This window comes from Dicentrarchus labrax, unplaced genomic scaffold, assembly GCF_905237075.1.
Source record: "Dicentrarchus labrax unplaced genomic scaffold, dlabrax2021, whole genome shotgun sequence".
Taxonomy (NCBI): domain Eukaryota; kingdom Metazoa; phylum Chordata; class Actinopteri; family Moronidae; genus Dicentrarchus; species Dicentrarchus labrax.
In genome coordinates, this window is record NW_026136721.1 from 20,451,827 (window position 1) to 20,561,592 (window position 109,766).

General features: G+C 39.4%; 4 protein-coding genes across 10 annotated transcripts; 1 reads left to right on the plus strand and 3 right to left on the minus strand.

The window, feature by feature from the left end:
- Positions 1-446: 446 nt before the first annotated feature.
- Positions 447-5,174, minus strand: LOC127354162 (uncharacterized). The gene is made up of 5 exons (XM_051383886.1): positions 5,133-5,174; positions 3,526-4,040; positions 3,182-3,220; positions 1,856-1,959; positions 447-1,415 (listed from the first exon to the last, which is right to left on the minus strand). Exons 2-5 carry the CDS (start codon positions 4,011-4,013, stop codon positions 1,240-1,242), a joined length of 807 nt encoding a protein of 268 aa, XP_051239846.1. The 5' UTR covers positions 4,014-4,040; positions 5,133-5,174; the 3' UTR covers positions 447-1,239.
- A 2,508-nt stretch (positions 5,175-7,682) lies between these two features.
- Positions 7,683-66,232, minus strand: rab11fip4b (RAB11 family interacting protein 4 (class II) b). Of its 4 annotated transcripts, XM_051383848.1 has the most exons (16): positions 65,942-66,232; positions 59,423-59,510; positions 56,587-56,669; positions 23,537-23,787; positions 23,011-23,196; positions 21,020-21,154; positions 18,335-18,370; positions 16,724-16,823; positions 16,107-16,210; positions 15,801-15,941; positions 15,372-15,453; positions 13,691-13,828; positions 13,379-13,537; positions 11,356-11,436; positions 10,749-10,892; positions 7,683-10,128 (listed from the first exon to the last, which is right to left on the minus strand). In XM_051383848.1, the coding sequence occupies exons 1-16, from the start codon at positions 66,092-66,094 to the stop codon at positions 10,012-10,014; spliced, it is 1,998 nt and encodes a 665-aa protein (XP_051239808.1). In that variant the 5' UTR covers positions 66,095-66,232; the 3' UTR covers positions 7,683-10,011. The 4 variants fall into 4 exon arrangements, with proteins under 4 accessions (XP_051239808.1, XP_051239809.1, XP_051239810.1 ...); XM_051383849.1 differs by lacking the exon at positions 11,356-11,436 and having other exon boundaries at positions 65,942-66,229; XM_051383850.1 differs by lacking the exons at positions 56,587-56,669; positions 59,423-59,510 and having other exon boundaries at positions 65,942-66,231.
- Positions 66,233-69,830: 3,598 nt separating this feature from the next.
- LOC127354156 (uncharacterized) lies at positions 69,831-76,845 on the plus strand. 4 transcript variants are annotated; one of them, XM_051383868.1, is made up of 11 exons: positions 69,831-69,992; positions 70,931-71,079; positions 71,182-71,344; positions 71,965-72,351; positions 73,124-73,405; positions 73,502-73,525; positions 73,706-73,807; positions 73,923-73,953; positions 74,437-74,486; positions 74,628-74,662; positions 76,602-76,845. In XM_051383868.1, exons 1-11 carry the CDS (start codon positions 69,923-69,925, stop codon positions 76,698-76,700), a joined length of 1,392 nt encoding a protein of 463 aa, XP_051239828.1. In that variant the 5' UTR covers positions 69,831-69,922; the 3' UTR covers positions 76,701-76,845. The 4 variants fall into 4 exon arrangements, 2 of the variants coding, with proteins under 2 accessions (XP_051239828.1, XP_051239829.1); XR_007881468.1 differs by lacking the exon at positions 76,602-76,845 and having other exon boundaries at positions 73,923-73,963; XM_051383869.1 differs by lacking the exon at positions 73,706-73,807.
- Positions 76,846-85,299: 8,454 nt separating this feature from the next.
- Positions 85,300-96,417, minus strand: LOC127354148 (uncharacterized). The gene is made up of 4 exons (XM_051383844.1): positions 94,748-96,417; positions 89,549-92,138; positions 87,964-88,037; positions 85,300-86,595 (listed from the first exon to the last, which is right to left on the minus strand). Exons 2-4 carry the CDS (start codon positions 92,070-92,072, stop codon positions 86,500-86,502), a joined length of 2,694 nt encoding a protein of 897 aa, XP_051239804.1. The 5' UTR covers positions 92,073-92,138; positions 94,748-96,417; the 3' UTR covers positions 85,300-86,499.
- Between the last annotated feature and the right edge of the window lie 13,349 nt (positions 96,418-109,766).

The window sequence follows — 109,766 nt, forward strand, 5'->3', positions numbered from 1 at the left end:
CAACTGCAAAGTCTCATCAGAGAACACGACTTTAGAGAGATTATGACCACAATCTATTATTGACATGGTGTCTGTGAATGGTTTAGAATTATTAGATGACATTAATCAGCTTAGTGACAGTTGCCTCCATCTTCAGTTGCATTCTGAATAAAACTCCAGGGAGAAATGAGGTTTGAACAGTATGCAAGCAAGTGCTTGTGTCTCCCAAGTCCTTGGGAATGAACCCATTGAACTCCCATAAGCGTGTGGAATACACCAACTCTCCCATCTAGTGGCCAAAAGTTGTCATCACTTCTAAAAAAGAAAAGATTAAACTAGGCAAAATGAGCAAATATGTTGGTTTATGTTGTAAAATGGGACTCAAAACAGCCCAGCTACACCGTTGAGGCTCATTTTAACTGGAGGAGCCACTAGTGGAGATAAACATGCACGATTTGACCACAAGGTAGAAGAAAATTGGATTTATTGTGGTTGTGAAAATGAAGGTCTGAACAAGCAGATAACGATTTGCTGTTTTTACATAATTAAACCATAATTTCTCAGGTAGGCTGGCTGCCCAAAATTAAAATAGTTACTTCATTTGCTGTGAACAATGTGCAATTTATAAACAATAAAGTTGATCGCATAGCTCGAAAGAGCAACTTATTATGACAACAGTGTTCCCATTTCAGGCATTTTAAAAACACAAAAAACCTTTAGATAAAAATTATTATTTCAGTTCTTGGAAGACTAGCAAAATTATGAAGATATTAAATGGAAGAACAGCAAATGCATGACCATACTCAGTAACAACAGTCACTAAAGAGGGTACAACAGCAAAGTATGAGAGCTAGCTAAAATCATTCCTTAAGATCATAGAAGCTTAACAAATTAATATGACGCGATATAAAACAAATCTAAAATCTCAATATAAATGATAAAATAAAACCTACAATAATAAAAAATAACCTCACTGCAACCTAGAATCCACCCTACACTCTCTGACCCGTGACAGCATTAACAGCATTTGATTTTGATGCTAAACTAGAGTAAGTTTAATTTCTTCCACTAACGTTTTAGATGAGGGGGAAAAAAAGACAGACACTGACTAAACAAATAATCTGAGCATGGTTACTATCCAGATTCCCCGAAATTGGAAAATCTAACAATATGGGCTAACTACATTTACAACAGAACTCCTTAGTAATGTTGGTATGTGATCACTGATTTCTACCAATCCCCTCACAGCATATGTCCGGCTTACTCGTCAGCGTCTGCGAACTGCTCTGGCACAGTGGGCATGTTGTAGGAGGACCATCGGACAGGGCGTGGGTGGTGTACGGTTGGGCTGTAATTGGCTGTCACCGGCAGGTAACCTGTGTCCCTTTGCTTAAGTGTCAAATCCCGCAGAGAAAAATGGAGCAAATCTTCTGGACCTGGCGGAGGCACAGAATACCAGTAAAACACTCAGCCTGGCCTGAATCCTAAAAATAGCTTTGAAGCCGAACCTTAGCCTGAGTGGAACGAGCTTGCTGCGAGATAAACCTTGAAAGAAAGCTGAAATTGGCCGTTACTAACGTTTCCTCATAGCATTTTTGAGCTCATATCCAAATCATTCTGTCCAGGTACACTCCTGTAGGTCCCACTGGGTCCCGGCCAGTTGAGATCCCAAACAATGACCACAAGCATAAGCATTTTCTGTACATGAATGTGATAAATAGTTTTGTAATTTCTTGCATTTTTAGTTTCATAATGTGACTGCAGTGGTAAAAACAATACTACAATTATCCTTCTCATCAGTATATAGTATCAGTACAGTGCCGTGTTGGGAGAGATTATATTATATAATATTTAAATCTTTTTTTCCTGTCTTTACCATATGGTAGGTTGCCAAAACACATCTTCTCCCAGTCAGTCAGTGTGACCTCTTGGATCTCCTTTTCCCAGTCCTCCTCCTCTTGTGGTGGCATTGTTGAGGCTCTACAAAAGATTGACAGGTCTCAAATGAGCATTTCATCTTTGCAGGCACACAAAGGGAAACTATCCAAATGTTCACATACATTATTTTTTGATTATCTGACACTGGGGTTGTTTCTTGTCAATACATTTTCATGAAATATTTAGTCAGGGAGGCAGTGGGAGCACTTACAGGAATAGTTCTACATTTTGGAAACATTTGTTAAGATTAAAATATTGACACCACAGTGTTTCCTCTAGGATTTATTTTAGCAGTGGGGGCAGGCCCGTCCGAACAGCCCCCATGTCGGCAGGATCATTTAAAAAGCAACCGTGACTACATTGTGCGTCTGCCCCATTTCTGATACCGTGGCAGCAGAAATTTAACAGTGGCGGGCCGCCGCTCCAAAATCAGCATAGAGGAAACACTGCACCACTCTGCTTGCAGAACCAGTGACTTCCTTTAAATCAGACATAGACTTGCTTTTATGTGATGTTGTCTTTGTACTTTATTTTATTTTTATGGCTTTTATTCTCTTATTTTTGTATTTATTTTAAAATATTATATGTTCTGTTGTTACATTATGTTTTTTTTAATGGCTATCACTTTCACCGTCCTCATCTTTCATTCTCATTTTCTTCCCTGGCCTCTACCATGTTGTTTCGTCTTGTCATTTCTGTCTAATATCCTAGGTTAATCCAGCTGCCCTTTACTATTGCATTGCACAACTCTTATGACAGTAGGTAGCCCTTGGGAGAGTCCTAACATTTCTTCTTACTAAGGAGACATGGTAACAGAGATCAGATCAATAATCAGTCCAGAGCTTGAGTTAAAGTTCAGTGTTATGTATTTGGGAAATGTGCCAACTGGGCTAAAAATGCATTTACAAATACTGCTAGCAGGCAGGAAATGGGGAAACTGGTGAATACAAAGTCTCCAACAATCCCTGAATGGATATAAATAGTTTAGGAAATTTATACTATGGAATGGCAGAATCTTTCTCTGGGAAGTGCCACTAAAAATATGCGAAAAATACTGGAAATCTTATTTGAATCTGGAGTGATTTTTTATTTTGAGAGAACTTTTTTTTAAAATTTCCTACCTGACTAAGGACAAAAGAATGCACTTATGATGTACCCTTAAAATAATCCTGGCTTAGCGTGAATCAAAGTCAATGAACTGCAATGTAACCCAGCTTATCTTCCATTTCCTGTTTTTAACATGATGTCCAGCATTTCACCTTACCTACAATGATCCTGTTGGTTGTCCTCTGTTCTGTATGTTCTGTTTTTGTCACCAAAAAAATAAAATAAAGTTAAAAAAAGACAGTCGGTAGCCCAAAATGAAACTTCAGGCATTCAATATCTCCACTGTCAGTTACAAGTTCATAAAGTTGGCAGGCCCACCAAAAACACAGTGAGGAAGTGTTTTTCAATCGCCTGTCGGACAGAACAGATGCATTTCCATTTTAACAGCTCACAGTGAAGTCACATAGGGGAGATTCAACTGTCAGGAGCGTGTAACTATGCATGAATGTACACTTTGGACTGAAAGATTAATTCAAAGCAGCTGTAAGGTAAGTGGCGCACCTCATTTTAGGTAGGAATTTCTTCCATCTTCTCGGCTTCTTAGCTGCTGCAGACGGGCTGGGCTCTGGTGCCTTTTGGTCAGAATTAGAGGGCAAAGCAACAGCGTCTAGACTGGTGTCCCCATTCACTGCGATACTACGTGGAATGCCTGCACTACTGACACAGCGAGCTGCTGAGGCATCAGTGACAGCTGAATTTGTGCTTCCTTGTTTCCTGAGTGTCCTTGGCGGCGGTGCTTTCACACTCTTGCCCTTGCACCCATGGTTAATATAACCATTAACCATGCATTGTGGTTTGGCACCATTCAGTGGGCCAGCTGGTGTCCTCTTGCTGGTTCTGGCGGTAGCATCCGGGGAGCCGACGTCAACAACGGCTCCATTAACCACAGCTCTGTGTGGGACGTGACCGCTGACCTGGCCGTTGGCTTTACAGGCACCGTAACGCATTCCTCTTCTTCTGCCCTCATAGTTCATATCATTCTGAGGCATCACGTCACCTGTAACGTATAGTAAACCCTGTAAGCGCAAAGAATAAAAGAAAACAAACCGGGATACTTCAAATCTAAATAAGATTAACTTTTTTACAACAAAAGATGGTTCACTGATCACAAACAGATTCATAATTAATAATAATTACTAAAAACCAGTACATATAACTTACAGCCTGCGTTGTAGTCTTTTTTAACATACACTTCAAATAACCCAAATAGGTTTTCAGTGGCTTCCAGGGTTATTGAAGTAAAGGTCCTGTTCATTTTCTGCATAAACCTGATGATATAAATGCTTGATGACTTGAGGTTAGAGTACTCCCAAAGCTTGGATGAGCATGAAACTACGAACACTAGAAAATCTGTGGTTTGTTGATAGAAAAAAATGACTATTACAGCTCCAATGGGAGCATTTCAGAGAGAACAGTCTGATCACCAAACTACATCATTTGGATTCTGAGTCAATGTTAGACATATTAAACAACTATGGTGCAGTCTGAATCACGCATCTGCTTGGCTTCTCCATAGCAACAATAGCTAAGGCGTATGGGTAATGTAGTATATAAGCCATTTATCGTTCAAATAGGAATTACAGTAGTAATCCTAGTATCCTTCCCTTTGCACTTACTGTGTCCTAGATTGATTTTGAATAAAACTTGGCCTTTAAAAAAAAAAAAAAAGTAATTAAATTAGGTCTAGTACAAATATTTACGTTTAGTGTGAATTATCAGTCTTTATTGATAAACTCACTTCACTGTGACGCTGACCCTGAACTACCTAATTAACTCTCCTTCTTTGTTTGATACATGTTGATTCATCCTTCCCGAGCTAACGTTAACATGAATAAAAAAAGAATAATAACAAGAGAGTTTACTTTCAGTAGTACATTTAAGTGTTTTCCCCGACCCCGATAAAAGACAGCTAACACTGACTCTGTGTACAGCTAGCGTTAGCTGTACGTTAGCTAACGTTTTATCGTGGTTGTGACTGACAGCTGCTGACAGTGACGTTAAATGTGTTTAACAATACAGTTAACAACATACAGCAGACAGCTACACAACAACCCCTTAACTTAACTCTCCTAACTACCTTCAATTTAATTTAGATAGCTACCGCTTACCTGTACTGTACCCTGAAGTACGCCTTCCCCCGTGTAGCACACACCGACCGGGGGGGGGACCGACTTCGACACCTCCGCGGGCAGGTGTTGGTAATGGGATGTACGCTGTACGGGAGGCTAATAATCCGCCATTAGGGGGCGACACACAAATAAAATGTCATATTTGACAGAGCTGAGTCTTTATATACAGTTTAAATTGCGTTATATGGGACTGCCCCATTTGAAACTGTTTAAAGTATCAAACATAAACCACATGAATGCTTGAGACGTGAGTCTGATCTTAGAGTCAGAGAAGTTCCTGATCCAACAGTGACCCCTACCGGCACAAAAGCAACTTCTCGAAACAACTCCTGCAGGACAGCCCACTTCTCTGCTGCCCATCAGCTATTACACTCATATTTGCGCCGATTCATAGACATATACACTACCAGTCAAAAGTTTGGACACACCTTCTCATTTAATGGTTTTACTTTATTTTATTTTATTTATTTTATTTTATATTTACATTGTAGATTCTCACTGAAGGCGTCAAAACTATGAATGAATACATGGAATTATGTAGTGAACAAACAAGTGTGAAATAACTCTAAATATGTTTCATATTTTAGATTCCTCAAATTAGTCACCCTTTGCTTTGTTGACAGCGCTGCAAGCATTTGGCCTTCTCTCAATGAGCTTCATGATGTAGTCACCTGAAATAGTTTTCACTTCACAGGTGTGCCTTGTCAGGGTTCATTTGTGGAATTTCTTGCCTTCTTAATGGGGTTGGGACCATCAGTTGTGTTGTGCAGAAGTCAGGTTGGTACACAGCTGACAGCCCTATTTGACAACTGTTAGAATTCATATTATGGCAAGAACCAATCAGCTAAGTAAAGAGAAATGACAGTCCATCATTACTTTAAGAACTGAAGGTCAGTCAGTCTGGAAAATGTGTCCCCAAGTGCAGTCGCAAAAACCATCAAGCGCTACGACAAAACTGGATCACATGAGGACCGCCCCAGGAAAGAAAGACCAAGAGTCACCTCTGCTGCTGAGGATAAGTTCATCCGAGTCACCAGCCTCAGAAATAAATCGCAAGTTAACAGCACCTCAGATTAGAGCCCATATGAATGCCACACAGAGTTCTAGTATCAGACACATCTCTACATCAACTGTTCAGAGGAGACTTTATGGTCAAATAACTGCTAAAAAAACACTACTAAGGAAAAGCAACAAGCAGAAGATATTTGTTTGGGAATGGACATTAGACCAGTGGAAATCTGTGCTTTGGTCTGATGAGTCCAAATTTGAGATCTTTGGTTCCACCCATCGTGTCTTTGTGCGACGCAGAAAAGGTGAACGGATGGTCTCTACATGCATGGTTCCCACCGTGAAGCATGGAGGAGGAGGTGTGATGGTGTGGGGGTGTTTTGCTGGTGACACTGTTGGGGATTTATTCAAAATTGAGGGCACACTGAACCAACATGGCTACCACAGCATCCTGCAGCATCATGCCATCCCATCCGGTTTGCGTCTAGTTGCACCATCATTTATTTTTCAACAGGACAATGACCCCAACACACCTCCAGGCTGTGTAAGGGCTATTTGAGCAAGAAGGAGAGTGATAGAGTGCTGCACCAGATGATCTGGCCTCCACAGTCACCTGACTTAAACCCAATTGAAATGGTTTGGGATGAGATGGACCGCAGAGTGAAGGCAAAAGGGCCAACAACTGCTCAGCATCTCTGGGAACTCCTTCAAGACTGTTGGAAAACCATTTCAGGTGACTACCTCATGAAGCTCATCGAGAAAATGCCAAGAGTGTGCAAAGCAGTAATCAAAGCAAAGGGTGGCTATTTTGAAGAATCTAAAATATAGTTAGAGTTATTTCACACTTTTTGTCTACTACATAATTCAGTGAGAATCTACAATGTAAATAGTCATGAAAATAAAGAAAAACCATTAAATGAGAAGGTGTGTCCAAACTTTTGACTGGTAGTGTATGTCTTTGTCTTTAGTGCCATTAGCTGTTTGTCACGTTGACTCCCATGCAAACAGGACAAACCACCACCAATCTAACATAATCTAAAATAATGACTAATTTAGAGAAAATTCATGCAGCCAGGTTTTTAAAAGCCTTCCCAGTAGAGCGCAGGCTGGTAATGTATTAAACCCATCACATATTGATTACAAGATAGACGTGTCCCTCCCTTAGTATGTCTTTCAACTCCAGTCATACTGCTGTTATATTGTTATATCCAAGACACAATAATGAGAATATACAAAGCTAATGGAATGAGCATGAATATAACTAATCAGTGCTGTTAAAATTGTCACAATCAAAGTGTGGAATACACACATACTTAAATTGTATGTCATGTAACTGGATAGAAATGGGTTCTTTTAATGTCAGCTCAAAGGTTTTTATTTACTGCTCAGTATGTACAACACACTAAGACAACAGCAGCTGTAGGCACAGAATAAGTGGTTTCATGTTTTAGAAAGTATAGTCTATATAAATGGAATTGGGGAAAAATAACTGTAATTTTAAAAGGATTTCATGAGACAGCATCACTGCCAAAGCCATTTTTATTGCTATTTATAGTGACTACATTGCATTGGATAGCCCTAATAAGTCAAAATTTAATAGCTACAAGAAATGAGTTTATGACCAATTTTACAGCTTGATGTACCGTTTAATTCTTTTAAAATCCAGAATGGTATGAGCAGCTATAGAGTGAAAAGATTTGTGAAGCAAACAAGACACAAATCAGCAGGTATTGGTAAATAAGTTAATATTGCTCATAATGCTCACCATTTAGTTTAAGTTAGGAAGACAGTTTGCAACCATGTAAAAAGCCAGCAAAGTTAAAAGCAATGGACTCACCGCGACTAACAAAAAACTGAGAAATGCAACAAAACACCCCCCCAATAAAAAAAATCATTGAAAAAAATATTCCCAAAATGCTAACCTGGCCTGCGTACCATACAAAGAATTGTGCTATATCACTTTTCTAATAGGACAGCTAAGCAATCACAAGTTCTTTCTTGATAAAACTGTATAAAATAGTTTTCATAGTAACAATCTGAAAAAGAGTGGTGAGTGGCACATGAATACAAATTATCACTATATAATTACAACATTTACAATATGTCAAGAAAATATGTCAGACATAGACATAGAATGTAGCTTCAAAAAACTATGTAAATCTATAGCAACATCATCTTGAAAATGTCCTCAAAAGGCACAGACAGAAGAAAAGGTGAACCATGCAAAAGAAAACAAAACGTTTTGTTGTTTTTTTTGTGCAAGGAAGCAAAACTCAAGTTTAGAATAATTACATAATACAGCAGATTGTAATTGTTCCCCCTCTCCAAACAATGCCCTCTTCATTACAGTACTGAATACTGTACACGTGTACGACAACATATCTCGACCAATTACAGCAATTTAAATTCAAAAAGCCTTTTTTGGCCACACAGAAAGTGAAATATCCAGTTGTACATTCATGATATTTACAGTATTAGAGGGTTTCTGAGAGCTATCTGGGCTTTTAAAAACAACCTGTATGCTTCAGTGAGATTGCTAATCCAGTCTTTCGTACCAAAAAGTGAGTCTCCTGTGCATGCTCACGTACAATATCTGAGATGATTTCACTGAGCATAGAGAGATGATTCAGTAAACCATGTTACAATGGCTACCAGTCACACACCTGTACAATCATATCCTTACAATTCTGTACAACATCATCGGGTCTATCGCTAGCAACAATGTACCTTTTTGCAAGCTGCATGTATTGTTAGCAAATAGCAGCCATGGAAGTTACAGTTTAAAGACACTCCTTGGTTGCAGCTTCTGCTCCTTAAAGTGACACTCGACTACTCGTCTGAACCAACTAAGGGCCACTTCTCAGTGAAAGCTATTCACTACTGGCTGATTGACATTGCAAGTGCTGTTGCAAGGTTACTGGAAGACATGTTCTCGAGAATAAACAAAAGCAAAAATCTTCACCTTCGATTAGCCATCATCGACTTTACTAAGACCCTCCTTTGCTAGCATACACGGCCCATCATCTGACTCCCCACCTCTTTAGGGAAGACATGCTTTCCTCTTCCTTTCTAACTTAAAATGTTCCACTTCGCTTTGTATTTATAGGGGTTCTTCTCATTGTTTTCTTTCTCTGACCACTTGCCACTTTTCTCTAATGTCTCTTAAAACGTGCCTATCCAAATACATCACCAACATTCAGAGAACACCTACATGACAGAGGAGAAAATATGGACAGTTTATGGATCAGGCAACACTCGACTGGTCTGCCTTCATACCTCTCAGAGTCGGGTTTTGCCAACTTGTTTGTCCGTCACACGACTGTTTCTCTCTACGTCGGATCAAGTTGTCTATCTGTGTATAATACAGTTCATATTTCACCAGGATACAGTAGAACCCACGTCAGGTTTGTTTACATTGTTCCAGTTATTATGCACAAGGTACATATGCCCAGTGTACTACACTGAGCGACTTTGTCCATCCTCAGAGTATGTTGGGGGCCAGGATATTCCTGTGAAGAAAGTTCAAAGTTGTGACAGTGGCTACAGTTTACAGCAGAGACAGTGAATAAAAACAGAGCAGGGTAGATCAAGCTGAAGAGTCACAGTCGTATGACCCTTTAGAAAACTCCCTTTAGTTTGCAGAATCCCTTTCTATCTTCTCTGTAAGAGGAGTCCTCTCCCGCCACAAACAGCAGGGGGCGATGTGTGTCTATTTATACGTTCGTAAGACTGGCTCTGGTTCTCTCTCCTTTTCTGTACAGATTCCAGACCCGGGTTGCAGGTTCTGATCAAACAACTGGAATGAGCCTCTTGAGACCGGGAAACGATTCTCATTCCAGTTGAGTCGCTGTTAGTTCTTGATCTCCAGGATGGAGGGGTTGTGGTCCAGAATGGACAAGATGATCTTGTCCATGTACTGTCTCAGACGTATGTTTATTTCTTCCTGCTCCTTCAAGGCTTCCATTAACTGGGGAGAGAGAAGTATGTCAAACACATTTTCTTTCCAGTTTATCAACAAGGTGAACTATTATCTCACCAGCTGTAGTTTTTAACTATTATAATACAAGAGTTTTTACCTCTGGGACTTTTGTTACAGCTAGAATATTCTGCTTCTTTTTACTAGTCTGGCTACGTATAAACAAATACATAAAATAAATAAATATTTTTTTTATGGCTACACCTGCTATAATCAGGTACATGAATGTTGCTTAAGGCAATAATTAACAATTGTTTTCATTATCAATTAAGCTCCCCAACATTCTTTGCATTTATTAATTACCAATTAATCATTTACTCTATAAAATGTCACAAAATCCTAAACAAAACATCACTAAAAATCACAAAATAGGATCTGGAAATTGTTTCAGTTCTAATGTTGCCATACAGTAAACACATATTTCATAGTTATTCCATGGATCTGGCTTATTTCCATAGTATTTGGTCAGTGTTTGTGTGTGAGATGCAGTCATGGTGACGGCCTCCATCTTATGCATATTAGATTCAAGTTCTACAATAATGTAATATCTAGAACACTGGGATATTTCCTAGAAATACAGTTTATAAACTACTACTACATGTGATATTTACCTGGTCTCTGGAGGCATTATCTATCTCTGCAGCTAGAGACTGGGCCTTGGTCTGTGTAGCAAACAGGGTCTTGGCTTCATACAGACTGAGGCTGAGGATCTGGCCATTGAGCTCATCGTTCTGCTCCCTGAGCTTCTGGTTCTCCTAAAATACAGAATCAGGGTGAGAGGTAGAGGAGAGAGTGATAGGAAGAGAATGCGATAAGTATCTGGACCAAGACACAAGTGTATCGGGAGTGATGATGCTTTTTTAAAAATGGCTGCTACTCAAGCCTCACTCAACCCATGTGACAGACACACTGCACACTTGGCACCTCATCCAGCAACAAACACAGCAACTATTTTGGTAACACCTACAAGGACATAACATGGGTTATGCGTGTTACAGAACAAACTGCTCCCCTGCTTTGTCTGGTGTGTTATGAAAGCTCCATGATTAGGTTGCCTTTGAGTGCTGACAAGAGGTCAGTTTGCTCTTCCCTCATTCTATCCTGAGCCATTAGTGAGGGGACTGCAGCACTGACCCCAATTCAGCTCGGGCAAATTCACTCTACTCCATTGTGATTAGTGGTTAATCGGGAGGTCAAAGGTCACAGAAGCAATTTTACCATCAGACCAGGACGGAGCCGAGCCCCAGATAACACCAGGTGCTGGAATTCAGGGGGAAGAAAGTCCTGGGACACAAATCTCTGGACACACACACATACAGACATTTACAGAGGTGCACAGGCAAGCATAAGATAGTGAGCCTATCCTGGTGGATGTCACAGTGCAGCATCTCTCAAAGTAGAGCTGTTACCTACAGAGACCAATATAAATTGTCCGAATGACGGACAATAAAATTGAATTGAAGTATCTCAGGATAGTAAGTTGATATATTCAGAGAAAACCCATTATTATAATTTCCCTTCTTGCTTGCCTGCACTTAAAGAGATAAGTTTGGTCTGAGGCTACAGGAGAACACAGACCTTATCATCTTAGTCCCTGAAAAGATGCATACACTGTGCAAATCAGCAATTATAACTGACTATGTATCACTTACAGAGTTATTTCAAGGCTCTGCGGTTTTCATAACTTTGTATTGCCTTTTCTGCTGGTTTAGGAAATTGGAAGCATTATATCTAATGCATATCATCACATGTCATAAAAATGAGTCAGACACAGGCTTCTGTACAACTTCAGAAAGTAGTAGTGTTATCAGAGAGGACATCTGAAAAACACTCTCATCTACTCCCTTATCTCTGATGTTTACTCTGCACCAGGTTGGTACACTTTGCAGGACCGATAACAGTAACTTGGCATTTGAGCCTCTAACTGTGGGAGGCAGATACCTCAAGTCATTGTATCTAGGAATACTGAAACTACTGAATCACAAGCACTCTGCAGCTATTCTTATAAATTGTGACCAAGCAAACTAAGCTCCAGTGATCTCTCCATTCCATCACCATCAGTATAACATGTCTAGGACAGTGTGCTGATTTTAAAGGGGATTTTAAGGGAACGAGAGGAGCCAATGTAATTGCCTGTGATCGTTACAAGCTCCTAACTCCACTGGTAATGTATGATAATATATCCTACCTAAACCCACCCTGTTTCAGTGCCACATAGCGTGCACCTGGCATCTGCAACTATGAAAATAACAAAAGTGTGAGGCTTGGTTTTTGAAATCAGTGCATTTAATGTTCCTCTGGTAGTACATAAACCAGTTTATTTTGTTAAATGTATATCATTATACGTCCTAGAAAAGTAAGATTATAAATCTTGTGTATCATCTGAATCACTGTCCAAGTATGTCTTCCCAGGAACTTCCAGATGGGTTATAATATAAAAAGGGGATTGTATTGCTGTATAACTATACTGTTTTACGGTATAGTTATAAAGCAGTTTAGTTGCAGTTCCACCCCAAAAAAACGACAAAAGAAAAGGATGGTTTGACAAAAAGACTGTTTGAAAAATCTGTTTTTAGAAATAATCCAGGGATTAGATGAATTTGCATTTATTATGACGATTACAAATTGCAAATTCCTGAAGATACTGACCGGATAAGTAGCATGATGCTTAGTCAACATGTAAAATGGTTGAAATATTTGAAAAAAGCCAACAAAATAAAATCAACCTGTACTATGTACCATGAACAAAATGTCAAATGGAGACACAAAGATCAAGCATAGGAAAAGAAGTCATTTGTTCAAAAAATAAAAACATCTGGTCAGCCAATGCTTATCATCATTAACCATGATGATAAGCAGCATTCAGTCTGTGAAAGCATAATTACGTAGCTTGATTTGGGATTTAGCTTCTCTGTGTATCTGCTGCATCCAAACCAAGGCATTATCTTCAGAAAAGCAATCCCGGTTCGCTGTGATTACCCTCTGAAGTCTCATGTTTAGATATTTTTGAAAATCCTTTCATTTCTTATGTATGACAGCTTTCCTGCAGACTAGTAGTTGTGCAAACACCAACAGATTTAAGAAAGCTGTACAGCAGGCGCCATGTTGCTTCCCACTCTCTAAAATCAATGTGAAAGCTCTTTATGATTATCTCCACATCTTAAAGCAAGGTCTAGTCGCTATATTACTCACTGGGCTGACTATGCACAACAAAGACATTTAAACAGAGCCTTTCAATCACCTGCTTGAGCCTTTTGACCTCATGTTCTAGCTCCACCTCCCTGGTCCTGCTGTTGAAGTCTGCCAGCCCGGAGGAAGAGCTGCGACCGCGGCCTGGCCTCTCTGTCTCCAGCTTGAAGAGTTGCAAATGCTCCAGCTCTCGACGCAGGTCCTCTATCAGCTACACAGAGAAAGGACGGATGAACAGTGTTATATAATGTCAGGGCAGTATTTTGGAGGTGTAGGTGTATGAGCTGGCATAACTGCAGTGAGCAATAGAGCAAACAACCAACTCTGTCGTTGTGTCTGATTGCATAAAATAGTCCACTCCCACCTCCTGCATGGCGTCCTTTTCTTTCTGGAACTGGTGTCTGTTCTGTCTCAGTTTGTCCATCATTTTCCTATAGAGGTCCATCTCATCCTTCAGGCGCAAACTGGTGTCCTCCAGCTTGTCTGTCATCCTTTGCTTCTCCTGAGGATGGACAGACATACACACACTGTTATAGTTTTATAGTGGTATTTACGTGCTTCAGTTATGTCTAATCCAACACAAATGTAAGCACACATACATTTGAATATTCCTGTACTGTAAATAGTATTTACAATTTAAAACAAAGACATTCACACATATCTACTGTACATTCGTATACAGAATACTATTAAAAATTTGGTATCAAAGGAGTTATGTGTCCTCTTTTGGTCACACATTTTGTGAGCTTGACTTGACAGCTATCTGGTTTGGTGTCATTTAAATAGGTGATGTCTCAAAATAGAGGTGTTGTTCAACACCTGAAGGCTGTTTCTAACACCACATCTTTAGTGTTATTACAGTTCTTCATTCTGCCAGTGTGTACACACCATTTGACTATTAACGACATATTTTTGAAAGGGCTAGTAGGACTGTGTAAATAAGTGTGGATATGGAAAGTACAAAGACCTTCCATGTTAGAAAGAGAAACCGAGCGTTCAGATAAGAGTATCAGCTGAATGTGTTAAAGGAGAACACCGATGTAGCACTGCACTCCTACAAAACTGTCAGGACAGGTAAAGCTATTTATGAAAATCGATGCAGAAGAACCAGAGACAACGTTCCCTAAGCTCCTCCTCCCCACCCAGTGTTGTGATGAAGAATACTTCTGTCTCACACACCGATCAATCGGAGCATCCTTACTGGTTGGTGATGTTACCAGTTCAGTCCCTACACGTGTCTAATTGATTCGGTGAAATACATAAGTTGGTACTTGTACTGTACTTTAGTTATTGCAAGCATACTGTAGCAAGTGCTACAGTTGTATTTTTTCACAGCTACAGTATTTTGTAAATCCAGATATTTTCTGTGGTGACTATGTACTTTTCATATGCATTTGATTTCCTAAGAAGAAGAAGAAGATATACTTTATTAATCCCCTAGGGGAAATTGTTCTTAATTCTAACTTCACAGAATTAACTGTGCTTACTTTTGTATAATGCAAAAGAAAAACGTAGTAATGTGCATTTCAATTATTATCCCAGTCTTGTTTTTCTGTCGTAGCATTATTTGTTGTTTGTTGCATTATAATTCATTAGCACCTGCTATTAAAAATACAGCCCTCCATAGCTCCCCACATCACAATTCACTGGCGCCACTGCTGACCAGAGATATTGTCTTTTTTATTACATGCATTCTTCTTCATTGTTAAAACCTGGCTCTTACATTACCCACAATGATCCACCACTGACATTTCAGTTAGAGATTCGGATGTGTTATCCTAGTAGCGGCTAATGTAATGTAGCTTATAATATTGTAGCCTTGAGCTGCTAGACTGCTTAAAGTTACATCACTTAATCAGATTTCAAACAGCTCCCTTCTAGCCACAAAAGACTTAATGCAACTTTTTGCATATTTTTATGCCCCACAACCTGAGAGACATAATTGATATGTAAAATTGGTGGTTGGAGTTCCACTTTAAATAAGAAGACAAATAAGATAAAAGTAACAAACATACGAAGAAAGACAAAAAGTAAATATGGCTTACCTCATCCAGTTTCTCTGTCTGTGATTTGAGCCGGCCCATGTTAACAGCAATGTCATTGTTCTCCTCCTCCAGATGCTTAACTCTAAAATGCAAAATTCTCTTGATCAGTTTTCCTTTATATACGAGCTGAGTGTGTCTCATAGTCAGCTAAAGCTCCAGTTTACAGTGGTGCTTTCCACAGTATATTCTGTAGCTCCAGAGGCAACTGACTAACCCCAGGAGGAATCTCTAAGCCCTGTTTAGCATACAGTTTTACATTCTGCATTTTCTCTTAACAGGCAAACACGTCAATATCCATATCCAGGGGATTTAAAAGCAAGGCTGTCTAGTTGAGCTCTTTACATTAAAAAACCCAAACCTAAACTGTATCTCAGCATCAGATTATACATATTTACGCATTACTTTGCTTGGTTATTGTGTGTTTCTCACCGGTTGGTCAGCAGCTCTATCTGTGTGTTCTTGTCTCTCTCCATCTTGCTGTAGGCCTCCCTGTGTCGTCTTAGCTCCTCTTGCAGATTTTGTTCTGCTCGCGTCTCCTGGTCTTTCAGCTGCTCCTCCAGTTCATTAACCCTGAGATGATGAACACGTCACACAAAATTAATTGAATAAAATACCATTACTGAGCTAATTGTTCATTTTTGAAACAGTAGATTATGATCTGTATAATATGGTTCTGGGTCTGGTGGGTTTATTTGCTCTTAAATTAATCTTTTTGAAATCTATTTTTGACTCTACCTGTGTACTAGTTGTGTGTTCTCCTGCTTCAGCTTGGATTTGAGATCACCATTCATCAGAATCTCATTCTCGAGTTCTGCCACCTTCTTCTCCAGAGAGCTCACCTGACAGAAACAAAAAACAAATGCTAAAAAATGCTGGCCAGCATGAAAATGAGGAAATATCCCTCAGCAAAACAAGAAATATCACATGAGATAAAACTAAAATGAATCTATTTATAAAGAAAAATAATAGACACTGCCACTAAACAACAAGGTTTTCCATGAAAGTAATTGTGGAGTTTCCAAGGTTTTAAAGGCTTTTAAATAATAACCCTATTTCTTAAATTTGCAGACGTAAGAGGAATCCTGACAGAGCTCATCCTAAGAATTAGCACTCTTACGCTTAAGCTGAGCATCCACCAGGAACAGCTCTTCACTCTGTGATTTTAGTGCTAAGAGCGTAAAAATGCTGAAAGTGAGATATATTTAATCTTTTATGAGTTTCAAGTTGTCACACAGAAACAGAAAGGGTTATAATTACTTCCCAAAACATTTGTACAATGCTTATTGTAAAATAGTTTAGTTAAATACAGGACTGACAAAGATCAACATATGGACACACTAACACATCGATACCTTTTCATTAATGTCGATGTCACAAGAGTCGATGCTGTCTCGGAAAAGGTCCTCCGTACTGCCGTTACTGCTGCTCAAGTTGCTGTTGTGAAGCAGCTGCCTGCTCAAACACACACAGAGACACACAAACTTAAAGAATCTGCCGGGAATAGATCCAGGTGAGGACCAGCTGGTTCTGAGTGCGTTTGCGTGTGTGTGTGAGAGAGAGAGAGAGAGTGAAAGGAAGTGTGGTCTACCCTGCAGTGATGCAGATGATATAGGACTATAAGGACAGTGCCAAGCAGAGAAGGTGGTGCAAACAGAAAATACATTTAGTGAGGTAAAATTAGTACACCCCCCCCCCACACACACACACACACACACACACACAGCCCTTGTTTTAGATGCCTCAGATAGACACACACAGGTGTTTATCTGGCTGTGATACATACAACTGTGACATTCATGTGGTAATGTGACTACAGCTGCCCCCCTTTTTACACTGATGGAATAACTTGAGAACAGCAAGCTCATCCATTACTGAGATTAGCAGCAATATGGAGAGGAGAGGAGATAAAACTAAAATTGCTGTCTTGTGGTTGTAAGCCTCCGCCATTCAGTCAACTTTCACTTTACATACTGTACATGTAGGTCCGGACTCAAATAATATACAGTATTTGGACTTTGAGTAACATTATGATGTCACAGTGAAGTTGACCGTTGACCTTTTGGATATAAAACATCATAATTTGTGGAATTTTGAGTTATGGCCAAAAACGTGTTTCGTGAAGTCACTGTGACCCTGAGCTTTGACCATCAAAATTCTAATCAGTTCATCCTTGAGTCCAAGTGGATGTTTGTGCCAGATGTAATGAAATTCCCTGCAGGCGTTTTCGAGATATAGCAAGAACGGGACAGACGTACGGACAAACAATCCGAAAACATAATGCCAGCATGGAGGCATAAAAAAGAGGAAACAGAGAGGAGAAAGAACAGAAGAACAGATAAAGAAAGCAGTAAAGTAGAAGAAGTAATCAAACCAGACAGAGAGGACAGTCGAAGGAACACGGGGAGCGAGCCAAACCTTATATTGAATACATAGATCAGCTGTGACAGGCCATTTTCACTGTGTCCCTATAACTCAGTTACTGTGGGTGGAAATAGAACAAAAGCCTGGATACAAAACATTTCAGCCAGTACAGACCAACAGGACATGAATTGATACATGGCTGCCACTGAAAAAGCTGATGTCCAAGCTATTTTTCTCAACTCAAAAACAAACGATTTTACTGCACGCCTGGTTTTAGATCAGATTAATTCCACCCAGACGTTGGTTAGTAATTAACTGGATGTTAGAGCACAACGGTCGGGCTGACTGATAAGGAAGCAACTAATATTGCTGTGTGTGTGTGTTGGTGTTGTTAGGCCAACAGATAGATCAAACACGTGCAACACAGGCTGTACAATGCATAAACACACACAGTACAAGTGAGTGTAGACACACACAGCGGCACACTTGGACACACACACCCACCCCGACACACACACACACACACACACACACACACACACACACACACACACACACACACACACAACACACACACACACACACACAGGTGAGTGACCTACCTTCCAAAAGCAGTGCTGGAGATTTTCCTGTTGGGGCTACAAAGGGAAAAACAAAAGGACTGTGAATGACAGTGAATTGCCATGGATATGTCTAGACACATAGCTCAACAAGGCACTGGAGTTGCTGATGGCAACTAAGATTTTGGCTTTTCAGTGTGGCAGACATGTAGGAATAAGAGAGAGAGAGAGAGAGAGAGAGAGAAAGAAAGAAACACTGAAGGACATGTCAATGATAATACAATTTCACTCCTGGTTCAGTGAGCGGGGGTTTCTGTCAGCTCAGCAACTGTCTCAGGGGGACAAAAGCCCAAAGACTCTTTCAGCCTGATGTGTCTGTCTGTACTGGGTTTCACATTGGATTAACAAAAATGAGCAAACTGCAGGGTCACACAAACGACAGTTGATGCGCTTGACAGTAACATTTACAATTTTTTTATAAAACTATCTATGCTGTGCAAATACAAAACGTTTGCTGTTGCATCCATGTAAAATAGCTTTGTGCAGATTTCTATCTATCACACGTGTCTGGTGCTAATGATTATGGGGGTTGTAGTCGATCGTGTCATATACTATTCTCACGACTTAAAGGGTAAAAGGTCCACACAAATTCACTCATTCTGCTTCCACAATCACGTAAACTGTGGAGCTCAGATATTCATATTCAGCGCAGACAGCGATTGTGGAAAACAGAGTGGTACAAAGAAATAACTGACAAGGGTGTCTAACAGGCTGATCCTCTCAACATTTAGATGAAGCAAAGTTTTACAGAGAGTGTATAATCCTAAGTGACAAAATCATTCCCCTGCAGCCAATGTTTCACTTAACCCAATGTCCTCTTTGAAGAAGTCTAAGAGGCCAAATTGTGGAGCAGAATTTCTGCTTTAGTTTTAATCTCTGAACTTTTCATCCGTGTAATTAATTGCACATTTACTATTGAACAACATTCGTGTGTGGAAGTGAATGTACTTTAGTTCCAGTCTTTCATTTACTGGTGCACTTACATACAAAATAAACTCATTAACTGTAAACTTTTCCTCTAACATCGCTTCCTCCTGTAAATTAAATGCACAGATGCTCTCATGGTGAGATATACTGTACTAAAAAAAGGATATTTAACATGAATACCTCACCAATATTCCATATATTCTTCCATGAGTCCAAAAACCTTGGTTGGACTTTGGTTCGCATGATTGCAACTATGTTTTCCTCATCTATGCCCGATTTAAAATGAAATACCCATAAGACACTTTGGCCAATTTCACTAAATTAATTCTGTTTAAAGGAGCTTGACTTGCACAAATGATCCTTTAAATACTATATGCTGCTTAGTGGAAAAAGCTCCTTCCCCTGTCCATTCTGAATCCATTTAGTCTTGCATAAAATCCTTAATTCTCTTAATTAATCTATATGGTGCCTTGTATAATTTTCAGTTTTATATTCCATCCACCCATCCACATGACCCTCTATCCATGCCTTATTTCATCTTTCATCAAAATCCATTCCTTTCAACGCCCTTTTTAGCCCGTGTCCACTTCCTATGAGCTCACTCTATTCAAATTAATATTTCCAATCGATAACATCTCACTTACTCTCTTATTCTTGCTCTTTCCACTGTCTAACTCTTTCTTTCTGCCCATCTCTACTTCATTATTCATAAGGAGAAAGCATGGATCTAATTAGGAGAGCCATGTTAGATTATAGGTCCTGCTGACTCATCAGAGTCTATATAACAAAGAAAAAAAGTGACTCCACAGTCTATATTCAAAAACATACAACATTTAGTCTCCTCAAATAATTCTGTGTATGTATGTGTGCGTGTGTGTGTGTGTGTGTGTGTGTGTGTGTGTGCACTTGTGTTTGCAGGTGGACAGTAGAGCTATTAATGGTCACCATGGATTATGTTTCTAATAATAGACTCCCAATTACAATGGTTGATGAGGCAAGCACAGGAGTGACAGCCTTATATAACAATCAGTTAGTCTTTGTGTGTGTGCATGTTTGTGCATGCATCAAACAGGAGGAGGAGGAACACATTAAACGCCTCTGTAAGAATATTACATCACTCTTATTACATTATACTAAAAAAGAGCCAACACAAACAGAGACCCCTGACTCAACCTCACCAGTCGAATGCGAGTGGACCACTACACTTCTAATGCCTCTGTGCGAATCCTGTACAATACACATAATAGCTGACAGCGTGATATCGCAGTGTGGTGTACAGTTCCTGTCATGTACAATTAAGTCATTGTCTTCTATAAGACCGTGGATGTGTCTAAAAATGACCTGCCAGAACAAATAACACAATATTTTTCACAGAAACAGGTCACCCTACCTGTTTTCAATTAGAAGCCTTTGTGTATTGACTCGGTTATTATGTGGCTGCTACGGTATATTTCACCATGCGGGGTCAAATTAAGTTTAATTTGAATAAAAGTGGCAGGAAAAATTGCAGTCAGCAAATACAGGCTGGTGATCAGATTTGATGTGACAGGCTTACAGTCAGAATATGAGTATGGTGGTCCGAGGGAAAAGTTTGAGGTCAGGAAAATGGCAAAAAACTGTAACAATCCTTTACTCAAAGGTACTCCTTATTGAAGTTGTACTAACAACTGGCCTTTAGCGGCTATAGATATTGTGTAATACTGTGTTGTGTGTGTTTGTGTGCATGTGTATGTGTCCTACCTGTTAGCCTTTAGGTTTTTGAGGCGAGCCTCCAGGTCATTTAGGAGGTTGACCTTTTTGCTGCACTGAGAACAGTAGACATCCATCAGTTCACCAGTGTAATGCTGACGCACCTTACGAGGAGTCTGGCCCGCACTGTAAACACACATACAGACACAGTTTTTATCTGCTGAAACCGCATTTTAAATCAAACTGGCTCTGATTACGTGTGTACTTGAGCGTGTGCAGAAGTGAGGCCTGTAGCTGGTACTAAGACACAATTGATCTAGTTTTTCACTAAATAACGCCAATAAAAACTGAAACTGAGAGAGAAAGAGATGTCAAAGGAAGGAGAAACATAGAGATCCATATTTTCTGGGACAAATCATTTGACATACAGGAACTCAGTGGAACCAATAACACTATGTTGATAATGAAAAAATATAACTTGCAGTCTCCAGTTAGTTTATTGTATTGCAGTATCTTGGGAAGGTGCTGCAAGAGAGCAAAACATAGATAGATAGATAGATAGATAGATAGATAGATAGATAGATAGATAGATAGATAGATAGATAGATAGATAGATAGATAGATAGATAGATAGATACTTTATTTATCCCGAGGGAAATTCAAGCTTTGATGTTTTACATGTATGTACATAAAGATATACTCCCTGACTTTGATATAGTTTCCAATAACTCCCCCTCACTGTTTATATAAGTCAACACAGTTCACAGTTGAGTTTTAAAATCTCACTATAGAGCCACTATACCAAAATACCAAAAGTGTACCTTTAACCCACTTCGTACTGTAGATATTCAAAATTCTTTCCCATGCTGAGTTGTCAAAGACTTCTTGTAAATCCAGGCCTCATTTTGAATTTAAATCTCCATGCCAACTCCATTTGGTGAGTTTTGTCTGCTTGGTATGCGTGGAAGGAACATGGAGCAGTATTGCCAGTCTATAAGCCGGGAGACTTAATCCCATTAAACACAGGCCTTTGATGAATATTAATGTGGCCTTAAGGGCAAAAACTCCTAAGCTACACTTCGACAGTCAAGACTCGGAATAATATGAGTCAGGTAATGATTCTGGAGCTTGACAGTGGAGCATCAAGTCCATAATATTTAATAGAGTTGAAACTACAGAAAGTGATCAATGTCTTCATCAAGACTTAACCTTTGAGAAAAGCAAAGACGCCTACACACAACTCAAAAGTATAATTATCTGCACTTACTAACACAGTGGTTCCCAACCCCTGGTCCGAACACAAGGTACCGAGCCACCAAACGTTTGCTATTGGGCCTCGAAGAAACGCTATCACTCATCAAGAAAGCTCAATAATAAGTATATAAATGTATAGCTAATAAGGCTATGTATAGAGTCATTATTAACCTTGCGAACTGTCTGTACTGAGTCTACCTGTCACACACAAAACAACAGGACACTAATTCTGGACTGAAGTAGGCCATCAGTACAGGAGATAATCAATTCGTCATCACCCACTTAACTACACAATTAGCGTGCATGGTTCCTATTACTGTTGCAACAGGCTAATGTGGGTGAAGAGCAAAAACATCAAGAGTTTGAAAGAGAATTTGACAAAACTTCAGAGTTTATTTGGAGGTTGTAGGAGAGAGACCTAATATGTGTGTTTTAATATGCAAACTGTTCGCCAGCCCGCAACATTGTCAATACAAATACAGATATCTATAAAAATGATGTATGTTGTTGTATGGTTTCTCCCACAGAAATTATTGGCGGAAGTGGTGAGCCAAATGATCGTAATCCATCTCAGTAGATGACGATCTAAACAACCGCCACACCCATTTAATAATTTTGAATGTATTGAGTTTAACAGCCCATCTGCTCTGTGGTCATTATTTTAGGTGAGGTGACACCGCCCTGCTGTTCAACATTGTGGAAAATCCTGGAATAACAATGTGACATTTTACCATACTGTCCCACTTCAAACATGAAGAGCAATGTTTCTTTGTCTAACTCTCTCTCACCTAGAGGGAACAGATGAGCCGAGGTCGGAGTATCCGTTGGTACGAGTCTCGTCGTCCAGACAGGGGCTGCTGGGAATGTAGTCCGGTTCCTCCCCCTCACCGTAGTCCTCAAACTGCTCCTCGTTCAGGGAAGCCGAGGAACGCGTCGATAGGTCAGATGTCACTGAGATGCTGGTCTGACCACACCTGAGGAAGAAGAGAGAGAAGTTGGTGTTAGACTCTAAATTCATTATCTTCATTTTGGGTACTGGATAAGAAATTTGTTTCAGATTTGTCTTTTTGATTTTGATCTGAAATTAATGATGATTATATTCATAGTATAACCTAGTATATCATAGGCTTATTTGAGTTTCGAGGATACATTTTCCCCAACTTATCACTTGTGGACTGATACATTATACGGAAAAAGTAGTGGAAAGAAAAACAGAGGATAGGTGACTCTGGCTATAGGACTCTATATAGCCTGACGATAATTTCAGAGAGTCTGATAGAAACACCAGCAGTGAGGACAATCAACAGGGCTTACTTCTCCCCAGGAAAAAAGAGATCCCCCAGTGCGTCTTCCTTGTCCCCTGATCTGATCAGGCCGTCAGAGGTGTCTGACCCTTGAGTGCTTTCCACAGCGCTGTCTCTGTCTGATTCCCTCTCCCTTCCCTCGTCTGCCACCTCCTCCTCTGGCTCCTCCACCTCACCCGGGAACAGCTGGCACTCAGGGACGGGGTCAGGATAGGCCCGCGTGCACATGATGACCGGACAAACCCGATCCTCCACACCACCCTGGGGGAGAGAGAGAGAGAGAGAGAGAGAGAGAGAGAGAGAGAGATTATTGATGAGTAATTTTACAAATACATTTACTGACTTGACTGTGGCTCTTGATGTGATCACAGTGATGTTACCAAAATCACTCTTAGTGAAAATCTTATGTCTTCAAAGCGCTAAACATTTTACAGGGCGGAGAAATGTTTATATCCCTCCAAAACATATCCAAATAATTTCCTTTGGAATACATGCATTTAATAAATTCCTTCACTGTGGGAATGGTCTTAAGTTGACTTGGGGTGTCTGGAGGGTTGGAGGGGTGAAAGGGCAACAAGTCAAAGGTCCTGCTCCATCTAGTTTTACGCTTTACAGCTAAAATCTAACAAGGTCTTTTCTCGGCATGACTGAACAGCTGAAACACACAGCGGAGGAGGGTGAAGATGAAGAGGCAATCAGGGAGGAGAGAGAGCAGATATATGAATATGTTGGGTAGTGAGTAAGAGGATGGTGGAGAGGGAGTAAAATAGGCATGGATGGGAGTGTGGATAGAGGTGGAGAGAATAAGTACAGAACAGAATAATACTGCTAACAAGTATAAGGGGAAGAAAAAGAGGGCATAAGGAACAAAGCCGCAAAGGAATGAAAGGGAATTAGCGGTACAGTGTGAGGGTGAGATTAGACAAGAGGATGAGAGCTGTGAATAAAAAGATGCAGGAGAGGCAGAGAGATAACAAAGTAGCTTGAGGAGTCAGGTCAATATCAGACAACATTATAGACTAATATAAGACTTCAGACTGCACTCTGTCTCTCTCTCACACAACCCTGACTTTTCATCCTTTAAGCTCCACTGAAGTAGAAATCTTAGCTGAACAGCACATATATACACACACACACACACATATATATATATATATACACACACACTACTCACAAAAAGTTAGGGATATTCCACTTTCGGGTGAAATTTATGGAAAATGTAAAAAGTTGATGCTACAGTGATATTATATCATGAAAGTAGGGCATTTAAGTAGAAGGTCAAATTAAGATCACCTGGAAAGGTTATAGTGCATTTTATGTACATTCTGAAATTTCATCCGAAAGCCGAATATCCCTAACCTTTTGTGAGTAGTGTATATATACATATATATATATATATATATAAATATTTAATCAACAAAATAAAATTATTTGCCTTCAACCCTGCGTAGCTTTTAACAGTCTGGGTGGGGATGAAGGTTATAACAGTGGAAGTGTCTAATGAGAAAATGAAAAAGCACATAAATAAATGGGCAATAATAAATAATTGGGCCTTATTACTTATTTACAAAATGGAGGATGTGCCTACAGATCCAGATGAAGAAAGCAACGGACATCCCAAAAGCTCTCTTGGCCATTTTGTACTCACTTTTGAGATGGTCTATAAGGTACAAATATTTCGTCTAAACATTTGAACGGATTATCTGCTCGTAATATATTCATATTTGTTTACATCCCCATGCCATACCCAACCAAATACACAAATACACAAACGTGCATGCCTATGCAGCCATGTACCTTTATCTAAAGTACTCATTCAACTCATAAACTAAGGCTCTGTACTGTTACAAAGAGCCAACATGGGGTCTGGAGCTGAATCACAGAGAATAAAACGAAGGATAAAGGTCTCTTCAGACCTCTAGCATTCCTTAGACCAGTCCTCCTCATTTCCCTGCAGCAGAAAAAGAAACAACGTGAGGCAAGAAAATACGCAGACCCCCCTCTGTGCTGCACCACAATAATTCAATAAACTGAACAAGCTAACACAACGGGGAAGTTTGACACCTGTTGTGCTCCTTCTGAGGAAGAGAGAAGAGGAGTTTTTCATATGCAGTGCAAGCTTACATAATATAAACAAACAATGTCTTGGCTTGTCAAAATATAGAACAAAGCCCCTCAATATGGGTTAATAAGGTAAGAAATCCTGCACAATACATTTCCTAATAATGTGACAACTATAACTGGAAATTCCTTCCTTCATTCAAATCCTTCAATGTCAGGGTAACACATTTTTCAGTGGATGAAGTGATATTATAATGAAATACCCTGAGAATTACGTCAAGGTCAAAACTCTGACTATATTATCCACAGAGTTATTAATACCCACTCATTAACTACATTACGCCTATGCTACACTAATACCTAAAACTAGATCCTACACACTGGTCTTTGAAGTGTTCAGACAGAGTCACTCAACAATCATTTTCAGGAGAACGGAAACACGTGCCATCATTTAGGCTGCCAATTAAAGCTTTGCTGACTACTGTTGTTTCAGGCAAAGACACCAGTTGACAGTACTATCCTTCAGTGTGTGTATGTTTTCAAACAGAAGTACTTTGTACTCTTCACCAGTCACTCTGTTGAGAATAGTAAAGAAAAAGTGATGATCAAGGTAGGAACTGTGCGTGTGTTTACAGTATGCCTCTCTCTTTACCATCCTGCTCTAGAACAGCCTCGGGGCTGAAACTGCCAAAGAGCTTGCTGAGTGTTTTGAGTTCCTCGATTCCCTAGAGCACAAACACAGCCAGCCTGCCAAACAGCATCCAACATGCCGGTGGCTTTGAACCAATGACGCCAGATTCTGTGGTGCTTTCAACTCTGGCTCAAGCTCTGCCTGAGGCCTGACGCGCTTTCACATCACCCTTTGACTGAAAGAGGATTTTTATCACCATTACAATTAAATCACCATTGATAGAGCTGTTTTACCCAAGCAAACTTTCAACGGTGATTTGTAAGCAGGTTTTATCAGGTGATAAAAGTGTCTTTCAGTGTTTGGTAGTACGCCTCATCTAGTACACAACATCTATTTTATCCTACTTATACTATTCGTATATCTACAATAAAACTGTGCTCAATTCTTTTAAATGTTTAATACCCACAACCTATTACCCAACTTAAGAATCCAACAATTTCCAGTTTATGAATATCATTTAATTATTCCGATGCTTTATAGTCAAAATACATACCAAATATTAAGATGTTTAAAAGTCCAAATGCATAACAGAACTGTATTAAATGAAATAGAGTCTATACTGCATCGTGCTTTGATCAACATTCATGTCCATGGATTTCCTTTTTCAGATGTAAAGAAATTTGCTAGACAGAGACAAGAAAGACGATAAAAACAATGCAGCTTTATATCATCCCTCTGCACAGCATGCATGCTGTTGTACATATTTCTTGTCATTTTTTACATAAATAGGAAAAATATTTCCGATCTCTCTGAGTCTGTTGCTGCAGGGTCTGACCTAGTTAAAACAGACATAAGACATACCCTGCTTCTCTTCCCACTCTCCAAGGTGAGACTATAGAAGAAAAAGATGATGAAGAAGACAAAATAAAATCAGTCTTTTTTTTTTGCAGATAAGAAATTCAGGTTGAGCGAACAGACCTTTGCTGTAAGTTCGTGGTCAGTTTGAGTGTTTTTAAGGAAGACAACGTGAATGTGTATGCAGTATGTGACTGTGTGAGCCATATGTGTATGTGTGAATGCTCTCTATGTCCAGAGCTACCACCTCAGCCAAACCCCAAGTCCCTTTTTACACATCATTAATCATCACTGAATTACTCACATGTAATTTATTGCATTTAATTCATCACACATGGCTGAATAAACATGTGTACTCTGCAAACTTTTTCAGGTCAGACACTATTTAATATAGATGCCAGCACAGATTTTCCAGGTAGAGAAACAGTTGTGCAGCATGAATAGTAATGTATGAGACAGAGAAGAAAGAGACTCTAACACAGCCAGGATCTCTGGGAAAAATGCATTATTTACATCCACTGCAGCTCCAGTAGAAAAATGTAGTAATTGTGGAGAAAATCGACAGAGGGACAGAAAATAAATAGCAGGGACATTTGTCACTTCTTGACGGGGATCTGACGAGAGAGAGAAATCACCACATGTCAAGTGGAGAGAAATAGATGAAATGACAAGGAGGAAGAGAGAGACAGATGGTACAGCAGAGAAAAGATCAGAGGCAACTGAAAGTAACTTAGAAAAACAACAAGCACTGCTATATATCTGTGAAACACTTTGGAAATCTGTTTGAAGTAAATGGAAAATAATTTGACCTCATAATTAACTTTCAGTTGAGCTTGGCAGCCAAAATTGATTTTTCAGCAGTGCATAGACAGAAGTTTGTGTAATATGAATGATGATTACCAATCCCACCATGTTGAAACAGTCCTGAAACTCAAAACATTGACTAATGTATTTGTCATGCTACAGTTGTTGAGCAACACTGTGGAAGATTACACTATAGAAAATATGCAAAATAATGTTATTGTATTGCAATTACTGCTACAATATTGGTTGCTATGGAGGCAAATATTCAGTGTTTGTGTGTCTGTTGAGAAAGATTTGGAACAAAGCAGGTGAGCGGGAGGCATTCAGAGACACGCTGAAAAGTTTATCTCGAACTCCTCCTACCCATATTCAGTTGCAATCTTATTTCCTCTGACATCACCTGTAGTCAAATCATTGACACATCCAAATACATGATGCAAATTCCTTATGGACAAAATGGCTTGTTACGGTTACGGTTATTCTGAGGAAGTCAAATTGATTTGGTAGTTTGTATTGCGTATATGTCAAACAGAATATGACTAAGAAGAAAACATAAAAGGCAAACAGACCTCTTTCACAGTATACATTTTGAAATGTAACTCATAATATTAATGATGGCCATCCCAGGTCCAGGGCTCTGCTATTATATGCTTGCTTGCTTACCGGTACACTCAAATGAATTATAAATAGTTACACCTGTGCTTTACCAAAGCAAGACTGTCCTCCCAAGAAGTCAGCATCAATTGTTTCAGCAAGTGGCCCAAAACAGCATATGTTTATGTTCAAGTGACAAAGCCTTCTTGTTGCCACAAGGAACAAAAGAGGAATTTAAGTGACCGTTTTATCAACAAAACATTGCACTATGACCACTGCAGTTTCCTTTTTCCAACTAAAGTTGGTTATTTTTCTTTAAAGGACCAGCGTGTGGGATTTAGCGGCATCTATTATATCCCATTTCTCCTCCTAAATGTGACACACTAGACCTTTAAAGCATGACCATGATTGGCCAATAACCTTAACTAAGAGTTTATTATTGTAACCATAACGGTCCCCTAACGAAATGTAATAGTCATAGTTAAACCTAACCAAACTGTTAACCGTAGTGTAGTCACTTCATAAAACACATAGATTTTTCATAGGCTTTGGCAATAAAACTGCAACAGATAGAAAAAAAAAAAAGTTCAATATAATATCGATAGTTTCACTTGCAAGCAATAAATGCAAACTGCCATGGAAGCACATAGAATTCACCCCCGCTCATAAACCGCCAATCATATTCCTTGACGATGATGCGGGCTATGAGTGAATCACTATAGCTATATCGTGAGTCACGATCGACATCTGTTACATCTCAAGAAACAATCCACAGGCAGTCCATAATGGAGAGATCTTCAGCAACAATACTCAGTACTAATACCGTTGATAAATCAAGTGGTTAAATTCAACATGGCCTTTTTAAAAAATACGTTATCAAAAATGATCAATAAATATCAATATTGACTGAACTGATTGTGAACATTTTCAGCAATATCACCCAGCCCTAATTTGTCAACAGTGATTACTTGCAGTTTTAAAAGGCACCAACAAATATGGTGTCCTGATGATAGGGGTGTCTTGTTACAGTTAAAGAAAATGTCTGTTCTGTTTCTCTCTCTACATACAAGAAATCTGACTCTCGTTTTCAGTATCTAATTAATGTACTAACACACAGTGCCAGTACACTCTTGTATACAATAAAAGCTTACATGCACACAGACACAAAACACACAGAGAGAGAGAGAGAGAGAGAGAGAGAGAGAGAGAGAGAGAGAGAGAGACAGGAAGACTGACATGAGCTAATTACTTACTGAAAGGCCAATTAAATTGAGATTAGTGTTCAATTTTAAAGTCATCAAAGCCCCAACTCTTTATCAGGTTGAACAGTAACGACAACAGCATTGTTGCAGCCGTCATTAAAAAGACAGACTCTCGATCCACCTCTCCTCACACCCCTTTAGCCTAAGCTGAGTGCTGAGGGGTCAATACCATTTTAGTGCTGAACCAATCATTAATCTGCCCCTCTGGCACGGTGGAGAATTATGTGGATGACCATGCATTTCGAGGGCCTATTGATTTAAATGTAAAAAGAGGACATCTTATTTTCTCGGCAGAAAACGCTGAATCCAGTTTAGTGAAATGTGTCCAATTTAGTTTCACTTATCTATAATAAAATTCTTTGTTAATTTGTTTTCAACTTTTGCAGAATTTTCCATAAAAACATCTCGATTTCCAAACCCAGAATACAGCAGATGATACCATAAATATCAATAAAATACATACAAATCTAAAGAATTCTTGATGCAAATTGATCTACATTATATATTTTATTAATAAATGCTTCTTCCTTCAAAAAGAGATGTAGCAATCTTATAAGAGCTCTCCAAGATCTCTCCTGAGGACTGCCTACTACAAATATTTGAGGAACATTTTTGTGGTTTGTCATTTGAGCAAAGCTAGATTAAAGGAATTATACAGCTTATAAGGTTTTAAAAGGTGTTGTTCCTGTGGTCTATTTGTTGTATAACTAGTTGGACAGTAACCATCTTGTTGCTGAACAATCAAGCAAAACAATTGTTGTGCCAAAGACAGAGAGGACAAAACAGAGACGGAGTGCTACACCAGCGTGGGGTGGGATTAGATGATCGGACACACGAACTGACATGGACTGGATCGATCCACACCGATGGAGCTTTGATTTAGTGTGAGTCAGCCGTAAAAGGGACTGGAGGATGCGCACAAGAGTGAGGGGGAAATTGAAAAGGGGGGAAATATAGAGAAATGGATCAGGGAGAGAAAACAGAAAGAGAAGAGAGGAAGGAGCGAGAGAGAGAAGGGCAGCAGGGAAAGATCAGCAGTCTTTCTGGTTGCTTCTCAGACTGAGCTCCAGAGATAAGAGGCGTTTCTCTGCAGAAGCTTTGCATCTCTGTCTCTCTCTCTCTTTGTTCGTTTCATCCTCTGAGCTCCCCGAGGTGCCGCCACCACACAAATATTCACCTATAAAGTGAATCGTTTAATGCTTCTTCTTTGATAATCAGCGTTTTTTTCTATCAGTGGCTCTTCTGTCACTCTGAGCCTCAGATCTCACCAGTGGGTAACAAGAGGCACTGGTACAGGAGGGCATAAGAGGCTTTACAGAACCTAAAAAGAATATTCTAATTCATAAGAGCTGAAATGTTCGTTATTTGATTTGTCAATCATTTGAGTCATTATTGAAGGAAAAACATTCTGAAATGTGATGCTTTTCTGACATTAAATTGAATAGTTTGGGATTTTGAACAGCTGTTTGAAGACATCACCACGGGCTTCGGGGCACTGATGGTTGACATTTTTCAACAGAATAATCTATAATAAATACTACCTTTAAATACGTTTTTATTTGTTGAGTAAGGATTATTTATATTCACACCTACATGGATCATTTTGATGCCACTGCAAAATACCATGACAAAGAAGCTTAAACACTTTCTGTCTGTGTGTATGTGCATGTATCTGCCTGCATGTCTGTATTATTCACACTCTACAGTAAGCAATACTCTTCCTACGCACGCACACACTCACACATTACACAAAGGGGAAGTAATGACTCATCTTTCACGAACATTTTGTTAAATCAACACTGGGATCAACTTCAGTAAATGAAACACACACACAAACACACACACACACTCGTTGAACACAAATAGTGCACAAAAACGCCTGAGACTTTTAAATAAAGCCTCTCTTCCTCTCTGCTCATTCATCTTTAAGTCAAAACGGTAAGTAAAACATCAACACTGGGGCTTTTTGGAGCAGCTTGACACACACACACACACACCTACACATCTATAAAAACACTACACACACACACATGCATACACAGATTTCTTTCCACCTCAGTCTCAAGGGAAACAGGTAGCTGCTTGGATTACCAGGAATGCTGTGCTGGACAAAGGACAATGTGGGGAGGGACAGGAGCTGCACACTGGAGACTGTGGAGGTATTCTCAATGAAACCCAGCTTAGAGACACACAGGAAACCCCGAGAGGTAAAACAGTGTGTGCGCCAGGGTTTTCGGTTCTATTTCTGGGAGGGTAAAATAAAAAGTAGAAAGATGAGTACTGGTGAACATTTAGACTTAGCAAGAAGTTAGCGGTTACTAAATTGGTGCTGTAGGTGCTGTGAAGTGTTTCAAACCAAATTGCACATGTGTGTGAGTGTGTTTATACAATAGCCCTGTCAAACAGGGAGAACTTGAAATACATCCCTTGCTTATGAGTGATTAATAAGTCCTATTACACAGTTTGTGTTTGATTTAATGACTGTACCGCATTTTATTCCTGACAGAACATGACAAGTCAAGACAATTTAGCCCACGGTAACTGTAAAACCACAAAGCTGCACACAAAGTATTTGGTGCACAACATTTAGTCAGTGTTCTACATGTGTATGTTATGTGTGTCAGTGTGGGAATATGCGATATCATAAAAAGGCTCAATATGCTCCAAAAGTTAAACCAAAGAGCTACTTTCTCATGCCTGTGCACTTTTCACACCAATCCCTCAGAGAAACCTGAAAGTAAAAGCGAAGCTAAATGTTACAAAAATCCAACAGTGGGCCAAACATCACTGTCATACTGATGTGTAATTTAGAGAAGCTGTCACACGTGTAGGCAGGTGTGTGAGTGTGACAGTATGTGTGTGTGTGTGTGGGGGGGGTTTATTAGTCCGTTTACCCTCGGGGTGTCAATCACCTGTTCTGAATTCTTACTGTAAGTGTTGAGAAGTATTTACGGTAACTTTGAACAAAACACGCCACTGCTTCATATCAAAACAAGGAAGTCGGCATAACCCACAGAAGTCAAACCAAAGTCATGAGTGTGCTTTGTTTTTAGTCTTTCGACAGACTGTGAAATGCATACATATAATACTGGGGCTGCAAATAATGATCAGAACAGTGAAAAATGTCCTTTACAATTAGAGACCGTAGTAATGTCTTCAGATTTCTTGTTTTGTCCAACAGTCTAAACAACTCAAAGAGATTTAATTCACAATGATGTAACAGAATAAGAAGAAAATCTTTTAATTTTAGAAGCTGGAACTTGAGAATTTGTAGCTTTTTTGCGTGATAACTGACTTGAAAGATAAAAATATCTTCCTTTTCCTGATTCATTTTTGGTTGATTGACCAATAGTTTCAGGCCTACTGATTCAGCATTTGGTATGCTTCAGTAATGTTTCCCATGAATTATCATCATCACTAGTACTATTAGAGATTACAAGGAAGAAGTTAGATTCATCTACAAGAGAAAAAGGACAACACCCTGACTCATATGTAGCAGCCAAAACACTTAACAACTCTCCGTCTCATTCAGTGTTCAAATCCATCATCTTAAACCAAAGAGTGTTGGGCCTTGCGTGTTGATTTTCCTCTCTGAGTCATCAAACTCATTTCCAGTGAAAAGAAAATAAAGGACTTTTCTGTGTTTCTTTAACAACGTGCATTGTCTGTCTCTTGAGCGACAGTGTCTCCTTCTGTTGTCCGTTGAATGGGGGCATTTCAGTGTGCTGTTAGTGGCAGACCCTCAGCAGGTGGTCAGACCCCTGCTTCTTGTCAGCTGTTGCATGTGCACAGCAATAACTCATTAAGGTATTTTCTAAAAGGAATTTGTTTCAGCTAAAGCTTACTGTGTAGTCTCTCAGTAGCAATGTATCAGAAAGTAAAGAAGAAATCAGAGAGAGGAGTGACTGTTTTAACTGCTGAAGATTAGCCTCTATTCATCCAGTACAGCTCAGTGCTGCATGCTAATCTAGTTATTCTAGTCCTGGTGTACACACTGTGCACCGTCAAATGCACTTGAATGAATGCTGAATGTCAACCTCGTTTGACAAAATCAAATCAGTATTAAAAGCAACTATATTCAACTATATCAACACATGCAAAATTATTTTTAGTGGGAAACAAAAGTCTTCCAGAAACCTTTTGAGTCTGGGACAATCGACAGGGAATTTCTTGCTCAGCTGAAGAAGAGTAAATCTCATTATGTAATGTCCAGTCACAGTCCAGGAGTATTCAAAACGACTATAGAGTCTGACGTCACATTGCTGCCATTGTGATCCCCACAATACAAATAAGACTCACCTTGCCTTTTCTATGTTTGGAGTAATGAATGAATATTAGAAGGTACAAAAAGTACAGCAAGTATCAGGTGTACTGTCAACATCACATGACTAAACAGGCTGATACTCGTCTATTGTCAACAGCTCATTGCAATCATGTTTTTTTGATGGACTACATTTCTCTAGATGATCTAAAATGTGTATTATGTCTGAGGTACACCTTAATTTTTAGTGTGGTTGGTTCAAAACACAATGTGACTGTTCGGGTATAAACTTCTCTCTTTTCACCAAACTATGGCCTGATTAAACAAATCCAAATCAATCAATTTCCAAAGCAAACTTGTTGTTCTCATATCTAATATTTTATCTATCTGTGCCTGGACATGCTATATCTGTCCTGTTCCCTCCACACTTCACGCTCTCCCCCCCTCTCTCTGTCATTCCCTCTCCTTGCAGCTACCCTGATTTCCAATTAATCCCATTACCATCAGAGAGATGTTGAACTGCAACAGAGCCACCAGCGACTGAGGCAGAGAGAGAGACAGACAGACAGAAAATGATAAGGAGGGATACTGGAAAGCAGACAGGGATGAGAAGAGAGTGAACATAAGAGACAGGACAGTGCAGTGTGATGACACAGACGCCAACAGCTGAGCAAGACAGACAGGGGAGCCGCGAGGCAGGGTCAACTGCGTGTAACACACACATTCAAACACAAACTGGGGGGACAATGGACTCTGCACTGCCGCTGATCTAACCCCCTCCACACCCCATCCCCCTTAACTCGCCAGTCTTCCCCCTTAACTAAAAACTATCTCTTCTTTCTTTATGTTTTCGCCTTTCTTTCACTAAACCCTTTCTCCATTGAGTCTTGTCTCTGTTTTGTTCCCATTCTGTCAAATAATCTATCATCACCCCCGTTTTCCAGCTGGTTGGGTGCAGTCTGTGTTGCTTACCCCGTTTACTAGTGAGGGGAGTCCATGGTCAGCAGTCCCCCTCTTTCGACCAGCCAAACCCTCAACCACTGAAGTCATCCACTCGCCCTGTTCACCAGGGCTAAGTCCGTTGTCTTGGTTTGCACACAAACACACACACACTCTCACACCACACACAGGTGTTCCCTTCAAAGGCAAGAGAAGGAGGAAGCGTCGGGATAGTCCAAAGGGTGAGTCCCTGTTAGTGGTATAATCCAAAGAGAGGAGCAGGATGTATCGTTCACTTTAAAACACTGCACCGGCTGCCTGGCTTCTCCTGCACCGAGACAGACTGCGACTGCCTCTCTCTCTCTCCCTCTCCCTCTCTCTCTGTAACACACACACACCCATACACACACACAAGCACAGACTCTGGACCTCACACCCTCACACTCACACACTTTGCCTCTCTTGCTGACTGGTTCGCCGGCTGACTCGCATTCACACAGTAAGAGCTCAGATCAGGCAACAGTTGTTGAATTCATGGCCCCTCCTCCCCCTTACCCCTCCTCCTGGTCTTGCGGGTGGTCGCCTAGCAACTGGCTTCTGTGGGCGGGGCTTGCAAGAGTCCTCACATTGCTGCACACTCGGCTCTCGGCTGCCGCCTACTCAGGCTATATTTGCATATCAAGCCCAGCCTGCCTCTCTGTCTGTCTCTGCTGTAGAAGAGGCCAGTGCCTGTGTGGGCTGTGAAGAGGGGGCGGGAGGTGACTGTTGTCACTTAAACTGAAACAGTTTGTCTTCAGTGATGCAGCAGATTCCACAACATGGGTCAAAAAGAAAAGACGTCCTGGTTAGAGTCACAATTGGGAAGGAGAAACGGGGGGGCAAAGTGGAGGCATTTGTTGTTTATTTCACTTGGCTAAAACTGTCAAATGAGTTCAGCAAATCAAGTCATTTAAAAACAGGAAAAGACACCGTAATTACAGTTTAGCTGAAAGAATTATTCAATTAATGGATTAGTCAATCAAAGAATGCATTAGCAACTATTTCAGTAATGGATTAATTGTTTACTATTTTTGAGAATGAGAACATTTGTTGGTTTTCTTAGTCCTCTATATTATTTAATTGAATATCTTTGAGTTTTGGACAAAACAAGCGATTTGAATATGCCAACTTGTAACCTTGATAGACTTGCAAGATCACAAAATCAAAAGATCATGTGAGAATCCATCTTGCCAGGCTTCAAGCCATGTGCCTGTGTCCAAACCACAGTGGTTCTGACCAATCAGCGTGCTACGAGAAACTACTGGCAGCTACGGCTTGAGCTTTGGCCGTGATTTGACACTAAGTGTGTGTGACAACGAGTGGGAGAAGTGACTTAAAAGTGACGGCTAAAGAGATTAGTGTAGATGGTGCTAGCATCAGTTATATTATAACTATCATAAATGGATTTCATTGAAAGGAGAGCAAAGATCTACTCTGAAGGCTTTTCTCAGTGGAAAAGATGTTTTCACTCTTCTCCCAACTGACTTAGGTAAGAGTTTGACTACGTTATGGTTCGTTGATCTGATTGGTTGAAGTTTGCCTGTGAATAGACAGATGGTTCATTCTATCACTTGCCAAGTACTTTTAGAAAATACCAGCCCATTTCCAAACAGTTTGCACTGATGACTTCCCAGATGGTTCCGTGTAACAAACCATCTGGCATAACATAAACTCAGCTCTAACATAAACTTTAATTACTTTTCACATCACAAACAAAAGGGTATATTGGGTGAAGGGTGAAACCCTGGTTAATCCAACGTTGGTGACTTACATGTTCATTCATTTGTAGGATCATCTGATTAAAAGTTGAGAAAATCCTCAAATCTCTCATGAAATCCTTTAAAAAATGCATAATCAATATACACAAGTGATTTCTGAAAAGTTTGCATTTTGCAGCTACAATGTGATATTTGAAGAATCATGTACCAAAACTCGAAGTTTTCATATTTATAAGAGCTGATTCTTAGTTTAAATTAATCAGTGAAACTAAGATAAATAATACATCTGCATTTTTATAATTTGATGTGCAGAATGGACGAAATGGATGATGGGACCCTAAATAACCTTTGCACCAGCCCCTCTAGAAAAGTGTTTACTTCTATTTTCTGCTATGTCATTTCTTCTACATTTCTATATAATTTCACAGTACTTAATGTCCTAATGATGTGCCCATAAGCATAGTATTTATTATACAGAAGTCTATAGACGTTTTAAATAAATGTAGAGAATATATTGTCTGAGTCAGGCTCTCTGCAAGGTTTACCATTATTCATTTTTCAGGTCTTATCTTAACTCGACAGGGCATTTCAATCATTCCAGCTGCCAGGCTTTACTCCTCACTTGTAGCCCAGACGTCTTCTAATTAGAGCTCCGACAATGTGATTTCATGTTTGTCACTAGTTTAGTGGTGCCAAATCCTCTAGTGGAGCTATTTTTGCATTCACATTGTTTTAAAGACTGTATCTTGCTCTCCTAGAGAAAGTTAATGTATCTCGAGTTTACTGTATAGGCTCCAACATTACATGATCATAATTTACACTCACACCCCCCATGGGCCATAATGTATGACAGTAATAATTGCAGACTGAACTTGTTTTAATTACCAAAATATGTGCATTTGTGTGAAGTTATAAATGTATACATTGTCCACAAAGACAAAGAGATGACCTGCTTTTGTTTGTGCTGCACAAAGCAATACAGGCAGAAGGTGAAACACATGGATTTACAGTAGAAATCATAACTCTCACATGCCCTACTTGTGCTCCTTATATCGGGTCTAGAACTGGCTATTGAATTCTTATTATTATTCAGATTATGTTTTACTGTAAGTGTATGACGTATGTTTATGTCTTGGTGATGAAGGTCACCAAGTTAGTGGTAGTGAAGGGTTTCAGTGAAGATAAAGGGGTAGCTAGGGATGGGACAGGGTAGGATGGGTGAGTGGGAGTGGAGATGAGTCTTCTTTGTCTGTTTTTGTCAATTTGTTCAATTTGTTTGTTTATATACAGTATAAAAACAGATCCCAAAAATATTATATTTCACAATGAATCATTTCTCAGATATAGTTGCTATGTTTCTGCATTATTTTGCTTGACTGAACAAGCTAATATTACACGCCGCTCTGTCTTAATATTGTTTCTCCCATATTGCTGTTGTCCTACTTCACTTGAAGGACCTGTTCCCCATGCTGTGGAAACATAAATCACACACTCTACTGCCATCACAACAAATCCCCTTCGGTCTCTGACTGTGCTACTTGAAATAAAAAGAGATGGATGACAGCTTCTGTGTGTTTTTTCTTTTTTGCTGTACGCTACTTTTGTGCACTTGTTTTTTTATTCTATTACTTTCTGGCTGTCATTCCTCCAAAACATTAGACTAATCTGTCAATTTAATTTTAAGATACAATTTTGTACTTTCTGGCTATATGGATGATTCCATGCTTTTGTTTGTATGGTGTTAGCTCAGGTTTCACCATTTCACATCTTGTTCCAGTAACTGGACTCAGCAGCCTCTGGCAAGAGCTGATGGCAGCCGAGCCAAAAGGTAATCCTGCTTAAATGGAAAGGAAATGTCAGTGAACGTATTACCTTCTTGCTATCCCTCTCTCTTCCGCCTGTTGACATATTTTCAGTTTTTCAGAGTTAATTACATGAGTCATACTCTGCATGCTGGCCAATATCTCATATAATATGTGTTGGAAAGTCATAGCTGCTTGAGTCCTGATGCTTGGTGTGAGTAGGCCTACTCTTATGCTGATGGAGTGACGAGAAAAAGAGGAGAGGTTGTGAGAAGGATGAAGAGGAGGAAAGAGATACGATCCAAGCTGAGGGAGCCAAATAAAACCTAATTATATGGAAAGGAATGCACCCGTCCTACTGTCTCCTTTCTCTCTCCCTCCCTCTTGCTCTCTTTCTCTGTCACTTCTCAAAGATGTTGGCAGTGGCTCAACCAATGGCCTGTGGCTATTTGTTTATGTGCAATTTGTTAGAGGGTTGGCCCCTTTCCCCCCTTTTCAAAGAAGCCATTTACAATTCTATTCATGTCTACCTGCCTCATTCACACTGCAACACATAGTTATGGACCAAGGGCCTGGTTTTCACTACGTGCTGTCACAAAGTGTTAACATAGTTATGTTAATGCTATTCAGAGAGGGAAAGACATTATTACCTTTTATTCTGTAACGTGTGTATAATGGAGAGAAGTGAGGTGAAGTATTAAAGCGATGAGGGTAGTTGGCAAAGAGGAGGTGCATTATACCCATAGATAAATGGACACAGGGCTGAAGCAAAACACACACATACCTTCAGACGCACACCTTCCAGTGCACATACAGTAGTATTAAAAAAAAAAAACCTAAACAAATGTGCATGTTGCAGAGTTCAGCTGAAACAGCTCTGTGGGGATTCTCAAACCAGCTGCTGGGGTTCGCAATGCAGCAAGAGGAATGACAGAGAGGAATAGGGTGGGGGTAGAGATGGATAGAGCGAGAGAGGGAGAGGCCCCTCAGAATAAGAGAGGAAGCAGAAGAAGCTCAAAAGAAGTAAACGGGGCAGGGATACTCTTAAGGGGGCAGTGGGTTGGTGGGTAGGCTGCTTATTTGGGCTGAGTGCGGTGAATGCTAATAATTCTGCTGCTACTTCTTTCAGAGCTTTGGACATATGACCACCACAAGTGTACTTTAACACTACCTGCAACAATGTTGTTAGCCACTAATAAATTTCATGTCACACCATTAGGCCAGCTGTCATTTAGCTGCTTAATCCCTCTAGCCTCAGGCATTCAGGACTGCATGCTGCAGTTGATTCTCCAGCCTACTGAATTTCTTTGGCACTCCAGCCCCCGATAATTTCCATAGCACAAGTCTGTATCATGGCTTGGCCTGATCTGACTACTAGACTGTGCTACAGTGTATAAATAATGTATAATTTCTCGCATAATTAATAAATACACATAATCTGAAATGCTGCACTTTAGATGCCATAATTATTCTCTGTCATTATACAGGGTTACCATTTGGAGGAGTGCATTTGAAGTTGACATCTGTTACAGAGCCTCAGATCTGACAACATTCAACTGCACAACTTTACGAGATTCACGATAATGACAATGTAGGCAGTGGAGGCGGTGAAAGGAAGGGGTCAGATAGAGTGTGAGTGAGCAAGTCAGCGAGCAAGCAAGTGAGAGAAAGATTGAAAAGAGCTGAAGTGTAGTGATAGCAACAGTATCACATCTGTTGCTATCTTAAGATTGCCAGGCTTGACAGAAAAAGTGAGACCCCGAATAAATGAGTCAGAGTACATGTGATTGAAAAATTTAGATGATGAATTTGACAAGAGGAAATGAGACACGAAGAGGAGGGAGAAACACAAAAATCAAATGAAGAGAATGACAGAGGGGAGATGTATCTATGCAATATGGAATTTCAATTTAGTTTCACTACATCAGGAGGCAGTGTTCACAGGCTGTACACATACACCGGAAGGACACAGAGGTAACGATGAGTTATAAATACAAAAACATTCACACACACATAAATATACAAAACAATATGAAAAGTCACACAGTCACGGGTATGACTTCTTATTATAAAATCATGAATTTGTCCTCTCAAACAAAAAGTATGAGCAGCGACTTCCAGAAACTTATTCTCGCACTTAATCTAAGCAACAATATACACCATTGTTTGTAGACAGTATGACACATGCAGAAGTAGCAAGCAAGATAAGTATTTCATAAACTTATTGGATATTGTCTCCTGCTTCATAAAAACAACTAAGCTTTCACACAATCGCTGTTGAACTGAAAAGTAGTAAACTATCTAGTAACAGAGAATCCTGCAAGAGAAATATGTAAAGGATGCGCCACTTCCTACAGCAGGACACATCTATCTACTGGTGACTATACCTCTGTAATATGAGTGAAACCAGGCTACTGGGTTAGCGTTGCCTGTAGGGAAAACTCACACACAGTTGTAAAGGCATTGATTACTGTCCACATTGTGAGGATGCATCTGTTTATGGAGGTACACAGTGTACTCTGACATAGTTATGAATGACAGACAAGTATCCAGTATACAATAAGACTTAGTCTCCACTCAGAGAGAATGGTATGCACTTTATACAAAACCCTGTATGCCGGGCAACACCTTAAGGTATATTTCCTGAAAAAACTGGGTGTGTAAAATGTATAAAATATTAGCTGTGATGAGCTGATTTTTGCAGTGCTGCAGCAATGACACACACAGTTAATTTGCGTATACAGTATAACTTTCTGATCTAATTTTTTTTCCTTTTTCTTGTCATGTTGTGCCTTGTCTATGTGTGTCATCTGCCTTAAAAAAGAGTGGAAAAGAGATTTCTTTCTCCCTGTCAGTATGCTGAGTAGGCCCGGCTGACAGATGACTGACACACTACCTGACCATGCATCTATCAAATCACTATCAGACCAATGGGACAGAAAGTGACAGAGGGATCAATGAGGAAGTGAGGAAGAGGAAGATTAAGATAAGTCTGATTAGAACACGAGATAGGAAGGGGAGAGAGACAAACAGAAAGCAATTGACAATGGAAAGACTGCGAGAACAGGAATGATTTGAGGATTTATGTTACAACAAGTTTTGTACAAAACTCTAGCCATTATGTCGAAACCCACGGTGTATTTGCGGTTCAGAGCTGAAGAAGAAGTGCCACAGAGCAGGATGTTCAGGGTTTAAGGTTTTCACTTCTTCTATTAAAAGGTTATGGTGGGTAGGGAGGGCACTCTGTGTGAGCTGAACCGAAACAATGCAACTAGACAATGGCTGCTAATTAGCCTGACAGACGGGAGGGAAAACACTGAACCATGAGAGTTATGGGCCAAGGTCATGGAATATAAATGCACTTTGATATAACAAACACAAGAGATGCACAAAAATCACACACACAGTGGACAAGGTATTTGAACTTAACGAGTGGGACCACTATAGAGATTAACAGTATTTTCAAACCTCCAACTTTCAACTGTTCCCAACATGTTTTAGTCTTTTATCCTAAACAGACACATTAATTGATTGGTAATTATACTTCACATTTAAAGTACGTTACAGCTATTGCAATGTGCCACAACAGACATATGATACTAAAGCAGTGGTTCTCAAACCTTTCTCTATACATGCCCCCTTTAAAATATATATACATCGATAAATATCAATATCGAAACTAGCTTCCTACAGTAAATAAACATCATCAAGAACGATTGCGTTCGTTGCTTCTTCTTATTCTGTGAGGTTTTACTGCAGTTAACAGTTTATGGCAGTTAGGAAACTGCACTGAAAGTAGGAATATTTAATTGAAACTGTAATTTATTGAATTTACATTTACTTTTTTATTGAAAAAATCTCACATACCACCTACAGTACTCAAAAGTACCCCTAGGGGTATGTATACCCCATGTGAGAAAAACTGTGCTAAAGCATGTACTGCAGTAACTTAACAGAATACCGGACATGCATAATGGGACCAATATCAAGATAAGAACTGGACAGTTATATTAAAATATTTAATTCTGTGGCATTATTCCAGTTACACAGAAAGCAGTGCAGCAGTGTTGTGGTTTACAGACACCTGGGTGCTGACACAGGAAGTTGGCCACAGTAAAAATTTACTCCAAGACCAGTCCTTTTTTTTTACTCACAGTTCTCGTTTACATGGAAAGGATCTGAAACAGCTGTGAGGTTATAGTGTGTCACCCTGTTATGACACTGTGGAGGATACAATTCTGCTGAAACACCTGTTGAAACAGTTTGAGCAAGCATACCCTTCGTTTATGGCTGTATTGTAACCCTGAGGTGCAGGCAACATTTATGTGTGAAACTGCCTTGTAAACTTGCTACATATGCTGTTCACCAGTCCATCTCCTTACAGCTGGAACAAGTCGGTGCTAAAGCAGTGCTAGAATAAAAGATTTTTTACAAAACAAATGATACGCAAACTGGAGCTTAAAAATAAATCAGAATATACATAGAAGAGCATCATATGAACTGGACTGATCCTTCATAATTCAACTCAACTTCAATTAACTCAATTTACCTTTTTGTTGAGTTGACAGCATCATTTAACTAATATTTAACTAAAAACTTCACTGCTGAGTGTGAAGAATGCATTGTTGTAGTTCTGAAATATGTTAATACATGGAAATGCTATATGCTCCTGTGGGGGTCAATCAAGTTTAATCTTTTCTTGTTTTCTTCAGAACTGCACTGCTTTAATATTTCTGTATTTTAGTAAATATCCCACTAAATTCAAAATAATACAGTCTCTTAAAGGTGTATGATAATTGCCAGTGTTTGGTGAATGCAATTCAAGTGTGTATATCTTTGTTGTATATGATTGAGGGAGAAAGAGAGAGAGAAAGGGGGAGAAGGAGGAGGTAGTCATCCAGAACTGAGCTCCTGTGACAGCTTTTCTATTCAGTCTACACATCACAGGACAATTAGCGACCTAATTAAACAAACAGAAAGAGAATGAGAGAGAAAAAAAAGAAAAAGAAAAACAGAGGAAAGATGAGGGGGAAAAAGACAAAGTGATGCTGGAGCAAACAAAGATGGGTGGACTGATTAAAAAGCTAGCGAGAAAAACAATGGAGGAAATGAGGATCAAAGAAAAAAAACTGCATAGAGAGGGAGGGGATGAGAGGACCTAAAGATCTAGTGGAGAAAATTCAAGGATTAAATCAGGCAACGCCCAAATTAAACATGAGCAGCTGACTAAAAAGAAAGTAAAGTAAGAAAATGGAAGAGGGGTGATAACAGGGGTAGTGAGGAGGAGTGCAGCGTTTACGGCCTTGAGCAATGCTTGAGAAATGCTGGCTCAGATTCAGGGGTATAAAGAGAGAGAGAGAGAGAGAGAGAGAGAGAGAGAGAGAGAGAGAGAGAGAGAGGTTAGGGGCAACAGTGCTGTTGTAAGCAATTCAGTTTATCCGCTTTGAAAAGAGGAAGACAGGGTCTGGACACTAATTATGGATAACAAGGGAGACGGACAGCAGAGCTTTGCCCAGACCTCCAGTACTAGTCAAGGGAGATAACAGTGGCGAGAGACGGAAAGAGACAGCAAATTAAGGAGGAAGGGAAGAGAATGGGACAGAAAGTAAGGGAATGAGTTAAATGTTTTATTTAAAGTAGTGCTGTCAGTTGAACGCGTTATTAATAGCGTTAACGCAAACCTATTTTAACGGCATACATTTTTTTATCATGAGATTAACGTTCTTTTTGGCCTAGCACACTTTGTAGTTTTTTTCACATGCTGTTGCAACAACTAGTAACGTTAGAAAAACTACAACACCACACCGGATCTAGCTAGACCAGAAACAAAACAACAGGCACGCCGCACACACTTGTACGTTATGTTTTGAGTGGATGGCGAGCGTGAGACGCCGAAATGGATGCCAATAATATTCTGAATGGAAAGTTTACTTTTAAAAAGTTGCCAAATGGTTCCATTGACAAGACCAAAGTGATCTGTGTGTTTTGTCGTTGTGAACTGAGCTATCATCGCAGCACGTCCAATCTGAAATACCACTTGATGGCCAAGCACACAGCTGATGCGAATTCTCCGCCCCCTCGTCAAAGCCAGGCGACAATGGATGACCTCAGAGAGAAGCACATGGATACCACAACTAAAAACAAACTTACTGCAGCCATAGCTAAATGGGTTAAATGAGAAAAAATAATGGGACAAAAAGAAATCAAGGGACATTTAGAATAGATAAAATGTGCAATTAATTGCGAGTTAACTACGACATTAATGCGATTAATCGCGATTAAATATTTTAATCGTTTGACAGCACTAATTTAAAGTAATATTTTTCCGACTATGTCAAAGCAGTGGTACAATTTTGATCACAAACTGCAAAGAAACTGGAAAAATTCACACAAATGAAGAGAAAAATAAAGACTTGAAACTAAATGACAGTGGTCACACTGATTCAGCTATCTGACACCTTCATGTGAGGCATCATTCAGACTGATAGCACTGAGGCACAGTGCAGTCTGTGTAACTGTTGTGACTGAGAGGGCTTGGTGTTGGACATGCCATTAGCTGGTTAACAACAGTACAATCTCTCCTTTTAGCTTTTATGAAGAGAAATGTGTTTATTTTGAGTGTATATCCATTGATAAGTATTTGCATATATCAGATCTGGTGTTATATACATACATGTACGAAGAAATAAGTCTGCACATCCATGTTCATGTTTGCAACAGTGTTGATGATCTGCAGGGACAATCACTTTTCTGTGTTCTGCTTCCTTCTTCATTTTTGGGCAAATGGACACACAACAGCTGTGCCAGTTCACATGTTCTGCACTCTGTTCTGTCTTGCACAAAACAATGAAAAAGGCACCCAGGCAGAAAGAGAAGTTGTTTGGAAATTAACAGCTAAAACTGATGGCAAAGCAAAGTCTTTAGCGGAGTATCATCAAAAAAGGAAGGGCCAGAAGAGATCACCCACGCACATACAGTACTAAGATGGACAGTGAGGACAGAACAGCTGTGTAAGCACATACAGTGTTGTATAGACTCTCTTTATCCCAACAAATCCTCCAAATGTAACGAATAAATACATTGTTGTCCATGCCTTTCAGAACGGCACTTAGAAGCGCAGGCAGATAACAGGCCCCAGATGTATACCTTTTGATCCACCATGAAGGTACTAAGTATTTCTGAAAGCACATAAAGTGCAGTTAGTAAAGTCAGTTAAGGTAGTACACTGACTGAGGCACCTATGTGGGACAGGGGGAAAAAAACACTAATTTGCCGGTGCAAATTTCAAACCCTTGCAGCAGTGCTGCGACCCCACTTAAGTTTACTGCTGGGGAGGTGATGAGGGATCCTTATCGACTAACAAGTACTCCTGGTTGGTCTGTATACACCTTCCTCAAGCAAAAAGCAATAAGGACTGCGGGTCATATCAAACTGGGAGGACAAAGAGTAGCAAATGGCAGCACATTTATCAAACTTTAAATTCTGTGGCACAAACACACATGCGCTTTCCAACATATAGCCAATCACAATGTATTAAAGGTCAAGTGTGTAAGACTTAGGAGGCTCTATTCGCAGAAATGAAAACATTCATATTCATCTGTATGTTTTTGTTAGTGTATAATTACCTGAATATAACAATCGTTGTGTTTTTGCTACCTTTGAATGAGCCTGGCTATCTACAGACACTGTGGTTTTCCTTGTTGACCACCATGTTGAACTACCCTTTTTCTACAGTAGCCCAGAACGGACAAACCAAATACTTCATGATTTTGCAGCCACAATAGTTTCTCCCTTGCGCTGGAATGGGAGGGGTAAGCCAGAAAAATTGAATCTGAAACTACAATGCTAGATACCATTAAATCCTACACACAGATTGCTGGAAATGCCTTTTGCTATGTCGTAATGCAAATCGTAAAATGGTGAATACTGTACCCCTACCAACTAAGGGGGTGAGGAGTTAGCAGTCAATGGCAGTATTAAATACATAGGTCTATGAAATAGTTTTTTTTTTTTATTGTGAATCTACAAAACCATTAGAGGTCCTTGAGCAAACGGTCATAAATCAGAGATACAGACCAAACAAATTAAGCCCTTTAGGTGGAAAAAGCATGGCCCCACAAAGACAAGTTAAAAATGAAAATGTGTTGCCCTCTCTGCTGTCTGACTATCAGTGAGTATTGCGTAAAATTTATTAGCTTCCCTGTACGCATGCACACAGAAATAAATGCAGGTTTGCAAGTCTACTTGTGTCTGTGTGTAAGTGTGTGTAAAAGCTCGTGCTTAATGCTCTCCACCCAGATGCTCCTGGCAGGAGGTGACCTCTGTCCAGTAACAGACGGTCTGGACCTGTGGCAACACACACACACACACACACACAAACACACACACACACACACACACACACACACACACACACACACACACACACACACACACACACACACACACACACACAGGGATAGAAAGAAAGACTCAAAGCCTTCTCAAAGTCAGAACAAGGTCATGTTAACTTGCAGAATAACTAGCTGAAGAGGAACAACTACCATAAAACCACCTTCTTCAGTTTCCTCTTTTACTCTAGTCTTGCTCACATTCATTGCAGCTCTCTCTCAAAAGATAATTCATATCACAACACTGCCTCAAGCTCGAAATGTAATGTAATATTCTTATATCAGCAATATGAGCGTTACTATAAAAAGATTTTTAAGCACCTTTAGTGGAGTTTGTAACTTGTTAAATATTGCAACTCTGTTTTTGAATAGCACAGAATAAACACCCCCGGGACACACACACTATATCAACATGGTGGTAATCAAACGCCAATGAAAAGTATCATTTATCAGAAAGTTGAAAGAAAATTACTTGCATCTGTTTCTGTGTGCACTGATGCTCTGAAATCTGGTTTTCTGAGATGATGAGGCAAAGAAAGCGAGTTGAAAGACGAGGTGGTCGACAACACAACACAGTATAAATGCAAGAAATAACAAGGTTGAGAAGGAATAAATTAATGTACATGTACAGAACATTTATACATAAACATTAAACTGGGGAATTGGAGAGCACAACAGAAATGAGAGAGAGCCAGTTGTGTGTAAGATTTAAAGCCATTGCTAGTCAGTGAGATCATGGGATAAACTCAATTCTTATGTGCATATGTGAGAGAGATGGAGAGAGAAAGAGGGAGAGAAACAGAGAGAGGGAGGGACTCACGGTGAACGAGTGATGTTTCTGTTCATTAGCAGTCCTCCCTTATAGCCGGACAGTTACAGGATAATCATGTCTGCTCGGTGGCGGTGTGTCCTTGACTGTCATTGGTGGGACTCTGCTGGGCCTTGTCTCTATTCCAGACTGTGTGTATGTTTGAGTGTGTGTGTTTGTATGTGTCTTTCAAAACTTTAATTAACCAACTAAGCCAAACACATCGGTGCCAAAAACTGTGAGGCAGCGATGCTTGTGCTCTTCCAAATCAACAAAATGTAATTCCCTTCCTCTCCCATCAGCCTATTGTGTATGCATCCTCCAATCCTCTGAGAATTTTAATGTATAACTGAGATAATAGTAACAGCAATGAGCGCCATATCCTGCATTAAATATTTTTAATGGCGGATTTTGGTAACTGACAATGGTCCTCGAGCAGATTCAGTGTTGCACCTACATGCACTATGCAGCATTTCTTTATTGACACTATCCATTGATCATTTCCGGCTGGAACAGTGTTAGAATGATTTTGCAACGCCACAATATTGGGAAGACTGGCCGCTTTGCTCAAGGGTATCTTTGCAAACTTCTGTGATTGATGGGTGAAAAACTGAGCATATTTTCCACACTGCATTACAGCTGGTTTTATGTGACCACATGAATTTTTCCAAATTCTGGAAATGCAGGTGGACTCTGTTTCAGTAGTCAATTCAGTGTACAGAGATCAAACAGCTTCAAATAATGCAAAACTCAAAGGTAAAATTGAAGAATAGACTGTATTATTCGTAGGAGCTCAGAGGTTTAGAATGAGTTTCAGTCACTGAGACCACAGGCAGTTGCAAGCGGAACTTAAATTTCATACATTTTAAATGTCAGAATGCAATAAAGCAAGTTTTGTAATTTAAATAACAGTAAAATACTAAAAACAATGTAAAAGTTTAGCTTAAGACAATATATTGCATGTACAGTTTCTCTCACTCTGACCTATCACAATAACCTCAAACAGTAAAAGGTCTTGATGAATAACATAATTAAAATGTAATGTTTAACTGCATTGTAGACTTTTAAGATCTTCCGTTAACATAATTTCATGTTTTTTCAGGATCTGTGGACACCATGTTTATGTCTTTGAGTAAGAGCCATAGTGCAGACCCCACACATTCGTTCCTGGCTCATCCTGACCATATCATTTGTTCCTGTTTCCATCTGAACAGAGAAAGGCCAGCGGCTGATTTAGAAGTGAGGCCTGATGAGTGTCACCTTGCCTAACAGGCCTTGTCACTCACAACCACAGGCCAAATGGCTAATCCATCCATAAATTAGATAAAGATGCTGCTTAGTTCTTTTTAACTCTGTTGTTCTTCTGTTTTTTCTCTTCATACACCTCTTATCTTTTCTTTGTTTTCTCTGTTTTTTTCCTGTTCTCTTTCCCTTTCGTCTCTCTTCAGACTTTCCCTCTTTGTCTGCATTCCATCTGCTGCTCTTATCTCTTTCCAAACTCTCATTCCCTCACATCCATCAGTTCTCACTCGACCCACCACATCCCATCTATCTTTCTCTTTATCACTATTTCCTCTTCTCTAACTTCCTTGTCTTTAACTCCCTTAATTTTTTTCTTGTGTCATTGTTTTTCTTTCTACTGTCATCACTGCCCCATCATTTTCTTCTCACTTGCTCAGGCAGAGGTTAACAAAGCTCACATAGTCAGTATTCAAAGTCAATATACTATCAACATAACATAATGAATACCAATTGATTTTTGCTTTAGGCAATACTGTATGTGCTACAGCTAGTTGATCCACATGCTGCTCTCCACCTACAGACAAAAATGCTAGAGTACGTTGATCATTTTACTAATTTCTAGTTACAGAGGGACCAGGTCCCTTTTTAAGGAGTCCGCCATTTTTCTGCAGTAGCCCAGAACAGAATAGTGATGGGATGGCATATGATATTATTGCATATTGTGATAAAAAAACCCTCAAATACATTTAACTTGACTTTGACTTTCCATTACAGTGATAATCATGAATCGGGGTCATTGTGAATATCCTCACATGGCTTGACTTGAAAAAGCTGTCTAGCTCACCGGCATACAGTCCTATATTGATTTCCTGATTTATTTTGAACAAGCGGACAAGGGGGAGCCTGCATCTTTCTAGTCATTCCAAAATCCTAAATCTGTAATCGTAGCTGAAGGCTCGGCTTTTCACTATATCAAAATAAGCTCTCTTCCATCTCCATGTAAACATTTCAAAACTCAAAAACATATTTGTACAACCATTAACCTATACATCCTCAGAAATATTTTGAAGCTGTATTTGTACATTGCATATTTTGAAAATGATTTGAAAATGATTTTTGCTTTATGAAAGTCCACAAAAGATGTAACACTGCTTTTAACACTTCTGTCTGACATGTGAAGACAGCTGTCTCAAATCAAAACGTCCAAACAACATTAACCACGGCAGCTGAGAAAGGTCTGGGTCATTAGCAGACATCACAGAAAAGGCCCACACTGCCAGCACTGTCCTCTGATCACAAGAAAAATGGTCAATCTAAAAGACAGCTTGTCAAAATGTGCCATCACATCACATCATACCAGATGGTTTGCAATTTGGCATCACATATCTTGAGGTTTCCATGGCTGTCAACAGGGCTATCAGTCAGCTCTGTGGCTTTTAATGTGGCCAGAAAGTCCACCATGTTGGTCCTGGATTGTCCAAACATCACATGCACGCAGACAAGGCACTCATGTATAAGCTGCTCCACGTGTGCGTCGAAAACATAAAACATACACAGAAATATACAAAACCAAGACATTTCAACCACAAAAAATCATACAGGCAGTCTTTGCCTGCAGTGGATATTAATTATTTAAACAGAACAATAGATGCCACTAGATCAAGAGTCCTGCTATACATCCTCTGTTTTAAACTTATAAACAGTAGCATAAGACAAGTTCATGTTTGTAATCCCTAGTGTGATTTTCAATGGAAACATGGTCACGGTGGCAACAAGGGTGAGCAGAGCAGCCTAAACACCTCAGCTACTTCGCCCAGCTACTCATGGGGGATCCCCAAACATGCCTGCTGGGAGATGTCTATCCAGCATGTTCTACATCTGCCCCAGAAAACAACAAACTACATGCCTTCTAATTATATAATATGTATTACTAATTGCTTGGACGAATTGGACCCGCCTCTGCCTTCCGCTATGTTTTTACCAGACATATAGACAACAATATGATGCAAAGTAAACCAGCAAGTCCTCCGAACTTTATATAATACCGTGGACATGGTTAAAAGAAGAAAACTTTGACTGTTAGTAGGAAACAGGATGCAAAAAGTGGTCTTGCATATCAAACTCACACACTTTGTCAACCTCCCCCCTAAGAGGTTATGAGGTACCATAACAACGTCATACTTTCATCTTTGCTTCAGTCACAATCTGCATGGCTACAAGAGCTCATTGTCAGGTAAACAAATGAGTGAGGAGAGTCTTCAGTAAAGGCACAGTTAACGCAAACAGTGCTGATGTAGCATCAAGTAATACTGCAGACAGGGTATCAACATTTAGCTCCAGACGGATGCGGCTGTTTGCTATTCAGTGTTGTTTATAGCAAAGATTAATCCTGCATGAAATGACTGACTGTGATATGAACCATGAGCTATTTGCATCTTTACATTGCTGAGTGAGAAGGACACTACAACCTAATGCAAACTGCATGCACAAAGACATGAATATATTGTTGATGCTGACCTTTAGACAAACTTCTGCTAACTCAGAGAGAAAAGAAAAACTTCACTACAACACACAGCTCTGAGGAAGGATTTTTGATAGTCATCATGAGGAAGTGTTCATGTTGCAAAAAGCAATGAGGATGTTGCCTCTGCTTCAAAGTCTGCAGTGCAGCTTGGCTGGCTGGTTTTCCCATCACGCTCTTGCGCAAACAATGGTAAACAACAAACATGCCCTTTGTACTCTCTCTCTCTCTCTGTTTCTTGCTGGTTCCCTTTTTCATCCCCTTTTTGTTTTTCTTTGTTTCAACTTTTGCCGTTACAACCCCCTACCGATGTTCATCTAGATTCTCGCCTCTCTGCCTCACTTTCCTCACGTCTCAGTTCTTTAATCAGACCATGAAATGACTGCAGAGGCTGGCAGAGCACTCTCCTCCTCACTGTTCATCTGAAGTGCTAATGTGGAAGGAGGGAGAAGAGGAGAAGAAGGACGAGGGAAGTGGGAAAAGATGGAGAAATCAAAGGAAGGGAGAGCAAGACGCTTACGTGCAAGGGCAGAAAGGAAGAGGAAATGAGTGGATGGCGGCAAGAGAAATGAAGAGAATGAAAGAGAATTTTAGGAAAAGACGAGAGGAGAATAAAGCACAAGAAAATTAGAAAAAAACAGCATATATGACAACAGAGGACGGGGGACAAAAATAGAAGCGACTAGAAAATATAGAGATGAGGTTGACAAGATAGAGTGACCTGACATGTAAACCCCACTTCTGCAGCCATAACACACACACACACACACACACACACACACACAACAGACTCTGACGATAACTCAGGGAGGATGTGCGTTCGCTGAGAGCACAGAGATCAAACTAAATAAGCAGGATATGAAGAAAACACACTGGGAAAGAGCGGAAAAGCTTTGACAGGAAAGCAGATTAGAGGCAGAGAGCTCAGATGATTCCTCTGACCTGATGGAAACCCCGAGGAGAAAACATTAACATCTCTTCATGTGAGGACAAACGAGGTGTAAATTATAGATTATTTTTCTGCAGCGGCTGAGCAAATCTGGGCCCCCACCCAGTTTTCACATATTTTCAGGATCAGGTTCCATGAGGTTCCCTGCTGATTAAGGGCTGGTGTATGTAGATATTTAGGATTGTAATTACCTCTCACTAAATTTGGAGGGGTTATTAAAATAAGTAAATAAGCTCCAAAATGTTGTAAATGTTGTGCTTTGCTTTGATCTGGCTTTTAAAAAACATTAGTAAACTCTGAAATGCTACTTTTTATGTTATTTCAATGCCAGCATCTTAGATTTAATTTCCCACTTTGGGATGTAACCCTGTATTCTTTCTCTGTGGGAGTTTGCTTATCAACTGTCTCTTAAAAGATGAATTAAGAATGTAAGACAAATGAGTATTAGCAAGTACAGAATAATAATCTACAAGCATTATCACCATAGATCAAATTAGTGGTTACAACTCTATGCCAAACGTTTGTTTCCAGATGATTAGGAGTAACACAACAACATTAAGCAGGCTGGGTTACTACAATGACTTTAAATTAACAGTGGGTCAGATGTGTTTATGTGACAGGGCCCACTTGTAGTGACAAACCCATATATAATTATAACCCAACTGTGCAGTTCCTTCAGCTCTATAGAGCATTTTAGGAGCTTTCGGCCCATTGTTTTGGCAACCTAATTACTGTTTTGATTTACTCTTATCACTTCCTCATTTTAAGCAACAGGCGGCAGCTGTTTACAGCAAAAAAGCCCCGATAAATCTACTGTACACTACCTGTCCATCACCAAACATCAGACAGACAAAGTGTCTACACAAGAGGCGTTACTGCTCGCGTTTCACTTGCACATGCAGATGACATGCTAATGTTGCTCCCTATCTGCTGGATGTGTAAACTGCTTGCTAACATGTTCACCATTACAACTTTATTAGGTGTCAGTATGTCCGTGATGTGTTTACAGCTTGCTGCAAAGTCTCCTTGTGGACAAAAATCAATTGATGATAGTTTATATAAAACATGGTTTAATATACCATAAGTTCGTCACTTTGTTTTTCAGAATATAACTCACATTTGAGAAGGATTCACATGGAGGAGCATTTGTCATAATATATCCACAGACAGCTGCTGTAACTATAATCAAGGATGGATTTCAGGTAATATAGATTTTATTCATTTTCTGTCTTCTGCTCCAGTCCATAAATTATACCATTTACAGCCTTCTCCCATCCTTTCTCCTATTGATCTTGCTATTCCCCCCCAACACCCACACCCACACATACAGACACACACACACACACATACAGACACAGGATGTATGTATCCTCCCAGCTGCTTAGTGCACCAGTTTAATCTGTCTTTGCTGCATGCCAAGATTCATTTCAGCACCTGCGTTGGCAATGCTGAGTCTTTCCACTGTACTAAATTTTTGGTGTATGGGTGTGCGTGTCCAAGTGTGTGAAGCTAAGCAGCAGGAGAGAGCAAGCTAATAAATCCTCTCCTACAGCGTCTCTTGCAATAATGAGACACTTCTCACCTTTCCTCCCTCTCTTCTTTCACTCCCTCTCTCTTTCGTCTCTCTGGCACAAACACGTGCACATACACACACACACACACATGGATGCACACACCCCTGAAGAACTACCCTGGGGAGCTCTGGGATTCCTCCCTCTCCTTGCTATGGCAACACAACTTCACTCTTGGACATTTTGCCCACAATTGGACACAAGAAAAGTAACTGAGCATCTATAAAAAAAAATATGCAATATATCTTCATCCTCTCTGATGGGAAAATGAGATAAGGAGACTTTTACAAAAGACCTCCAGTAGACTGAAGAGATATTAATGAAGTGGTTGTTATCTGTGAGACGGTTAAATAGCCGTTATCAGTTTCACGTTATCTCTATCCACCATAAGAGGAAAGCTCCCTCCAACAGGAAAATGAGATACGCTCTGTACCGAGACCAATATACGGGACAGAGGAAGTACCTGCAAATCCATTCTGTACGTCTGTACTGGAAACCAACACTATAACATTGACTGCAACTTCCAATGACTCTAAATGCAATGGCTGCTTTCTTATGTAGCAGTTAAGAGTATTTCACTCACGTGAAACATTCAAGAAAACATAAAAAACAAGGACATAATACGCAGAACATAATATTTTGTTTGTAACAGAAGAGCTCTGTACATGTATATGACCATCGATGCTGCCTAGCAAGATATAATTGATCTTACACCAGATCAATTATGTATACAGACCAGCCAAGTTCTTCTCATATCAGCAGTTGTAAGCAGAGCTACCATCATAAAAGAGTGCCTATTTGCTGTATACAAAAGCTCAACCTATCTTATCTTTTTCCTTTTTTCCTTTTGAAGAGATCTCTTCAATATTATCCTCACTTTAAGCAACAGTATCATCATATTACATATACTGTAAGTTAGGAGTGGGAGATACATTGCATCATCTATCCTCAGTCTGTCTCCACACTACACAAGTACAACAACATGCATGTTTCCATTCTGGTTCTTTTGCTGTTTCCTTCCCAGTCATCCAAAAGACATTTCCAAGTTTAAAACACAATGCATTTTTATTCAAAAGACAACAACAAAACCTGCAACTGCAAATCACACCTACCTGTCACTATGTGGAAAAAAATTAAAAACAGTGAAAAGTTATCTTAGATAAAAAGATACACCTCTTCTTGGAATATAAGATGGTATGACTGCTAATAGAAAATCATTTATAGGCCATGTTTCACAGGGAAGGGCACAAATGAGACAGCATTTAAAAAAAAAAGGGAAGTGTTTTGTATTGCCCGTCAAAGACACAGTAGGTAGCAACCGTATTGCATTTCACCCAGTGTGAATATTTTAAGAGCACTTCTCCATTGGTAGAATGAAATGTTATACTGTACCGATCGCAGTGTAAAGACTCTAAACTTCCCTAAACCTGTGGAGTCAAGTTGAAAAAGAAACAATCTAAAGCTGGAACAATGATGACAGATTGTTGCACAGAATACTTGGAAACAGTTATTTCTCAACTATGAAGTGGAACTGACGTTTGTTTGACGTTTCTTGCTATGCAAAGTACCCTTGTACTTTGGGAGGGAGTAGTATTGTACAAAGTATCAAATTTCCCAAGAGATACTCCTAGGACTTTATGAAATATGTCACATGTAACACCTAGGGATCTTTCCTCTCAAGACTATAATGTAACTAGCCAATTATCTGAGTGTACCCAGGCGTCACTTGGAGTCAAATAAAAGACCATAAAAACTTTCCATCTGAAAAACCAGCAAGATAAACTTGCAAATCAATTTAATTCATGTGAAATTTTCACAGTAGACAATAAAATTAGAAAAACCTTTCTCTTTAACTAGTTTATCATTTAACCAAAAACCAGGAAAAATTATTAAGATGCGCAAATGAAATGTATCTAATGCAAGAACTCTTCAGGGATGATTGTACGGATAACATACAAGTAAGTGTGCAATCTTGGGATGCAGAATGTCTTTTATGTTTCTACTGCATTATGTGACTGCCAGAGTGCAGTTGAACACCCCCACCAAGTGGACAGAATAGTGAAGTACAAGCTGCAGCACTGTTGCTGCTGTATGATTCTCAACACGGCTGTTACATTTTTGTTTTTTTCTTGCTCTTATAGATGAAAATTTAGCACATTTTCTTATTCACACACTGATTATTGAAAACCATAGTCTACTGTACCTGAGTCTAAAAAAATAAGGTAGGAATTGGGACTGGTGTCAAACCATTATTTATGTCAGATATCGTATCAGTATGCTGGGATCCCCCTCCAATAACAGCTCGAGTGTGCCTGTGAAGCTAATACAGAGGGAGCCACAGGGAAGCTACCGAGCACTTTCTGCAGTTTCTTGCTGTACCACAATTAATCTGCTGCTTACTTCATGTGCCGCAGTGCTGATATTAATCTAGATATATCCAACACTGGCAGAGAAAATGAATCCAGATTATTAATTTAATTTAGAATAGAGGGAGATTATACAGTACCCTGACAGTTGAGAAAAAAACTGTGGTTGGCAATGATACATTTCAGTGGACACTTAATATATGCACACAAACACACAGACACACACACACACACTTTAAAAACTTACCCAAAAGTAACTCTCCGCTGTCTCATATGGCCACGTGATGAACTGTGCCCTACTTTTCTTTTTTTTAAGATTCCCGACATAACCTGCAAAGAAAAAAATATGCATGACTCATCTCAGTCTGTTCGAGATTTTGCAGAGCAATCGTTTCCTATTTGAGATGCTCAATCTGAATGTGCTGCTAATTATACAATATACTGGTGATACAAACACCTGTATGTCGTGTGCTGTGTTTTTGTTAGGGATGATGGACTGGCATATTTGTTTTTGTTGTTGAAGTGACTTTGTTTGATTTTCGATTTATGTTATTCACCTGAATACCATTACTTTGATCTGCTTTCAAATTACAAAGAGTGTAAAATGTCCAGCACCTTAGTCAATATTTAAAGGTTATGTTTACGAAAATAACCTGCCACTGGATGTCTCGCTAGAGCACCAGCATCTCAGACCAAAACAATGTGACAGAAAGAAAATAAAACTCACTACTTTGTTAGTCTTCCCAACAATTACCAACACTAAATAAACCCTTATTATATATTATACACATATATATAGTTCAAAATATATCAGTATATCAGTATATCATAACATGCTTGTTTTTGCCACTGACAGGCTCAGATTGTTAATGTTTAGCAACATTATTTAAAGGATAACCAGAAACAGCTGTAATATCACTCTCATTCACCATACCCCAGAGACAACAATGGTAATTTTACCTTGCATATCATTGTAACCTCATTCAAAGCAGACAGTCACAAAATATGATAATAATAATAATAATAATACATGCTCACATGTACCATGTGTTAAAATAATACTATACTGGTAAAGTATAAATTAGCTTATAAATTAGACTTTGTTAAACAAAACCTTCCAAAAGCCCCAACAACCAGAATCTCTGTTTGGTTTAGAGAAGTAGAGAAGTAAACATAGGGTCAAAATCAGGACAAAAACACAAATACTTCCAGTGATAAAACTTGTACAGCAAAAAAGCAGATAAGTGGTGTAATTTCTGAAACCACTTGTTAAAACCCAAAGCCATTGAGAGAAACACAGGAAAACAGTTGTGAAATTGCACCAAGGGAAGGGCTTACATAATCCCTTATAGAGGTGACATGAGGTAAAAGATGTCTGAGTTTCTCCAGCCAAACGCACAATAAACTGTATGTATGGAAAGAAAACTTTCCCTTTTTGGCCACTTGAAGTTGATATGGTGGATGTGTTAGCAATAGTTGCTTATTTACAAATCCAGCAGTTACAGAGCAACATTAACATTCATTTGGAGTCGTGTTTCTGACCTCATGGCAAATATAAGGCCCCGTTTCCACCTGGCATTAACAGGCATCATGGGTGATCTAATCTCAAGTCTAATAGCTCTAAGTACAGGTGTGAATGCACCCAAGATGCACTGAGGACGCATTGAGACCTGATCGCTCTACTTATGGCCACATTCTTTTAGCAGTATACACAAATGTGTGTTGGGCCACGCTGAAGGATCGCCTACTCAACTGACATCCTGTGTGTATGTAGAAGTAAATACTCATTCATGCATCAATGGCATCCTATCAAAGTGCAAAACAACAAGAAGAAGTCATAACAACAGGCAAAATGGATTTTCGTGGATGGAGTACAAAACATGGTGTCTGATTTCCGTTTGGGCCAAAGAGGCAGTACAACGGAAACTGAATGATTCATATGGCAACCAGAAATTATGTACGTGATTATGTACTTTGTTCCCCTGCTCATTGTTAACTGTGTCTGTCTGCTGTTTGGTGCTGGGTAGTTGACCCACACATATGGAAACAGATCATTAACTGACACTCAAGTTTTAAATGAACATCTCCATACAACTCAACAATGCAGAACTAGAAACCCAATTTATTCCACTCTAACTCAGTGGTAGTACTCTGTCCCTTCCTGTGTCCTGGTTGGCCTGGATCCATTGTAGTGGATAAAGTGACCTGGTTTTACAGAGACTCTCAGTCTGTGCAGAATGCAAAGAGAACAAGACTGCCAAAGAGGAAATATGATGAGTTGGCATAAATGTTACTTGGTACTTGATTCCACTTGGTTAAGCAGGGTAGTATTCGAGCTTCACACATACATACAGTATGCATTCATGACACTCTAAGCTGACCAGCTAATTGTATTTTAGAAGAGCAGCGCCTGATGTCTTCTTGTTGTTGTAAATTACATAAAAACTGTGAAATACTAACATGTACAGATTCTTCGGGAATGCCTACAATTGAGATCTCACCTATCTTTAGTGGTATCTGGCCATGCAGACAGTTTTGGCTTTATGTGCCCAGATTTCTAGATATCTGCCACCCCAGTACAATATGGCTGAATTTAAGGGTTTGAATATAATGATTGGCATTGGTTGGTTTTACTCTGTCAAGCTGAATTGTCTAGCCACACTCTTTTTTCACTGTAATATTTTGTCTAAAATGTGGAGGCTTGGTTCAGATTACATACATACATGTATAAAAGAACCCAAACAAGAGAATGTATTTAAACAACAGTTACAATCAGATCATTGTAGTAGTAACAGAAATAGAAATGTAGCCTATGCTAAATTATTCTCAAAGCTACAGTCAGTAAGTAGTGAGTTACAGACTCACAGCGTGTTCTCTAAACCAACAGTCTGCTACCCTTTAACTATTAATTCTTTACACTGTGACTGGATTCTTTTTTCATCGATTATTGATATGATATATAACCTGCTGCGGCACACAAATATCCGAACAAAACACAGTACCAGAAAAAGTCATGCATTCACACATAAACACACACAGAAAATGTATTCCCTGGGGAGCAATTTATATGAGCTCATTCTAACCTTTTATGGTGAGGACACCGCGGCAGAAGTCTTTGAAGTCAGTCCTCCCATGAGAGTCAGGGTCCAGACATTTGGCCAACTTCTTCACCTGTGGAAAAGTATGTAGGCTATCACAGCACAACTTTCACACATTTCTGTTAATGCACAGTAAAATTAAGTATGGATGAGGTTATTTTATTCCATGTATCACCTAATAATATAATAATCTGTTTGTTTTAGGTCCTGCAGAACAATCATTTGGTATCCATGATGCTAAAAAATGACTAGTAACATACAACATAATTGATGCAAAAAGAACTGCATGTACACTGTATATATTCTGTGCTTGCTGGGCACATGTTAATTTTATAAATTTATAAAAGTACAAAAACACAGTATGTTTTTGGTGTCAGTAGGCTATTAAAAAATGACCTATGATATCTAGCGTCATTCCAACAATGTTAGCCTCTTTAACATGTATTTGCATGTGTGCGTATGTGTTAGGGCTGTACAGTTAATTGTAGTATTATTTCGCAAGTGCAATAGAAGTTGGAATTTTTTGATAAAGGTATAATTTGTGACAAAACAGCATTATAATGTACGAAGTACTGTAGAGTTGCAGAGATACCCTGGTCAACAAATCTTGTTCTACAGATAGAAGACAGAAAGACTGGTACCGAAAATGTGACATCATAATCAGTTTAATAGTGTTTTTCCAAAAATGATAATTCCCACTAATCGTGAAACATATTGCAATAAATAATCCTCATATATTTTTTCCATATTGTGCAACCCTAGTATGTGTGAGTTTGTATGTGAGGTCTGTGCCCCCACTGCCACAATACACCAATTAGTTTGCCAGATAGAGGTGGCTGATGAGTACAAACTAGTACATGACTCATCCTCACTTTCAATACTGCATCAAGGCTCTTTACATATTAAGTATGATAGTTTGATAGTCAGAATATTCTGCCATGCTGCATCTATTCTCTTTTCATTGTTAATGCAACCACAATGTTTTCAAATAGAGCTACACTATGCATTCAATGCTGTATATTATATTAATAACAACTTATGTCTCTCAAACAACAGACCACAGAAGCTTCTTTCAACAAACACATTTGAACTTTCCTTCAGAACGTCTACTATGCGATGCCATGTAAAATAGGTCACATGGGATGTGAAAATAGTATAACCCTGTAGGATTATAGTACAAACAATAGGTGACTAAATGAAAGCAGTTTCTGTCTTTGTCATTTTGAAGATATGTTTATAGCCTCACTGGAGTCTGCAGAATGCTAAAGTGTTTGTTTGACCAAACAACATACTAGTATGGATGGTTCTATTCTGGTTTTGCCTTAGGAGTACTGAGTGTTAAGTCTGTCTTGATAATGTATGAAGATTAGTAGAGAAATCCTTTAAAATCAAGATGCTTTATTACCTTTATCACCTAGGGGTTTTAATGTGTTTAATATTTTGTCCTAATGGTGTTCATGAAAATGAACAGGAATCAAACCTTGTGGGCCCATTACACTTTGATATTTTCTTGAGTAGAAGTGGAAACTTTGTCTTAATTACACAAGAAGAAAGTGCAAGAGGTAATCAAAATCATTAGAAAATATTCCTCTGGGAAACATGACAATATACAATAATTTACATGGACATTTGACCAGTAGCTGTATTTTTCACAAACCTGCTGACAAACCAACAGATGGAGGACGCCATCCTCAGGCCCTCACTGAGTCAAAAGTGTCTACAATTAAAATATATATGTCAATAACTTTTAGCCTGAAACAAAACTGAGGGCAATGGGATGGTTTACTAAACGAATCTAACACACCTCATGTGCAATATCAGACATTTGTATCATGAAAGTAGTCAAAGCATGACCAAGTACATCCACGCCCTGACTCACAATCCTCCCACATTCACATCAGTGAAGAGGGCTGCTGCCTTTAAGCACTCTGCACCACGGCTGAATAATGCATTATTCTCTTTGCAAGCTACCCACAGCCACTTCAATTTTAACAGCACTAATTTTAGCAAAAGTCTGTGACTGAAATGGAAACAACTTCAGGGGTTTTCCAAAGTAAAAAAAAAACAACTTTGGTTCTTTGGAGGTTGGATCTTGATGCTTCAACTATGAGAGGTGAAGTGTTACAATAGCAACAATAGATAAATAGTGTGCAACTATACACAATACTTGCCTCAGGAATTATTTTTATTTAAATGAGCACTGCCTGTTATTAAAACGTATGACACACACACTCACATTGGTCATCTCACACCCTTTATCCACCATCATCCTGGTAAATGCATCACATGTATAGTGCTGCTGCTGATTAAAGCATTTTGAGGTGTTCTGCATTGAGGTCACTGGAGGATTTAGATCACTCTATCTATTTGGATCAAACCCAATTTCAACAGATTTGTATATGTCGATTGGCCCCGTTCAAGACTGCTGACAGCCTAGATTATTGTTTCTGACTTGTCCTAAGTTGTTAAGGACAAAGTAAAGGGGAAAGAAAAGGGGAAAGAAAAGAGGTCAGAGGTAGGGCTGGGCGATATGGCTTAAAAATAAAATAGATTTTTTTCACACCAAACCCGATTTACGATTTTAATCGGTTTTTTTGTAGACTGTTTTTTAGCGGGTGTTTGTGGGCTGCGGTCCTGTATATCTCGCAGAGAGCAACATTTCTCCCACTCGGCTACATGCCTCTGCTTGAGGTGCTGGAATAAATTGGTCGTACTGCTACTTTTGGTTGCAACAGCTTTCAAACAAACTTTGCAGTGGGTCGTGGTTTGTTCGCTGTCGGACGCCACAAAACCAAACCAGTTCCAAACAACCGACGACACTGTGCCTGTTTGGGGACGAGCTCATCCTGGCTTGCTGCCATATTGTGTTTATCTGTGGAGAGGCGGGGGAGGGGTCAGCGCACTCCTGACCTACAGGAGTCCAAAGGAAGCGCCGGTGTTGTGGAAGTTCAAGAGAAAACCGATTTTAAGTTAACTAAAAATAAATCGTGTTTTACTACAAATTCGAATTAATCGATAAAATCAATTTATCGCCCAGCCCTAGTCAGCGGAGAAAACTGTAGGGTTACGTGAGTGTGTGCACATTGCCACGTGACTGTACAACTGGGAGAGTGGCACCTACTGTGTACAATAGTAGGTCAGATTGCCACAAAGCAACCAGGGGGATTTGCTCATATAGGGCAATGACATGAGAGGGCAACACATGCAGTGGAACTAGGGGACTGCTTAATATGGTACATCAAACAGAGTAGATGTAATGTGCATGTGTTTGTCTATTTCTATATAATTTGGGTCACATGATCTTCATAGAATTAATCGTTTTGAGGTTTTTGTGTAGAATCTCAGCATCACACTACTTGCAAAATGTAATTATCCTATCTAAAAACGATTAAAAATAAATAAAATGGTAATGTAGTGCAGTATGAAGTGTGAAATGTACTGCATTATACTGTATAGGATCTACTAACATGTAGGTCCTTGAGATACAAATTGCATCTACTTCATCCTATCAACCGATTTCCCAGGTCAGTGGAAAGCCTCCCGCAGGACCTAATCAGTGCCTACACAATGTTCCTGCTGACGAGCAACACAACACTGGGGAGCCAATCAACGACAGTGTTCAATTACCCCGACTTGCAGTGAGACACAGAGAGGCTTGAGGGATGTCCACTGTGATGAAAAACATCTAAAATACAACCGATAATATCCCTTATTCATCACAAACTGAGCACTTTGAGTCGAATAGAGATGATGCCATAGTATTTTCCACTTTGTTTTGTTGGCATGTCTTTTATAATGTACTATGCTTCAAAAAGAAATGATCCTATTTTAAGCTTACATTACATCATTACAATAATGGCATACAGACTGTAGACTTTGTTTCATTACAGTTTAGCCTCAGTGCGGAATGACAGCAGAGAAAGAGAGAGGCTGTCCTGGTCATTTTCCAATGATATCCTCAAGCAGGGATGTGAAGGAGGTCAAATGTATGTGGCAATCAATATACCCTCTTTGGATTCAATTTTTACTCTGTTCAGGGTTGCAAGAGGCTGGAGCTGTCTCAGCAGAGATTAGATGAGAGGCATAGCGCACCCCACCCTGAACAGGTCGCCAGTCTAGGATTATATACACTTCAAATGCAAAATGTTCTGGATATACTCTTTAAATCTCGACCAATAATGGAGTTTGGCATTTTAGAGTATAAAAATCTGACAAGGATATATATATATTTTTTTGTAAAGATTAACACATAATACAATCAAACACTTTTGATAGGAATCCCTTAAATGTGGTTATTGAAGAATTGTTAACAGGATATGTACTAGGATACAGACATTTTACAGTAAAAAAACAAAACAACAATTTATGTAATGTTGTCACATTCTAAATTACGTCAAACAACATATAACAATGCTGAGTCACTATTCAGCTGTCACTTTTGATCAAAGCCAATAAAAGCCACCCCCCCAACCCCCACCAAAAAAAACCCAAAACATATTAACGCTGACCTGAATGCTACCGTACTATTGCAAGTATCACGCATACACCCAAATACATGTAGCACTGATATCAATGCAAAAACAGTCATTATTACGAATGAGTCATCCTCCTCATGCATGCTGTAAGCAGGCGACACCCCTCGCATGAACCCGTTATTGTAGCAAAACAATTTACAGATGTGAGTGGAGAGTTGTGTAACCGTATCTCAAATTCGGAATCAGATTTGTAAATGTGTAAAATAATCTGTAAATATGTACTGAGATTTGTGAATGTGTACAGGGATCTGCAAATGTGTGTTCAGAATCCATGTGTGCGTAATCAGATTTGTAAATGCAGACATACATTAATGGCTGAGAGTCAAAGTATTTGGTCCAAGCTTGAAATACAGACAATTCAACGGGTACAACTCAGGCAGGACTCTCAATTGGCTCTTTTTACACGTGGCTTTTGCTTTGGTTTCATCTAAAGTAGATTGAAAAACGATAAACAGCGCAGCAATGTCACACTACCACCGACTGGTGGTATGTAGGCTGTACAGCTACTGAAGCACAATACATAATACACATAATATTTATGTCTGCATTTACAGATTTGTTCACACATTTACAGATTTGTTCACACAAGATTTGTTCACACATTTTCAGATTTGTTCACACAAGATTTGTTCACACATTTACAGATTTGTTCACACAATTTCAGATCTATATACACCTTTACAGATTTAAATTACATGTATACACATTTGCAAATCTCAATACATTTGTATAAATCTGATTACGCACACATGGATTCTGAACACACATTTGCAGATTCCTGTACACATTCACAAATCTCAGTACATATTTACAGATCATTTTGCACATTTACGAATCTGATTACGCACACACGGATTGAGATACGGTAACACAACTCTCCACTCACATTAGTGAGTAAATAGTTTCTCCATACCTTGCCTAAACTAATATGAGTACTTGTAGTAAGAGACAGTGTCTGGACCTGATTTATCAGACACTCTCTGGAGCTCATATGAGAAATTTGCCTCTGAAAAATATACGCTCTGATCAGGTTGATGACGCAGAAATGCAAAGCTTGCCTGTTTTGACTTGTCTTCCTAAAAAAATATTCCCATGGCAACAGTAGAAGCTTTGAAGCTACGAAACCAAACAGATTTTAAAACGCCCCAAAAAATATTCATGACAGACGTACAACATATTGACCAATACCCATATTTTGTCAGTAAGCTAATGTGAGCTAATATATATCAGAGTGGCCAAGTTATCAGTCTTCTCTTTATATTGATTTACCTCTGCGGGCCCAATCTGCACTGTTCACATGTAAATATTTCCAATAGTCATCATTGTCTGTCAGCTGTAACTCCTTGTATTATTGGATTTTGTCAAATCAAAGGGAAGGCGGTTTTAACCTGACTTACCACATCAGGTGTCTAATATTCTGCACTTGGAATTCAAATGTAGGGAAAATGTGGTAAAGTGAATACCATATTTACACCAGACAGTACGCCCAGTGAACATTAAAGTTACTCTCCTGCTCCAGCACAACTTGACAACTATTACTATTGTACCCAAACTTTCAAATCAGGGAGGTGAAGGAGAATGAGGCTGTTTTGCTGGACTGTCCTAACTATTCCCACTGTTCCCACTGCACAGGTAAGCAACGCTTTGGCACCAGCCTGGAAAAATGAACTTAGGAACCTCCTCTGCAATATGTCCAGATGAGCTCTTCCCAATTAGCCTCTCGTGTGTGCAAAAATAAAAGTGCTAAATAAAAGATGAAGCTTTTTCATCACATAGCAACGTGAAAGACCGTAATTATATCTTTTCAAGGCAAAATACAGTTGTTCATTTAGTTTCAGAAGATAATGAGATTGTGTGGCAAGTCTATCAGCACCTTACTTCACTGTAATAGCAGAGGGCAGTCTAGATAGTTAAGAAAAACGACACACATAAATGCAAGAAAAATACTGGGACACAACCATGTTCTCACCTGTTCTTCTTGTCCAAACTGAGAACCCAAGTGCACCAAGTGTTCAGGGCGGATAAACCCGTCTGAGTCCTCGTCACACACATCAAACACCTCTCTGAGTTTCCTCACCAACGTCAGCAGACGCTCCGGCTCAGGAGCGAAGTCTTCATCCATCGCTTTATTGCTTTATTCTTCCTCTTCTTTCTTTCGGGATGTTTTACCCCGACGTGGCTCACGACAGCACCATGTTGTCTGGAAACAGGTCGGGCTGCGCGCGTGTGACACAAGAGCTCGTGGATGCTGATGCTGCTGCGCGCGAGAGGAGGAGTGATGCTGATGGACAGATGGACCAAGTCCCAACCCGGAAGCCTAAGTGCTTCCCGTCGCCAGTATTGTATGGAAGTCCACTTTTCCTTGACCTCCCACTCGGTTTGTCGTCAGTTTTTCATCTGTTGTGTTTGTAGAGTAGCTAATTGCCATAGCAACCAATGTGGGAAGCAATTTGTCACAGAGCACAGGAAGTTAAATCCAAAACATTGACAGGCAATTATAACTCACCTTAACTAAAAGTTTACTGTGAACTAGTTCTTTGTCTTTGAGTGAAATGCTATTGTTGACATGCTTACATGCTGTTATTAAAAATCCAGTGTGTAACATTTAGGAGGCTCTATTGCCAGAAATACTATTCATATGTTCTCATTAATCCAACCTGAGAGCCTTGTATGTCTACAGACGCTGTGGGTGGCCTTCCATGGAGTCCGCCATGTTGAACCACCACGTTGCACTTGGAAGGGCAGGGTGAAGTGAGGGAGTTGTAATCTGCAACTACACTTGTAGATGCCACTAAATCCTACACACTGGAGCTTTAAGGACGTATAATGCTGACCATGGTCACAATCAAAGTTTAGCATATTAGCATGCCAACATTAGCAATAATAAACACAGTTTAAAAGTACAGCTGAGACTGACAGGAATTTCATTAGTTTTGTTGCAAGTAGGCGTGTTCAGTCATAAACCAAAGACCTGCTGGTGGCGCTTGAGTCAGGGGATCACCAATACAATTCATTCTTAGGGGCACAACAATGTTTGTACTAAATTTCATGGCAGTCCGTAGATGACTTTCGTGCAAAGCCACACATTTGAACCTGAATTTTTCACAGGATAAATGAAAACTTTGACCTTGGAAATCTTGGGGAATCGTCAAAGTCAGTAGGGTTCGGCTTTTGGGGACCATCAATGTCTGTAGCTGTTGAGATATTTCAGTCCGGACCAAAGCACCAACAAACAAACCAGCATCGCCCTCTATCAGTTGTGGGCAATAGCTTTCACAACTGTTTTTAAACTGACTGACCCGTTTCACCCATTTCAGTGCAGTGTGTAAACATGTATATTAGTTAGTTATATTTGCATTCATTATCTGTATATAGTTGACAAATACACTAATAAACACTTACATCTGCTTACAACTACATTATAAGGTGTTTTAAACCATTTATTAAATTAGATGAAATATCTATTGCTAAAATAAAGTGTTTCCAGCCCCTAACATGTCAGTTTATATTTAACTTATATTTAAACTTTAATTAACAAATGTTCATTTAATCAGATTACCACAGACTCTGTCACATTGTCAACTTGTTCTCTCACAACAGTTCTGTTCTGATTTTATTTTTAACCGAGGTCTGCAATGTTGATGTTCTGGGATCAATGTGCCTCTTCCCTGGCCAAAACCATCTGCATTTTCCTCTGTGCCAAGGAAGCTCACTCTTTCAATTATGGAAATGGTTTGAGACGAAGAAATCAGTCTTATCTTAACAAATATCTTTAGCCACATCTTTAGTTGTTTTCAAGTTGAGGTCTAGATATATTTTATTTATAAAGAGATTTAATTAAAATATCTGTAAAATAGCTGTACCCTGTCACTGTGAGACAGCTCCACAACTGTAAAAATATTTTGATTTAGAAGGAAAAAGGAAGTTGCGAACGAAGCAGAACAACAGCATGTGACAAGGTTTCATCTGTGAATATTAGTTCACATTTCTCTGGTTTACTGAAAATGGATAGGCATGCATTTTACAGAGCTTAAATTAGTAGTCTTAGATTGTATCTTCCTACTAGTGGAACAGAAAGTAGCAGTTCCCCAATCACACACAGGGACCACGTGTAAAATCACTGATTTATGAGAAGATGCTGTTCTACTGTCTTGGAAAAAAGATAAATCCTATTCTGTATTGCACTGTAGGCTGATAGGGATTATGATGCTGACACGTAACCCACGGTTTGTTTTGTAAATAAGCGGTGAATTTCTGGAGGATTTAAGGAGCAGTGGTGATGCACACACATCCCAGAGTTGCATTTAAAACTAGGTGGCAGCATGTCATGTAATCTCTACTGTGCCCTGTAATACATAAATAAAATAAATGTGTCTCTTCACTTACACCCTTCTGCAAATAATCATGGTTGAAATGGGTGGATTTTTTGTTTTGGGAAAATGTTAATCTGTGGCATTTATAAAGAACAACTGTTCATCTTATTCGTAGAAAATATACCCTCTTCTGTATTTCTCGTGCGTCATGTTTGCTTCCCTGTAAATGCTTGTGTGTATACTGGGTGGGAAAGACACACTTCAACGAGCACCTGATTTTTGAAAGACAAAGTAACAATTTGTTTGTCTTCTCTTCTATCTTTTTGTAGATTTTATTGTTATGTTGCTATGTGTGTACTGTCATTGTCTGTCTTTGCTTTGTGATAGGCAGGGCACTCTGAAGGCTCCAACTTGAGAATATTTTTTATGATAGATTAGATTTACTGTTCCTCTAACTTGCTTTACTGCCAATGAAATTCTAGTAGAGACAATTTTCCTTTTGCTGAATTGATAATAAAATACGAGTCTTCATTTTGCTGGGTGCTTGTGGAAGTTCCCAGACTAATGTGATTTAAATCCCCATTAAATGGTCTTCAGGAATATTTACCACCTTGAGATAAATTAAATGTATTATTCACTCTTCAACTCTCCTTTAGGCTTGAGTTGTAGTCCCTCTGTTGTCCAAACTAAGTTTGGAGTTGTTGATACGATTTATTAACATCTTGTTCCATCTATCAATGACCTAATTCTTGGTCACTATTATCCAATTTCTTTTTGCTTCCATCATCTACAGATGTGGCTGCCACAAACATTTTCCCCACACTTTTAAGCCTTCTTCCATACAACAAAGAGCAGGCTTTTGTGTAGAGTCCTATACAGTGGATCTCTAACTTTTTGTTAAGGAGCCCCAAATTGATACACATCAGTATACCTGTATTTGAGAAGATGTAGTCTTCGGGTTCATCTGATAAGATTGAGTTATTCCACAACTGTCTATGCTATTGGCAGGTTAACAGTGAAGGTTGTGAATCTTATGAACAGAATTGTCAGTCTTATACATTCTGCCATTGGGCTCCTTTGTGCTTGGAAGGGGAGGGTGAAGTGAGGGAGGTGCCACTAAATCCTACACACCGGACCTTCCAGCTTGACTCATAACAGTTGAAAAATTTACAGTATTACTTCCCCCCCCCCATTTCTATATCACAGAAAATGAAACTAATGTGGGAGGCTACATCTCTCTCACTAATTTTGTTCTGTTTGAGGAGAACTTAAAAGCAGCTTATTATCAAGCAGATCTATAACATCCTAATGGCACTGGATGATATATAAGAAAATATTTTCTTTGCTGTGTCTACATTCATTTGCAGACACAAAAATATCTTTTACATGTGAGTTAGTAAGACGCATGCTATTTATTCTCTTCATACCACAAAGCAGTGGATTCCAAAAAAGGAAGTGTGTTTACAAGTTCAACTTCCCCCATCGTTCTGTCTTCAAGAGGATGTCATACTTAAGACAACAGAGAGAGAGAGAGAGAGAGAGAGAGAGAGAGAGAGAGAGAGAGAGAGAGAGAGAGAGCAAAGAGGCTTGTAGGTGCTTTCTTACTCCAACCATTTAGTCTTCTTCTTGTGTCAAAGATGCAGGTTGTTAGTGGTGGACAGTCACTTTGGATATACACTCTGCTATTTACTTCTCTACAACTCTGGGGTAAGTGTCATACTAGAGGTGTTTCTAAACATTCTTTCTTTTGTTTTGTCTGGCAACTAAAGTAATATACAATTCATTTTCACCAGAAATTATTTACTGATTCTGTTTTCATCAAGAAGAAGGACAATGGTGAAATTGAACACAGATCAACCATAACATTATGACCACTGACAGGTGAAGTCAGTGGGTGGGATATATTAGACAGCAAGTGAACATTTTGTCCTCAAAGTTGATGTGTTAGAAGCAGGAAAAGTCAGCAACGTGAGGATTTGAGCGACTTTGACAAGAGCCACATTGTGATGGCTAGACGACTGGGTCAGAGAATCTCCAAACCTGCAGCTCTTGTGGGGTGTTCCCGTCTGCAGTGGTCAGTACCTATCAAAAGTGGTCTAGGGAAGGAAAAGTAGTGAACCGAAGACAGAGTCATGGACGGGCAAGGCTCACTGATGCACATGGGTAGTGAAGGCTGGCCTGTGTGGTCCGATCCATCAGACGAGCTTCTGTAACCCCTCTACGTTTTGGCACTTTGGACCAACGTAGTCAGGGCACGTTTGTGTATGAGACTGGGTTGGTAGCTCAAACTGCTGAAAAAGTTCATGCTGGTTCTGATAGAAAGGTGTCAGAACACACAGTTTGTTGGGTATAGGGCCCAGTCAGGCAGCCCAGGTGGTCATAATGTTATGGTTGAGCGGTGTACAATCATTAACACAGAAGAACTGGCTTTTGGAAATGTACTCAAAATTGAAGTTACAGGCAGTATCTCTATTTCAAGTTTCACAATTTTTCTCATCGACTGCAATCACCGGTCCAAAGTGGGCGTCACCACATGCTGCAATCACAGCTGTGTTATTACTTTTTGTTGAATTGTTGCTCCATGCTGCTTAAAAGGAATTTGTGAAACTGACTTCTGCTGTACATTATTTCCCTCCCTTGTCTAGGAAGACTATCAGCTTCCACTTCCTCTCCCACTCTTCCGGCACCTGAACTTAGCATTCATTTAAGGTCAAAGAACTCTGTGGTTCTGGTCTGCCGGGCCCCAGAAGGCCACCATGGGGTTGTGTTCATGTTGTACCGAAGCAGAGAGCAGGTACATTTTTTTGAGGATGTGTGTGTTTTCTGTTGTGTTTTGTGCTACGACTGGGCAGTCCTGTGATTTTATTTTTCTCTGTATTTCTTTTCATTCATTGAGGTGGACGCTCAGGAGCAGCAGTCTGGTGCTGAGGAGGTCCGGTTCACTGTGAGGTTAAAGGAAACTGATTCAGACCAAGCTGAACTCTATTGCTGTCTGTACAAGAACCGAGATGGACGTTACAGTGCGTTCAGTCCCTATTTGCAGCTGGACCTGCAAAAAGGTGTCTATATTACTTGTATTGTATATTATTTGTATCTATTATATACACTACATGTTGGTATTTTTAAAAAAAAAAAGACATATCACATAAACTATTATTGTAATAGATAGAAAGAAGCAAGACCCTGGACTAATAGATGACAAAGCAGAGAGAAGATGCGGTCTAGACTGCAACTCCACATTTTATTAAAAGTGTAACAGAAGTTGATCTGGTAAATCTGCCCCCTGGTCTGATTTTACGTATGATATGAAACAATAAACACTCCTATCCGCTCCTCTACAACCCTCAAGGCACACTGCAGCATGCAGGTGCTCTCTGTGGTCTCTTATTGTCCTCTACTCTGTGGGTGTGTTTAGTGGTAGTTACATCCTGCTCTTCATTTAGAAACCACACACCCTCACACATGCACACACACGCAGACATCAAACACTGTGCATACTGGCTTCCAGCGTTGACGGTTAGAGAGGGAAGTTTGACTCGCAACTGTGGCAAACCAAGGTCACATTATTGTAGGTTTTTATTTAATTTGTTTCTTAGAATTAAATGAATAAAAGTAATGAGGCCACAGAAATATAGAGATAATCGTTTTTATTTTCCTCTCCCTTTCTGTACTTCTCCAGTTGCTGCATCTGCTCCCTCCATACCCTCTGTCCCTCCTCCCGTATTGTCTGTGCAGCCCTCGACTGGTGTGGTAAAACGAGGTGACATGCTATCCTTCAGCTGCTTGGTTCCCCCCCTGGGGTCCCAGTCTCAGCCCCAGTCAAGCTACAACAACAAACCAGTGACCTTCCTTTTGCTGAGGACTGCTAAGCGAACAGGGGCAACATCCATTATCCTGCAACCTAAAGCCAATCTGTTATCGGACCCTAAACCCCAGCCGGGAGTCTTCACTGTGGGGCCAGTGACGGGAGGAGAGGAGGGCGGGTACACCTGCATTTACCAGATCACCAAAAAAAGGGGATTGATTAATTCAACTGTCAGCAACATGGTTCAAATCACTATTACAGGTAAAGATGTTCAACAAGACTTTTTACTCTCATGGCCCACATGTTAAGCACAGCGTTAGTTCAGGCAGGCCATGAAGTCAAGCTCAAGGAGGTCCCAGAACAGGGCCATAATGCCAAATGTAACATTCTGCTTTGGAAATAAAAGTTCTTTTGACAAAAGTGGTCCCGACTGAACCTCTGGAACAGCATCCCTGTTGAGTTTTACCTTGTTGTTGACTTCCTTTAAATCTTTATTAGAAACTAATGTTTATTGGCCTGCATCTGTACATTAAGCGTTTTTTTTTAATTAATTTGGTAGAGCTCAATTGATCAAAAACAATCTTTTTTTTATTTTTCAGAATATAACAGGAAAATATTCCACTTTATTAATTACTGTATGCATGGATATAATTAGCAAAAGAGATGAGTACACATTTGTCAGCAGAACTTAATGACAAATTAAGTGTTACAGTGCTCGCAAAAATTGGGGAGAGCTAATAATTATTTTCATTATTTATTAATCTGCTGATTTCTTTCACAATTAATCAAGACATTTTGTTCTAAAATGTCTGAAAATAGTGAAAAAAATCCACCCTCACAATTTCAAGTAGAACTTCACATATTTGAATTTGTCTGACCAACAGTCCAAAAACCCCAAATATTCAGTTTACTGTTAGGACGAAAATAAACCAGCAAATATTCACATTTGAGAAGCTTGAACCAGAGAACAATAATTGATAAACATGGGAGCCTATTGGACGCTAACATTCCCTCTGATTTGGTCTGTTTCCAGACACGTTACCAGTGCCCACCCTTGTTCTCCAGCAGCAGACAGAAGTGTGGCATTTGCTCTGCGCAGCGTCTCCTGCGTACCCTGGCGCCATGTTCTTCCTCTACCTGGCTGACAATGAACTTCCTGTTGCCACTCACCAGGCCCCCTTAATCCACCATCAGGCTACCTTCTCAGTGCCTGTCCAGGACACTCCAATGGCTTGGTATCAGTGCCAGTACAGTGTCCTCCTAGGAAGGAAATGGAGCAACTCTGAGCGCAGTCTTCCTTTGGCTGTAACCAGAGGTACAGATTTACCATTCATTATTTCCATTGTATGTGTGTGGTTTGGTTAGATTTAACAAAAAAATGTGACTGTTTGATTCTTCTCTCATCTTTCAGGAATCCCCCCTTCATCATCACCAGGTAGAGTAGACCTAGCAGGCCATTATTATGGCTTTCAGCGAAATTCATATGCATGTAGGGAAATCCATAATGAATTTAAGTAGCTACACCTACCCTGACTTGCACTCCAGTGAATAGAGATATATATATATCTCACTGTCCTTTTGGTATCTCACAATAATGCCAGTGTGATGTCTCTAGGTGTGTCTAATGTAGACTGGCCTCTTGTACTGGGCTCTTTCTCCGCTGTGGTTTTGTTCCTCTGTTCAGTTGCAGTCATAGCTGTGGTGGCACACAGGAGAGGTATTTCACATGTGAATCTCTGCTTTCTCACTGATGCATTTGCTGTCATAATTGTCTTCCTTTTTCTGAAATGTGTCATATCCTCTCTTTCTTCTCTTTTCCCCCTTCTTTGTAGTAAAAGAAACAGCGGAGGAAAAGAAAAAAAGGTGTGTGTAGGTACTGTGTTTTTAGTGCTCATTAGTCTTAAAGATGGCAAAGTTTAGACCAGTAAATGGTCACAGTTTATCTTTTTCAGAATAAGTTTTTCTTTTTCCATAGACGAGTGAGATTTACTGTGAACACTGTGACAGCCGTGACACATTAGAACAATATTTAGAGGCAGCTTCAACAGCAGACATTTTCCTCAAGTTGGCAACATAATAAAGTATTTAGAATTGCTCAGAATTTGCTTGAATATGATATATTTTTAGTTTAAAAGTGTATAATGGCCAGCAGAGAAAAGTATTTGACTTCATTCATCCTTCCTTCCCACAATCTGAAGATCCATTTCACATTACAGGCTTGTCTTTGCACAGCTTCGATTTGGGGTTATCGAGCTGATTTTCATATAACTTGGTACATAAAAAATCAGTATTGCATTGCAGCATTCATACTGTGGTATAAAATATTGCTGTGTTAAACTGTTTCAGACAAGAATCACAGTTCTGGACTCAAGTTCATTCTAAGGACCATGTTGTGGGTGAGTTGACTATCATAGCTAGTTCATTCAGTTTTTAATTTCTAATTTCTTCAAAGCGATTTTTTCTGCAGAGTAAAGAGATATACAGAGACAAACCACTGCTTGACAATGTGCTTCCTTTTTTTGTCTTTTATTTTGCAGACCTTACACTCAGGCGCACAAGCTTCACCTCTCAGGTAAATATTCATCAATACTTAAGCTTGTAATAGCTTCCTTTTCCCTTTATACTTACCTTTCCACTACAGCACTTTGAGTTAAAGGATAAAACTGGCTGGGTTTTTGTTTTTGTCAACAAATTGCATGAAAAGACCAAAACCAACAATGTGTTAATCTGTCTCTCAATTCTTTATGACTTCCCCAGACTGTCTGTGGCATTCTGTATCGATCCCATTGGTTCCTACAAAAGACGTAAATAGGTCACAAATATAAATTCATCTATGTATAGTTTCAGGCTAAATATTTTTCTAAGCTGAACATGAGTTCAAAAAAATTCACTTCAAAAGTACATTTGATAGAGACTTTTCTGCAGTGGAATAATATCCATTTGGTGTTTGGAGTATTTAGAGCAGCAGGCTCAAAACTAACTGCAGTGCCCATGTTTGTCATAATGAAGGAATCAGGCTTTGGATACACAATACTTGTTGGGATCAATTAATTGCTGGTTTGGATCTTTTCATGGCATTTGTTGACAGTAGGTAAAATATAGAATATCACCACACTTAAACATGTAAAACTTTGCAATAGCAATAGCATTCACTTCAACACAGAAAGACATTAAGATGTTTTTCTCTTCATCGTCCTCTTTCTTTTGGTATTTCTGGTATTTTTGCAGCCTCAATGTTTGTCCTGCAGATTTACTGTGACAAACAATTGTAAACATCACTGATCCCTTTGCTGTAAACAAACACACATACATGCATGCACACACACATATGACTACGTGTACACCAATTGCCAAACATACTGTCAACCCACACATATTCCTTATTAGTGCTGTTGCGCAGGTTTTTGATCCGCCTCTCATTAGTTGTAATCACTTTCATTAATTAGCTTGATGAAGGGCTCTCATTAGACTAAAGGCTCTCTCCAGGCTCTCTCTTTCTCTCTATGTTACTGAACAGCCATCTTAGAGAACAGAACGCTGTCATCACCAGCTGATGGAAAGACTAACCAGCACTCATGAAAACAGCCAGGAACTGAATATTTAATATCAGATGTGTCTCAGTCTCAGCAGTGATCTGGAGTGTCCTTGTGACGCATAGTTTTTGTCAATCATGTCTTGTTATATTACATAATGTTGCTGCACAGCAAAGACATAAGCGGTTTTCTTTTTCCTTTTTTGAATTGGCAACAGCAAATAACGTTTAAAAACTTGTTTAACATTCGTCCAGTAAACAACATTGATTGAGGTTAACAGAGGTTTGATGATTTGACTCCTAGGACAGGTTCTCTCTGCAGGCTGGATACTGGTAGAGTAAAGCATGTTGTCCTTGGACACACTGGAGGTCTGAAACACAGACTTGCAAGGATAGTCAAAGAGTAGCATTAAAGGATTGATTGACATCAGAAATAGTAAATATAGGGACATTGACAGTGTGGGAAGTGACGGATTAGATTAGAACGGGAGGAAATAGCAGAAATTCAATCAATCAATCAATCAACTTTATTTGTATAGCACCTTTCATGCAGTTTAGTGCTTCACAGATGATTGATAAGATGATATTAAGACAGAACGGATTAAAAATGAATTCAAAAATAGAATACAATGATAACAATTACAATACAATGAAATAAATAGGGCAAAGAAGGTCGAAATAATAACAATATTATTATATATGTATGTCTATACACATACATGTATATATACATATACGTATATATGCATACATGTTTTTATATATATATATATATATGTATTTTAAGGAAATAGTTTAATAGTTACACTCATGTTCTGGGAATTTCTGGGAGTATGTATCAGCAGTGCTGTGCTGTATTTAGGTACACAGACATAGGGCAACCTATATAACAATACAAGTGGTGGTATGATTTGAATATACCACAGGAAATTTGTTGACATCTTTAACAGCTTGTACGTGCGTGTTTGTGTATTTGCAGGAGTGGGCCAGTGAGGACACAACTACAGATACGTCCTCCAGACCCCCTTTATGGAACTCACTCTCCACATTCACAACCCCGATCCATCCGATCCATTAGAAATCCTTGTTCTCTCTCTCTCCCTCTCTCTGTCTCTCACTCTCTCTGTACTTTATCTGAGTTTATTAGTGTAGCATCAGTTGGACAGGAAGAGCTATTTTTTCACTTCCTATTTCACGTGTAGCAATAAAGTTGTACAATTTGAGAGGATGTAATGTTTATTTGATCTTACATGTTACTGAACCAGTGATTCTAAATACAGATTTTTATTTTTATTGTTATTATAAAGTTTGCATGTGGTTTGTGAATAACTTACCTCACTTACGCTTACACAAGTTTATTCTTAACCTGGAAATGATGACAAAACAATCCACAACCACAAAGTCCTTTTAGTAGCTGCTCTGGAACTTTCCACTATACAGTTTGACCAGTTGTCAAGGAATTTAACAACAGTTACTAAATCGACTTTGAAAGTGAGATTGTTTTGTTGTTCAGGCTTTACTAATATTACAAATTACTTCAGAGTGCTATTTGCAGATTTGGAGTACACATTTACATTCTGTAAAAACAAAGTCTGTACACTTTTAACTAAATATGAAGCTTTGAACATGACCTTTTTACAGTCACAGGGTAGTATTAATAAAAACATTTATTTATACACTGTATTGATGATACTGATGTAATGTATCAAAACCAGAGATTACAAAGTGCTTTACAAGGAAAAACACACACACACACACACACACACAGACAACAATATAAGTTATACATACAAACATACATGTTACAGATGTAATACATAGGCACAATACATATGCCAACTTACATAAACAAATAAATACACATTAATTTTTCAATTCAATTCAATTCAATTTTATTTGTATAGCGCCAATTCATAACAGAAGTTATCTCAGGACACTTTTCAAATAGAGCAGGTCTAGACCGAACTCTTTAAAACATTAATTACAGAGACCCAACAGTACCACCATGAGCAAGCACTTGGCGACAAGGGCAAGGAAAAACTGCCTGTTAAAAGGCAGAAACCTAGGACAGATCCTCCGGCTCTAGGTGGGTGATCGTCTGTCTCGACCAGTTGGGGTGAGAGAGAGAGAGAGAGAGAGAGAGAGAGAGAGAGAGAGAGAGAGAGAGAGAGAGAGAGAGAGAGAGAGAGCGAGAGACAGACAGACAGGTGCACAGCAACAACAGTATTAGCAATGGCAATCTAGCAGGACCATGGCAGGAGGCTCCACCAGGATCGACAAGAACCTGCGAGACGAGAAAGCACAAGAACTCCGGGGAAGAAGTGAAGTTAGTAACATGCATTAATGGGACATGAATGAGTGCAGAAAGAGAGAGGAAGGGAGGAGCTCAGTGCACCATGGGAAATCCCCCGATAGTCTAGGCCTATAGCAGCATAACTAAGGGATGGTTCAGGACTCACCTGATCCAGCCCTAACTATAAGCTTTATCAAAGAGGAATGTCTTAAGCCTACTCTTGAAAGTGGTGAGGGTGTCTGCCTCACGAACCACAAATGGAAGCTGGTTCCACAAGAGAGGAGCTTGGTAACTGAAGGCTCTGGCTCCTGTTCTACTTTTAGAGACTATAGGAACCACAAGTAGCCCAGCATTCAGAGAACGTAGTGTTCTAGAGGGGTAATAGGGTACTATGAGCCCTTTAAGATATGAAGGAGCCTGACCATGAAGAGCTTTATAGGTGAGGAGGAGGATTTTAAATTCTATTCTACATTTTACAGGGAGCCAATGCAGAGAAGCTAGTACAGGAGAGATGTGATCTCTTTTTCTAGTTCCTGTCAGTACTCGTGCTGCAGCGTTCTGAATTAATTGGAGCGTTTTAATGGACTTATTGGGGCAACCTGATAATAAAGAGTTGCAGTAATCCAGCCTTGAAGTAACAAATGCATGGATTAGTTTTTCTGCATCTGTCTGTGATAGGATGTGTCTAATTTTTCTAATATTATGTAAATGAAAGAAGGCAGTCCTAGAGGTCTGCTTTATGTGGGAATTAAATGACAAATCCTGATCAAAGATAACTCCAAGATTCCTGACAGTGGTGCTAGAGGCAAAGTTAATGCCATCTAGAGTAACTATATTTTTAGACAGTGAGTCTCTAAGGTTTTTGGGGCCAAGAACAAGAATTTCGTTTTTTTCTGAGTTTAACATCAGAAAATTGCAGGTCATCCAGGATTTTATGTCCTTAAGACATGTTTGTAATTTAGATAATTGATTAATTTCATTGGGCTTGATTGATAGATATAACTGCGTATCATCTGCATAACAGTGAAAGTTAATGGAGTGATTCCTAATAATGTTGCCTAAAGGGAGCATATATAAAGTAAATAGTATTGGTCCAAGTACAGAACCTTGTGGAACTCCATGACTAACTGTAGTATTTATTGAAGATTCATCGTTAACATGTACAAACTGCGAGCGATCTGATAAATGACTTAAATGACTTAAACCAGCTTAGTGCGGTTTCTTTAATGCCAATTTGATGCTCAAGTCTCTCCAAAAGAATATTATGGTCAATGGTGTCAAATGCAGCACTAAGATCTAATAATACAAGTACAGAGACAAGTCCATTGTCAGAAGCAGTCAGAAGGTCATTATTAACTTTAACCAGAGCTGTCTCTGTGCTATGATGAACTCTAAATCCTGACTGAAAATCCTCAAATAAACTATTGTTATGTAGAAATTCACACAACTCTTTGGCGACTACTTTCTCCAGAATCTTAGAGAGGAAAGGGAGGTTAGAAATCGGTCTATAGTTGGCTAAAGAGTGGACTTTTTAAGAAGGGGTTTAATTACAGCTACTTTAAAGGACTGTGGTACATATCCTGATAATAAAGAAAGATTAATCATATCCAGTAAAGAAGTGCCAATTAAGGGAACAACTTCTTTAAGCAGCCTAGTTGGGATCGGGTCTAATAGACAGGTTGATGGCTTCGATGAAGAAATGATTGAAGTTAACTGATGAAGATCGATAGCAGAAAAACAGTCTAAATATATATCTAAGTTTACATTGACAGAAGTCCCTGAACTTGGAGCACTGATAACTGTTGATGGCAGTTGGTGATTAATTTTCTCTCTAATAGTAATAATTTTATTATAGAAGAAGCTCATGAAGTCATTGCTACTTAAGTTTATGGGGATATGTGGCTCAATAGAGCTGTGACTCTCTGTCAGCCTGGCTACAGTGCTGAAGAGGAACCTAGGGTTATTCTTATTTTCTTCTATTAGTGCTGAGTAATAGGCTCCTCTGGCATTACGGAGGGCCTTTCTATAAATTTTAAGATTATCTTGACAATTTGAGCAATATTCTGATAATTTGGAAGAGCGCCATTTCCTTTCAGATTTCCTAGCTATTTGTTTTAACTGGCGGGTTTGGTGGTTATACCAAGGTGCTAGTCTCCTATGTTTTAATAATTTCCTTTTTATAGGAGCGATAGAGTCTAATGTTGATCGTGGTGTGAGCCTGTAGCACTATCGACAAGATTATCAATTTCAGAGGGACTAAAGTCGTTATAGGATTCTGTTAAATTCAGACATGGCATTGAATTAAACACTGAAGGAATCTCCTCCTTAAATTTAGCCACAGCACTGTCAGATTGACATCTGCTGTAGGAAGTTTTGCCTAATGGCTTATAATCTAATAGTATGAATTCAAAAGTTATTAAATAATGGTCAGATAGGAAAGGATTATGTGGGAAGACTATTAAATGTTCAATATTAATGCCATATGATAAAACAAGGTCAAGAGTGTGATTAAAACAATGAGTTGGTTTATTTACACTCTGACAGAAGCCAATTGAGTCTATTAATGATATAAATGCGTTACTAAGGCTGTCATTGTCAACATCCACATGAATATTAAAATCACCTACAATAATTACTTTATCTGATTTAAGGACTAAACTTGATAGAAACTCTGAGAATTCAGATATAAAATCAGAGTACGGTCCAGGAGCGCGGTACATTGTAACAAATAGAACTGGCTGCAATGTTTTCCAGTTTGGGTGAGAAAGACTAAGAACAAGGCTTTCAAATGAATTATAATTTAGTTTAGGTTTAGGGTCCATTAAAACGCTCGAATCATATATGGCTGCCACTCCACCTTTACATTTACAAATTAGCCTTATTTAAAAAGGGGACAAAACAAAAGTCTTTCAATGAAAAATACATGTTCAGAAGTCATTTAAAAGTGCACACTGATTTTGCAATTCAGGCAGAAATTGAGATTCCCTAACTGCAAAAATTTGGTCCTTTTCAGATGGAGACAGGTTACTGCCTGAGGACCTCAGACTGGTTGAGTTACAGAGTAATTCAGAAATATAATCTAATGAAATATAATAATGTGTTGCACAAATTGAATATATTTTGGCATACCCGTATGATACAGTGTGTCGTGATTATGAAAGTAAAGACAACTAACAACATTGACTGAAATCGGCCTGCTGTAGTTTTGCTAAATATTCTGCAGAGGGCACCATTTAGATGTAATTTGAATGCCAAAAGCACACCTACAGTGCAGCATACAGAACAGGTCCTGTGTTCAGTGCAGCAATGTGAAGTCAAGCAATCGTGGTGTGTCCACAGTAATACAACAACCCCTGATAAGTGCTGCGGCTGACTTTTTACTATGTGATCATGGGACAAGCATTAACTCTAAGGACATTGTGTTTGGGCCCTCATATCTATATTTATTTATTTTGTCCTACATTGTAAGTGAATGTGCTGAGACTTCAGTACTGAGTAAAAGAAAAAAAGTAAAAGGACTCAAGAGGGAGATACACCTCCCACCTGTTTATGTGGTTTTTATGGTGGACAATAACTCAGCAGAGAAAGGCTGTCATTGTACTTCAGGAAGCAGCAGAAAGCCAACTCTGTATTAGTTCCGAGTTTTATTACATTTTACTGGCCTCTATGGCAGCACGGGGCTTTCTATCAGTAGCAGACATGCACACAGGGAATGTTATTTGTTCATTTTTCTTTCATACACACAGACAAAAGTAAGATGAAATGTGAGGATAGACGAAGTTGAGGGTTTCAAAGTCTGCATGACGTCGAGCTCATATTCATGTCTGAGTCATAGTTCTTTTTCGTTCTCTTCCTGTGTGGTCACACGCAAGCACACGCACACATACTGAAGATATTCAGCTCCAGATAATGGCATTAGGCAGATCTGTTTGAATAAGAGGCAGAATAACGATAAGAGGCCCGAGTGATGTGAGTTCAACATGCTAATGAGTGGCAGACTGGCTTGTGGCAGCCTCACCCTGCATGTCTCTGTGTGCATATATGATGATACAGTGAGTTATGAGTCAGGTCTACATTAAATGACATTCGCAATCTTGAAACTCATGATACAGTAATTGCCCTATTAATAAAGCCCCATGCAGTGTCTCTGGCGTATTAGCTAAAGGAGTGTATGCAGAACATGAAGGTGTGTGCTGAAATCTAAGACTGTGGGAGGTGTTGGCATCACCCTGTAAATTTGCCAGCCGGTTTGGGTTCATAACTTAATTTGATCTGATGAAATGCACTTCATTAATTTAGTAAGTCATGACTAAAGTGAGGACTTGTGTCGGCTAGCAAATCATCTTCAATAGATTATGACTACTGAAGATGACTGAGATTATGAAAAATGTTTGATGCTCACTTTAAACAGTTCACATACCTCAGTCAGTGGCTTTATAGGAACACTTGTTAATATAAACCACAGCCTTGTAAAATAATTCACCTTTCAAGGGCACATGCAAATGTGACCTCTTGCCGGGCCAACTGTATATGGCAAAACATTCAGACAACAACACAAAACAAAGCCTACATTACAGGTTTGTGACCCATACACATTTACAAGCGTTTCCCAAGTTGTTTTTTAAAACTGTCTCATTGACCGTTGGCTTGTCGAACTTCCTCCCACCAATTACTTATTTAAAACATGAAAATCACTAAAACTGGAATTACAAGTGTTCTGACAGTGTCAGTATGAAACCTGTTTAAATAATGGTTGGATTGGGATCAGGTCACTCAACTGCTTGCTGTTCTACTGATAATCGGTAATGAATAGTGCAACTACCTCCACCCTCCATTCTTGAGTACTTTTGTCTTATTATCTGAGTTGATTTTTTGGGGTTTTGTAGAACAATTTAAAAAATACCAAGTGGTATAATTTCACCTGTTTGCTATACAATAATTTTCTGGGATTAAATATAATTTTCCCATTTTTGATTTGTCTTAGTATCTGGTTTTTGTTTAAAGATTTTCAGAAAAGGTCAAACAAACTCATTTGGATCAGATCAGGTTTCTCCCCAACCACAATTTTTTTCACTTACTTTAAGAAAATATATTTTTTAAGACACAACAATTGACAAAACAACATATTAATAGGCATGTAAAGATAGACGTGGGTTTGCAGTGAATGAGTATTAGATAAGTCCTCTCCTCTCAATACAATAAAACACAGACTGTATGAAATACACTGTCATGGGTTTATGTGTTTATTCTCTATGACTCAGCTCTGTCTCTCCATTTTATTCCCCCTTCTCTCAAACATCAAAGCAGCACAACACACAACCACATCACAAGCATTATGATATGCAAAAGGCCCATATGTGAGGAAATCAAAAGAATAATCTCTGAATCTCTTTTTTTGTTTGTTGACAGTATAAACACATATGACAAATGTCACTGGAAACTGGATGCCTGTGTTTATAGCATCAAACACATAGTGACTGAATGAATTGTGATTGCATTGACTGAAATTGGCCGACTGGCACATACACAAAGGTATCACTACAGCCATAGGATATACATATGCATATGAATTAAAATCATTTACCAAAGTAAAAGCAATATATAAAATAAATTTAATTTGGTGGAGTAGAACATTACTATGTTCAAAATAGAAAAAGTGTTAATTGGTTACACTTCCAATTAATGTATTTCCATCAGTGCACAACAGGTAGGCTGAACATGAAGAGATATGACATTTTCTAAGGGGCAATCATACAATTTAACATAGATGAATCATAAGATGATTAATTAATAATGAATAAAAAATAAGTTGCAGCTTTTATTTCAAAGAATTCAAATTCAATTTGAAGTGTTTCAAATACTTCTCTGCGAAATGTAGTGAAGTAAAAGTAACATAAAATGGCAGTATACATACTGACGTATGTAGAAGTACCTTTAAAATTATACTAAATTACAGTGCCTGAGTGATTAGACTTAGTTACACTCCGCTGTGGATGAGAGGTTATTTCTACACACACACACACACACACACACACACACACACACACACACAAATTACTGTGAGTCGACACAGGAAATTTCATGCACTCACAAATCATACACCTTTCAGTGAAACCAAAAAACGACACACACACACACACATACACACACACACACACACACACACACACACACACACACACACACACACACACACACACACACACACACACACACACACACACACACACACACAAATCCCCTTCACTTCCTCTCATACTTTTTGGTCCTCTTGACAAAGAGGCATTACAAGAGCAGCTGCTTAGCCTCTAAATGCTGACTGTCTCACACAATGCAGCTTCCATGACTTTGTGCCAGCAGGACTTGGAAGACAGTGATAATGAAATATCATGGAAATGAGTTTGGAGCTGAGCAGGTGCTAGTCAGGTGTACAGGCTTATTTGTTGGTCAGCATATCTGAAAAAGCAGCCAGATTAGATATCAGAAAGAGAGAGAGAGAGAGAGAGAGAGAGAGAGAGAGAGAGAGAGAGAGAGAGAGAGAGAGAGCAATAAGTTGGAAAGTACAAGTTACTGGACGAGTTGCCAGGTTTGGTGATCTGTGTATAAAAAAATGATCCTTGATCTTCGACTATGACATTCTTTCTCAGGAAACAGAAAGTATACTGTGTGTCACAACTCCTCAGTGCCAAGCTTCTTGTAGGGAGTGTAGTTTGTTTGCTATCTTTCATTTTCAAACATGTTGAAAGACTATACATCACTTATCACTTGCTGTAATAGCAAGACTTTTGGTAAATTGCTATTGGACCTGGCAACATGGCAATGTGAGGAAAGCTGCCTAGTGAGGAATGAAGCTTATTAATAATTTTGAGCACTTAAGTTGCTGCAGCTCCTCCATAATAATGTACCGGTAATGTCACTGGGCTGCGTCCAGTCAGAATTAGGTAATGAATTATTCACGGGAGATTGGGAGGTCACTAAAGCGTGCTCTGCTGATCTCACCTACACACACACCTACACACACACACAAAGGTCCACTGGGGCATTTATGCTGCTTAATTCTAGCACAGAGCATCTTGCAAAGCTGTATCCATGGTGACACATTTCTCTTTGACCACTGAGAGTATAATGGATCCAAATAAAGATAATTGACCAGAGCATCTGTGGCATTTATGTTGTGGCTAAAACATAGAGTTGGTGCTAAAAGCTCCAGTTAACAAACAGGCCTAAAAAAGAAACAGGACTGACATGGTTCCATTGTGGACTTTACTGTTTGCCTGCTGTGGTACATGAGTTAGTAGACTAACACTGAATGTGTCACTGAATTGTATATTATGTCTGCCTCAGTCAGGTTCAAAAAGAGAATAAATGAACAAAGGAGACAACCTTAATTGTGTGTATCAAGTTCATTCCAAAATACAATACCAACTGCATCATTTGAAAGATATTTAACAACAGAGCAGCTATTATTAAAGATTTGTGTGGGTATTTTACAGCAGAATCATTCAGCTTTGAAATACAGATCAACTATGCACTTATTTAAGACAGTGCTTTATTGCACTAAAATCCAGCTTTCAGTAGTGATGCATGAAAATAACAAAATAATTAGCTATTCATGGATTAAGACTGGGGCAATAATTCAGATCACTGGCCTATACACTGAGTTACCAGTTTATTAGGAAAACCTCAACAACATGATCACATACAACAACGCTGAAATAAATTCTCTTTATGAAGCTGAGCAACTGTAGTGAGTGTTGGTGTTGAACTGGACTCCATTATGCTGAGAGGAATTTCTAACTTAAAGTTCCTTCATATATGGAAATGGAGAACATTTCAGAGACAAGTTTGATTATAATGCCGTCAAATACAACCTAACCACTAACTATAACATCTATAATGACCACAAAGTTGAATCAACAACTCTCTGATACAGTGCCATTAAAAACTGAACCGGGCTTAGCTATACAAAGGTAGGATTTATTGCACTGCCATGACATGGGATTGCTTTAGATTGTACAGGTGTAATAAAATAGTAACTCAGTGTAAGACATCATGAAGGCATAAAACTGGCAATGACACATTTTCTATCAGATACTCTTCCACTCCTATTTTCATCAACAAATAATAAGTCATTATTATTCCAAAAATACCCAACGGTAAAGAAGTTCATTAGGGTTTAAAAATCCCATTCTTACTAAATTTACATTTTTCTTTTCTCCAGTGCAGTGTTATTATCATTTTTGCCTTTTTACATTCATTAGTCTCAGAGTTTTCCAGCACCAGAAGCAAGCCATGTGCTTATCCACTAATAGGTGGCCCTCTTCCTCCTTACTCTCCTCCTTGATGAAGGATTCTTCAGGGTTTTCAGTCCACGACCAATCCTTTTCCTCGCTCCCAATCCTCCTGACCCCCTTTGTAGCCTCAATCCCTGACCTCTTTCTCACTTCACATTCTCCCTTTCCTCCTCTTTATCACAGCTCCCTCCTCTAGTCTGTTCCTGCTTTCCTCACACTGCGCTCCTTTTATCTCACAGTCTTTCAGCCAGTCCTCCTTCCTTCAGTTCGGTCTGTCAACATCTCCTCCCTCAGTCATCTTCCTCATGGTGGCCGTTGACCAGGCCTGCCTCCCACCGTTGCACCAGAGGGTTCTTGTGTCTGGGGGTCCGGGGACTGTGAAGGACCTGGGTGAAAAGATGGGAACAAAGCATGGCAGGAAGTTAGTGGTGATTTCAAGGTAAACAAAGAAAGGGAGACAGAAAGTTATATGTGAAAGTGCAAGTAGAAAAAGAAAGAGAATTAAAGAGTAGGAACATCAGATGTGTGGAAGCAGGAGATGTGGCCAATAAGCTAACACAGGAAAAAAGGAGCAAAAAGATTAAAAGAGAAGGGTGAATTTATTTCCTCTAGAGGACATCTCTTTGGATGAGCATCATTAGGTCTGTTAGTCAGAGGGAGGTTAATGCGACTGTGATCCAAGGCCATGTTCAGTATGACTAAGTCAACAACTGAGGCCAATTTCTCCGGCAATCCTTCGTTTATTCCTGAACTTTGATGAGGAACCAGGTCTATGCAGTGAGCAGATAACCAACCAGCAGAGAGAGAAAGAAATAGAGGGACAGATGCATTAAGCAGTGAGAGGAAAGAGAGCAAAAACGTTACTAATGCTAACGTCAAACTGAACCGTGCAGCTGAAACCCGGCATATCAATGTCAAACTGAATTAAAGAACTAAAGCCACGGAGCAGCACTCAACTCTAATCAGAGATACCACAGTTTCAAAGAGATACAAGACCCATAAGGCAGGTAACGGAAATCAGTGGGATTTTCAATTGACTTTCCTCTTTCTTTGCTATTGACTGAACACACACACACACACACACACACACACTCACACACACACACACACACACAGACACACACACACACACACACACACACACACACACACACACACACACACACACACACACACACACACACACACAATCCTGCCCCCACACACAATCCCACTCTACAGTTTCTCCCTCCCTTTCTGTCTCAGGGCTGTTTGCCTTCTTCCCTTATCTATAATGATAAGCTCCTTACTGTGTGTTCAGTGTGTTATCAGATGTTTGTGGCCCATATTTGGTGCAAAAGAGATGCTGACATCCTCCCAAGAGCCTTTCTTCATTGGATCTTTACAATCCGGTGCAGTTTTAAACATGTGTTCATATTCATGCTGCTGAGAGACTAATTAAACACCCAAAGCCACATTGCAATTCATATTTGAACTATCAGTTAAAGAAGCGTTATGATTGTGGAACCTGATATCTCCTTCGCTGCATTCAAGAGAGACTCAGGCAGGTGATTTGCCTACATTTCCATGTCCTATACCTAGTATACTAGATGGCTTGGTGTGTTAAATAATAGAGCAAAACATACTAAATAAATGTCACTATGCGTCCTGGTGTGTTTCCACATGGTCAAATATTGTCTCCGTATGCAGTAGTATAAGGGAAATTGTAATATCCAAACTTCATTGCAACGGGAAGACTGACATCGCTGGCTCACCTCTGGCTGGTTAATCTTGTCCTCTTCAGCCTGGGCTGGGGGCCACATGCCAAACTTGCCAACTGACTGGCGTGCTGCAAGAGAGAGAAAGAATAAAAAAGCAGCTGAGGGCAGGATGAGCAAAAGCAGGGCATCAATCAGGCAAAGATGTTCCTGTGATTTTGTTTAGTGCTTCACACCGTGAGCCTCCTTGAATCAAATTATAAGTGAAAATGGTGAAGCAGCAGAGAGAAATGAGTGGATAGAGAGAGGAATGCAGTGGGAAGTAAGCAATAGAAATGTGTTTGATTGAACATGAACATGGTGAAATAGAAAGAAAAAGTAGGCTCTAGAAATGAAGGAATATGAAAAAGGTTATTGGACTCATTGTCTATGAAACAATACATTATTGTTCATGTCACAACACTGAGTCATGGTCATTCAAGTCCTTTAGTGGCACACCCTGGTCAGTTTGACACGCAATTGTTGGGGACACTTTGATTCATATAGAGTCAAAAAACACACACTGGCAACCCTTCCTGTCAACAACACACAAACATACACTCAAACATACTATACAGCAGTTGTTCCCTTTCCCAACCTATTTTGTCTGATTTACCCACGCATGTCACCAATAGAAGCTATTTTTTTCCTAGCTAATAATCTAATAATCATCTATTTAAACTGTTTATCCAATACTTTTGGTTTTTCACAATTTACACAATACTTATCTAAGTACTAAGTTTATCAACCACGTATCTAATACTTTTAGCAAACAATTTTAACCTTTTATCCAATACTTCTTTTTCTATCTATTTCAATCATGTATCTAATATTTTTTGCTAATTATTTTAACCCTCTATCCAACACTTTTTGCTGTTAGACCCTACTTCCTAGCTAACTACAATAGCTTTTAGACACTCACTCACGACATGTAGTGTACAGGAGTTGATATATTTGTCTAATCAAATTGGGGTTTGAAATACCCCAGTTGGGAACCACTATTGTACAGTACATGGACACAATGGCAGCAAAGTTGTAACTCATCCTCTCAGTTGAACTGCATTTCACATTTGCTCTCATTGTCATTAGTCTCTACACTGACTCTATATCACCACAAGAGCTAAAAAAACAAGTTGTATGCACTTTCTGAATGCTGGATTTAGACTTTATTTGAAAATTGGACTCTTCCAACAGACTCCTTTCTTGCTGAGACAATAAAAGTGTCGAGATATGACTCAGGACTTCTCATCTCAACTTTTGCAATTAATATGACGGACTAGATGCTTTATTTATTGTGGAGTTACAGAATTTTATTTTCTTGTCTACCAGCTTATGGTCTCCACTGCAAAATTATTGCTCATAACAGCTAACGCTGGTTTCGATAGCTGTTTGCGGTTTTCCACTGACCATGAGAAAAATGAAATAATGTGCTCACTGGGCTGTTTCAGGGGGTTTTCATCATCTCACCGCAGATATAAAAATTACACACATACCCACACACAAGCAACCGTACACATACACATTGTCTGTGTGTGCTTGTGAGTGCAAGCAGAATCAGTTATACCCCACACACTCCAAGATCAACACTCAGCACAACACTGACCTGCTGGGGGTCCAGTTACTCCCCTGGATGATGAGCCAGGTACAACCAGTCCATTCAGTGAGGAAGAAGACAATGTGGGACTCTTTACTTCTATGCTGGCTGGCCTTCCTCCCCCTCCTCCTCCTCGTCCTACCCCCCCTTCTTTTGCACCCTCTGTGCCCCCGTAAAGACTGATCCTCTGCTTGTGAAGCTCCTTCTCCCTCTCTTGAGCCTCCCGGATGTCCTGCTCCACTTTGACTAAATTTGTTGAGGTGCGCAGCTTGAAAAAGGGGTTCTCTTTGGGTGCCATCTCCACCTCTTCCTCCTCTTTTTCCTGCTCCCTTCCTTTGATCCCACCATGTCCTTCTGTCCTGGATGATGAGATATTAAGTCTTCCAGAGTCAACTACAGTGACGGGCTCTGCCTCTGGTTTGGCATGGTAGAGCTTCTGTGCTGGGACGCTTAGGTTATTCTCTAGGATGATGACCTGACAGCCAGTTCCATTGGAGAAGCCTGGTCCTCGGGGGGTTAGAAAAGTAGAACTCCCTCCTTTCGCTGAGTTTGGGCTCTGCGTAGGACTCCTCTCTGCATATAAGCCTTCTATTGTGGATGCCTGTGATGACATGTCCTCCTGGTTCACCAGGGTTGAAATGTCACTGGCAGAAGACCAGGACTCGGTTTTACTTCTGGCTGACATAGACAAAGTCATTGAGTCATTGGGTTTCTGAAAGGCCTCAAAAAGCTGTTTCCTCTCTTTGAGTTGCCGTACTGTGCCTTTGTCATAGAAACCTGGGACCTTTCCGAGCTTGACCAGGTCCTGTTCTCTTTGGACCTCCTCGTAGATCTCATGCTGCATCTTTTTGCCTGCAAACTGCCTGTCTTTGCCTTGACACCTCTCAGACTTAGCCGTTACAGCTTGGCAGAGAACAGTTTTCCTTAAAGGGATCTCTACATACTCCGGTGAAGTGGGTGGATTTGGAAGCCCTCTGGACCTTCTCAGACTGTGTTCACGCTCTATAGCCCGTCGAATCTCCCTCTCAATGGGAGTCTCTTTGGGTAAAGCAGTTGGAGTGCATGTAGAGATGGTGGTGTTGCCCTCCAAAGTGCTGCATGGGGAGAAGTCTGCTGAAACTCCACTGTCACTCTGGCTGTCGTCACACGAGTCACTCTCCATCCTGGTGTGTTTGGAACGCACAAATCTGTATTTTTCTGTCTTAAGCTCTTGTGTTCTGACTGTTTTTGAAAATGTTAACAGTCCTCCACCGTGTTGCTGCCTAACTACCTTGTTCCTTTCAAGTCCACTCTCTTTCTGCCCTTCCTCTCCACCTGTTTGCTCGCTTTCTCCCTCTGTTCTTTCCCCCGCCCTGCTCTGCCTTTCTTTCGCAGCTACAATACAACCAGAGCCTTGAGAAGCTGCCCTGCCCCGATTGGACAGCTCCATGGCAACGGTCGACAAAGGTGGAGAGCCCTGGCCGAGCACCTGTTGTGCAGCTTCCTGGTTTTCTCTCCTGGGGGCAAGTTCACATTGGCTCTGGGACAACAGCTCCTTCTGCTGTTTTTCTGAGGGAATTGCAGGCAGGGTTGACGTTTGTTCAGAAGAAACTGAGATATTGGCAGAATATGAGGGTGGGAAAGGCTTACTTCTGATATCTAGTGTTGTCCATTGCTGTTGACAAGCCATAATATCAATGCTCACTTCCTCTTCTTCATCACTTTCATCAGCAAAAGGGGGAGAGCAGACATCTGAGTTATTTCTGTCAGAGGGAAAATGATGAGTTGAATTTTTTCCAGCTGCTGCAGCCCCTGACATATTATTTTCAGGTTCACTGTTGTCAAAACCATCTGTTAAGAAGTTCAGCTGTGTGACATTTTCTTCTGTTGTCATATTATCGTCTGCCATCTCCTCAGATATAGAATCGACCTCTCCCTCCTCCTCCTCCTCCTCCTCCTCCTCAAATGGCTCAGCGAGAGGAGCTGTCTGTGGCCATTCTTGGCTATTTTGGCTATCAGGAGATATAAGGTCTGCTGGGTCTGAGATCATCTCACCATCACTGATCCACTCAGCCTCCTCCTCCTCTAGACTGGAAAAATCCTCTTTGTCAGTGAGTTCTTCTGTTGATAAATCATAGAAGGCAGGAGGAGGAAGCGGGAAAGCATCACATAGATCAACAGACTCTTCCAATTCCTCTTGAGTCTGTAATGCTTCTGATAGTTGGGCAACTTGTTCTAATTCTGTCACCATCTCTCGTGTCTCCCTGGGGGTGCACAGACTAATTCTTGTTAATTCCTGATTTTCCAACTTGGTTGCATCAGCTATTTCGGTTCTTAAGAGTGTTTGGTTCTCTGGCAGAGTTTCGTCTTGAGCTCCAGGCTCCAGGACGTCTATATCCTCTTCAGGTTCTGCCCTCGGAGCCTTTTTGTCTTGCAGAGGAGAGCTGTGGCTTATGATTGCACCCACTTCACCTTGTGCTCGGGACTCATTGACCCACTCGTCTAGTGAGTTGACAGGACCCTGTTCCTGCCAGGCCACAGGCTTTGTTGCCATGGTGACAAGTCTGCTAATGTAAAACCGTTTGGAGCAGTCAGGATGTTCGGCCTCCAGCCAGTCAGTCTGAGTGAAAGCAGAGGAACACAGAAGGGAAAGGGGAACAACAGAGTGATTAACAGAGTTCAGCAACAAACACGGCCACCCATTTTACATCCCATTATTTCAGTGCAGATGAAATGTCTTGCTATAGTATTGCCAAGAGAATGAATTATCATACTGTGTTTACTGTGACATTTACTGCGGAATTGTTTTGAAATGTTAAGTACTATGTTTTCATTTCTGTTCTCATATCTTATTCAACCTGTATTGCAACACCACAGTTATTAGAAGGGAACGCACATTTTAAAAGAAATGTTAAAAATACAAAATAAATAAAAATTAATACAAACAACTGCTTTTCATCTTGTTTAAGCAACTGGCATTTGCAAAGTGCACCAGTCTTTAACTGTATCACATTTATAGGCTTGTGGTAGCCCGATATCTTACGACACTTTATGTGGGCGTTTCTCTTAATTTGTCACTAATTTGTGTATTTGTTGAGATAATTATGTGTGGTAGCTGGTGCAGGATTAGAGCAGCAGAAATAAGTAGATGTGTCGTGCATTTACGCCCTATCTTTTTAATGGCAGATACTGAAGGCTCTTGTTATTGTGTGACAGGCAAGCTGTTTATAACTTTGTGCTTGGCTTTGGCTGTAAGGTAGTAGCTACTCTGCTCCACTGTGCAACGCATAAAGTTTTCTGCTGAACACACCTTTCTTTAATCAGCTTACAGGCTAGGGAATGGCTCAGCACCACACACACACCCACACTTACACACACACACTGTCTCTCTGTAACCCTCTAGCAATATTATTTCCCTCGCTAGCCCACTCATATACACACAAAACTCCTCTGTCATCTTCCGCTCAGCCTGGATCCTGACAAACTCCCATTCCCATCCATGGTGATTCTTGCCAAGCCAACATGGCTGGACTCCAATGCTGAGATCATTAAGGGGAATGTAGATCATAGCACTGGGGATGGCTAGTCTCTGATTAATTGGGACAGATGGACAGATACGATACATAGATAGCTTGATAGTTACAGTGCACTTCCCCCTTCACGTAACAATAATAGAAACTGACACATGGCAGAACAAGTAGGGAAAAGTGTAGTAATAATAATGGCAGAGCATGTAGGCACAACAATGTGGCGAAATGTGAGGAAATTAGGATGAGGACAGTGAGCCATGACAGACACTGTTTATAATCAACAATGGCTGGTTTGACCACTCACTGCATCACTATATTTGTCGCTGGTAAAACTATGTACTGTACTACACCTGCAGTGACAGGCAAAGCAAAATGCTATAATTTCCACATTGTTAAAACATATATATTTATTTCAGATAAAACTGCTTATTAGAGCGGATGCGCCATTGACATCATTCAGTATCCATTATGAAATGCACCCTGGCTGCTGTCAGGCTGGCTGTTTTCTCATGGGGCGTGTGTGGGAGGGTGAATGGGACAGTTGGCAACAAAGTTATCACTGCATCTAAATGAGACGGAACCTCGGCTCATTCAATTTAGTTTATGCATCCTACAAATTTACAGATACCAGACACAAGAAATCACTGGAGAAGACTATACATACATCTAATTTCTATATCAGGTATTACTTGGGTAAACTACTACCAGCCATGTTTTACAATATACTGCATGTTGACAGACTCACTCTGGTGCAATTTTCATAAAAGAAGCATAATATGTCACTCAACATGAAGTTTCATTGTGAAATGGAGCATGAAAACGAGTCTTTTGTCACAGTGGGAAGGTGATTGTTGTAAGACTTTAAACTCTGGTAAGAAATCTAATCTTGGCTTAAAAATGTCACACCTACTGATTCCTGCTGAAAACAAACAAGCTTAAATCAATTAATAGAATGATCCTGCAATGCTACAGTAGTGAAACAATACTCTCATTTATATTGTGGCATGGTAATGTAATCGGACTACTCTGAGTGTAAACTCTGGCATGCCCTAATGAGATTCTTCCTTTATGCACATTTATATATCTAATATGACGTGCTGTAGTGTTTTATTTTCTAAAGATGCTCAGAGGTTCTCCAGCTCTCTCAGTAAGGTTGCAAAGTAAGGTTGCAAGAGATTGCGGATTAAAACTCTGTTACATAACAGACTTATGTTTTGCTCATTATCTACAAAGGGGGCTCACTTTATCAAAAGAACAGCAAAATTATGGTCATCATTAAAATTACATCCGCGACGGGCCTTACAAATAAACTTGCCCTCCTTTTTAGGGTCAGCAGTGTCCTAAGGTACTTTAAGATCTAAGGGCATTTGACACAAATGCAAATGAATTTAAACAAATGCATCTAACTTCATCCCTAATTAGAATTAGCTCTGTTGCTAACTAATGGTTGCTGACATAGTTCTTTGCACATTTGACTTACTTTGATACGTTTTAGTCATTGTAGCAAAAAGAAACGCTGGGAACACCTGGTCTCTGCAGTCTTGGCTGTTTAGAATAATTTCTGTAATACAGTTGTTTGCTATAGTAGTAATTAATTACATGCTTGGAATTTAATGAATCTATGTGTACAAGAATTTAAATTTAAACAAAAGAAGAGTAAATCTAAATCTAAATACTAGAATAATGTAGTTGCACATACCTGTTAACAAAATGCTTTGAAGATGCCCTCCAACACACATTTCTGAGAGAATTCACACTTGCCTTGATTCAAGTCACTTATGTTTAATCAACACAAAAGGATTTTTTTTGCTCACAGCTACAGCCTCACTGCCTGTATGTCCTCCCTTGTGCACTAACACCCTCAGTACCCTGTGCGTTCACACCCACATTTGCATACCATGCTCACAAGCAAACAGTCACTAACACATGCACAAGAATGAGCACGTGTGCATGCACGAACATGTGCTCGAGGCTTACCCTATTGTTGTGGATTTGAAAATGTATAGTACTAATCCAATTAGTGAGCAACACACATTAATTATTACACCATGCGAGTGAATGAACAATGTACCAGAGGGATAGAGGGGTGAATATGGTTGCATGCTTTAATTTTATTGTCTTTTCATTACATTTTAGTATAAACCACAAAAATCTATGAGCTTAGAGAATACTTTCTAATTCACAGCACTCAGATGAACAAATCTATTTACTTTTAAAGTAGTCAAATTGAGTCATGTCAATTTTATTCATATAATCCAAAATCACAATTCACAAATTTGCCTTATAAGCTTCGGTACAAGACACAACACCTGCTATCCTTTAATCCTTGAATCCAAAACTTGAATCTAAAAAAAAAAGAAAAAAAAATAATGGGCAAGAAATTCAAGCTTGCAGGTGTCTTTTGGAAATCCATCCCCACTGATTATTCAAACTCTTCTGCACTACATCAGAGACATATCTGCAAAATGGACAGACATAAAACAGAAATAGACATTGTAACAAAATAAATCCCACCATGCCATGCTGTATTGGCAGCATCCAAGAGTTGATTTAGGGTGACATCTCTCCATGACAAAAATAAAAAAAGCATTGCCTTTATAAACCTATGGTTCAAGATATTTAGATGAATATATTCAATCTGTACAAAGCAAAAATACTGTCATACAAATGTTTCCGTACTGTGTGACTGAATATCATGTGCCAAAGTCTCTAAAGCCTTTTGTTCCTCTGTTGTCTCCTTAGACAGAGCTGCTGCTGTTCATTGGCTCTCAGGTTGTTCTGGGCAAAGCTCCTTGGTAGGATCCATCACAACAGGCGAAGGCAGCTGATAACACCTCAGCTGAGCCCTGAACTCCTCCATCTCCTCCTGTTCCAGCTCCCTCCTCCTGCTCAGCAGGTACAAGTCTAGAGATCGCCTCTTCTTTGACTCCACAACCCACTTCATCACGACACAGTCTGGACAGGATGTATACAGAAAAGACCCTGTGAGGTTTTAGCGATTGCCCACATCAAAGGTGAAGGTGCTGCCTTCTACTGAGATGTTGTAGGGCAGCTCCTGGCACTGATCACCAAAGCGGTTGATTTGGGTATAAGAGAAGTTGGAGGTTTCACTGGAGTTGGAGAAGTACATAGTGATGCTGTCTCGTAGTCTCAGGGCCTCTATGGATGGCTGGTGATTGAGACTGCCTGCAACTAAAGCCCATCTGCCCTCGAAGTGGTGAGGATCCATTTGATCCAACGGGTGGACCAGTTTTTCACAGACTGGAGGAGCTGAATCGCTCACAGCCATCAGGCAGAGGAAAGCAAGGACATACACAGGAAACATGTCTCTGTGTTAAAATTGTACTGATTCTGTGTAGATATCGTCACCTTGGAGGCTTTTATAGTACAGATTCCATCAAGAATGTCCAGTATTGCAACACAGTACAGGTTCACAATTCCTTATCTATGGGGTTTCCATTATTGGGCAATGAAAAAAGTTTGCTCATTATTTGTATTATTTTGTGATTCCATCCCACTTGAATGTTGTGGGACATTCATATATTTAGACATTTTCTGTAAAAAAAAAAAAAAGTGTATATTGTGAATGCAGCATAGTGCACATACAAACTCGTAATCTGTAACCCTGTCTTTGCTTACAAAGACAGCAACAATGCAAACAGCAGCTACGTGTAATCAAGTTCATAACCAAGATGAAAGTAATTTCTCATTTGTAGAATCAGTCAAAAATGAGCACATGCATATCACCTCAGGCAATGGATTGTGATTCTGTTAATAATATGTGGTGTAAACATTTGAATTACACATGGGGAAAAAAGAGCCCTCCAGTTTGAAACTCATAAGTCTGGCACATAAAAATGACATTCATTTCCCCTTCATATACTAAAAGTGGTTGCTGTTTTTCACATATAACTACCTACTTACTGCTAACATAGAATAACATAATAAGGAAAATATAATTAGTACCGGGAGTGAAATGACTTTAAAAGGTTGTTAATAATTTGTTTTATAGAGAAATAATCATCACATTGACTTCTAGCCACAATTATCAGGACCCAAGCATGTTGTGACAAGAAAGAACTTGAAAAAACACAATTTGCACAATCATGAATCACCACATTGACCACCTGGGCATTTAAACCCTGGACTTTTGTATCCTCAGAGTAGTGGCTGACCTTCTGGGAAGCCAGTTTTCCACACACCTTCTTACAAGTAGAGGCAATGCAATTTTGTCATGTTGTTTTTGTGTGTACTGTTTGTTTGTCCTGAACAGGTAAAAAGAAGAAAAGTGACACGATGTTTGATCAAACATATGCCAAAGTAGAACATTTTACTAATTACAGTAAGACACTGAATATCAGTGCAGACTCATCATTTGACCAATCTGAACAACATGTGATATTTATTGTCCAAACAATGACTGTGTCAAAAAAAAAAAAAAAAAAAGAAATGGAGTGGCAGTCATCTGAATTGACCATAGGTTGCAGTGCGGCAAATTGAGGCAAATCTAATTAACCCTTGCGAACATGTGCACTTAGTTTGGTTACAAATTTAAAATGTAATTATTGTTTGACAGGGAGTTATATACCGCACTATTTCTTTGCTGAGACAGTAACTTTCTGGAGTCTTTGATTGTTGCCTGGCAACTGGTCCCAACAAAGACATATTTAATATCAAACAAAATAAAAAGGTGATATTTGTTTTGTACAGATCAAACAAAAAAGATATAATTCAATTCAATACAATTTTATTTATACATATAACAGAAAATATCTCAGGACAATTTTAATATTATATACACTTATAATATGATAACTATAAGAGTAGTGCCAATCTTCTCATCTAACTCTCTGTATGAAAGGGAATAAGTGTATTTATCAAAAAGTCAGACTATTCATTTAATTAACCAGATGCCAAAGATCCAACAAGTTCTTTAAAAATAACAATTTCCACCGAAAGTTAAAGGGCAGCAAATACTTGATAATGCATATTGCTCACCCTCCTCTCTGCATTTTATGTGGTATATTTCAGCATAGTTATAACTTATTGCTGTTATAGGGCAGGCAAACAAATTAAATACCATTATGGCATACTATGTTAGTGTCCAAAGATGATTTAAGGGTGGCACCTCATTACCCAAATTAACTGAAGATATTTGGGAGGATTAAAAAGAAAAAAGACAATTTCTCATCTCAAAAAGCACATACAGTACTATAGTGCAAATTCATTTACACTATGTGACCAAATATTATTAATAAAATCTGCTGGATCACTGGTGGTTTTCTCTGGACAAAGCTTCTTTGTAGGATCCATCACAACAGGTGGAGGCATCTTCAGACACTCTATCTGAGCCCTGAACTCCTCAATCTCCTTCTGTTCCACCTCCCTTCTCTTGCTAAACAGAGTCAATTCCACTGATTCCCTGCCCTCACTCTCCACAACCCAGCGTATGACCAAAGAGTCTGGGCAGGATGTGTAGAGGAAGGACCAGGTGAGTTTGAAGAAGTTGTCCGGATCATGGGTAAAAGTGCTGTTTTCTATAGAGAGGTTGAGCGACAGATGACGGCATTGTTCATCCATACGGTTGAACTGGTCGTAGGAATAGACAGAAGTTTCACTGGAATTGGAGAAGTACACTGTCATGCTGCTGAGTTTTGAGCCAGCCTGTGTGTTTGGGCGTATACTGTCTGCAACTAAAGCCCATCTTCCCACCAAATAATGAGGATCCAGTTGATCCAAAGGCCGGACCAAATCTTCACAAAGAGGAGCTGAATGACTCACAGACAGCAGGCAGAGGATGGTGACGGAAAACACAGCAAACATGTCTCTGTATGGTGAAATGAGTTTGTGTAGATATCTCCTCTTCACCCCTTTATCTGTTTTTCTCTCTCATCAAGAGTGGACCTGGTTTTATAATACAACCTGCATCAAGAAACTATAGTTGTGCTGCGTCATCTAGCTGTACACTCCATTATTGTACAATGACAGAAAGTTTGGGAATGATCTAATGTTTGATTAGCCTCTAAACTGGGTCAGAGAGATACACACAGAGCAAGCAGGAAAGTGTAGTAAGTATGTATTATCAGGTTTAGCCAAATAATTTATCTTCAGATTGCTTGGTTTGTCTGACCAACATTCCTAAACCCAAACCTAAAGATATTTCATTTTTTTAAAAGAAATACATATTCATACATAGAAATACATAAAACTAATATTCACATTGTTGAAGCTGGAACCTGTGAATATGGGGCAAATTTGCTTAAAAAGTTTAATCAAAATTGTTGCCGATCCTTCTTCTTTTTCATTATTTTTTTGTTCAGGGGCGGATATAGAGGACTAGGGTGGCCTAAAAAATGCCATGCCACACCAGCTGCCAAATACTGTCAAATTCAACATGAACAAGATTCATGAAAATGAAAATGAACACATATAATTTAACTCATATATATAGTTATATAATTTAACTTTAAACTAAGTGATAGGCTTGTATTTGGAAATATGTCTGAAGATTTATAAATGAAACTATTTATTGATTTCTAATGCCACTGTTAGATATTTCTATTCAATGCTTTTCTAATGGGCCACAATAATGTAATTTTTTTGAGTTTAAAAATGTTCATTTGGTAAATATTGATATATGTGATTGTTTGTGATTAAATCAGCATGTATTTCTTTCACCCCTTAAAGTCACCATGCCATCCTCTTGCCACCCCTTGACTTTTTCTCCACATATACCCATGAATATGTTAAAGACAAAATGCATTGATTAGTGTGGATACTGTTTGTAGACATTTATTAGAGAAGAAAAAAAAAATTCCTCCAGTTTGCGTATCACCCTACATTAACCTGTTAAGCCCTAGCCATATTTTCAGAAAAAACGCCTAAAAAGACATACCCAAAGTAAATGAAGAATTGCTGCACAATTATAACGTTCATATGCATTTCACATTTTGACGATAAAATGCTAAATTTTGCTGCGTCTTTGCTACAGGGCTGACATGAGCTGGTTAGGTTGGATTATGTTTTGCTTGGTATCAGCAGAAAGATGAGCTTCTCTAGTTTAATTTGAAAGCTAACATGACTGAGTTGAGCAAGCGGATATATGTGTACTGCTGCGTTTCATTTCGACTGTCCCTTCAATTCAATTCAATTTCAATTCAATTTTGTTTGTATAGCGCCAATTCATAACAGAAGTTATCTCAGGACACTTTTCAAATAGAGCAGGTCTAGACCGAACTCTTTAAAACATTTATATATTTATATTCACAGAGCTGTTATTTTTTTGGTTAATTGTTTAAATTATTGCCAAACAAACTGTGTTTGAGAAAAATACACTTGGACTGTTGTTTTGGTAGAGTTGAAGCCTTGTCTTTTGGAAACATTTAAAAAAGAAAAACACCACAGCGTTTTATTAACTTCTTACAGGCAGTAAAGCATTGTACCGGTCCGGCGGGTCTAACAGGTTAAAGGGGCACTCATATGACTTTACTTATCAGAGTCAGAGTACAACCACCTGGAGGGAGCTTTGTGAAGTTTGAGAAAACCTTTCTTTTGCACGTCCCCCAACTTTATGGAAATACAATGATACGTTTCTGAAATGCCCTTTTAGTGACTGTTAATCACAGAACAATACAGAAGTGTACGAAGACTGAAGAAGTATCACAATCAGTTTTATTTGAATTGCCTGAATGGATTTCATGAATTAATGCATTGCAATTCTTTTTTTAATGCCTCAACTTGACAATGAATTTAATTACAGAAGAATATGCAAACTGTCCGAGGCTTCTGAGAGAGTCGATGTTCTATATGTGCCATGGGAGGTTTGTGCAACTGCTCCCAATAATTGACTGAGCTGCCAATAATTGATTCTCAAATTACGAAATGAATTTAAAAACATTGTCATTGTGAGGTGGGAAAAAAGACAATGGCAACTGGCTTTATTATATTTACAAAATGTGACAGAATATCATCAGTTATCATGAACCAACGTATCTCCTCAAGGTTGTTTCTCCTCAGTCTGAGCAGCTGCTGAATTGGTAACGCTTTGCTCTGGACAAAGTTCCTTGCTAGGATCCATCACAACAGGTGCAGGCATGTTCAGACACTCCACCTGAGCCCTGAACTCCTCCATCTCCTTCGGCTCCACCTCCCTCCTCCTGCTGACCAGATGCAAACGCATGACTTTCTTCAACTGGTTGTCAAAGCGCATCACCAGACAGTCTGGACAGGATGTATAGAGGAAGATCCCAGTGAGGTTCACCTGATGTTGCTCATCAAAGGTAAGAATGCTGCCTTCCAGTGAGACATTGTAGGACTGAAAGTGGCATTTTCCACCAGCATTGACGCTGGGTGTGTAGACAATGTCAGAGGTCGCACTAGCATTGGAGAAGTTAACGCTGGAACTATTTCTACATTTGAAGAACTCAAGCAGTACTGGATCGCTCAAACTGGCTGCAACTAAAGCCCATGTGCCCTCTAAATGATGAGGATCAAGTTGAACCAAAGGGCGGACAGCATCTTCACAGGCCAGAGGAGCTGAATGGCCCACAGACACCATGCAGAAAATGGCAATGGCACACACAGTAAACATGTCTGAAATCATATGACGGTACATCTGGACACAGTTACACACTGCTGTGTGTGAAAAGGATGGTGTTTTAAAGAGGCTTGTCTGGTTTAATAATTAACCTACAGTTTCATAATACTGGAAACACCAGAGAGCATAGTCCCTTATACACCTGTGGATTCTGTGATTGTGAAATAAAAAAGTACTGTGACTCATATTTGCACTGGAGCGCTACTTGTTTGTGTCATTTTGTTGTCTCTTTACTTAGATATAAAGGAAATGCAGCTGTTCTGGTGTCCTTCGATTGTTGAGGTTTAAAGTAAATTCAGTGTTTGTACTGGAATACAGTACAGTACTGGAATAGAGATTTTAGGTTTAACTAATTGGAATTACAGTAAAGACGTGTTCAAAAGGTTCATCATTTCGTATCAAGGCTATCACATGTCACAAGGGCTGCAGACTTTTTCAGTGGTCAGTTCTTGCTTAAGTGGAACATTTAAAAAAATAAAATAAAATCATTGCTTTGTTTGAAGTTTTGCAGAAATGCAGGTTCTGGACTTCATGGGCAATGTGTTTGCTTGTGAGCTTTGTCAAAGAACATTTTGCATCGTCTTCTAATGGGAAATAAAGTTCATCTGATTCTTATTCTGACTCTTTTTTTGAATTCATACTTTTCAATAATAACATTTTGTGTGTGGCAGCTGTGCATGCCACGTACAAATCTGTGGTGTCAAAGGCAGTAATGTTTTTCTTGTATGTACTGTTTTTTAATATATATATATATATATATATATATATATATATAGTGTCTCTAAGGAATGATAGGAAAATATTGGCACAAAATTAAAACTACTATTAAAAAATGCATTTTTATTAAACTCTAAATTCCAAAGGTTGCTGTAAATTAGCTGGAAAATATGTTCTGAAAGATACATCTGAACAATTTAATTTCTGGGAAACAATGAGTTACAAACACATACAAACTGCTGATTTGCTTCCTATTGCATTATATCAGGCATATTGCATGTCTACATAAATGACAAAAAAGACTAAACACTTTCTCTAAAGTAATCCAGTAAAGTCATGTGATGCTGGCAGTGTCTTAAGGCTGATTTAAGGATAGTATTCTTTGTTGGCTGTTCATCAGGCCTTCTGTCCCTCTCTTTTCTCTCCAGTTTGTGCAGCTGGATCACTGGAGGTCTGTTCTGGACAAAGCTCTTTAGTAGGATCCATCATAACAGGTGGGGGCATGTTAAGACATTTTGCCTGAGTGCTGAACTCCTCCATCTCCTTCTGCTCCACCTCCCTCCTCCTGCTGAACAGGTATAAACGCAGAAGTTTTGACTCGTTGTCGAAGCGAATCACCAGACAGTCTGGACAGGATGTATAGAGGACAGTCACAGTGAGGTTGTTATGATAGAAGGTGAAGCCGCTGCCTTCAAGTCTTATGCTGGAGTTCAGGTATTCACAGCTGTCACCGAAACCGAAGACGCGTATGATGGAAGTTTTGGAAGTTTCATTGGCAAAGTTAATGCTGGCACTTTCTCGACGTTTGAAGTGCTCAAGGTGTGCAGGATCGCTCAGACTGCCTGCAACTAAAGCTCGCCTGCCCTCCAAATGATGAAGATCAAGTTGATCTAAAGGCCGGACCAAGTCTTCACAGGTCAGAGGAGCTGAATGGCTCAGAGACATGAAGCAGAGAACGATGGCACAAACAGGAAACATATCTGTGTCTGTTGAAATCATATTATATGGTCTATTGTAATGTTTGCAGGCAGGTCTCAAATGCACTGAAGTATCTGCATTATATGGTTGTTCTTCTGGTTTTATAGTTGTTGCAGAAACCTTAAGTTTCACAACACTGAAAATTCCAGAGAGCAGAGTCCCTTTTAACCTGTGGTTTCAGTGATTGTGAAATGAACTGTTTTGAGTATTGTGACTTTTAAATGTTTACACTGGAGATTCACTTGTTGCCCCTCTCTTACCTGAGTTCACTGTGTTGAAATGCAACACTATTTTGGTGTTGGTGCTAGCGGTTTAATAAACTCTTGTTCTTGTAAAACACCCTTAAAAATCTGTGACTTTGAGATATATCTCAATTATATAGAACTATCACACCTGGAATAGAGAGACCTGGGTCCTCTCCTGGAGCCGGGCCTGACCCTGCTGATAAGCACCTTGTAGCCGTGCCTGTACCCATGGGACACTTGGGATAAAGAAAGAAACAGAGCTGTCAACTGATCACCACCAGCTGGTGAATTGAATCAGGTAGTGGGGGGGGAGGTAATCTGATAAACTGAGTGTGAACTGGGGATAAGTCACTGAGGTGTTCAACTCCCAAGTCTACAAGAATTTTGTCCTGCATCCCCAGGGAGGCTATGGACATGTTCAAAGCCTCCATTGTGGAATCATCTGCATGGAGTTATTGCCAGAGGGTTGTTGGTGCCTGTTGTAGGGGCCAACAAGAAGCCACTTGTGAACACCCTCATTGAAAAATGCTGTTAAGTTAAGTTAAGACAAAGACGCCTTTTCACACTTGGCTAGCCTAAGGACCTCCTGAGGTAGCAGGCAGGTATTAGGAGACCAGAACTGCAGCTTCTGAAGTTGCAGAAGCAAAAATTTGGGTGTGGGAAGAGTTTGGACGACTCAGGAGGGGAAGGCAGGGCTTAACCCAGACTTTTTTAGCAGGGTAGGAGAACTGACGGTTTGGACTGATGATACAGCAGGGATCTTTGAGTGACCATGGGAGTTCACCCATCCAATCTACCTGTGTGCTGTGGATTTGGAGATGGATTAAGACTGTGCCCCCTGAGAATATATTGTGGGGGTTATTGTGGAAGTATGTGGTACTGGGGTCATAGCTATGAGCCATTCGACACTTGTATTACCAGAGTGAGAGTTGTGTCTGCCTTCTCAGCAGGAAGTCAAGTGTGTTTTATTTCTGAAGGCATTCCAGGATCATTGGGGCAGACCTAGAATATGCTGGAAGGATTACATATCCCCTCTGGCCTAAGAAATCACCTGGATCCCTCAGGAAGAGCTGCAGGAAGTAGCAAAGGAGGGCTATCTTGCTGCTTGCTGCCACCGCAATGTAATCCAGAATACGTGTCATAAAAAGAATAGATAGATGTGTACATACTTCTTTTTTTAATCATAATTATTGATAATTTATGTATCAAAGAAAAATATATGCAGTAATATGTGATGTTTATGTTATAACATTAATCTACTTAGATGGAAATGTCAGCTAAAGACTAAATAATAAAGCAAACTTCTTACAATTTCTCCCAGCATATTGAATGTAAATCAATCAACTGCTTAGTTAGTTGACTTTATTTATATTTATTTATTTTAATAAATAACTTAATTTCAGATTCAAGTTCCTTCCTAATTAAAATCTTTGCAAACTGAATTTCCATAATGCATCCTATCTCTGTTTCTCTAATGAAGAATCCCATCTCTGCAGCATTATCTGCTTTTTGCACTCAGTTACAGTATGAACAACATGTCCGAAAGATGAATAAGCTCATTGTTTAACATAATGCACATAATGAGTGAAAGTCTAGCATCCTCAAACAAGCTGAAAAAAATACTTTTCAAAAAGTTGCATCTTAAAAAGGATTTTTTTTCCAGCCTAAAAGTAAGAAAAACAGGTGATAGTTTCCAATACATAACCCCAACTGCATTACATTCATGTAATTAAATCAAGTTTTTAAGCAGTTTTTGATGGTGCCATATTGATTGTTCTGCATAAACATTTAGAAACATGCAAACAAAATTAACCACAAAGCATCCACTGACTGACATACAATTTATTAAAACTGTTGCAACTTTGGCAGAACATTTTGTTTCCACACAAGAGCCCATTGCTTAACACAAAAGCTGATTCAGTTTTCAGGGCCTCGAAAATTACTTTTAACACATATATTTGAAACATGAAACTTAAAAAAAAGTTTGAAAATGTAATGTTGCCATGCCATGTTTAATACAGTGTTGGCACTTAAATGACCATGTTTTTGACATAGAATTGATCAGAACTTCATCTTCTCAATGTCTTTCAGTCCTTTCAGTGACCCCTGTTTTGTCTTAAGTTTGACCTGCTGGATTGCTGGTTGTCTTTTCTGGACAAAGCTCCTTGGTAGGATCCATCACAACAGGTGGAGGCATGTTCAGACACTTCACCTGAGCCCTGAACTCCTCCATCTCGTTCTGGTCCAGTGCCCTCCTCCTGCTGAACAGATAAAAATGCTGCCGCTTCCCTGACTCCACATTCATGCGCATCAGCAAGCAGTCATGGCAGGATGTATAGACGAAGTTTGCGCTTAAATTGCTTCTATCTGTCCCATCATAGGTGAAACTGCTGCCTTCTAGGGAGATGTTGTAGGAATTACCCTGGCACTTGTTATCTAAACGGATGGTGCGAGTGTAGGAAATGTTAGTGTCACTGGTGTTGCTGGAGAAGTTCACAGTGGCACTGTCTCTTTCTTTGAATCTCTCCAGGTACGGTAGATGGCTCAGACTGCCTGCAACTAAAGCCCATCTTCCCTGCAAATGACGGAAATCAGGTTGATCCAAAGGCCGGACCAGTTCTTCACAGCTCGGAGGAGCTGAATGGCTTACAGACACTGAACAGAGCAGAGCGATGGCACATGCAGCCAAACCCATTCTGTATTGTTTGAAGGCAGTCGTTGGGATACCTTTGTCAGTCACACTGTAGTGTTAAATAAGGAATGTGGCTGGTTTTATAGTTGCTTCAGAAACATCCAGTTTCACAATACAGAAAATACCGGAGCAGAGTCCCTTTCTCTACCTGTGGATTGTGAAATTAAATTATATTTTTTGGACTCTCTGTGACTACTGAAATCACATACACTGTTGAAGGACGTTAACTCTCTTTGTAGAAATACTTAATTGGATCAGAAACCTCCAGTTTTGCAACACTGTTGATGCAAGAGGACAGAATCCCTTCTCCTATCGATTCTGTGATTGTGAAATTACAAAATTTTGTTTAGAAACCTAAAGTCCAATTTAATTATTGCACATTCCGTCTGAAACATTCTGTAATTATTGACAGTAAACAGCAAGTGCTTTTTTCACTGCTGGCAGTGTCAGGCTGCTAAAACGTGCCAGAAGAAGTATAGATCTTTTACTCAATTAGTACAACAATGTACTATATAAATGTTCTATTAAGTACAATTCCTTTTTTCAAAATCCCATTTAGTATTCATTACTTTTAACTATTTTATATACAGGTAGGTTCAATTTCAGACTTTAATCTGAAATATTGTATAATTTGACCTTTTTGTGCACTGAGCAATCATTTAAATAAAATCATCTCTGTCAACTGTCAACAACTCATCTGAAACATGACAAAAGGTCCTAACTATACACTTTCTATATATTTCTTATATTTTTCTAAAAGCAAGTCAAGCAAAACCAAGTCAAAAAGACTCCATCTTTACCAATGTATTGTATTTTATGATCTGTATAGACTGCCATTAAAAATAGTAAAGCCTTCATCTGAAATGTAACTAGTAACTAAAACTGTCACATAAATGACATGGAGTGAAAAGTACAATATGTCCCTCTAAGTGTAAAGTACCATAAAACAGAAATACTCAGTACAAGTACTTCCAAGCGAACAGGAAACAAAATATATTCTTACCTATAAATATACCCATACTCGCCACTTTCAAAAAGAACAAACAGAGATTTCTTGGCATTCCCAAACTATGTGAAAATATCTCCCAATACAACCACTGCAGCATGCATACATACATACATACATACATACATACATACATACATACTGTATTCTTACTGTGGAAATACCAACAACTGAGTCAACATACTGTATTAATTACTTGGTTGTGAACTCTCAGAAAGAATGATATGGAAGCATGGAAAGGGAGATGTATAAGTACATGAGATTATTTATAATATAAATAGTTTTAACTCAGGTAGAGTATGGTTTTATCCTTGAAATTGTTCATGCAGTGACACCTATGGTGACTTGAATGGAACATGATACTGTAACCCAAATCCAGTAGGTAACTAATATTGCAACTAAAACTGGACCCTTTCACTGTTGTCATAAAGATATAACAGTGAGTATCTTGTTAGCATTTAGGTACTGCTCAACAGAGCATCTGTGTCTAAGACTCATGGGACATGTAGTTTCTGAATACTACACTTAAAATATAAGTTAAACATATTTACAACTAACTAACTTTTTTATTGTTTTATCTCAATTATCCATGACAACATGAAACCTACTCAAAACATCTTCTCAAATCATTTATTTTTGTCTGATGGAATAAAATTGAAATGACACTGGTATGCATCAACATTTATTCACAGTGTATGAATATATATCAGGTAACAAAGTCTCTGTAGGTCTGTTGTCCCTCTGTTTTTTCTTAGGTTTGAGCTGCTGCTTTGCTGGCAGTCTGCTCTGGACAAAGCTCTTTGTTAGGATCCATCACGACAGGTGGAGGCATCTTCAGACACTCGACCTGAGCCCTAAACTCCTCCATCTCATTCTGGTCCACCTCCCTCCTTTTGCTGAGCAGGTAGAAGTCTGCTGACTTGTAATTTGGTGACTCCATATCTAAGGTAAACACCATACAGTCTGGACAAGACGTATGGAACAAGGTCCCAGTAAAGTTAAAGGTCTTCACCTTTAACTTGAAGATCTGGCCTTCCACTGAGAGGTTGCGGGTATGATACAGGCAATGTCCACCAACATGGTTGGCTTGGGTGTATGAGGAATTGTGGAGATCAATAGTTACACTGTCTCTTCCTTTTAGGCGGTCTGCAGCGACTGTATCTTTCAGACTGCCTGCAACTAAAGCCCACCTTCCCTCCAAATGACGAGGATCCAGTTGATCCAAAGGCCGGACCAGTTCTTCACAGGTCAGAGGAGCTGAATGGCTCACAGACACTGAGCAGAGCAGAGCGATGGCACATGCAGCCAAAAACATTCTGTATTGTTTGAAGGCAGTCCTTGGGATACCTGTGTCAGTCGCACTGTAGTGTTGTGCCTGGTAAAGAGGTCTGGCTGGTTTTATAGTTTTTTCAGAAACATCTAGTTTCACAATACAGAAAATACCGGAGTTCCTTGTGTACTTGTGGATTGTGAAATGACAAAAATACTTTTAGGACTCTCTGTGACTAGTGATTGTTTATAGAGTTTTACTAGCTGGCTCCATCTTACCTGTGATAATGTGGCTCTCTACTTCTTGTAGATTGAAGTTCTGTAAAATTTGTATTTATGAATTCCAGTAGTTGAATAAAGTGCAGATACTAACAGTAGGTGGTCTGAGAATGCAAGTACCACACACGTATTTCTTATTTTGTCTAACTTATCTCAGAGTCACAGAAATACAAAAAAAAAAAATAATTTGTATGCTGAGCTGTATATTTGTGTACTGAAATCATATAAACTGCTATATTGTACATTTATGGAGGTAGTGGGAAGAATGTTTATAGGCTACTGTGTCGAAACACTGTTTTGCAACACTGTTGATGCCAGAGGACAGAGTCCTTCTTTTGTTGATTATGATTGTGAAATTACTGATTTTTTTGACAAACCTAAACAAAGTCCAATTTTATTATTGTGAGCTTAATCTTCTGTAATTATGGATGACTTGGTCGTGTATATATACAGATATTAACATTTTTGTTTATTTAGGCCTACTGTATTTACAAAATCAGAGTGAACATTCTTTAAAAAATGTGGCTGTGAAATAAAGGGGGTGTCCCTATGGTGCTCTTCAGTTTTGGGATCCTACTAGTTTTGAATTTCAGGCACCCAAGAGGATAAAAAACCTGTAATATCTCATGACATTTTACTCATATTAACAGTTAAGACATGCCTACGTTTCAGCCATTCAGGCCTTCATCAGGGCAAATACAAAATGATTGCTTTTCGGCTGTTTCTTATACTTGTTGACAAGCAGTCACATGATCAATATGTCCAACTAAGTAGGATGGATTATGTTAATGGTTTCAAGCAGCGGCTCTTTGAAGCTGTTAGACTGAAAAAATTTAAGGCTACTGTTACTCTTGGGGTAGTATGATCTCCCCAGTATTTGGGTAAACTTTACTTATTGCCACTTGCCACAGCATAGACTAGATGAGCTGCGCTGGG

What these genes read in the sequence shown, in the direction of transcription:
- LOC127354162 (XM_051383886.1), bottom strand. Translation starts at nt 4,013, where the DNA reads ATGCCTCAGAATGATATGAACTATGAGGGCAGAAGAAGAGGAATGCGT. An exon ending in AAATTCCTACCTAAAATGAG is followed by an intron (nt 3,221 to 3,525) that starts GTGCGCCACTTA and finishes TGACAAAAACAG; the next exon opens with AACATACAGAACAGAGGACA. An exon ending in TTTTGGCAACCTACCATATG is followed by an intron (nt 1,416 to 1,855) that starts GTAAAGACAGGA and finishes TGCCTCCGCCAG; the next exon opens with GTCCAGAAGATTTGCTCCAT.
- rab11fip4b (XM_051383848.1), bottom strand. Translation starts at nt 66,094, where the DNA reads ATGGATGAAGACTTCGCTCCTGAGCCGGAGCGTCTGCTGACGTTGGTG. An exon ending in CTCTTTTTTCCTGGGGAGAA is followed by an intron (nt 23,197 to 23,536) that starts GTAAGCCCTGTT and finishes CTTCTTCCTCAG; the next exon opens with GTGTGGTCAGACCAGCATCT. An exon ending in AGGTCAAAAGGCTCAAGCAG is followed by an intron (nt 11,437 to 13,378) that starts GTGATTGAAAGG and finishes GTGTGTGTCCAG; the next exon opens with AGATTTGTGTCCCAGGACTT.
- LOC127354156 (XM_051383868.1), top strand. Translation starts at nt 69,923, where the DNA reads ATGCAGGTTGTTAGTGGTGGACAGTCACTTTGGATATACACTCTGCTA. An exon ending in TGTACCGAAGCAGAGAGCAG is followed by an intron (nt 71,080 to 71,181) that starts GTACATTTTTTT and finishes TCATTCATTGAG; the next exon opens with GTGGACGCTCAGGAGCAGCA. An exon ending in GGTTCAAATCACTATTACAG is followed by an intron (nt 72,352 to 73,123) that starts GTAAAGATGTTC and finishes GTCTGTTTCCAG; the next exon opens with ACACGTTACCAGTGCCCACC.
- LOC127354148 (XM_051383844.1), bottom strand. Translation starts at nt 92,072, where the DNA reads ATGGCAACAAAGCCTGTGGCCTGGCAGGAACAGGGTCCTGTCAACTCA. An exon ending in AGTAACTGGACCCCCAGCAG is followed by an intron (nt 88,038 to 89,548) that starts GTCAGTGTTGTG and finishes TCTCTCTTGCAG; the next exon opens with CACGCCAGTCAGTTGGCAAG. An exon ending in ACAAGATTAACCAGCCAGAG is followed by an intron (nt 86,596 to 87,963) that starts GTGAGCCAGCGA and finishes CTTTTCACCCAG; the next exon opens with GTCCTTCACAGTCCCCGGAC.